Consider the following 142,541-nt stretch of genomic DNA (forward strand, 5'->3'; position numbering starts at 1 on the left):
TCCAGTTCAAATTAAGACCCAGTTGGTGTTCATATTGTTATTCAAACTCAGATCCATCTACTATATTGACCCAATTGATATTTAGACTCATTACTAAGATCTTGATCTAGTTGTTGTTTGGATCCATACCTACTTATAGTTTAGATCCATACCCATATCTAATTCGAGCCTAGACCTTCATATCATAGTCAAAAGGTTATTTAAGGTGGTTTATTTCGAAGTTATCGATCTCACCAAGTACAGGGCAACTATCGCTTGAAAGATAGCGCATTTATGCATGGCTCTGAGCTCACTCATTCAATCTCAATTGGCTCACCTACTAAAGTTAAGGTAAAATTTACAACAATTTTCAAATGATAGTAATGTAAATGGCGACGGTAAAAGTTAGAAACCAAGAGCTACCCAAGTTGTTTCAGTTCGAAGGCACTAATTTCAAATGATGATAACATAAGGTACTCATCTTTCTCATGATTGCTAAAGTGGAGTACGTGCTCACGGAAGACTATCCAGAAGAATGAGAGGATGAAACTATTGCTAAAAATCATAGGAGACTAACGTGAAAGCAAGATAACTTCGTGTGTCATAGACAGATAATGAATGAACTCTCTGACACCCTGTTCGACCTTTACTCAAAAGTCATCACTGTAAAGATGTTATGGGAAGGCCTTAAAAGCAAGTGAAAAACAAAAGATGCAGAAATCGTAAGTTTTTTGTTAATAAGTGTATGGATTTCAAATTATTCGATGATTAGCCACTACTACTTCAAGTCTATAAGATGCAGATCTTGGCTAATTAGATCAAGTCTTAGGGTATAAACCTTGATTAATCATTTCAAGTGTCTGCAATCATTGGTAGATTGCCCCATCTTGAAAAGATTATCGAAGTAAATTGAAACATAAGAATGAAGAGTTTACCTTATAATAACTTCTTCAACATCTTAAAATCGAAGAGAAAGCTCGATCTTGAGATAAGAAAGATATAGTAAAAGAAGTTTGTGCTAAGGTAAACATGGCAGAATGAAAACTAAAGTTTAAACATGGACTTAAGAACATGAATAAAGAATCCAAGTTCATTGCTAAGAAAAAAAATAATGTTTCCTGCGATACTTATTGAAAACCAGGTCATTATGCTAGATAATGCTAACATAGGAAGAAATTCTAAAGCAATAAAGCTAGTAAACCCGATGATAACCTAATGACTATAGTTAGTGAGATATTTATAATTAATTCGGACAAAGAGTGTTACATGAATTCTGTATCAATGATTCACTCATGCAATGATAGAAGTATGTTCAAAACATATGAAATTGTTAGGAAAGACCATATAATTTATATGGGTGATAAACATGAAATTAAAGCTCATAGAAAAGAGAGTATGAAACTACACCTCCAAGAAATGCTTAACCCTAAAAAATGTGTATCATGTATCTATCATTACTAAAAATTTTGTATTTGCCTATTTTCTTATAACTCATGATTTCAAAGTTGTATTGGAATCTAACAGTATTATACTGTCGAAGAACTACAAGTTTGTAGGCAAAGGTTATGCCACCAATGGGTTGTTCAAATTAACTTTGTGTAAAAAAGTTGACTATTCTTCTGTTTATATGTTTGACTCATATGATTTGCAGCATGTTAGATTAGGACATGTTAATTATAAATCTTTTAAGAAGCATCAGTAACTTAGAAATTATTCTTAAATGCAAATTTGGACATGTTAGAAAATGTGATGTCTAAATTATTAAATTTAATATACAGAGATGTATATGATTTGAAAAATACTCCAACTCATGGGGGTGATAATTATTATTGGTGATTTTATAAAATATGCTTATAAAAATAAAAGATGAATCATTTGAAAAATTTTAAGATTTTCAAGAATGAGGTAAAAAGCTTTCATAATTACAAAATAAAATCTTTTAGATCTGATAAATGTGGTGAAAATCTTTTAAATGAGTTTATTAATTTTTTATTAAATTCATCGAATATATAAACAAAATACTGATCAAGAAAAGAAAGTTTGCAAATTATTATGGTCATTGTATGGTTTAAAATAAATCGCCTAAACATGACATAAAAAATTTATACAGTAATCATTTTATATGATTTTAAAATTCATGACTTTGATAAATACATATATAGCAAAGTAAAAAATAGTCATGTCATAATTATTTGTTTCTATGTGGATGATATGTTAATCATGGATAATAATATAGAATGCATAAATAATACCAAAATATTTTTTTCATCCAAATTTGATATGAAAGATATGAGTTTAGCTTATGTTAAACTTGGTATTAAGTTGATTAGACACGAGAACGATTATGTATTAACTCAATCTCACTATATTGAGAAAATAATAATTATGATTGTAAGTATTTTATTACTCTGATTGATCATAGTGTTAAGCTATCAATTAATACCAAAAGAAGCATATCTTAATTAGAGTATGCAAGTATGCTATAAATAGAACTAGACCAGACATAGCTTTCAACATAAGCAAATTGAGCTGATATACGAGTAATTTAAGATAAGAGCATTGAAATGCAATACATCGAGCCTTAAAGTACTTGAGAGAAACTCTAAAATATGGAATATTTTATTAAAAAGAACTCATTGTACTCAAAGGGTATAATGATGCAAACTAAAATTCTGATTCCAATAAGTCATTCATTATCCACGAGTGATTGGATATTTACCCTTAAATTTAAAGTAATTGCTTAGTGATCCAAGAAAAAAATTATGATAACTCATTCTACAATAAAAGCAGAGTTGATATCATTAGCTTCAGCTGGTATGAAAATTGAGTGACTAAAGAATCTTTTGATGGAGATACTATTAGGAAAGAAGTCAATACCTCGAATAGCTATGTGTTGCAATAGTCAAGCAACTATATACAATGCGAGAAGTAATATTTATGATAGAAAATTCAGACATATTAGTCTAAAGCACAATTATGTAAATAGTTTACTCAAGCAATGAGTAATCTCAATTGAATATGTGAATTCTTATCAAAACTTAGCGGATTCATTGATAAAGAAACTTTCTCGAGATATCATATTTAAGACATCGAAGAGAATGAGGTTAAAGTCTATAAAAGAAATCATCATTGACGGAAACCCAAACACATGATAAGGGTCAAATAATGTCGAGTAGTTCAATGAGAAAAATACGTCTCTGAGTGATTTGATTGAGCGGTTAATAATTTTCTCATTTTTGATGTCAAGTGCTCAAAACTTGTGTAAGGAGGTTGAGTTTGAATTGAACTTTTCATAAGATTCATAGGCCTTATAGCTGTGGTGTTTCAAATAGGTTTACACCCTTGATGGACTTATATATATATATATATATATAAGTATGAAGGTGGAGTCGCCTTCTATCAAACTTGAACTTTTATCTTCAGAGCACTCATGAAACTGTGATACAACATATGACCCATAATATATAGCTTTTATATACTATGACCACCTGAAATGAAAGTGTGTATTGTAGTGTCTAGAAAGCCAATTAAGATTCTCAATTCAAAGCTAACGCTATTGAGATCCTAGATTGATTAAAAGTAACTAATACTAACGTGAGAGTTCAAACTCAAAAGGTACATTCACTTATGCATTGAATCTTCGCTAACAACATTTTGAGTCATCTTATATAAGTTTGATCCACGTGAGAGATTGTTAGAATTTGGTTCAAAACTATGCCTAAGTTTTTCTTCATTTTTTTTTTAAGTAATGAGTTCTCTACAAAAGTTTAGTCCCACATTAATGATTTTTGGAAAGACTCTTGTCCTTATATATAAAGGTGGTGGCTTAAAAGGCAAGGCCCTCAAGGGCATTAAATCTTGCGCTTGTGCATCACTTATTCTTAAATCTTGGATACTTACCTTAACCTTGACCCTTGATCTTTGACTTTGGACTTAGGCTTGAATCTTGGGCCTTGGGTTTTGGTTTGAACTTTGAATTATCTTTTTTGTACTTGGAACAGATTTAATCCCCAAGCCTAAAACCGACCGTCAACCAGCCCATTCATTGAATTTGACTGACCTGAATCCGTTTGAACTTTACCCTAATATTGTTGCATGGGCATTTATAGCCCAAAATGGTCCAGTAGCTGCTCCTTATCCTTGACTTGTTGATCATTGACCTTTTGACTCGATCGATGTCGTTCATGGACCTTCTAAAGTCAATTTCGATCCTTTTTGTGCCCCTCTTTACGTAACAATATGGGCCTTTATGGCTGGCCATTTTCGCCAATCATGGCCCATAATTGTTGGTTGTTTAGGCATCTTAAAGGCCCTTTGTGGCATTTGTGGCTGGCCTTGGGCTGGGGCCTATATAAACCCTAGCTCTTTCCTATTATTCTCATCCCATCCTTAGCTCTCTACTCTCTCCTCTCTCTTTCAAGTGCTTTCCCATGAGCTGTGTTTTCTTTCACTCTTTAGTTCCAGAGTTACAGTTTGGATCCCTATCCAGGATCCATATATGATTTTTGTTCGGATCTCTATTTAGGATCTAGATTTAGTTCTTGTTTGTATGTCTATCCAAGATCCAGATTCGGTTCTTGTTCAGATTCATATCCATGATCCATATCTGGTTGTGTAAATCCTTATTCAGGATCCAGATCCAAATCTAGTTTAGATCCAAATCTAGTTCATATCTAGATTCAGTTGTTGTCCGGATCCAAATTCAATTGTGTGGATCTAGATCCAGTTAATGTTTGGATCTAGATCTAGATCCAGATCTAATTTTTTGGATCCAAATCTAGTTTAGGTCTAAATCTAATTCAGATTTAGATCCAATTCAAATCTAGATCTAGTTGTTTGAATTCAAATCCAATTGTTGTTTAGATCTAGATCCATATGCTATCTAGACCCAGTTAATATTCAGATCCATTGCTAAGATCTCAGTCCAGTTATTATTTGGATCTACACTCATATCCAAACTTAGGATCCATATCCAATTCGAACCTAGATATTCTTATCCTAATCAAGAAGTTGTTAAAGGTGGTTTGTGTCGAGGTTATTGGTCTCACCCAGTGCAGAGCATGGACCAAATTTTTGCGAGTAGGCGAAAGCTCGATTGTATCTTAGGAGCATAGTTGCATGACTACCCATTGCACCGAGGACTTGATCCTAAGTGAGGCAACTATCGCTTGAAAGATAGTGTGTTTACGCGTGCCTTTGAGCTTACTAGTTCAATCTCAGTTGCCTGACTCACTAAAGTGAAGATAAAGTTTCTAAGACTTTTTTCAGTAGTTCGTGGATGCGCACTGCACGTATCAAAAGTGAGACAAAGCCCAAGCAGTCTATCCCTGCACGTGTGTATCTTGTGTATCAAAAATGCTCTAAGCCACCTTATTTTCTTTCTTGGGTTTGGGTAGCACCGTTCTTTTTTACTTTTTTCTTTGGCTAAACCATGGGAAAACCCACATGACCTCATATTAGCCGGCCTTCAATTGATAAAATCTTTGAGATCATGCTCATCCTTGACTAAACCCAGTTTTGAGCTTGTGGTAATGAACACGCCCACATGGATTACCAACTCACATGACATCCTGTCAACTTGGTGATATTGCTAAGTCACCTCTGGTAGATGAAGCGAGCCCTTGTGGGCACCGCTATATTTATTTTTACTCTACAGTTTCTAGATGATTTAAGCAAGCCAATTGAGTGAGAATTTTTCCCTTTTAAAGAAGCAATTATATACTCTTATTTCTTTTTGAAAAGAAATCAGTGTATTTTTTTGCTTTCGTCACAAGGATACACCATTTACAGTTCCCTGTCTAGGGGGCATGACACGACATTCGGACACATCGTGCAATGCATTATGTTAGATACAGACAATATTTTATTAATTGTAATGGTTGTAAATAATACTTTCAAGAATAAATATGTTAATATATTAAAATATAAAACTATTTTAATCAAATAATAAGTAAAACTATTTTTTATATATGTAAATTACTACTTCGTCTTGCACATGTATCGAGTGAGTTCGCATCCATGTCTTTGTCACATTGATCTTTGCCATTCATAAGTGCCTTATTACTTGGGTAGTCCATAACACTATAATGGAGGCATGTGGACAGACAATGTTAACCCTTGTTCTGAATTGAGTCATCGAAGTGTTTGGAGAGAAGACGAGCAGCTTGTAGATGAGCTTGGCTTAGCTCGATGCGTATATGATTATTAAAAAAAATAATATTGATGGGACGTCACAAGTTTGAAACCCACGGGCGGCATCCCTTGTTGCAAGGTCGAAGCTGGGTGTGGATCTCCGCTGAACAGGGAAACCTCGAGGGTCTTACCAACTAGAGGCCAACCAATGTGGGGTCAGTGATCTGCGGGCTTTTTGCTTGGATTATCCAAAAAAAAAAGGATAATAAGTTAGGTCAAGTCCGGCTCCACTTGCCGCAAGCTTAAGCTGCTCTTCATCCTCAATGAGATGAGCTTGAACAGAAATCACTCGACCCGTTTGACTTCATTTAAAGGGTCAGAACGTGAGGCCGTTTTTAGCCCATTTCACTTACTGGGCTACTGGGCATGGCTTCTGTTAAGAGTCACTACTTGGTGCAATGGCAAAGTGTTATATGTGATCATGAAAACACAAGTTTGAAATTTGAAAGTAGCAACTCCACGCAAAAGGCAGAAGAGTAAGACCCACGTCACTCGCTACCCCCAACAGCCCCAAATATGAAAACCCATTAAGTACAGCTAGGGCTGGAAAACAAGCAAAGCAGCTCATGGGTTGTCTCGTGTTCCACTTGTAAAGAGCTCGTTCAAACTTGTATAACGGACTTGCCAAACGGAACATAAACGATAGGTCTTTGGCTCAGTTCAGATTGTATAAGCTCTTTTAAGTAGTAATATAATATATTTTATGTCATATAATATAGAATAAAACAAATGATTGAAGCATTTGGTCAGTAAACAATAGGTTTAGAGATGAAGTCCTATTTCCTTTAGCTCTGAAACAATGTATTTTTTGTAATCTTGTTACATCCAACTCTGAAACAATATGTTTTTTTCTGGAAACAAGCCAACTCGGGCGTGGCGCTTTTAGGTCAGGCTCATTATAAGCTCAAACTTGACTCAAACCACTATAAGAACAAGCCAATCTTGAACACTTTGAGCTTAACTCATTTGGCTCGTTTACCAGCCCTGAGTACACCGCTTAGGCCAATAAAAAAAATCATCTCTGCAAAATCAAGTGTCACGCATGCTTAGATGGTTCTTGTTTCTATTAGTGAAGTTGGATCTGTTAAGATGGACGTTCGGGTTTACGAGAAAGGATAAAATTTTAACAGATTCTAATATATTCATTTATAATTTTATCAATTACCTATCATCTGAAAAGAAAAAAAACATAATCAATTACCAATTCACCTCTTCGCGTGCATCATAACCAAAAAGTTGTATTGTGCAACTTTTCATCTGTTTTAAAACAAAGGTTCCAATAACTAAGGCATAAGCAGGTCAGATAGGCTCCACGCAGACCGGATCCAATCCAAGGGGGATTTGGCTCGATTCAAACACGGGTTCACTTTCCAAGGGTGTGTGGCTCCAGAACCTCATTAGGAACAATCCATGAACAAACCAAATCTAAGCTGGGACTGGAATTGATCAGATATGGACCTAAATAGGAAAAAAGGTTCTTTAATATCCAGGTTCATACTTAGCTTGATTCAAATTTTTGTCAGAACATTGGAAATGGACACTTTCTTTTTGGGTAAAAAAACAGAAAATAACCATATTGTATGGTAAAAATAACCTGTTTCCTTAAAACCCCATAATTTAGGGTATTCTCTTCCTATCCAAAGTCGTAAATAGCCAGCATTGAAATGTTTTTTTTTTCACATGGGCAGAACTGATGAAGTTCGTGTGATATACTGCTTTGCTCCTTAGGTACTGCATCCGTTCACTTAAAATGAGGTTAGCACGTTTTTTTTTGTGTCACAAAGTTCACATAAAATTATATGTGAACTTCCTGTTAAACTTGAACAAAATGAAGAACTCCATATATTTTATGTGGACTCCCTCAAGTTCTCATATACTGGACTTGATATAAGAACTTCCTCATTTTGTTCAAGTTTAACAATGAAGTTCGCATTTACGAAATCTGCACACACAAAATGTGAACCTCATTTTAAGTGAGCGTATGCAGCACCCGGCGAAGCGATATATCACAAATACTTCATCAGTTACACATGTAAGGGACATTTCAATGTTGGTTATTTGTGATTTTGGACATGAAAAGAATATAAAAAATTGTAAGGTTTTTAGGAAAACGTGTTCAATTACCCGTACAAGGTGATTTTCCGTAAAAAAAAATAAAGGTGTCCATTTTCCAAATTCTTTGTTTCTTTCAACAGTAAACTGGAATAACTGATGCAAATCAAGATGGAATTGGTGGATCACCTAACCAGACCAGGGAAACAAATGCTGATACTGAATGGCGTAATATCTCCCAGGTCCCACCACCTGAACACTGTTTTCCCTCCATAAAAAAAAATCATAGTATCAAATATCGGCTGCTCAAGATACAAAGTGTTGGTTCAAAATATGCACGAGAAACTTCGGGATGTGATCAAATCACATAAAATCTAATCAAGAAATCTCATGGATGCATTTTACATTGAAGTTTAAGAATACATCACATGTGATGCCAAGCCAAACCTTTGTAAAAAAAAGTCATTTGGTTCCCACTTGAATGCAAAAAGATCCAATTGGCTCCAAATTTTCATCCATGGTAGATTCACGTGGAGCTGATAAATACTCATACAGGAAATCTAACTGTCAATTTTTTTTATTTTCCTTTAAAGAAGAAAACATAATCAAACATGTATGATCTCAGAAACAAAAAGGTGCAACTTATATAAACAACTTACAGCTGGCGAGCACAATATGCCAACAGCAATGATTTTTGAAAATTAAAGCATGAAGGTCTAGCTGCAAAATAATGAAGTTCCATCTGTTACAACCCATCTCAGAGATTTGTTTTCCCTTTACCGCTAGCAGAAACACGCCTTGTAAGTGTTCGCATGGTCACAAACTCTTCAGCAGCTGATGGGTGAATACCAACCTGACACAAAAAATTAAATGAGAAAAAAAGAAAAGCAATAACAATTTGCTAGTGCACTTTTCCAGACCAAAAACAAAAACTGGTCATTATATTGTAGTTTAGCTTCAAGATCCGATTCTGCTTCCATAACAAAAAAAAATGTAAAGAATAATAGACTCACTGTGCTATCGAACTGTTCCTTTGTTGCCCCACATTTGAGCGCAACAGCAATACCCTGCAGTAACAAGCAAAAGATAATATCATTCCTGCAAGTCTTCTAATATCATTCCAACAAATATATTTTAACCGGTTCCACTGCTTGCTCATCCACCAAGCTCTCTTAATGGTTGATTTAGGACTCAAACTGTGTTTGAATGACTTTAATTGTAATATCTCACAAAATTGTGCCAAATTTTAAATTTAATAAATATGATTTTTTATTAAATAAATATATTTTCACTAGTTGAATTGATAATAATATATATATATATATATATATATATATATATATATATATTAGAGGCTGACAATAATTGGATCCTGATATGGATCTTGGACCCTTTGGGTCAAGATCCACGATCCATTGGTCTGTGGATAAATAAGCTTTTAAAAATAAATAATTATAATAATAAATAGATAATGTATAGATATTATATATATGCTTTTAGAGTTTTGTTTAATTAAGAGTTTGTTTAGAAAAGACTTCTATTTTCATAAGAAAATAGAACTTTCTATTTCTTTTGTTAAGGGACGTCCCTCCACAGGGAGTCCTTGTTTTACAAGTTAGGTGGGTCTCTCTCTCAATCATGACTTGGAGAGAGAGAGAAAGGGCTGATATCATGAGAGAGAGAGAGAGAGAGAGAGAGTAACGAGTGGGAGCGAGGAGGCTGCAGGTCAGCATGTTCTCCTTTTTCTTCAACGACTCCTTCTTTCCTTCACGAATCAGCAAGGTACGGGACTTTTCCTCTTGGGATTCGATAGGAAGGGATTTAGTTTAGGTTGAATCAAGCATAGGTTAGAGAAAGATTAAATATGTGCTTCCATACACAGATTTTTTATCTGGATTTTCTTGGCTGTTTCAACCATCGATTTTTTATTTGGACTTTGATGGCTCTGACTCTGAACAGTCAACCCATGGTAGTTCTAAAATTAAGTATGGTAGCTGTGATGGTTTGTGTTAGGTTTGATTTATAATCTGCGTTTTTCTTTGTTGATTTCACATTAGGTTATGGATGAGACCGAGTGCCATTGGAATGAGAATTTTTGCTGGATCATCGCATGTCCTGGTTCAATGTAACGTGTATTATGAAAGTTCTCATATATATATATATATATATATATATATATATAGAGAGAGAGAGAGAGAGAGAGAGAGAGAGAGAGAGAGAGAGAGAGATAGTTTATCAGGTATAGAAACTCTGAATTTAGCATATGTTGGTTTTGATAAATCAGTCTATATGTATTTACAAACATGTTTAATACACTGTCTGATTTCTGTTGGTTCGTGCCTCACGGGGCAGATCTGTTTATTTGGATTCTTTGTCTTGTTATTGGTACTTGAGTGAAACTGTCACAGTCCGGAATCACATAAAAATGGTTCTGTTAGCATAGGATTTGAATATTCATCTTTTATGGCATGCAATATTCCTCTATGTTAACACGTGTGAACCTGTTTCATGTTCTGATTATTGGCATGCTTAAATTTTTTTAAATTTTGACTAGGTAGCACTTGATTGTTTGTGTTCATAAAACAAACTTTTGTTACACAGTCAAAACTCGTTACCTATGTTTGAGCTTGTGCATCTGTTCTAACAGTCAATTTTTCTCAGATTTAAGAATAAAGGAATCTGAATGGTTATATAGTCCTGAAATTTATATTGTGGCTGAAATAAATTGCAATATACCTAGTTTTCTGGGCTATTTTCCATGTTCGGCATGAATGAAATTCTTTATTTAGAACTCGTGTGGGATTGCTGAATTAGGTCTGTCAACACATCAGTTATGGATTGTCCATATATATATATATATATATATATATATATATATATATATATATATATATATATATATATATATATATATATATATATATATATATACCAATGTTAGGCTGGGTGTTCTATTAGAAATCGGGCATGCAGTCGATGCCTTGGTTTAACCGACAACTTAGATAAATTCAGCTTCTCCTATATTGGTAAATCTGAATTTGAACTATTATAAGTATGGCCTTAGATAAGGGTTTTTATAAATTAAGTTTCGGTTTCTCTTTAAAAGTCAGGTTTTTATAGTTTAGAAAGAAAAAGCTGATTATATTTTGCAATGGATAAAATTGTTCTGTTGTGGACAGATAGTTAAATCTGAAACTTTATCAATCCTAAGCTGTACTTTAATCTATAGAAATCTGATTGTTTCCTACAATCTGATTTTTATTAGAAATCGTGAAACCTGATTTGGTTGGCATGGATCGGGTTTTACATTTATTCTTAAATATGATCTGTTTGGTTAACTATCACAGTGATTTGAAAACCTGATGTGGAAATCAATTTGAAAATCTGATATTCTTGAAGTCCCTACAATCTGAATTTTTATTTAACCCGATAAAAATCTGATTTCTATAGAAACTGTGAAATCTGATCGATTTTGGATATTTAGTTGGATATGAACTTAACAATGCTAGAACTGGCGGGTATTAAAGGTTTGGATTTTTTAATAATATGATAAATCTGATTTGCTTGATACGATTTGCAATCATTTATTAGCCATGAATATGCATTGGTGTTATGTCTTATGCACTGTGAATACTAAATTATATTCGTTTATGTGTGATTGTTGTTCACTGAAATTTGTAATGTCATTTAAATTTCATTAAATTGTGTAGTGATTATGTGTGAACCATTGATGGGCTTTTAGAGGTCAAGTGCATATGCTCATGAAATAACAAGTTCTAAATGCATTGCAAAACTATTTTATAGTACTCTTGAATTAATTACACTATTAAGATTGACAAGGCAAAGTCTCAAAAATGTTAATGCATGTTGATTTTGGCCTGTTTTGAGTATTTGCGGGTTTTATACAAGTAAAAACTTAAATGTGTTGTAGTTAAGTAGGGACATGTATCCAAAAGCAATATTTAATAATTAAAGTTAAAAAATCATTCATGCATGTTAAATTTGATTCATGCATGTTAAATTTGATTCATGCATCCCTAAAATGTATAATTTAACATAAGATTGTTGATTGTTAGAATTGAACTGCTTATATTGAAAGTTTGTTCTTAATATATAATGTTTTCTTGAGTTTTCTTAAACTTATGTTTGATTTGATTTATGCTAATTTCCTTATTATTGGATTTTGAAAGTGTCTCGTATAAAAACTTTGGTTTCTTACCCCGTTTTTTAAAAACCTTTTTCAGGTACTGAGGCACAGTGATGAAGGATCGAGGATTATGATATGGTGAACCGGATTCTAACAATTTTTGTAGTTATTGTTTTAAAAAATTTGTTGAACCTTAAATAAAGACTTTTTAATTAAATTCAATTCAATTTAAATTCATGGTTTGATTTATGCTGTGTGGAATATATGTTGGGTTGTGGTTATTAAATTTATAATGTGCCTTGGGTCCCTGAGATATCTTTCCGCAATGTTTTACAAATTATTATTTTGTTTAAAAAAAAATCTGCAAAAACTTTGAAAGTCAATTTGGGGCTATTAAAGAGTTGGTATCAAAGCTTGTCAGAACCGCTATCATAAAATCATAAACTCGTACTGCATAAGTAGTCTCCGCATCACTGATAAGAAGTACCTTATGAGTTTTTATTTTCTCATTGTCCTGTAATTATGAAAATTGTTATTTTGGCAATATGAATTGTTATAATTAATCATTGTATGATAATTAAATTTGCATGGTTGATGTGATTATGTTTCGTTATCAGGATCAAGCCTAAGAGGGTAGATTTGATCTACGGGCATAGTTTAATAACAAATTTGGTTTGAATTAATTTTTAGATGTATACTCGTGCCCGAGCAAACGCTCCTTAGAACTGGTAGGAACAGAGGAACTTCCTGACGAATGCTCTCAACAGCCTAACCGAAACAATCACTACCCATATTCAGGCACAGACTGCTCAGCCTGCACCATGCGCGAACCCCACACCAGTCGTAACCCCTAACCCTGGTGTGGTGACCTATGAGAAGTTTCTGAAGTTGCATTTGCCAACTTTTTATGGGAAGGCTGACCTTGAAGCCGCTGAGAGTTGAGTCAAGGAGATAGAGTGTGCTTTTCGCGTCCTGCTCGTGCTAGAGGATAGACAGACTTATTTTGGCACCTATCGTCTGAAGGGTGATGCCAAGAAGTGGTGGGATACACTCTCAACAGCTTTGACCGAGACAGTCACTACCCATATTCAGGCGCAGACTGCTTAGCCTGCACCATGCGTGAACCCCACACCAATCGTGACCCCTAACCCTGATATAGTGACCTATGAGAAGTTTCTGAAGTTGAATTCGCCAACTTTTTCTGAGAAGGCTGACCTTGAAGCCGCTGAGAGCTGAGTCAAGGAGATAGAGTATACTTTTCGTGTTTTGCTCATGCCAGAGGATAGGCAGACTGATTTTGGCACCTACCGTCTGAAGGGTGATACCAAGAAGTGGTGGGATATGATTCGAAAAATTAAGTTCGCTGGGGTAGAGCCCATATCCTGGAAGACTTTCTGAAAAGAGTTCTTGGAGGCTTAATTTCCCTCGTTTGCTAGGGAGAGGATATTGCAGAAGTTCTTCAAGTTGACTCAGAAGAACATGAGTCTGGTGAACTACACCAAATTTCAGAGTCTTGAGTGTTACTTCTCCAACTTGTTTGTTGATGACAAAGCGAGGGTAGCAAAATACGTGCGAGGACTTAAGGACAGGCAATGGGTTCATGTGATGACTAGTCCTACTATGTTTAGCGACGTGATTGAGTCGGCTTTTGTCTTAAATGAGGAGAGAGTGATTTAAGGGAGGCTAGTCCAAGAAAACAGGCAGCAGTAGTAGTGGCAGCGGCAATGGTGGAGTTCAGAAGCATCCACCTACTGTGGATAAGGCATAAGGCGCACAACACAAGAAGCAGAAGACCCAACAGAGGAACCACCAGAACCACCCTCAGCAGAAGCAACCACAGCAGGCGAAGACACAACAGACATGTCGGAGGTGCAACAAGAATCATCATTTCGGGGTGTGTCCTCTTTTCACCAGGCTCTACTATTAGTTCAAGCATCCTGGACACATTGCACAATATTGCCCGAACAAGCCAAGAGCCCAGGGCAAACAGCAACAACAGAGGCCTCTACAGCAGACCCTAAATTTTAGAGGGTTGACTTCGGGCCGTTACATTAATGTTAACATCAATCAAACTACAATGATTTCCTCCTTAATTATATGCCCATTCACCCTCGGTAAGTTTGCTTAATTTGTCTTTATCTGAGAGAAAGAAACAAGGATTGTCCTCTTTAAGCCCTTGGATTCTTGCTCTTTATTTCCACATAATTTTCTCTAGGATTTGTTGACTTGATAAGAGCTACCTCATTGTCATTTAACTCGAGACTTTGAATAGTAATAAGTTCATTTTCATGAATAATTAGTTGACAAGTTTGAATCAAGAATGTCATTTCACTTGGCTGAATCAGAAGCCATAACTGTAATCTGCGTTGAAGTTGAATACAGATCAAAGTTTTAAAAAATCCCATCTTGACACAAGCTCCAAAGAGAGACCAAAAGCTAGCCGGTTGATCTCCTGTGTTGTCTCGCCAGCAAGTAGCAATACTTTGCAGTTTGAATAACTAGCTCTGTAAGAATAATTCCAAAAGTTTGCACCCACAAGGAACGCAATCATATTGGTCAAAAAATTCTACCCATCAAGATTGAGGATAACAGCCTCCTAATGTTTCTAGTGTCTTTTCCTTTTTTGAAGAATAATGTTTCTAGGGAATCATGAAACCGCCTAAGCACCTTTGCACCAGAAAAGTGTCTCAAATTCCAGCACAAATAGCTGGAAATGGAGAAAACAATCCCACCCAAAGAGACAATTACTGTGACTATAGTAGATAGATAAAATCTAGAAACCAGGTGACTAACAAATATTTCAAATGTGGACCTGTCGTAAAATTCACAAGCAGACTCTAGCTACAGATTTCACAATGGATAAAATACAGTATTTTCTTGTAGAAAGAAAATGTTATGGATAATTTAATAAGAAAGTAGGAAGCCCATGGAATTTGATTACATACTCTTTTGTATAGATATGCCTGGAATGCCGCAAGTAGTGAAAAACCTATGTCATGGTGACATGCCATTTAGAGGATGTGCCATGGGTGACACGAGTCAGACACACTGAGATGACTGTAACATGTATGGGCATCATTGTAATATTTGTAAAAATATTTTAATACTAACTACTAATATTTTAATAAAAATATTTTTTTATATATTAGAGTATCAAAAAATAGTTTTCTATTTATTACAAAAATTTAAACAATCCATATTTATGTATCCTATTTCTGATTTTTTTTTTTGAATTTCTATATCAAATTTGAGTAGTGTGCTGGACCATAGCATCTTTGTGAAATAGTGAAAAACAAATAAGATTCATACATGACTTTTTCCACTCTTTGTAAGTTATTCTTCTATACTATTAGTGTTGACCCTACATTTATCAGTTCAAGATAATAATACAATCCATCTTCCAACAAATTTATCTCAGGACCATCAAATTTAACAATTTATTGATTCACTCCTGAAATATTGCATAAGCATGTTCAGATATGACCTCAAGATTATTTAAGCATAGGTTTAGTTTTCTCAAATTAAGAATGCAATCAATAACTCATTCAAATGTGAGTAATTCTTGTCATTCCTTCCAACCCCCACACCCCACCCCTCTTTTGAACGGCTTAATAATAACTTTGGAACATATCCGTTCACCATTAAGCCACATCACCATATCTATTCAACTTGTTTGTTGTGTGTTTTGCATTTTAATAATGAAGTATTACCTTTTTAATGAATGATCCAATGTCACAGTATATTAAACAAATCTGAGACAAAACATCAAATGTGACAAATGAGTCCACGATCATGATATCCTTACCTGCATGATCTCAGGTGCATCTGGACCACACATTGATGCGCCGATAACCTTGTTAGTTTCAGAATCAACGACAAGCTTCATTATTGTCTTTTCTTGCCTCCTGAGGAGCCATAGTATCCCAAATGAATTTGATATAATGCACAAGACAGTAAAAGGAAAAACAAGCGCTAACCTAAGGTTCTGATAACAGCATTCAACAGCAAGAGAATGATGAACTAAGAAAGAAAACAAATTCTATAGCATGAGAGAAGAAGACAAATGCTATATGACATTAATAGTCCAAGTCCAGAAAAGGCTTGCACATCTTCTAAAATGATAAAGTTCTGTAAAATTGAGAAGACTGGGTACATGCACAACATTATGTAGTTATTTGTGATAACAACCAAATCATGTAAGCTTAAAGCTCAAGTTTCTTTTTCTACTTCAGCATTTTCTTGGCAAGTCTCCTAAAATCTTATCTTTTAACAGGCTTGAAATCTTTTAAGCTGAAAGGGGCAAAGTAAAAAAGGAATAAGAACATGTGTTGAATACAAAAAAAGAAAAGCCAAGAAAGGTAGAAAATAAAGTTGTCCATCCCCTAAACTGCAACTGCCCCTCATTCACCGTCTGCATGAAAATATAAGATCCTGAAATAGCATGATCTTGACCATGGATCTTTCTGCCAAACATGTAACTGCAGAAATCATGGCATCTACAACTCAATGGGGCAGCATGAAGGACGGTTTTTAACATGTTGGAAGATCACATTAACTTTAATCCCGAAATGCAAAGTTTCTTTTTGCTAAATACAACAAAAGAATAAAAAGGACACATTAAGGTAACAAAATGAAAGCAGAAAAAAGGAAAACTTTCAGTTTTTGGTTCATTCTAAATGGAGACAACCATCATGATATTCTATAGCATCACTCACCCAGATATACTGTTCTTCATAGGAGTGAAAGTGGATGTGAAAACCAAAACATCACTATTTGCTTGCTTCACAGCTTCTTGTTCGCTAAGGCCCACAACAGAGAGAGGTGGTATACTGAAAAAAAAGAGAGAAGAAATACAAAATGCGCAAATATTTTAAGCCAAAGAAATGCTTAGCAGAAATAATAACTGAAAGAACAGCTTTCAAAGAATGAAATAGTTCCCATTTGTGACAGCATATTGTCCTTTTCCAGATGAAAGGTGAACAAATTGCTTTCTCGACCAAATTAATATAGCAAAACAAGGTATTGCACAAAATAAATGCTTGCAGAATTTTGATCTGGATTTCTGGATGCTCATTGCAAGTCAGGTGAAAGGATGAAATGTCTATCAATGTCACTAGCACAAACAACTCTATATTGCCTGCTCTAAATAGCACAACTGCTATATCAATCAATAATCAATAATTAACTACAGTTAATGTGGTGATAGAGGTTAAGTAAAGATAAACTGCTAAACATGTACAGCATATAGTCCATCATCATAACAGAACATAAACTAAGCAAAATCATATTTGAGAATAAAAACATTCTGGAATAAATTTACAAGGACCAAAATCTGTATAAAATGTAATATGGGAACAATTATGTGAAGAAGCACCCTCACCAGAACACTGCACATGGAACAAACTTGTAATCAGGCTTTGAGGGTTGTCCACCAAAGATAGTCTTCTGTAGACACATAACAAATGGCAGCATAAATGAAAATCAGAAACTTAGATAAAACTAAAAACCAATAAACCACAATGCATAATATGGCTCAAATACCGAGAAACAAGTCCCTTCCATTAAGGCAACTGGAGTAAGGTTTATTCTGTTGGTCACATCACCAACAGCCCATATGCTGGGAACTGTCGTTTGTGAGTACTCATTGACCTGTAAATATAGAATGCTTAAAAATTATTTGTCAAGTTTATATGTACAAAGACTATATTAACAATGATCCCATCATATATAGATGAAATGTGATTTAAACAACAATGCATAAAATTATATTAAGTGTAAGAAAGCGCTATTAACCTTCACAGCTTCTGCCCTATCAAGTTGGACACCAACAGCTTCAAGGTTCAGCCCCTCTGTATTTGGATTTCGACCTGCACTTGCAAGACAAACATGGAAAGCAGTTTAGCTAATCACAAACTGTTCATGCCAAGATGATTCACAATACAACAGATGAAAGCCAAACCAAAAGATCAATACCAAATGTGGTCTGAAAATTGGAGCTAAAATAAACAAAACATTTGAAAATCACCAGTTAAAATAAAAACAGTAAGGCACATACAAAAACTGTGGAAATGAATTATCTTCTTTCTCAATAAGGAAATTAGACAAAAGTTCCACTTCCATTATCTAGCTCCATAAACATTAAAAATCAAATAAATTGCAAAACATTTCATGAAATAAGCATCTTTATAATTATAAAGTAGTCTGAACCAAAAACAACAATTCTAACAGCAAGAAATCGCATGACAAAACACATTAAAGAGTTTAATCATCATAACTAGAACAAAGTCTGGAGGATAATTTTTTTGTATTTCTACACATGCAGAATATTGATTTTTCTCCATGGGAGAAGGCTATGGATTTTGCCAAAGAATCCATCTTTTGAGATTGCCTCACCCACTTTACACTATTCTTTTTCTGGTGATAGAGAGCCTAATTTGTGTTGGCAACCCTATGTTACTAAACACTGGACAAGAGCATGATCTCACAAAGTGGGAAGAGGATTCAAATCTAAGCGAGGCAGCACAACCCCATCTGCAGAACCACTCGGACACAGTCATGCAGGATCGACTTTCTAAATCACACAAATAAAACATAGACAAAAAAGGTTAAAAAGGGAAACCCTGTAGTTCTGCTGAAAAGTTTATTTTTTATGGTGGAAGCAGGACTCAATAGCATACACAGGAAAAGAAGCATTTAGAGAGGCAAAAGAGAGCATATGAAACTCATTTTTGTAACCGTCGTGATCTTTTCGCAAGGTTGCCAAAAAGGGAAGCAAAGTTGATCAGCAATGCAGAAGTCAGACACAAATTATTTATAAGTACATGTGAAGTGAGAAGAAATTGACTAAGAAGCATTTATCAAGTTAACTAATAAGATTTTAAAATGCATCAGTAAAAAGAGAAAGTTGTTATACCATATGATACAAATAATTCATCTAAGATTGGTTGACTAAGTTTTTGTTCCTAAAAGTATAAAGTATATGTTAATATAATACTAGTTGAACCTAAAATTTGTCCTTTTTTTTACTATATGATTACAAAATTAGTTTATTATAGACATATCAAATGTAAAAACAAAATCTTGTTTGAACATATTTAAGGAAAAACTACTATTATTGATATTATATAACTAGTAAGCAGCATATAATTGATCAAGATTAGCATAACACACTTATTAATTACATACAAGAAAGTACATAATAGTGTGCATGTTCATATAATGAGAAAAATAATAATGAAAATTGTGCCTTAATTTTTTTTTAATTAATAACTTAAAATACTATTGAGTTTGCTACAAATAACAGCTTGCATTTTAAGAATTATAGAAAATTCATTACCAGTTAATAACTTAATATCCAATCGTATTAAATAGGTCAACTATGGTGTTGTTATTATAGGAATCACAATTAATTAATTATGTAAACATATTAATTTCCAATGAAAGCTGAATTTTCATGTTCTGAATTACCTTTCCAAGAAACTATTAAGATAAATGTAACCTTTTTTTTTTTTGTGTGTATATATATATATATATATATATTAGTCAACATATGTTGACTTTATCTAGCCGTTGGACTCTCTCTTCAATAGCTAGAAGGGACTCTCCCTATTCCCTCTTCTCTTCTCTCATCTTTTCCCTATAAATATCAGGCCGTGTGCATATGTAAGTGTTGAGAGAGTGATGGGTAGTTTTTAGGCTTTTGTGTGTTTGAGTGTTTTGTAGTGCAGTTGTTTGTAATTTTGTATTTCTTTGTATTATTTGAATTTCATTCTTAATGAAATTATTCATTTTATAATTCTTATGTTCCACTTTTACTCTTATGGTGAGCTTGTATTCAAATACATTTTATTTTGGTTCCTGGTGTTCATTTTAGAGTGCATCGAGGTCTATGCCTTTTTCATGAGATGGTATCAAAGCCAAAAGACATCATGGTCTTAAAGTATTGTTCGTGATCAGTGTTGTGAAAAGCGTTGAGGCGTAGCGAGGCGCTCCACCAAAATCTGAGGCGAGGCGTAAGCCTTGAGGCGCAAAGCGTAAGCCTCAAAAAAAAAATTAAACTTAAAAAAACTATAAAAGTTATTTAAAATTATAAATAAATAAGAAATGCTTTATTGATGAAGCAACAACCAACACGAAATAAAATCAGAAGTATAGAGTTTGTAATTAACACTGGACTTGCATTCTAGCAATATTTAAGCAAACATCAAATCAGAAGTATGCCTATTATAAGGGTTCTTACTAGATCCACTATATTGCCAAAAACAAACTTATTTATTTGTATGGTTGAAGAAACTGGACCATGACCTTGGTTACGTTGTTATCAAGCATCTTTTTTTATTTTTTATTTATTTTTTATTTATTTTTTATTTATTTTTTATACGAAAACATGGTCCAGATTGATCATGGATTCACTTCCACCTGAATCAAACTCCAAAACCTCCATTTCATAAAAAAGGTTAGGCACAATTGAAAGAGGTTGGAAACAATCTTTTTCGGACGCATGTATGGCTGGAGGGCATTTTCTTAAAGAGTAACTCAAGAGTTTCTTTTTCTATTTAATGGCCTACAACACCGTGATACTGCTCGTAGCAAAACCTCAATATCTGGAATTTGGCTTGGCAGTTAAATCACTGAAATATCTCAGTAAGCCAACCAAAAATTCTACACGTGAATGGCAATTAGACATAACAATTTTTGGGTTGAAAAACCATCTGCGCAGCTGGCTCAAATACTCACTGTCTATCCATGCACGTGAATCGCTTGGTCCATACATAGTTGCAAGCATCAAGAGGACCAAATCAGTGTTTTTGCATCAGTAATCATTCACACTACGTTTCCAACTTTTAAACATTTAAGCTTGTTCTTTTTTTGTCTATGTTGTTGATCAGCACTATCCAAAAGAAAGGTTGTAGTAACAGCCAAGGATGAATGAAGGGGGTCGGGGTTACCTGGTGTCGGGCAAGGGTTGCCGGCGTCGCAGCTACTTCTGGCGAGAAGGAGGAGGCGGGGAAGCGAGAGAGTGTGAGAGACGAGAGAGAGGGACTGCAAGAGACGAGAGAGTGTGAGAGACGAGAGAGAGGAGCTGCGAGAGACGACAGGGAGAGAGGGGCTGCGAGAGAGGAGATTAGGGAAATTAGGGCTCCCGACCCTTATTAGGGTCGGGGGTGAGATGTTATTGTTGGTCAAATGAGGGATTTGACCCTCATTTAACCAACAAAATAAGGCGTGTGCGCCTCACGCTGAGGCGCGCCTCGCCTCAAGGCGTACGCCTTGTCCTCAAGGCGCAAGAGGCGTATGCCTACATGGGTTTACGCTTTTTAACTGCGCCTCAAGGCACAAAGGCCCTCGCCTTGAGGCGAGGCGCCCCTTTTGCGCCTTGAGGCGCGTTTTTAACAACAGTGTTCGTGATCATGCTTTAAAGAAAAAAATCAGACTTGTTAAATGGCTTGGAATCAAGGCTCTCTCATTTTGGTATGTACATTGTGACGTTATGGCATATGTGTTTAAAATGAAATTATTTTGAAATGAATATGTTTTTTACAAATCTATTGAAAATAGAATTTGTAAAAATTATTGTATCTTGACATATGGTTTTACATAAACATAAAATTTGATTATAGATAAGTGTATTTTAAAAAAGTATGTGGTTTCTTAAAATCTTATATGTTTTTCAAGATTTGCAAAATACTAAATTTCATGATATGTACTTCCTTACATGATGCTTAATGAATGTATTCACTTGAATCGCCTTGTGATTTTTTTAATATTATGATGTTTTGATGAATTTTAGCTTGTGATATACATGATATTTTGAATATATTCTTGTACACCTTAATATTGTATGCTCTCCATCATTGTGTGAATGTGTTTACATGACTTTTGAGTTTAAAGCAGGGTTATCGGAAGCGCCATAGGACCTGGAGAAGCGCACTTCCCCGAAGTGCATTTCGAAAGCGTGAAACGTGTTGGGAAGCACAAAAAAATTGGGAAGCGCGCTTCCCCTTTTTTCCTTCTTTTTGTTTTTTCCTTCATGTTTTTCTTTTTCTTTTTCCTTTTTTCGCTTCCATCTCGCTTCCGGTTCACTTCCTAGGTCGCTTTTGATTCGTTTTTCTTCTCGTTTCTGAGAAGATTCCTAGTTTGCCTCTAAGTCGTCCCGCGCTTCCCGCTTCATAAAATTTTGGAAGTGCCTCGCTTCCGCTTCCTGAATCGCTTCTCGCTCCCACTTCCCTGACTGACAACTCTGGTTCAAAGCATGATTCTTGATATATTGTGTGAAATTTCTATGTTGAAAAATATGCTTTAAACTATTGAATGATTTACCCATTGAGTCATAGAGGCTATAAATTGTTTAGAAATATCATTAATGTCTTATAGGCTCTCATGAGATTGCACGATTGTGATTGTGTAACATCAATGTTTGGCTTTAAGTTGTTGCTATATTTAAAACCATCTTATTGTGCAAAATTATTTTGTAAAGGAATAATGATTGATTATGATCTTCGATGGTTTAAATTTATGAGATTAAGGAGTAATTCTTATAATTGATGAAATATTATCCCTTGTTTTATATTCTTGGGTATATGCCATGAGTAGCCATTGTGATTGTTATACCAACTTATTTTGGATTGCATGAGCATGCTTTCTTATCATGTACTTGAATGCATTCTTTTACATATTTTATATGATCTCTTTGTTAGCATCCATGATGTGCTCTTAATGAGTCTCTATATGTGTATATGTCTTTTTGTTAAGCCTTTTTCTTATAAAAAACTATCACATTTTTATGTATTGAGCTCTTGTGTCTTTGAGTGATTGGTGGTGCTTGGAATCTTTGTGTTTGTGCTTCTACTACTTTGGTCCCATAGTGGACCTATGATCTAGGGTAAGCTAGCTCCTTGGTCATTCCCTATTGTTTTTATATAATCTTGTTGTCTTTGCTTGCACAATATTTATGATATATTGTCAATTGACACCTTGTTTACATGTGATTACATTATATCCTAAAATCTTTATTGAAACTGATTTGAAATAATGTTTTCCAAGTCATTTATTATTCGAACTCACATTATTTGAAATTTATTTCCATGAGTTCTTTGTTGCCATGTTATGGCATTTGGTTGTTCGTCACAGAATTTTATATGATGCATCATTTATTTTTGGCCTTGTTGTTGTTGGAACAAAGTTAACCGTTGAGGTGAGTTATGTGTGCACCTCAAATCATCTTATCAATTGGTAATTATCAAAGTTTACAAATGTAGTGTTGACACATGTCTTAGATCTAATTGATAGTTGATTGGCCTTTGGATCCATGTTGACTTTGTTAAACCAAAGATGTTTTCCGGTGAATTGTGTGCAATTTAGATTGCTGGCTTACAGTTTCGCTCTAATTGACAGTTGTTTGATCTCTGGTTCTATGGGTGTGTTATATTAGTTATTTGTTTATTTGGCTATTATTTTTATTATTATTATTATTATTATTATTATTATGTTGAAAGCTCATAGTTATGTTTATCTATGATGGTTATCTATTTTTGAAACCATGGTGTTTTGAAAGATTGTTAAAATTGATATCTTATTCTTCTTAGTGACATTAGTTTGTTTCATTACAAGCTCTCTTACCTTTGGTGTTTCCTCCTATTATGCCTTGTATCTAAATATCATTATATGTAGATAAAATATGTTTGTTTATACTTGTGTGTGTTTGTTTAGCTCATAAGTAGCATTGAAATTATACTCTTTTTTTAGTAGCTGATACACTTATTTTAGTGTTATTATATGTAGACAAAAGATGTTTATTATTCACACTTTTGTGCGTTTGTTTAGCTCCATAAGTAGCATTGAGGTTATACTCTTGTTTTAGTCGCCGATACACTTGTTTTAAGTGTCATTTTATGTAGACAAGAGATGTTTTCAATGTGGTGAGTTATGTGCACCCATTGGTTATACTCTTGTTCTAGTCGTTGATACACCTGTTTTAAGTATCATTTTATGTAGACAAGAGATGTTGGTTATTCACACTTTCTTTGTGATACACTTGTTCTATTCACTAATACACTTGATTTTTGAGGTTTGGAGATCTAATAAGGTGATTGTTTACGGTGGTTGAACAAGTGATAAAGATTTGCAAATATCATTCATTGTGTTTTGTGGGATTTTTAAATCTCTAAATTCATTTATGAGAAATGGTTATTGAAATGTTTTCATGCATTTTGCATTGAATATGCTTTAATTGCATGATCGAGGATATTTTAAATTTTTTCCATGATTGATTGGCTTGCATGTTTTAAGCATGTGTTAATGAAAGATCTCTTATATTTTAACTTGTGACTCTTTGTGATGCAATCGACTTCTTGGAGTCAGTTTGTGAACGCACCTAGACCTTAATTTCAAATGCGGAAGCAATTTGATTTTCGAAAACAATATATAACTTGAAAACAAATTCAGATTTTTTTTAAATATATGCAAATCAGATTGGGATATACACTTGATATATATATATATATATATATATATATATATATATATATATATATATACATACATACATACGACGAAGTGACTGCAGCAAAACACTTCAACTATGTCCCCCAACTTCCACCTAACTTTGCAATTTAAACATAAGAGGCACTTCAATAGTAATTACCAAGTATTCTAAGAACAACAAAAAGAATATATGAGGATAACAAGGGAAATCATATCAGATTAACTCAGACCAACAGCACTAGGTCTGGATGCACCTAGCTGATGCAGTTCAGCTGGGCGTCTAGCTCAGATTGCCGATGGGTTTGAGTAGTTGAATTGTGCGCAATACAGACCAAGCGAAGAAAAAGAAACAGCTGATGTCAGCCAGCTGGACGTCAGTCCCGATCCACCAGGTCGAATGGATCTGATCTGCACGCACAACAGTCCCACAAAAAATATTGTTGACAGCACAGTTGAATCGTGTGGTGACATACACAACGGATCAAAGAGATGTCGCTGCCAGCGATTGTCTTTTGTCCAACAAATTTCAGAGTGAAAACACAGCACCTACGCAGTTCCGAAATAAGAATCACAGCTACTATATTCAAAGCTCTTAAACACTTTTCTGCGAGACTGACACAACAGAAAAACATAAGCTCAGATTCGAACAGGCACGGGTCCGCCGAAATCCAACTACTTAATCGCCCTAACAATTCCAAGAGCAGGAAATCTGTAACAGCATGCACAATATCGCAAATATGATATCGAACAGAACATTTGCAGGTATGATTTTTACTTTACTCAAACTTCAACCGCTTGAAAAGTATTTCAGCACAGAAAATAAGCCAACTAAAACAGATTATATTTCAACCAACGAAACCAGTAGAGTCATAGGTCAAATCCACGTTCATGCAGCAACGTTGACTGATCAATTGGGGACCATGAGAGGCAGCTCGAGCGGGTACGCAGCACCTCCAAAGCGCGATTGGACAGGTTGTTATCATTGCAAAATTTTACTTTTGCAAGTCAAACTGACATTTGAAAAAACAACAACAACAACTACGCCTTCATCCCAAAACAATTGGGGTCAGCCATATGAACCAAAAAAGAAATTCATTTTGGGTCTTCCACATGAATCCTTTTCCTCCAATCATTTCTATCCAATGCCATGTCCTCGGTGAGGTTCAAAGCATTCATATCCTTTCCTATCATCTCCATCCAAGTCTTCCTTGGCCTACCCCGACCTCTTTTAACTAATATATTTTCCCATTTCTCCAACCTTCTAACTGGAGCATCATTAGGCCTTCGCCGAATATGTCCAAACCACCGTAAACGATTCTCTCGCATCTTATTTTCAATGGGTGCAACACCTACCTTCTTACGTATCTCCTCGTTCCGAATCTTATTTTTTATTGTATTTCCACACATCCATCTAAGCATCCGCATCTCAGCTACACTCATTTTTTGAATATGATGTCTCTTGGCAGCCCAACATTCCGTACCATATAGTAAAGCGGGTCTAATAGTCGTCCTATAAAACTTTCCTTTCAACCGCAATGGCATTCTACGATCGCACAACACTCCAGTTGCACTTTTCCATTTCATCCACCCAACCTTTATCCTATGATTTACATCTCCATCAATTTCTCCATACTTTTGAATGATGGATCCCAAATATTTGAAATAATCATTCACCGGTATTTCTTGCTCACCAAGCTTCACTACACTCCCATCACTATTTCGTTGCTTACTAAACCGACATTCCATATATTCAGTCTTACTCTTACTCAACTTAAAACCTCTAGCTTCCAATGTCTGTCTCCATAATTCTAACTTAGCATTAACCTCAGCTCTAGACTCATCAATCAAAACAATATCATCAGCAAACAACATACACCACGGTACATTTTCTTGAATTGATCTCGTAAGCTCATCCATCACTATCGCAAATAGGAAAGGGCTTAAAGCAGATCCTTTCCTGACATTTGAAAAAGATTTTTGAAAATAACTCGTCTTCGTTTTAAAATGCAGGATAATTCCGAATAATGGGACTCGTCTGTCGGTACAAGGTTCAACCGTTCTTGGCACCATAACCAGGGGTAATCGAACCAAGGATCAATTATGTGTTTTGCTTTGCTCAACTTGTCTAAATCAATGTTCTATTTCCTAAATGCACAAAGAATCAAGCATGCGCTATGAAATTCTGAAAGGTTTTGACTGAAAATATGATGTATGCTTCAAATGTTCAAGAATTCTTGGAAAAATGGACACTTTGAAAATCGTGAATCACATTAGAAAATGCTTTTGAATAAAAGAAAAATCAATTTCTGAAGAAATCCTGATGTTTTGAGAAAATTCAAATAACTTTGAGAAAATCAATTTTTCTGAGTTTTGAACTCTTGAAAGACTGAGCGTGTGGCTCTATGAGATATTTTCATGATGCAATCTAAACCTAGATGAATGAATGAATGAATATTATTTTGATAAAATATTTTCTAAAGAATTTGAGGAAAATCTTTGAAAAAGAGAATTTTTGTGCCTTATAGAATTTAGATGAAATAGATTCTTTACATATCCCTAACTATGGCCACGAATATGTATTGAATATATCTCATTTGATTCTAAAAAGAGAAAATACTTAGAAAACTTTGAAATATGCAATGATTTCTGAAGATGCCTAAGAGTGTAGGCTGATTGTGGCTTAAAAAAAGATGATAAATCTGGGTTTTGTTTGTATTCTTACTATGGCCACAAATACGAAACCCATCGAGTTTATCAACTCCTTAGAAGCTGATGCACGTGCCATTCCTGTAGACCATTGTGAGTTCGAATATGCATGAATCATCATCCATCACACATTAACATTATTGAAAAATAAAACTATATGCAATGCAATCCTATTCTAAGCAGGAAAAGTAAATTCTTATTTCAAAGTTTGCATTTAATTTACATCACTAATTGAATTTAAATAAAAGAAAATAAAAAAAATACAATCTTAAATATCCCTGCAAAACTAGAAAACTTGTTAGTGAAGATATGTCGGATTTTCTGGATTTATCCAATAATATCTGTAAAATATTGGATTTATCTGGATATAAGCCTTTTTCCATGTTTCTCTGAGAGAAACATAATAAAAGATGATATAAAATTGAATAAATAATAAAAAAAAACAACTTTGAAATTCGGAATTTAGAAAAAATGACAAAAATACCCCTGAAAACAAGACTATGGCCTTGAAATCAGGGTTTTCAGAAAAGATTTTGTTAGAACTTTGGATTTAAAGCTCAAATAGATTCAAATAAATATCAAATCGGGTGTGAAGCACCCTAGCATGATTATAAACATGACCAAACATTAAAAACATGAAACGTTTTATAAAAAAATTTGAAATATCACCAAAATAGTAATTTTTGCTAGTGTTTTACTCGAATCGGGACTCCGCGGGCACCCTGTTTTCATGATTTAATCAAATAATATATCAAATGAACTCAAAAATCTGTAAAAATCAACATAAATAGTTCTGATAACCCTAAAATTAAATTGCATTAAAAAAATATGTTTTTGACATTATTTTAATGTAAAAATTGAATAAAACCCTAAAATACACGATTTTGCTCGCGGACACGTACTTGTCACAGTGTCAGGCCCAAATCAGGTATCAAATCACCATAGAAATTCATAAAAATTTACAAAGAGGTACTAAACAAAAAAACAAAGATTTTCCTTTTTACAGATCGGAAAAATCATCTCTATTTAGGGAGATATTGTTCCGGCAATATATGCTCAATTCCGACGAATATATAACGAGATGAAATACGTACATCCGGTTTTGGGTACAGGAAAATATAGCAAATCATATTCAAAAATTATAAAATTTTAGCAGTGAACAGCAAATACACATAGCAGATACACAGAGTAAGGTTTTTCCTTTTACGGATCATCGATCGGATCTCCGGTTAGGGAGATATGATCGACACAAGTCGATCTAGGGTTTAAACAAAGTATAACAAGCTCTAAAAAACCGATTCTACTTTCTGACAGAGGCAAAATAGCAAATAGATGCATAAAATATGAAAATTTTACAGTAAATACTAGACATCAAGACAAAACCACTGCAACTTACAGATCGTCGATCGGATCTCTGACAAGGGAGATATCACCTCCACAAGTTGTTCCCGAATCCACATAGCGATTTCACGGTTTAAAAAATAAGTTTCGGTTTTCTATTTTTTGACAGGGTTCCAGAATCCAAAATAATCCAATTTTTTATGGGAAGTCACTGACAAACCCGTGGACCAACCCTAAAAAAATCGTATTTTTTTACAGAAACTTAAACATGAAATAATGTGATTTTCACATGCCCGGGATTGAAAATCGCGTATTATCGATAAAGCTTGCAAAACCCGAATCTAAACATAAAAATTAATAAGAAAAATATGCAAATAATATCACCAATTTGGATTTGATGCTTGAACGAGTAAAATAAACTTTAATATGATAAGAAAATTAAAAAAAAAATCAGGATTTGATTTAGCCTTCGAAAAGAGAGATTCAACCCATTTAACGAGTGAATCTCATCTTTTAATGGGCTTAAATATAAAAAACGGTATTTCCAACGATTTGAACGGATTAGAATCATGAAAAATGCCCTCAAACAGCGTTAGATTGCTTTCCTGAATCAATTTTACGGTTCTTGGACGAAAGTCAAGCTTGAATCCAACACACAAGGGGCGATAATGGTGAAAACTATAGAAAAAAGAAAAAAAAACTAATAAACTTAATGAAATAAAGTGGAAGAAATTTACCTTGGAGGCTGCAGCTTCAATAGAGGAAGGAGAGAGTGCTGGAGGAGAGAGAAGCAGTAAGAAAAGGGAAGAGAAAAGCTAGGGGTCGACCCCCCTTTTGGCCTCTTTTTATAGAAATTTTCAAAGCATTAATTAGGGCTAATTAATGCCCTTTTGACTTTTTCAAAGTTTTATCCAAAACCAACTAAGAAAGAGGGAGGCGATTTTTGATAAAAACCTAGCCTAAGTGGGACTCTAACTTAATTAACCTAATCAACTAAGAAAGACTCCAAATGTGGCGCCACTTGGTTTTTTCAAAAACCTTAATTTTTAAAACTTTCAAATCAAGGTTAAAATCTAAAGTAAAAATGTAACTTTTAAAATCAAGTTTGGACTCATCTAGACTCCTAACCTAACTAGGACACTAGCTAACCCCAACTTCTTCAAATGTGGCGCCACCCAGAGTGGGCCCCACTTGATTTTTCAAAAACGATTTTAAAACTTGAAAATGAAAGGTTTTCAAAAGAGGTTTAGAATTGGAATAAAAATTGAAAGTTTTTAAACCAATATGGAATTCTGACTCGATCAGAACTTTTTCAGATGTGGCACCAACAGAGTGGGCCCCAGACCAAGGTTTAAAAAAAAAAAGTTGAAATAAAGACTGAAAATAATTTTTAAAATAGAGTTAAAATCACCGGATGAAAATCATAAGTTTTAAAAATAGAGTCTTAATCGAACTGAAACCCTAAGCTAGAGTCTTAAACCAACTAAAACTCTGAGATTTAGGTTTTTGAAAGCCAACTGAAGAAGTTTTTGAAAGATTTTATCAAAACTGGTGAAAATAAATCGGAAAATGCAGTCAGGGTTAGAGTCCTAACTCAACCGAAACTCTGAAATAGAGTCCTAAATCAACTGGAATCCTGTAAAATAGACTATTTTTTGAAAAACAAGTAGAGAGAATGAAAATGGAAGTAGAAACAGAAATTCAGAATAGAGTCCTAACTGGATTAGGATTCTGTGACAGAGTCCTGATCAGACTGAAACTCTAGATTTTTAGCATTTTTGAAAGATAAATAAAGGAATTTTAAAAGGTTTTCTCAGAATTTGATAAAATTAGCTGAAAAAACGAAGTTAGAGTCAAAGTCCTAGTTCAACTGAAACTCTTGAAATTTTGATTTTTCTGAAAACAGACAAGAAGATTTTGAGAGTTTTTCGCGAAAACAGGTGAAAACAAGATAAAAACTGAAATCAGAATTGGAGTCCTGATCCAACTGAGACTTTGGGACAGAGTCCTAATTCGACTAAAACTCTTAAAATTTAGAACAAATAAGGAGGTTTTAGAAACTTTTTCGCAAACACAGATGAAAACAAGGTGAAAACTGAAATCAGAATTAGAGTCCTGATCCAACGGGGACTTTGGGACAGGGTCCTAATTCGACTAAAACTCTTAAAATTTAGGGTTTTCTAGAAAACAAATGAGAGGGTTTTAGAAAATAGGTGAAAATAAAATAGAAATTGAAGTCAGGTTCAGAGTCCTAATCCGACTAGAACTCTAAGAATTTTTTGTTTTCTGATAATCAAATGATGAGATTTTTTAAAAAGGACTTTTGAAAACAAGTGAAAATGAAATAAAAAAATGAAATCAGGATAGAGTTCTGATTCGATTAGGACTTTGAGGCAGAATCCTAGTCCAACTAAAACTCTAAAATTTTGGCCAAAATGAAAGGTTTTGAAAGGTTTTCTCGAAAAGAGATAAAAAGTAGAAGTAAAAAGTAGAGTCTTGGTCTAACTGAAACACTGAGATTTTGGCCAAAATGATGAAAATGGATAAGGGATAAGACTACCTTTGATTTAAAACCTAAAGTGAAATTTTGAAAAAGCTTTAAAAAGTAAAAAGATAGAGTCATGATCCGACTAGGACTCTGAAAATTTGAGAAATTTGAGGAATAAAGGAATCCAGAAGCGACACCACCTGGATGGATCTCATCTGAGAACTGAGATCAGTTAAAAATTGATTTTAAAATGAATCCAGATCGTTTTGTAAAAAAAATATTTTAAAATAAAAGAATATAGGATCATGGGGGTTAACAAATGGCAAAATATTGATCTAAAACCCAGGTATTTGAAATTGATTTTGAAAGAAAAGTTTTAAAATCGAATCTGAATTGAATATTTTAAAAAACAAGAGTACTGGATCTCGAAAATGACATGCAATGCGATGCAATGACATGAAATAGTATGAAATAATACAAAATAATATGAAATGAGATGTAAAAGGCAAACCCTGGATGAGAGATTTGAAATCCCGGACCCCTGGCAGAGATAAAGATTTGAACATTTCTGTTCGAAGGCAAGAATTTGATGATTTAAATCGAGCCAAAATAGATATTAAATCTTAATTGTAAGATGAAGTATCGGAATTTGGTGCAAAATTTGAGCTCTGAATAGCCCTGGCTCGGGTGTCGACCAGCTGGTTCCCTGAAGGATTTAGAGAGTGGATCCCAGTGGCAGGAGGAAAGGTGTTTGTGAATGAAGATGAAAAATTTGGGGTGTTTACACAGGTTCACGCCCAGCACGTCCAGCAGTCTCATGGGACTCTCGAACAACACCCAACATTCAGTTGGGACTCTCGAACAGCAAACAGGTTCACGTGAACAATGGACAGCAACTTGGGGTCATGTCCAACGAGTCCTCACAAGCCACACGCCTAAGATGAACAAGCTCACAATCTCACGATTTCAGGTTCACACGGTGGCCAGGTTCAACGCCGAGCCACAAGATTCACAAACGCACATAAATGGGCAGTTCTCAAACTCCTGGATTCTTCACACAATTCACAAGCTTCACCGATGGTCGTCTTCTCCACGGAACGATGCCAATAAGGAGCAGCAAGGAACACGTTTGAGGCAGATGACCACCTTCTTCGGTGTCTCTCACGCCCAACACGAGCTTCCTTTCACCTAGGCCCGGATAACCCTCACAAGGGACTCCTCCACTCTTCACAGTTTTCCCTTTAAGGAAATGGGTTCCAAAAAAATTCAGAAGTCAAAATTTTCTTCCCTCTAATTCGAATTTGGGTTATGTATGTGCCTAGGAAGAGAAGTTGGCTCCTATTGGTCAAAATGGAGGTGGCTTGGGGACTTGGGAATGCTAATAAGCCCACCTTTTCATGGCCCAATAAAATCGCACATGGGGAAGGAGTCACCTCTCATTAAAGTTTTAAACCAATGAGATGCCACGTCTTCTTGGCCCAATGTGGGGCTACCTTTTACTGAACCAATAGGGTGCTTTCTTTTTGGATGGATTGGATCTCTACACTAAGACCCCAAACGAAACTTGACCGGGATCCATTGTTGAAACAAAATTCAAAATTATACCCATATTACCCCTTACACCCTCTAGTGCCACAAACGGATTCTAACGGGCACTAGAACTATCCGGAACTGTAGAATCCTGCTCCTACCAAAAATAAAATAAAAATACAACTTTAAAAATTCACATACATCATAAAAATATTTTATGAGATGTGTAAATAAAGAATCTCTAGGGGGTCACGGGGATGCCTTCCTGATCGGGTCCCGCTCCTCGCATGTGTCCGTATTGATCCAGATGTGTTGCATCACTTTGTGAGTTAATGGTGTGGGATTTCTTAGTCTAAACATTTCTTGATATTTGTGGGATTTTAAATCTCTTTATATTTTTTGTAAGTTGTTATCTCTTGAAAGGATTTCTTGAAATTGGTTTCATAAGTGATTTTTTCATTAATTCAAACTATTTCATGATTCATTCATATATGCATTAGTTGTATGCTAAAAATAAAATAGTTGATTAATGTTTATCATATTTGCCTTATCTTGAACTTTATTGAATGATTTGAATCATTATATCTTCCCCTGCGTAAAAATGTTTTTGTTCTTAAAAGGAAATCGATCTATGAGAAATTTACTCTCCTTTTTCGGATTTTATAATTCATACTTCTTTGTGAGTTATTTATTCATGGTATTGTTTAAAAATCCATATTTCATACCTTTTATGCATTAATGAACTTTTCATGATAGATGCGTGTTTTCATGAATGTTTTAAGTAATTAATGATTTATGAACTTATTTTTGAGATATTTTATGCATGCATCTCTCTTTTGATAACATGCAATTATGAATTAAGAACTATGATTTCTTAAAATTATCTATTGAGATGAGTCTCTCAATGACTATCGTGTTTGAAATTAATGAATTTTCAAGATTAATCCTTACTTTAAATGATCTTGATTTTGAAAATATTAAATTGTCTTATTAAATATTTTTCTATATATTATACTTTTGTGTCTTTGGCCATCCTCTCTCCATAATATATATATATATATATATATATATATATATATATATATATATATAGTTATTTCTAGTTGGATTGTTCTTTTGCTTTGTTTACAGGTATTGGCATAATTGATGATTTTATAGACCTTTCAAGCATATCAAGGAAGATCTAGAAGCACCTTTAGGAATTTGTATTATGGAAGAACATGATGTTATCTTGTGTAATGGGATTCCTTTTGTATTTTCAAACTTATAGTGAGTCATTGTAAGTTTGAGGGGAGATGTTAAGATAAATGTAACCTTTTTGTGTATATATATATATTAGTCAACATATGTTGACTTTATCTAGCTCCAACGGCTAGCTCCCTATTCTCTCCTCTCCTCTTTTTCCTATAAATATGAGGGTACGTGGATATGTGAGTGTTGAAAGAGTGATGGGTAGTTTTTAGGCTTTTGTGTGTTTGAGTGTTTTGTAGTACGGTTGTTTGTAATTTTGTATTTTTACTTTGTATTATTTGAATTTCATTCTTAATGAAATTATTCATTTTATAATTCTTGTGTTTCATTTTTACTTCTATGGTGAGCTTGTATTCAAATACATTTTATTTTGGTTCTTGGTGTTCATTTCGAAGTGCATCGGAATCCATGCCTTTTTTCGTGACATGGAATCAGAGCCAAAAGGCATTATGGTCTTGAACCATGTGTTTTTCACTCTGCATCATGCACTTCAACAATAATTAACAGAATAACATCAGCAAGTTAAGAAAGCAACAAACCTTTGGTTATGCTACAAATTCTGTTACTCAAAACAAGGTATATTCCAAAATGCTCCAAAGATAAGAATAAGATAAAAGAAACATTGCCTTCCATCCAAGCAAGAAAACTATGAATCAGATCTGATCAACTTACCAGTTGCAAACAATACAACATCAGCAACTAATTCATCCCCATGATCAGTCCGGACTCTTATGCCATTTTCTGATTTCACCAACTAAAATAAAAAGTAAAATTTGTCAGACATCATACTAACGAGCCATATACATTGCTAAGGATGAGTATGACTTTTCAGTAAAGGTGGCAATCGGGTCGGGTTGGCGGGTCGACCCGTCGGGTTGGCGGGTCAGCATACCTCAACCCGAACCCGACCCGTTTATTAAACGGGTCGGCTGTGGCAAACACGAACCCGACCCGTTTATTAAACGGGTAACCCAACACTACCCGCCAACCCATTTAATAAACGGGTTAGGTCAGGTAAACTGGTTGGCGGGTTAGCGGGCGGGTTGGCGAACAGGTTGGCGGGTTGACCCGCCCGCCTATCCCGTTTATTAAACGGGTCAGCCGGGTTGGCGGGTCGACCCGTTTATTAAACGGGTTAGTTTAAGCCCAACCCGAACCCGCCTAAGAGGCGGGTTGGCGGGTCGTGTCAGGTTTTGCCACCCCTACTTTTCAGTGAAGAAAAATATAAACTACCTCGGATAAGTTTGTTTCAGGATGCAATCTAATACCCCTGCCTTCCAAATTTTTAGCAACCACGGCCCGCATTTCATCGTCAAAGCCTCTGCAACCAACAAATCAACAATGACAAATGACCTAATGCATGGGCACAAAAAAAATATTGAGAGAAATAAATCAACTAAAAAGATTGATCCAGAATCTTATGTCCTGATCTGAAAAATATATCAAATGATAGATGCTGACATATGGCTGATTAGCTATATAACATGAGCACTTCAGAAACCCGGTATGTGTATCGATGCCAGTGATTCAGGATGCTCCTGCTGGTTGCTGTGATATAAGCAATATCATATCCCTCCCAACCCCCAACAAGCATGCAAACATGCCTCCTATTTTCATATATGTATTATATTTTCCTATATTCACTTCATGTTCAGTTAGTAATATTTTTGGAGTTGGTTATGCCGTCTTTATTTTCAAACTAGATATTTAACAGCCCGTCCATATGGCCAGGCCTAGATAAATCATGTTTATGTTAATCTTTTCATTACAAATAAATAAATAGACATACAAATATGCATATGTTTAAAACACATTATAACTTATTTTTAAAATATACAGCTAAATAACTAAAGGAAATAAATACCCTTTTATATGGCATAATATATATTTAAATTAAAACATAATGGCCCATTCATATGGACGGCCTTTATGTTAAATTTTTATGATAAATAAGATGAATAAACACAGATAAATGTATGCATTTCAAACACATTTTGTTGACAGCGTTATGCATGGGGCTGGCCAACCCCATGCATAAGTTTTTTATATGGCCAATGAGAAAGAAGAGAGGAGTGATTTAGGAAGATATTTTAAGGGGAGAGAGAGAGAGAGAAAAAAGAAAGAAAGAAAGATTGCCGTTGGTTTACTATTAAGAAAGAGAGAGATGTCAATCAATCGGAATTTATCTGCCCACCAAATTTAATTCTGTTTAGTTGCATTTGGTAAGCCAAAACCATATCCGATTATAATCGGTGCGGATATGGTTTTGATTTTTCACTACCAAATCCGACAAAAAGCCAAATTTGACAGATATCCAAATCCATTTAAATGTAAAAAAGTGGATATGGTATGAGCTTTTCACCATCTAAATTCAAATCCGTTTAGCCCACATCCGATTAGTCAGATATGGTATTGGTCACATCCGATCTGAATCTAAACCTTTTACATTCTTAGAGAGAGAGAGATGGTAACTCAAGAGTTTTTGAAAAATTACAAAATGCCATGTAAGGACCTTTTTTTGGAAAGCTATATAAAGAAGGGCAAACAAATTCTTAATGACATTGTCAAAAAACATGGCAAGGATGTCAATTTAGAAAAAGTAATGAAGCATCTAATTTTTGACACCTATTACCCCAACTGCTTTTATAATATTTATGAAATTTCATGCCTAATTTGATTCATGTAAGATTTCTTCCAACTTTCAGAACATTTAGTGTTTCACTCGAGCATCAAATAATTCATGTATCATGCACCATGTGTCATGCTGAGATTGTTAAACAACAAAATGTATGGACTACTACATAACTGTGTACCCTTAGCCAATTATAATCATGACAACCATTCAAAAGAAACACTGTCATAGAAAAATAGTACTTTACAATAATAAAGAAAAAATGTTAGACCACTTCAGATATTTTCCATATATAAGAAACCATAACTTAATCCTTCAGCTCCAGAATCTATACTAGGAGATCGTTCTTTCGGATTTCAAATTTAAGCGTAGGATGTAGTTTCTTTTATTCACGACTAACATCCACATCATAGAAACATTCTTTCAAAATATTTTGATTGGCATGTGCAGGATGTATCAGAAATACACTGAAAGATTAATATAAAGAATGACAAGTTCCAACCATTCAGCAACAAAATCAAGACGGAAAATAATATGACTCAAGGAATTATCACAACCTCAATGGGAGTTCTTTTCTATAAAATAGATCCACCGTAGCGCCCATTCCTCTCCATATAGAAGCAAATTCAACAGCTATATACCTATATAACATAAAGTGACTTGTTAAGCTCTGTTCTAACAGTTTCCACAATCACATGTAAGTGAAAATGTTAACAAAATATAATATACCCTGCACCAAGGATAACAGCATGTTTGGGAAATTCATCCAAGCTCAATGCCTCATCAGAAGTAATAGCCAACTCCTGCAAAACAAAATAATAGTATGAGGAGAAGAAAAAGATAGGGAAATGATGAAAAAGTACATAGCATGATCTCAAAAGATATTTTATTGAACAATTTTATAAATAAGGAAGAGAGCATACACATGAACATGGTAAAAAAATTCTGGCATCTAAACAGAAAAATATTTATGACAAACTTATTTCAAGAAATATAGTTCTTAATTACATCCAAAGTCCTAAATTTCCAAAAACTATGTTGAATAGGAATTCAGAGCTTCCCTGCATTGACATAAGCATCACAAAAATAATGGAATGTTTTATAATTTAGAAACAATAAGGGCTTCTTTGGTTAGACCCAATTATCTAGATAAAATAGATATTAGATTGGATATCAAAATCAGATAATTAAAATCAGACAACTTATAAAAAACTGAAATATCTAAATCCAATGAATACTAGAATTTACATAAACAGGGAAAAAATTTAGAAATAGAATATCTGAAAATGCAGGCACCTCCTGCCCCAACCCTCTCTCTCTCTCTCTCTCTCTCTCTCTCAGCCACCTTTTCTCGGTACCACTCAAGCATCAACGAATCAGGAGCCCCTCTTCTTCCTCCTAAACCAAATGGTGTCTTTTTTTTCTAAATGTGATAATTCTCCATTTTGTAACATATGAGGAGTGGGAGCTTGTGCCCACCTGTTTGTTGTAATGTCTGAAAGAGATGCCAACTGTCTTCTCACAAATTAACATGTAATTTTGTTTTTCATTCATTTCGACTATTTATTTTATTGTGTACTTTTTAATTTCCTCTGTATCGACAAACTGATTATGGACTACTCAAGCAAAAGGATTGAAAAGGTTGCTTAGAGCATTGAATTTTGCTTGAGCCCTATAAAATTGTTAATTGTGGTTTCAGGCAGCTTTTTATGTTACAACTGTTAAGTTATATGTATAACTTCATATATAGTTATATATATTCAAGATATATGTAACTATAATGAATAATGTAATTTACGTGGTCCACCACAGGAATTTTGTTAATTTTGTACAACTTAGAAAATAGGTTTTTCTTTATTCTTCTTTTTATTTTTTGTATTTTTATTTCTGTGTAAGGGCATTAGTATAATATACCACATAGTCGTTGGGAAATATGACTGTTGGGAGCCTCCCAACATCTATTTTGGAGGCTTCCTCTTGGCCTTTTCTTGTCTATAAATAAGGGCTTAAGGCCCCTTGTATTTGTAAGCTTCTTTGAAGCTCCTTGATGAATAAATTCATTGTTTTCTAAGTATTGTCTCTCTTTTGATATTGTGTGTGCTCTTATGCTTATGTAAACCTTAGTGTTTTTTGGATTGTACCATAGTGGACTTGTGCATGTGCACCTTGTGATTGTGTTCTTCATAAACCCTTAGTGGTTGTTGTGCTTTGGCCCAGTTGTGAGTGTGATTTGTGCCTCTTGAGATGTGTGAAGACTCTTTGTTTCATTACATGGTATCAAAGCAAGGGTGTTCTTGGACCTTTGAAGTGTGATCATCACGTGATTGTGGTACTCGTGTGATCGTGGTGATTGTGTTGCCCTAGAGGATGTGTTGTCTACATCTTTCTCTCTTTTATAATCTTTCAAGTTAAATGGAGCTACATGATGTGGGCTTCGGTATGTATTCTAAAATCCTTATATATATAACTAGCTTTTAGTTCTCTATCTTTAAAAAGGTATTTATATATTTTTAAAAAGTTTGTTTGAAATATTATGGTTATTTCTTGATTGTGTAAAATGTGTTTTTTTAAAAATTAAATTGGAACTAGAGTTTGTGTTTTGATATTAACTCATAAGTAGCATATTTTCAGCTCTTTATGATAAATTCTCCATTTTTTACTTTTCTACAAAAATATATATTTTCTATGCTCTCGCGTATATCCATTAGTAAATTTGTATACGTGTTCATTCAAAGCATACATATTTATTTAAAAAATTTTAAACACTTTTATGATTATTGGTAATTTCATGCATATGTCAAGGCATGTTCTTTGAATTAAACACTTTTATGATTATTGGTAATTCTCCATTTTATATTTAAACACTTTTATCAGTTAATGTTTCTTGCATTATTTCAGCATCAATAAAATATTTTTTTTATTGTGTTAACCACCTAGGGTGGATTTGGTGTATGAGCCCATTTTGTGGCTTGTGGTGCTTTTGTGGAACTCTTTGAGTGTCCACTTTGTTGATTGGTGAACATCTTTGGAGAGTTTCATTTCCTTGCATATTAATTAAAAGTATATTTTGGGTATATTAATGTCTTTATGATTATTTGTGCATATTCTTACAATCTATGTCACAGGGATTCGGCCAACCAGGTGTCGCACCCGTGTCGACGCGATGCGGGTGCGGCACCCGGTGCAGTCAACCCGACCTTGGGTGCGGTCAACGCACCCAGGGTCATTTATGTCCAACTTTTGGATTTGAAAAAAAGAGGCCCGCTGAAATGGGCATGACAGCCAGAAAACTTAGAAACTGGTTTGTCAACATGGCGAGTTTCGAGACACAACTCTTCAACTTTCTTTACGGCAACCACATGTCGTAGCCAACTACCAAGGAGTCTCTTCTCCAAATCGTTTCTTTGGGTCAAGCGCAGGCTCAACCTGCGAAGGTGCCTGGTTCAAAAAGAATCGATTGACAACGGTGAAGAGATCGGTTCCTTCTAGCGGCGAGTGCGACTCGCCGAGCTTCTTCTGTCTCTTGAGTTGCTTCGTGGTCGAAGGGAAATTATCCTCATCGAAATCTGCAGAGGGGACTGCGGACGGGAGATACCTCCATCTCTTGGACAGGATGCTGGTCCTCACCGCAACTTTGATGGGGAGTGAATCAGGCAATGCATTGATACTACACCTGGTGGCTTTCTTCATCATTCTCACCTTTTACTGAAGATCTGACACCTCTCGTATTTGATGAGAGCTTAACTTTTCATGAAAATCTGGATGGTCTTAGAGAACAACCATACTGTATCCTGAAAATTGAAGAGAGCACAGATGGTTATGTTAAAATAGAGGGTTCAGGAAGGCAAAAGGGTAATGATGCCCATGTTGGCCCGTACAGATTGCAGTCCACTGTACTTACCTGCAAATATTAAATCAGATTTTGATTTCCTTCAAGATATGCGTTGGGCTGGAGGTTACGTACTACAAAAATTAATACAAAATATATAAAGCCAATGAGCTGCCAAATTTTGGGGCAGGGTGTAATGATCATGGACAATACAACCTTTCTTCAGGGATGACCAACTTGGTTACCATTCAAAAGTAGCTCAGTTACGGAACTAAGAGAGAATAACTAAAAGAGTCGGATGGAAAACCAAGCATATATGTCCTAGCCAGGGGGAAAATGGGGTCTCGCCCAGTTTGGACCGGTGTTTGTATCTTATTTGGTTCTTTTACATGTAATCAGATCTCCATCAAATCCTGATATTTGTTTGATTCAATAGCAAAAAATGAAAACCATATATGCATCCAGCAGTGCTCGATTAAACTATTAAACTCGACTCAGACCAGTAGAGCTTAATGAAGAAACTCGATTAAGCTTGGTTAATACAGTCTTATAATGATGAATTTTAGCATATATATATTTTTTGTTTTTTAAAATGTACTCACGATAATTGTTTTTTATTTTATTAGTGTTACTGTTAACTATTAAATTTCAAAATTATATATATTACATTTTTGCCCCTGCCGCACCTGGGTTTTTTGGAAGTGTTGAATCCCTGCACCCGCACCCATGTGACATAGCTTACAATATATTAAAAATCATGTTCTAAGTATGTGGTTTCTTAAGGACTTTAATTACTACGATTATATGTTTTCTATGCCTCTTCCTTTTTGTTGAACAAATGAAATTTTCATTTTGAGCCTTTTATAGATGCCCTTTTGTGGGCTTTGTTGGTGTGCCCCTAATGGACACTAATTTTCTTGATTAACAGTTCTTGTCATTTATAAAATATTAAATATTATAGTAGATTTTATGTGGCCTTAAAGTTATTAGATATGCATGAATTTTAATTTCATTGTGAGTATCCATGATTAATTGTGTTTAGGTATGCTCTTGGTCTTGTGTATGGTTCATCGAGAATCTTTGTAAGTTTTAGCCCCTTTTTTATGTTGTATACTATTGTTGTCTCATAATAGACTTATAATCTAGATTGAGCTCTCTCTTTATATAGCTTGTTTATATTGGCCATACTCATTCTTCAATGTTATTGATGTAACCTTGATTGTCTTTACTTACAAGGTTTATGAAAAATTAATATCTTGTTTGCATATGATTGCACTATATTTCATCTATCTTTATTGGTTTTGATTTGAAACCTTGTTTTTTTTCAAATAAGTTCTGTTTATAAACTCTTCTATTTGAAATTTGATTTTCGTATGTATTGCCTTTTTATGGCATTTGATTGCCCATCACAGAATTTTATATGATGCATCCTTTTCTCTCAACCTTGTTGATGGGTCAGGGTTAGCCGTTGAGGTGAATTATGTGTGCATCTCATGTCATCTTATCAATCTAGATTCTAGAGGGTTATGAGCAGTGTTGTTAAAAACGCGCCTCAAGGCGCAAAAAGCGCGCCTCGCCTCGAGGCGAGGCCCTTTTCGCCTTGAGGCGCACTTAAAAAGCGCAACAGCCTCAAGGCGTACGCCTCATGCACCTTGAGGCGTACGCCTTGAGGCGAGGCGCGCCTCAAACTGAGGCGCGCATTAAGAAATCGGATGGCCCGGACCCGAGATCGACCCGGATCCGGGCCTGTATTCTCGAAAGATCGAGAACCTGTCTTTAAAAAAGACAGACGCTTCGGGGCGAGGGAAAGCCCTCGCCCCTTCTCTCTCCACTCCGTCCCCTCTCGTCCCCCGTCCCCTCTCGTCCCCCGCCACCGCTCGCCGCCGGCCACCGCTCGCCGCCGGCCACCACTCGCCACCGGCCACCACTCTTCCACCTTCTTCTTTCCTTTGCTGAGAAGCCATCGGCGACCCGCCGGCCACCACTCTTCCACCTTCTTCTTTCCTCTGCTGAGAAGCCATCGGCGACCCGCCGGCCACCACTCGCCATCGGCCAGCGACTCACCGCCACCGCCACCGCCGTCCATTCCGGCGACCTCTGCGCATTCCGGTGACAGGTAAGATCTATGTGTTTTTCCCCAGCTTCTTCTTTTGTCATTTGTTCTTTGTGAAACCGTGTAACCTACGTTTATGGGGAACCCGGCTCCACTCATCCCTATATCATCCTCTGTGGTCATAACTCCCTCTGGGATCTCATTGGTACTAAGTTATTTTGATCAATCTGGCCCTATCGATGGGTTCAGCACGGTTGATTTAATAGAAATCAATCTTTTGATAGTGTTCTTTAACAAAAAAAACATGATTTTCAATTTATTTTGACAGTGTTCTTTAACAAAAAAAACCATGTTTTTATTAATGGTTATTGATTTTTTAATCAGCAAAAAAGTCTTGCACATAAGTCGGATTCTGTCTATTCAAATGTCGATCTTCACTAAATGGATGATGTAGATCACATACACCGGGTCCAATTTGATGAAAACAACTTGCATCAGTGAGGTCCTAATGACAGGAATGGCGATATGGATGACTGGAACCTAAATGTGGTTATGGGTGCCATGCAAAACACTATGCTTGCTTCACTAAATGGAGGAAAAGAGGGATTGAAAGTGTGTTGTTATAGCCTAGCCATGAGCATTTTGTTGTTAATGTTAGTTTTTTATTGAATGAATGCTCATATTTATGCAATTAGATACTTATATAGATCAAGTTGTTGCATTAATGCTACTTTTACATGTTAATCTCATATTTTTTTCGTATTTATTTGAGATTTTTTATTTCGTGTTGGTTGGCGCTTCATCAATAAAGCATTTCTTATTTATTTATAATTTTAGATCATTTTTATAGTTTTTTTTAAGTTTAAAAAAAAAAATTTTTTTGAGGCTTACGCTTTGCGCCTCGAGGCTTACGCCTCGCCTCGGATTTTGGTGGAGCGCCTCGCTACGCCTCAACGCTTTTAACAACACTGGTTATGAGTGACATGGTCACTTGTCTGGGGTTTGATTGATGGTTGATTGGCCTCTGGATCCATGTTGCCTTTTTTTATTCAGAGAATTTTGTGTTAGAAATATGAGCACGTTGACAGGAGTATTTTTGTGCATGTATAAATATGTATATGTATTTGTAATGTATCCATTATCATTAAGGGTATTTTTGTCTCAACACATATTTCATTATATATAAAGGAGAAGGGTGTGACCTAAAAAAATCACAACCCATTTAGTTTTCAGTTCTCCTTCTTTTCGTTTTTTGGCTTTCTCTTGTTTTCTCCTTGACAAGGCACAATTCCGAGGCAGGTTCTATCATGGTATCATAGCACAGGCAAGAGTAAGACCCTGCTGCTGGTAAAGTTTCAGGTTTGCCGATTCCCAGATTTCCTTTATTCTTTCTAAACCCTAATCTCATATCTCTTCTAAAACCCTATTTTCTTGAAACCAAGAATCCTTTCTTTTCTTCTATTCACCCAGGTTGTCGTTCTGGTCTCTTCTCCTTATTCCTCTTCTATTTCCTGAACCAATATCCATCTAAAATGGTTGCTTCCTAACTTTTTTCCAAATATCCTCTTATCGTTATCTTCTCTAAAGAATGAAAAGCCATAGTTTTTCAAAAAAAAACTCTTATTACAGTTCAGTCCTGCTGATTTCATCTGCAGCAACAGCAAGCAGATCCAAATAAAAAAATGATGAAATATAATAAAAAAAGGTTGTCCTTTCAAAAAAAAGGAAAGGCTTTAAAGTCGAAGCTTATCAAAGAAGAAAGAGAAAAATCAACCTCTCACTCACTGATTTTTCTGGTCATTTCTGCAGCAGCAGCAAAAAAAAATTTGATGCTGACATCATGTTTGGTTATCTACGTTTCTGGTTCTTTTTCTTGCTTCTGTTCTTTTCATATATTCCATTTTAATTGATCCTAGTAAAACCTCTTATTCTTCCTGATGTGGCCTCCTCTAGCCCAATTAAGTCCTCCTTCCTAAGCCAACTAGTCACTGATAAATTGAATGAGACCAATTTTATCACCTTGAAAAAGCAAATCATACCCTCCATCAGCAGCCATGATCTGATGGAGCATCTCGATGGATCTGAAGTTCCTCCTGAATTCGTGTCTGAGATGCAAGTGGGAGCCAAAGAAGGTGAAGGTGTGAAAACAACCTTGTCGAAGAACCCAGCCTATTCTACCCGGCGAAAAAATGATCAGGTTGTGGTTGCATACATCACAACAACGTTGTCGCAGGAGGTTTTACTGCACGTCCCTACAGGAGTTTCAGCTAGTGATTTATGGAAGATTCTTCACAATTTGACTCGTTGCAAAGAGGAGACTCAAGTGTTGTTGAGTTCTTAAATAAAGTTAAGTTCATTGCAGATCAATTGGCAGCAATAGACAGTCCCTTGGAGGATCTTGATAATATGAACTCAGGCTTTAAGAGGTCTAGGCTCGGAATACAATACCTTCATTGCCATGTACATGAGTCAGAAACCTAGACCACCATTTGATGAACTTAGATCTTCAGTTCTTGAATATGAATCCATGTTCAATATATCTAAGAAGCGTGATAATCAATCCATGCATCATGAAATAATGGTGGCTGCTAATGCTGGTCGTGGCTTCAATAATTCGGTTAGAGGTAGCCGAGGCTGAGGACATGGCGGTTACACAGGTCAAGAGGCATACTTCCTAACCCAGCGAGTGGGCAGCACTCAAATACCACATGTCAGATGTGTGGTAAGAAGGGTCACACATGTACAAATTGTCATTGGCTCTATGTTCCAACTTTTAAACCACCAACTGTATCATATCCTGCACTTTTCAAGCCTTATCTGCCTTCAGCGAATCCCAGGCCAAGCACCCAACCATCTTATCAAGGCAATTCTTTATGTCAAGGTAGTTATCCAGCTTCTGTGACTAATGTGCATAATCCCATGCAAGCTGGTCATAATACCTTTACACCAAGGCAGTCGTGTGATATACTCTCTCAGCTTAGCATTCAGCCAAACAGGACGGCACCATGGTCATTGCGTAAATGCAGGGCAGCATTAACCAGGACAACATCATTCTTTAGGACAAAATATTCAAGCTTGGACGGCATCATCAAGTGTGCAAGGAACTCCTCAAAATACATGGTTGATTGACTCAAGGGCAGCACACCATGTTGCAGGTGACTCGGGTAAACTCACAAGCATTGTACCTTATCATAGACATAGTAATATAGTTACGAGGTGATGGAAAGCATCATCTCATTACACATATAGGAACCGCCATCATTCCTACTAGTCAAGGTAATCTATATCTACTTGATACCTTTCTTGTTCCTAACATCCGTCGTAATCTCATTTTTGTTTCTCAGTTGATAAATCAAATAAAATATGTTGTCTTTTATGCTCTTTCTGCTTCTGTGAAAGACCCTCTCACGAAAGAGATCCTCGTTGAAGGAGAAAGAGTTGGAGGTCTTTATATTATTAACACAGCTCTAACAAGTCCAGTTCATAATTTTTGTCAAAGTCCTAGAGTGCTTTTGTCTGAAGCTGATGGAAGCTCTCTTGAAGTCAAGCCTTGGCATCGTAGAGTAGGTCATTGCAATTTGAGTTTTTTCCAAACTTTATGTAACAAAGGTCTTATTCCTTTGAAGAATAAGATATCTAAGATTCTAAAGTTCTTCTTTCATGTTCTACTTGTCGTTTATATAAGAGTCATGCTCTACCTTTTGATTCTGGTAACAAAAGAGCTACGTTTCCATTTGAGTTGATTCATTTTGATGTCCGAAGGCTCACTTCATATGTGTCTATGTCTAATTCTCGTTACTATGTTTTCTTTATTGATGACTTCACTAAGTATACCTGGATCTATTTTGTGAAAAGCAAAGACTAAGTGTTTGAAACCTTTAAAAGATTCAAGACCTATGTTGAAACCCAATTTAGTCGAAAAATCTTATGTTTTCGTAGTGATGGTGGCGGTGAATATATGTCAGTAGCTTTTACCAAATTGTTGCATGAAAATGGTATTTTACGTGAGGTATCTTATACAAAAATATCTCAACAAAATGGGACAACTGAAAGGAAGCACAAACACATAGTAGAGATTGTTTTAACTATGTTAACAGAGTCAAAAGTAAGAAAGGACTTGTGGGGAGAAGCCTTTCATACAGCCTGTGTATTGCATTAACCATATGTCTCTCTAATATTGAAGGATGGTCACCATAGTATCTACTATTTGGCAAACAACCTGATTATTCCCTAATGTGTGTGTTTGGTAGTAAATGTTTTGTGCATATTGATAACTCTTTGCGTAATAAGTTGTCTCCAAGAGCGCAGGAATGTCAATTTATGGGTTATAATGATAAATATTTAGGATACAGGTGCTTCAATCCAGCCACTCAAAAGCTAGTCATATCCAGAGATGTCTTTCATGAGAAAAGTGGTTTCTCAAACAAATCAAATAAGCAGCCACAAGTTCTATTGGCCAGCTACCAAGTCATTTACATCGGATCAAAATCAATTGATAGGCGTTGACCTTGAATCAGCCAAATCATTGTCGTTCATTCAGCAAAATCAGTCAAGCAAATAACCTGATAATTTTCAGTTCTTTCCACATGTTTATGTCAGGAGAGGAAGAATGAGTGATAAGCTGTTAAAATGTACCTATTATATATATATATATATATATATATATATATATATATATATATATATATATATATATATATATATATATATATATATATAATTCTGTATATTACATCAATACCCGATAGGGGTATTTTTGTAATTTCACATAGTTGTTTTAGAAAACAACTATTTTTTCTTTTTTGAATAAATGTAATTTTTATTTTTTCATTTCTTTTTTATTCTTTTTGAGGACCTAAAGGGGCTCCAACATAGAAGTCGTTGGAGCCCCCAACGGTCACAAATGTGACCGTTGGGGGCTTCCAACGACTCTATGGGAGCCCCCTTTTGGCTCTCCTTTTGAGGCCCTTTGGCCCTCCTTTTTCCTCCTCTTCCTCTTGTATAAATAGGGGTGATCCCCTTGTGTATTCTCATCTTGGAGAGCTTCTCTCTCTTTTCAATAAGAGGCTTTGTATATTGTTGCCTTCTTAAAGGCTTGTGCTTGTATTGTCCCTTCGCGGACTTGTGATATTTTCTCTTTTATTCATTGTTGTATGTGCTTGTATGCACTCTTTATATTTCCGCATTATCTCATTACATGGTATCAGAGCCACTCGATTCTTGAAGGAAAGGTGTGGATCGTGTATCTCTTATTTTAGTGAACATCTTCTCACTTCTTGGCAACATCATGGAGACAAAGATTGATCTTTCTTTCAAGCTCAATGGAAAGAACTATATGATGTGGGCATCGGCAATGAAAAATAATCTCAAAGGAAAGAAGCTTTGGGGTTATGCCATGGGGACCATTCCGGAACCTAAGCTTATGCTCACGAAGATGGAAGAAGATCAAGAAAAAGCTCTTGAGGGAGATGCGCGTCTCAAGGCCATTGAAAATCATCAAAAGGAAGTGGAAGATTGGGAAAGCAATCACGCAAAAATCCTTGCGTGGTTTATGAACAATGTGGAACTTAAGGTATGTGCTAATATAGCTAAATTTCGTAGAGCCAATGAGGCTTGGTCCTTTATGAGGGGTATGTATACCCAAAAGGATCTTGCAAGAGCATACTTCTTGCAAGAAAAGGTTAGAACCACCAAGCAAGGTGATTCTAGCATTCAAGACTACTATAGTGCCCTAAACCCACTATGGGATGAATTGGCTCTTTTAGAGCCAAAGTGGGTTTCTATGGAAGATGTTGATTTAAGACAAAAACAAATGAAACAAGAGCGATTGTTTCAATTTCTTTTTGGGCTACGTCCCGAATTTGAGCAAGTGAGATCCTCACTTCTCCATAGATCTATTTTTCCTCCTATTGAGGATGCTATAGCCGAAATCACTCAAGAGGAGACAAGGCTTGGCATGAGTAAGCATGTTGATGAAGTCCTTGCCGTATCCAAACCGGGTAACAATGTTAGAACCTATAAGCCTCCTCATTTTGGGAAACAAGTGAACTACAATGGAGGAAGAAAAATGATTGTTTGTCATTATTGCAATGAGTCGGGTCACATTAGACCCGCTTGTCCAAAGCTTATGGGAGCCTTCAAGCCTAAAGTAGCCTCTCTTGAAGAAACCACCACCAAAGAAGATGAAGGCAAAAACAATGACATTAAAGAAACTCTTGGACAAATATCTATGGCTCTCCAACAAATGCTAAAAGTTTTCTCCTCCACATCGGGTGCGGCCATTGCTTCAACATCATCACCCGGTACGTATTCTTGGATCCTTGATTCCGGAGCGTCTTTTCATATGACCCCTCATGAAAATGCACTTAGTGATGTTTGCATCAATTCAAAGGACTCTTGTGTCTCAACGGCCGATGGAACTTTTTTGAAAATTTCAAGTATTGGCTCTTTTAAAGATTATCAAAATTTTTGTGTTCCAAAAGTAAGAGTTGTTCCCAAATTAAATTTAAACCTTTTTTCGGTTTCTCAAATTGCCGACCATGGATGTGAAATATCTTTCTCATCTAATGGTTGCTTTGTGCAGGATCTCCGGTCCGGGAAGCGGATTGGGCAAGGCCATAGAAAGGGAGACCTCTATTATAGGGACCATCTTGATCTCCCTACAAATTTTTTTTGTTCTTATGTCCAAGAAAAAAATATGGAAACTTGGCATAAAAGACTTGGTCATCCAAGTTATTCCAAAATGTATCTCTTTCCTTTTGAAAACAAATTTTGTAAGGAAAAAGAAATTAATTGCAAAGATTGCATTTTTGGAAAAATGAAGTCTATTCCTTTTCCAACTAGATCGTTTTTCTAATCAAGGCCTTTTGAATTGGTGCATTCGGATGTTTGGGGTCCTTCTCCGGTTATGTCTAAAGGGGGTTATTCATATTATGTTACGTTTATTGATGACTTTACTCGGTATGTTTGGATTTATTTCCTTAGTCATAAGTCGGAAGTATTTACTTTCGTTAAAGATTTTCATAAAAAGGTTCAAAATCAATTTCAAAGTAACATATCTATTTTAAGATCCGATTCCGGTGGTGAATACTTATCTCACGAATTCCAAAACTATTTAAACCAAAATGGCATTTGTCATCAAAAGTCATGTCCTAGGACTCCTCAACAAAATGGCCTAGCGGAAAGGAAACATAGGCACATTATAGAAACCGCTAGAACATTACTTGTGTCTAGAAATATTCCAAAAAAATTTTGGGCGGAAGTCGTTCTTACCTCAACCTATCTAATCAATAGAATGCCCTCTTCTAAGTTAAAAAATGCTTCTCCCTATGAGAAACTCTTTAAGTTTTCACCCGATTTTAATCGACTTCGTATTTTTTGTTGCAAATGTTTTGTCCTACTACATAAAATGGATAAGTTATCTCCAAAAGCAATTGAATGTGTATTTTTTTGATATGGTGAAAATAAAAAAGGGTATAGATGTTATGATTTTAAGAATGATAAACTATATGTTTCAAAAGATGTAACATTTCTCGAAGAAGAAAACGGTTTTGATAAAATAGAAGAGACAAATGAAATCGATTATATATTCTTATATGATCTTATTGATGACATACAAGAAGACTCTCTTGAAAACATAGATGACACTCACGAGGTATCCCCTCTTGACATAACACTCTCAAATGATAGTAATTCAAATACAAATGTTCATGATAGTGATGTCAATATAAATGTTTACTCAAGAAGAAATCAAGAAAAACCTATTAGTGCCCTCGAAAAATACTCTCAAATTTCCGAATCCATTGAGGAACCACAAGTTAGGCATTCTTCTAGAATATCAATACCCCCAAATAGGTTTGTATCCTATGATTCTTTAACTCCCAACTATCGAGCATGTTTGATAACTCTACATTCTTATTTTGAACCGGCTCACTATAATCAAGCTAAATCCATACCTCATTGGGTTGAAGCAATGCAAGTTGAACTAAATGCTTTAAAAAAGGCCAATACCTGGGAAGTAGTTGATCTACCCTCACACAAAAAACCTATTGGTTGTCGTTGGGTCTTCAAAGTTAAAACTAAAAGCGATGGCTCTTTAGAACGATATAAAGTCAGATTGGTTGCTAAGGGATACTCCCAAGAATATGGTATTGATTACGAAGAAACATTCGCCCCCGTAGCTCGTATGACTAGTGTCAGAACCTTAATAGCTGTCGCATCAACCAAAAAATGACCTATTTATCAACTTGACGTAAAAAATGACTTTTTAAATGGAAGTTTAAGTGAAGAAGTTTATATGGATCCACCACCCGGAATAAATATTAAGCAAGGTCAAACACTTCGGCTTTTAAAGGCGTTATATGGTCTTAAACAAGCCCCTAAGGCTTGGTATGATTGTTTTAGTGATATCATGATAAAATTAGGATTTCATTCTTGTTATACTGACACTGCTCTTTTTGTTAAAAATGCAGGTTCTAGTATCGTAATTTTGTTGCTTTATGTTGATGATATGATTATCACTGGAAATGATCAAAGTAGTATTATTAATGTTAAAAATATGTTAAAAGATAATTTTGATATGTCTGATTTAGGTTTTCTCAGATATTTTCTTGGAATTTAGGTCGCATATTCTCCTAGAGGATATATTTTGTCACAGATGAAGCTTGCTGCAGATATATGTTCTAAGTCTGGGATTTCTGATGATAAGAAGGTAGAGACTCCCGAGGTTATTAATGCCAAATTGTGGTTAGAGGATGGGGTTCTTCTGAAAGATCCTACACCGTACAGACAACTCATTGGGTCTCTTACATATTTGACCATCACCAGACCAGATATCACTCATGCGGTTCACTCAGTCAGTCAATTTCAGCATGCTCCTACAACCGTGCATATGAGTGCGGTTCTCCGAATCATCCGCTACATTCGGAATACCATCAATAAAGGGCTATTTCTATCCTCCTCTTCCTCTTTGAATCTTCTTGCTTATACTGATGCAGATTGGGGAGGTAATCCCAATGATCGAGTCTCAACTACTGGTTTTTGTGTCTTTTTAGGGGACTCATTGATTGTCTGGCGATGCAAGAAGCAGCAGAAAGTTTCACTGTCATCCACTGGAGCTGAGTACCGGGCAATGGCAACCACAACAATGGAACTTGTATGGCTTCGCAGTTTGCTTAAAGATATGGGAGTTGATATTACTGAAGCCTCAAAACTGTGTTGCGACAATAAGAGTGCCATCTATATTGCGAGGAATCATACTTTTCATGAACGTACGAAACATATCGAAATGGATTGCCACTATGTTCGTGATGAATTTTTACGAGGAACTATTGCTCTACCATATGTCACTTCAGAATATCAGTTGGCAGACTTCTTCACTAAAGCTCTTCCGGCTCCTCGCTTCATGTTTCTTCTCGGCAAACTTTCCGTCATTCCCCCGTAAAGTTTGAGGGGGGGTGTTAAAATGTACCTATTATATATATATATATATAAATTCTGTATATTACATCAATACCCGATAGGGGTATTTTTGTAATTTCACATAGTTGTTTTAGAAAACAACTATTTTTTCTTTTTTGAATAAATGTAATTTTTATTTTTTCATTTCTTTTTTATTCTTTTTGAGGACCTAAAGGGGCTCCAACATAGAAGTCGTTGGAGCCCCCAACGGTCACAAATGTGACCGTTGGGGGCTCCCAACGACTCTATGGGAGCCCCCTTTTGGCTCTCCTTTTGAGGCCCTTTGGCCCTCCTTTTTCCTCCTCTTCCTCTTGTATAAATAGGGGTGATCCCCTTGTGTATTCTCATCTTGGAGAGCTTCTCTCTCTTTTCAATAAGAGGCTTTGTATATTGTTGCCTTCTTAAAGGCTTGTGCTTGTATTGTCCCTTCGCGGACTTGTGATATTTTCTCTTTTATTCATTGTTGTATGTGCTTGTATGCACTCTTTATATTTCCGCATTATCTCATTACATAAGCAACCCAAGTCTAATCAGGAAGTGAAGCAGCCATCTACAATTTTAATTTTAGAGTCAGAATCATCCCCAGATCATGTAGCAACAAGTGATATAGTAACATCAACTACTCATGATCAGCTCAGAAGGTCTACGCATTTCAAGCATCCTCCAAAAAAATGGGTGAGTTATGATTCATTTCCAGCAGAATTTCAGCTTTTTGCCACAAATATACTATCTGAAACTAAGCCCAAAACTTACCATGAAGCTACCCAAAGTACAAATTGGATTGAGGCCATGAATGAAGAGATTTATGCTCTCCATGAATGTGATACTTGAGAAGTTGTTCCACGTCCAAAGGATAAAAATATTGTTGGATGTCGCTAGCTATATAGGATCAAATATAAAGCAGATGGAAGCATAGAGAGGTACAAAGCATGACTTGTTGCAAAAGGATACACCCAGGAACATGGTTTAGATCTTAACGAAACTTTCAGTTCAATCGGGAGAATGGGTATCATCTATGTTGTTTTATCCCTTGCGGCCATGAATAGATGGAAGATTAGCTAGTTAGATGTAAAGAATGCTTTCCTACATGGTGTCCGCAATGAGAAATTTTACAAGGAACATCCACCTGGATATTCAAAAGAAAATTCATCCACTACCGTCAGATTGAAGAAAGCACTATATGGTCTAAAACAAGCATCAAGGGTCTGGTTTGAAAAATTCAGTAAGAATCTTTGTGCCTTGGGGTTATCCCGTAGTCAATGTGATTACTCGCTATTTTTGCATTACGATCAAGTGCATATTTCTATTTTTTAGTATATGTCGATGACATTATCATTACGACCAGTGATGTGTCACGTATTGAGGTGTTGAAGAGTGTTATTGGCATGAAGTTTCACATGAAAGATTTAAGTGACTTGAGGTACTTACTGGGAGCAGAGATAGACTATACTGAAAAGTTTATAACTCTTGTACAGCAAAAGTATGCACTTGATCTACTCACCAGAATTGGAATGAAGGATTGTAAACCAGTTTCAACGCCAATCTCCACCAATACCAATTTGGTGGATGACATGCCCAATGATCAAGAACTTGAAGAGCCATGAATGTTCAGAAGCCTAGTGGGTGTCTTGCAATACTTAATGTTTACATGTCCAGATTTGATTTTTGCAGTAAATCAAATATCCCAATTTATGCATGCACCTAAACAAAGTCATATGGAGGCAGCCAAGAGGATTTTGCGCTATATCAAAGGCACTATTACGGATGGATTAGTTTATCAATGTGGTGCCAAATCCAATGATATACCATTAACTGTGTTGGCTTATTCTGATTCTGATTGGGCAGGAGATCCTTCTACTAGAAGGTCAGTTTTATTTCTTGAGCAAGTAGAAAACAACGTACAGTAGCAAGATCAAGTACTGAGGCCGAATATAGATCCATGGCGGCAGTAGCCTCGAAAGCCTTGTAGATTAAACATCTCCTCACAACATTACATCAGCCCATTAGTAAATCTTTGCTTTTTTGTGACAATCGGAGTGCAGTTGCAATTGTCTCCAATCTCGTTCAACACGATAAGATGAAACATGTTGAATTGGATCAACATTTTGTTTGAGAGAAGATTAGGAGTCAAGAGATTCAATCATTCAACCCCTATTTATTAAAGGCGAATATCAAATAGTGGATCTCTTTACAAAGCCACTTTCAGTTGCTCGGTATTGGCATTTCAAAGGCAAACTGTCCATGGTGATTTCTACCCCAAGTACAGTTTGAGGGGGCATGTTAGAAATATAAGCACGTTGACAGGGGTATTTTTGTCCATGTACAAATTTGTATATGTATTTGTATTATACCCATTACCATTATGGGTATTTTTTGTCTCAACACATATTTCATTATATAAAGGAGAAGGGCGTGACCTAAGAAAATCACGACCCATTCAGTTTTTGGTTCTTCTCCTTTTCATTTTTTGTCTTTCTCTTGTTTTCTCCTTGACAAGGCATGATTCCCGAGGCAAGTTTTATCTCCTTTTTGTTTTTTTGGCTTTCTCTTGTTTTTTCCTTGATAGGGCATGGTTCTTGAGGCAGGTTTTATCGGTTTGTTGGGTGAGTTGAGTGCCCCTCATTTTATATCAGTCTAGAGTGTTAACTTATGGTTTGACTCTAACTGACAGTTGTTTGATCTCTGGATATGAGTGTATTGTATCACTCATTTGTTGTTTTGGCCATTGTTATTGTTATAGATGCTTATAATTTTGTTTATCTGTGATTGGCTACATATTTTTTGAAACCATAGTGTTTCAAAAGATTGCTAAAATTGATATTCTTATTGGTAACATTGGTGTGTTTTCATTACAAGCTTTCTTACCTCGAGTGTCTTCTCCTTGTTATACCTCTTATCTAAGTGTCATTATATATAGACAAGAGATGTTTGTTCACACATTTGTTTGTGTTTTTAGCCCATTGTTGGCATTATGATTATACTCTTGATCTAATTGTTGATACACTTGTTTTTTCAGTGTCATTATATGTAGACAAGAGATGTTTGTTCACACCGTATGTGATTTTAGCCCATTGTTGGCATTGTAATTACTCTTATTCTAGTCACTGATACACTTGTTTTGAGTTCATTATATGTAGACAAGAGATGTTTATACACACTTTCGTGTATGTCTTTGGCCCTTTAGTGGCTTTATGTTTATGCTCTTGTTCTAATCGCTGATATACTTGATTTTGAGAATTTGAGGTCTAGTGAGGTGATTATTTATGATGGTCAAACTATCATTGAGATTTGCAAACATCATTCTTTAAATCTCTTCACAAAAATTTTGAATTTTTACTCATTTATCCTTACATGGAAAATAGTTATTGAAATATTTTCATGCATTTTGCATTGAATATGATTTAATTGCATGATTAAGGTCACTTTAATTGTGTTTCATGATAGGCTGCCTTGTGTGTTTTGCATATATATTGCTATTTGCAAAATATTATTTTATGATATTTGTGAAATTTTAAATCTCTTATAAGTTATTTTCTCTTGGAAAAGTTTTTATCGTAATTGGTCCATAAGTGACTCTTTCATTGGCTCTAAACTATTGCATGATTCATTCATATATACATTAATTGTATGGTTAATAGTTAATACTGCTTCTAAAACATAATGTTTGATTGATCCATGTTTGTCATATTTGTATTATCTTAACCTTTATTGAATGATTTGAATTATTTCTTGTATCTTCCGCCGGTGTAAAAATGACTTGTTCTCAAAAGGAAATCTATTTATGAGTAAGATACTCTTCTTTGTGGGATTTTATGATTTAAACACCTTTTGTGAGTCATTTATTCAAGGTATTAATGTCACTTGACAAATCATATTTCATGTCTTGCATCCATTAATGTGCTTTTTCTTGATAAATATGTGTTGATTATCCTAAAGTTTACTTTCTTTTATTTGTTAGTTGTTTCTTGAGTTTTTCACATTTTATGCATGATTCTGAAGTTTGCTTAGTAGGTTTTACTTTCTCATTTTGAAGTATTGGTGTATTGTGCATACTTCCATAAATGTTTTCATGAATAATTTTAATGAATGTTTAAAGTGATTAATGATTTATGAGCATGGCCTCCATAATATCAATACATTTCATGATTCTATTTTTGATATATATGTTCCTTTGTATAATTGGGATTTTTCGCTTGCTCTATTTTACATGTTCTCAAGTATTGAAGAGCCGATTAGAACAAATGATTGACAGAAATACTGAAGACTCTATTCACCCTTCAATGAAAGGAACTAATGAAAAAACATGATGAAAACTATGAAGACTTTTAAAGACATGGGTTCTTTTGTAATTGCAACCTTACGGTTACATCACCGTAAGTCTGAGGGGGGGTGTTAAGTTATATGTATAACTTCATATATAGTTGTATATATTCAAGATATATGTAATTATAATGAATAATGTAATTTAGGTTGCCTACCAAGGGCATTTTGGTCATTTTGTACAAGTTAGAAATTAGGTTTTTTTTATTCTTCTTATTTTTATTTTTTGTATTTTTTATTTTTTTGTGTAAGGGCATTAGTGTAATATGCCTCCACATAGTCGTTGGGAGCCTCCCAATGTCTATTTTGGAAGCTCCCTCTTGGCCTCTTCTTGTCTATAAATAAGGGCTTACGGCCCCTTGTATTTGTAAGCTTCTTTGAAACTCCTTGATGAATAAATTCATTGTTTTTTAAGTGTTGTCTCTCTTTTGATATCGTATGCACTCTTGTGCTTGTGTAAGCCTTAGTGCTTTTTAGATTGTCCCATAGTGGACTTGTGCATGTGCACTTTGTGATTGTGTTCTTCGTAAACCCTTAGTGGTTGTTGTGCTTTGGACCATTTGTGAGTGTGATTTGTGCTTCTTGAGTGAGGTGTGCGAAGACTCCTTGTTTCATTACAACCTAGTGAATTTTGCTCTTGAATGGCTTGGTCATGTTATATTATTTATTGGCAAGCAAAAATCAAGAATTCCAGATAACCAACCAAACATGAGCAAAGTGAAAATCTGGATAATATTTCCAGATGTTGAAGTACAAATCAAACACTTTAATTTTTTAGGACTAGAAAGATTGAGGTTCTAAAAAACTGTATTAATATGAAACCAGAAAATTAAATTTCTGGATTTGTAAACAAACAAGCCCTAAGAATGCATGGAAAATCATAAGTTCGTCCACCCAAAGCAACAGATTATCTCACCTGTGCTAGTACAATGGGTTAAACCTAAATAACTCGAGTACATGCATAAGTTTTTCTATTATAAGATTCCATTTCCAACCTGAGTTAGACAAGTTAGCTTCACACAAAACTCCCCTACACTTGAAATACTGTTCCTAGCAAGCATGCTTTCCCTCAAACTGAGCCACCAAAAAGACCAACGAATAATCCAAGGAATCAGTGCATGACCAGAGATCAAAGTAGGGGCAAATGTGCACCAAAAAAGAACTGTGCACCAGCTTAAGGATTCAAACAAAAGTGCTCTAACAAACAAGTGCAGACAAGTAGCAAAATCAAGAAAATCCAAGGTAGGTGGCTTCATTCAAATCAAGCCAACCCCAAGCATATGCATGCAAAGGGAAAATGGGGAAAATCTAAATGTATATCAAATGAAAAACCTTAACAGGTTTTGCAAGGTAGCAAAGGTGAACCTTACATTAGAGAGTTTTTCTTCATAAGTGCTGCACTCATGTTGGGCACTTGCAGATGCTGAGACCAAAACTTATTATTCTTCTAAAATCTAAAGTACCTTCTCTTAAATTTCAATTATTTTATTTTCCATCTCTCCATTTCACTTTTCCTCTGATTTCACACACAACATGCATGCACCACACATGCACAAACATGCAAGCACACATGCACGCACACGCACCCAGACACACACATCTTGTTGAATCATATCATTGGTCTGAAAAAAATAAAATACTGCATTGAATACCAATGGTCAAGACTGAAACATACCAGGTATTAGTTACTGTATATTGAACCATAAATTAAATATCTGAACAAAAAATATAAAATACCTGCCCTGGAATAGGTACACGAGTTGCCCGACTGCCGGTTGCAATCAAGATATGCTTTGCTGAGTATATGTTCTTGGTGCCATCATTTTGAGTCACCTCAACTCGATGAGGATCTACTACCTTCCCCTTACCTTCTAATAATGTGACACCAGAATTTGCCAGCAACCTTTTGTATACCCCATTTAGCCTGTTTATTTCCTGTGTCTGGAACATCCATGAATAAGATTAACATAAAATCAAGCAGAACAGTTATCAAAAGCTGAAGTCTATGTACTAGCCCATGGAGTAACACGGAAACTGAAGAAGAAAATTCTAATTGTAGACAAACCTATCTCTATCGTTCGATAAAGCACAAGTTGTCCTACATGAGTCCATAGACATCAAACTTTGATAAAAATGAAACCATAGACATCAAACCTTTTTAATGTCCTTAACAGTTAAAAAATGGGGCTTGCACTGGACAATGTCAGACCTCATCACATTCACTCTCATCATAATTTTCAAACAGTACTTTCCAGAGGTCCCCTAGGTATCACATAATAGAAACCCCGAGGAAAGTTTCTTTTATGCTTGTGAAGATATAAGCAACGCAGCATCTCTTTTTGGCAGTTCATGCAATTAAGAAGACTGCATACTTTAAGCACTTTTAATTCCAAGAGAAATGGGGAAACTGAAAATTATTCCAAAGGGAAATCAATTTCCCAATGTTTCCAGAATAATTTTCATAAAACAAATTTAAACTTTGTATTAGCAAATAAATTTGGTGGCTTCTCTCATCCAAATAGGTGGAGAACAGAAGCCAATGGAAAAAGGTCAGGGCACATGGATACTTGTCCAGAAAATTGGGGTTGCCATAGTAAAAATTGTTAAAATGTATCTCATATATATATATATATATATATATATATATATATATATATATATATATATATATATATATATATATATATATATATATATATATATTACATCAATACCCGGTAGGGGTATTTTTGTAATTTCACATAGTTGTTTTAGAAAACAACTATTTTCGAGCTTTGTTAAAATGTATTTTTATTTTTTATTTTTTTACAATTCTTTTTTTGTATTTTTTAAGGACCAAAAGGGGATCCAACCATAGAGTCGTTGGAGCCCTCAACGGTCACAAATGTGACCGTTGGGGGCTCCCAACGACTCCATGGGAGCCCCCTTTTGGCTCTCCTTTTGAGGCCTTTGGCCTTCCTTTCTCTCCTCTCTCTTTTGTATAAATAGGGGTGAACCCCTTGTATATTTTTCATTCTTGAGAGCTCTCTCTCTCTTTTCAATAAGAGGCTTTTTATATTGTTGCCTTCTTAAAGGCTTGTGCTTGTATTGTCCCTTAGTGGACTTGTGATATTGTCTCTTTTATTCATTGTTGTAAGTGCTCATAAACACTCTTTATATTTCCGCAATATCTCATTACATGGTATCAGAGCCACTCGATTCTTGAAGGAAAGGTGTGGTTCGTGTATTTCATATTTTGTGGATCTCTTCTCACTTCTTAGAAACATTATGAAGGCAAAGATTGACCTATCCTTCAAGCTCAATGGAAAGAATTACATGATGTGGGCATCGGCAATGGAAAATAATCTCAAAGGAAAGAAACTTTGGGGTTTTGTCATGGGTACCGTTCCGGAACCTAAGCTTATGCTCACGAAGAACGAAGGAGGTCAAGAAAAGGCTCTTGAAGGAGATGCTCGCCTCAAGGCCATTGAAAATCATAAAAAAGAAGTGGAAGATTGGGAAAGCAATCACGCGAAAATCCTTGCGTGGTTTATGAATAATGTTGAGGTTAAGGTATGTGCTAATATAGCTAAATTTCGTAGAGCTAATGAGGCTTGGTCCTTTATGAAGGGTATGTATACCCAAAAAGATCTTGCAAGAGCATATTTCTTGCAAGAAAAGATTAGAACCACCAAACAAGGTTATTCTAGCATTCAAGACTATTATAGTGCCCTAAACCCGCTATGGGATGAATTGGCTCTTTTAGAGCCAAAATGGGTTTCTATGAAAGATATTGATTTAAGACAAAAACAAATGGAACAAGAACGATTGTTCCAATTTCTTTTTGGGCTACGTCCCGAATTTGAGCAAGTGAGATCCTCACTTCTCCATAGATCTATTTTTCCTCCTATTGAGGATGCTATTGTCGAAATCACCCAAGAGGAGACAAGGCTTGGCATGAGTAAACATGTTGATGAAGTACTTGCCGTATCAAAACCGGGTAACAATGTAAGAACCTATAAACCTCCTCATTTTGGGAAACAAGGAAACTACAATGGAGGAAAAAAATGATTGTTTGTCATCATTGCTATGAGCCGGGTCACATTAAACCCGCTTGCCCAAAGCTCAATGGAACTTTCAAGCCAAAGGTGGCCTCTCTTGAAGAAACTACCACCAAAGAAGATGAAGGCAAGAACAATGAACTCAAGAAAACTCTTGAGCAAATATCTATGGCTCTCCAACAAATTCTAAAAGTTTTTTCCTCCACATCGGGTGCGGCTATTGCTTCTACATCATCACCCGGTACGTATTCTTGGATCCTTGACTCCGGAGCCTCTTTTCATATGCCCCCCCATGAAAATGCACTTATTGATGTTTGCACCAATTCAAAGGACTCTTGTGTCTCTACGGCCGATGGAACCTTTTTAAAAAATTCAAGTATTGGCTCTTTTAAAGATTCTAAAAAATTTTGTGTTCCAAAAGTAAGAGTTGTTCCCAAACTAAATTTAAACCTTTTTTCGGTCTCCCAAATTGCCGACCATGGATGTGAAATATCTTTCTCATCTAATGGTTGCTTTGTGCAGGATCTCCGGTCCGGGAAGCGGATTGGACAAGGCCATAGAAAGGGAGACCTCTATTATATGGACCATCTCGATCTCCCTACAAATTATTTTTGTTCTTATGTCCAAGAAAAAAACATGGAAACTTGGCATAAAAGACCTGGTCATCCAAGTTATTCCAAAATGTATCTTTTTCCTTTTGGAAATAAATTTTGTAAGGAAAAAGAAATTAATTGCAAAGATTGCATTTTTGGTAAAATGAAGTCTATTCTATTTACAACTAGAACTTTTCTTTCATCAAGACCTTTTGAATTGGTGCATTCGGATGTATGGGGCCCTTCTCCGGTTATGTCTAAGGGGGGATATTCGTATTATGTTACTTTTATTGATGACTTTACCCGGTATGTTTGGATTTATTTTCTTAGTCATAAATCGGAAGTATTTACCTTCTTTAAAGATTTTCATAGAAAAATTCAAAATCAATTCCAAAATAATATATCTATTTTGAGATCTGATTCCGGTGGTGAATACTTATCTCACGAATTTCAAAGCTATTTAACCCAAAATGGAATTTGCCATCAAAGGTCATGTCCTAGGACCCCTCAACAAAATGGCCTAGCGGAAAGGAAACATAGGCACATTATAAAAACCGCTAGAACATTACTTGTTTCTAGAAATATTCCAAAGAAGTTTTGGGCCGAAGCCGTTCTGACCGCAACTTATTTAATCAATAGAATGCCCTCTTCTAAATTAAAAAATGCTTCTCCCTATGAAAAGCTCTTTAAACTTTCACCCGATTTCAATCGTCTTCGTATTTTTGGTTGCAAATGCTTTGTACTATTACATAAAAGGGATAAGTTGTCTCCAAAAGCAATTGAATGTGTTTTTTTAGGATATGGTGAAAATCAAAAAAGGTATAGATGTTATGATTTTAAAAATGATAAACTATATGTTTCAAAAGATATAACATTTCTAGAAGAAGAGAATGGTTTTGATGAAATAAAAGAAACGAACGAAATTGATTACATATTTTTATATGATCTTATTGATGACATAGAAGATACATGTGAGGCGTCCCATCTTGATATAATACCCTCAAATGATAGTGATACAAATATAAATGTTTACTGAAGAAGAAATCAAGAAAACCCTATTAGTGCCCTCGAAAAATACTCTGAAATTTCTACATCTACTGAGGAACCACAAGCTAGACATTCTTCTAGAATATCAATACCCCCAAATAGGTTTGTATCCTATGATTCCTTAACTCCCAACTATCGGGCATGTTTAATAACCCTACATTCTTATTTTGAACCTGCTCACTATAATCAAGCTAAATCTATACCACATTGGGTTGAAGCAATGCAAGTTGAACTAAATTCATTAAATAAGGCTAATACTTGGGAAATAGTTAATCTACCCCCACACAAAAAACTATTGGGTGTCGCTGGGTCTTCAAAGTTAAAACTAAAAGCGATAGCTCTTAAGAACGATATAAAGCTAGATTAGTCACTAAGGGATACTCCCAAGAATATGGCATTGATTATGAAGAAACATTCGCTCCCGTAGCTCGAATGACTAGTGTCAGGACCTTAATAGCTGTCGCATCAACCAAAAAGTGGCCTATTTATCAACTTGATGTAAAAAATGTCTTTTTAAATGAAAGTTTAAGTGAAGAAGTTTACATGGATCCACCACCCGGAATTAATATTAAGCAAGGTCAAACACTTCGGCTTTTAAAGGTATTGATGGCCATAAACAAGCTCCTAAGGCTTGGTATGATCGTTTCAGTGATATCATGATAAAGTTAGGATTTCACTGTTGTTATACTGACACTGCTCTTTTTGTTTAAAATGCAGGTACTAGTATCGTAATATTGTTGCTTTATGTTGCTGATATGATTATCACTGGGAATGATCAAAATAGTATTATTGATGTTAAAAATATGTTGAAAAATAATTTTGATATGTCTGATTTAGGTTTTCTTAGATATTTTCTTGGAATTGAAGTTGCATACTCTTCTCGAGGATATATTTTGTCACAGATGAAGCTTGCTGCAGATATCTGTTCTAAGTTTGGGATTTCTGATGACAAGAAAGTAGAGACTCCCGAGGTTATTAATGCCAAATTACGGTTGGAGGATGGGGTTCTTCTGGAAGACCCCACACCCTACAGACAACTCATTGGGTCTCTTACCTACTTAACCATCACCAGACCAGACATCACCCATGCGGTTCATTCAGTTAGCCAATTTCAGCATGCTCCTACAACTGTGCATATGAGTGTTGTTCTCCGGATCATCCATTACATTCAGAATACCATCAATAAAGGGCTATTTCTATCATCCTCTTCTTCCTTGGATCTTCTCGCTTATACTGATGCAGATTGGGAAGGTAATCCTAATGATCGAGTCTCAACTACTGGTTTTTGTGTCTTTTTAGGGGACTCTTTGATTGCCTGGCGATGTAAGAAGCAGCAGAAAGTTTCACTATCATCTACTGAAGCAAAGTATCGGGACATGGCAACCACGGCAATGGAGTTTGTATGGCTTCGCAGTCTTCTTAAAGACATGGGGGTTGATATTATCGAAGCCTCAAAATTATGTTGTGACAACAAGAGTGCCATCTATATTGCAAGCAATCATACCTTCCATGAGCGTACAAAACATATCGAAATGGATTGCCACTGTGTTCGTGACGAATACTTACGATGAACAATTGCTCTATCATATGTCACTTCAGAATATCAGTTGGCGGACTTCTTTACTAAAGCTCTTCCGGCTCCTCGCTTCATGTTTCTTCTTGGCAAACTTTCTGTCATTTCCCCGTAAAGTTTGAGGGGGGGTGTTAAAATGTATCTCATATATATATATATATATATATATATATATATATATATATATATATATATATATATATATATATATATATATATATATATATATATATTACATCAATACCCGATAGGGGTATTTTTGTAATTTCACATAGTTGTTTTAGAAAACAACTATTTTCAAGTTTTGTTAAAATGTATTTTTATTTTTTATTTTTTTACAATTCTTTTTTTGTATTTTTTAAGGACCAAAAGGGGCTCCAACCATAGAGTCATTGGAGCCCTCAACGGTCACAAATGTGACCGTTGGGGGCTCCCAACGACTCCATGGGAGCCCCCTTTTGGCTCTCCTTTTGAGGCCTTTGGCCTTCCTTTCTCTCCTCTCTCTTTTGTATAAATAGGGGTGAACCCCTTGTATATTTTTCATTCTTGAGAGCTCTCTCTCTTTTCAATAAGAGGCTTTTTATATTGTTGCCTTCTTAAAGGCTTGTGCTTGTATTGTCCCTTAGTGGACTTGTGATATTGTCTCTTTTATTCATTGTTGTAAGTGCTCATAAGCACTCTTTATATTTCCGCAATATCTCATTACAAAAATTTCCTCTTTTCTGCAACCCCTGAACCAGTGAGGTTCGATGCTGAAAAACATCGGCATTCAATGCATGGACAACCAAAATCAGCTAAAATTAGGCCTCAGGGTTTGTAGTTCCGCTTTTGCCGTTAGTTAGGTAAGAACACTAGGAATGGATGCAGAGTAGGGAGGATTGTCCCCCCTAACTGCTGAGATTTTGTATAGTTCCATAGGTTTGTGTGGTATTCTATCCATGTGATACACAACAATCAATAACATTATTCAGAAAAAATTTACCAATCCATCAACATATCAATATCATCAAAAAATGCTCCCACCCCCCTGCTACTGGCTATACCTTTAAAGCTCTAGCAGGGCTTTCCCCAGGTACTTTCCATATCACATAATTTCCTTCTTAGAAATCAAGTACTTTTCATTATCACATAATTTCCTACTTAGAAATCAAGTGCATACAATACTATTAAAAAAAGAATGCAAAGATACAGCCACACCACAAAAGTTATTCGTACCCATCTTAAAAATACCACGTTTCCACATATTCAGAAGTGCCTTTTTTTCTTTTTTTCTGTCTGGTGCTTATATTATCATTTTACAGCAAGTTTGTGACAGTTACCTTCAGTTTGAACTTTGGACAATAGTAAGGTTCAAACAAAGACAAATTTGCTTATAGTTAAGATCCGCTGTGCAGCCTGACCTGACTTCCACCTTCATGAACCAATCTCTGAAATTGGCCCAATATAGTGTCAAAATCCCAACTCAAGCATGCACACACACAAAAGTGTGCACCTATGTCACATGGACACTTTACTTAGCATGTGTATCCCATGTCAACATGACACAATACTCAGACACTTCATGGGCACTCCAAGACACTTCATGGATATAGTCAAACTAGTTTCACACAAAGTCAACATTATCTCATTAATGTTATCTATTTCTCTTTATAATCTTATTACTAATTTTGTATTTACTTATTCTTTTAAAAATTGTCATCAATTATGCTACATTTCAATTTCAACTTAGTTTTATTATTTGATCTACCTAATTATAGTGATTTTTTCGTAGTACGCATAAATATGTATGCATGTGTGCCTTTGAGTGTGTGTTAAAACAGCAATTCTAAATCACTCGTGTCCTAATTTTTTAGAATTATTGTATTGTACTAAGCATATCCGGAACTCCGCCTGTGTATAACTGTTTAGTTATACACTGTCGGTCCCAAGCCCGGATAAAGGAGGAGGGTTGCGGTAGGCCTGTGACAGCCAGCATAAAAACTTAGTCATACCCTATGAAAATGAGCCAATATGAGCATTTCGTTGGGGCGTTCCCTACTGAGCGACGCGCTGTACTCTCTAGGCCCGGAGGCAATGATAAATGGGCAAGGGTTGCTAGGTCGTCGCCCAAAAGTGACGTGTCACATCGGCGCCCGGGTGTGGTGTCAAATAGGCAAGGGTTCCCTTACTTTGTTGGACGGGTGGGGGTAAAGAAGTTAGTCCAAGACCATAAAATTAGGTTAGCCACTTGGAACATAGGGTCTTTAACTGGTAAGTTGGTAGAGTTAGTAGATGTTATGTGTAGGAGAAAGATTGATATTTTATGTCTACAAGAGACCAAATGGGTAGGTGAGAAAGCAAAAGTGATAGAACCTTGGGGATATAAGATTTTGTATACAGGAATAAATAGGAATAGGAATGGAGTAGGGATTGTTATGAGTCGTCAGTTTATAGATAATGTAGTTGAGGTCCGTAGGAAGGATGATAGAATTTTACTTATTAAATTAGTATTAGGTACGGATATTATTAATATTATTAGTGTTTATGCACCTCAAGTAGGTTTAGATGATTTCATTAAGCATCAATTTTGGGAAGATTTAGATGGAGTAGTACTAGGGATATCTTATGGAGAAAAGTTTTTCATCGGCGGTGACCTTAATGGACATGTAGGCATTAGTAGAGATGGATTTGAGAGTATCCATGGAGACTATGGTATAGGAGAAAGAAATGAAAGTGAAGAAAGGATTTTTGTTTGTCCTATGATATGATTTTAGCAAACACTTGGTTTAGGAAGAGGGAGTCTCACCTAGTAACATTTAAAAGTGGGGTTAATACGAGTCAGATAGATTTTTTCCTACTTAGAAAGAGAGATAGGGGTTGTTGCATCGATTGTAAGGTTATACCGGGAGAAAGTGTAGCTACGCAACATAGAGTCTTAATTTTAGATCTTAGAATTAGACAAGGTCGCAAAAGGGATAGACATAGGATAGATCCTAGAATTAAGTGGTGGGCACTAAAAGGAGCTAAACAAGGAATGTTTGTAGAGCAGGTAGTTAAGGAAGCTGATTGGTGTCTCGAGGAGGATTCAGAATCAATGTGGAATAAGATAGCGGGTGGCATGAGAAAAGTGGCTAAGGAGGTATTGGGTGAGTCTAAAGGCGCACCACTAGGTAAGGATACATCATGGTGGAACGAGGATGTCAAATTAGCTATTAAGGTTAAAAGAGAGTGTTATAGAAATCTAAGTAAGAGTCGTGATAATGAGAATTTGGAGAAGTATATGATAGCAAAAAAGAAAGCTAAGAAAGTAGTTCGAAAGCTAAGAAAGTAGTTCGAAACGTGAGGGCTAAGGTATATAAGGAGGTTTATGACAAGTTGGATACCAAAGAAGGCGAGAAGGATATTTATAGGCTTGCAAAGATGAGAGATAGGAAATCGAGGGATTTGGGTATGGTTAGATGTATCAAAGATGAAACACAAAGGGTTTTAGTCAAAGATGAGGAGATTAAGGAGAGATGGAAAGATTATTTTGATAAGCTATTTAATGATAGTCATGCTCAAGATCTTGGAGACTTCTTCATTCCTTTTCATGAGATAAATCGTGACTTCATGCGCAAGATTCAAAAGAAAGAAATTGCAGAGGCTTTGAAGAAAATGAAATCAAGAAGGGCAGTTGGCCCAGATGGTATACCTGTAAAACCCACGTCAAAAAAAAAAAAATCGGACCCGACCCGGGCCCGTTAACGGTAGGGTTTTAAAACCCGACACAGAGGGAGGAGTTGTTTAAAAACAAACCCTCCCCTGTGCGCCGCAACCCCTCACCCGTGCCGCTCCACTCCTCGGCAGGATAAGGAAACCCCGTGAGGGTTTCCCTGATTTTCTACCCTCCCCGAGCTCTTTAAGAGCATCGCAGGAGAGGAGGATGGGCGCACCCTCCCTTCTCTCCTCCTCCCCTCCCTCTCGACCCTCTTTGTGCCCTGCGCACGACAACACCACCAACGCCTCCCCTCTGATCCGACTGTCGTCGCCGCTGCAACCATCGCTGGTGACCTCGAAAGGTACACCACCCCTTCTCCTCCTCCCCCTCCCATCTCTCTCTGTCACCTCGCCGGGAGGCCGACAGGCGGCGCAAGGCCCCTGCCGCGCCCTCCCGCCTCTCCGATACTCATCAGAGGGTCGACAGGTGGCCTGCAAGGCCCCTGTCGTCCCCTTTTCCCTCTGGGGGGTGCGCCGGAGTGCCGGCAGGGGTCAATGGCCCCTGCGGACTTCCCCTTTTTTCTCTTCCTTGTGGGAGATCGGGCGACCGACAGGAGGTCGGTCATCCCCCTGTCGCCTCCCCCTCTCTCTTGAGGTTGCAGGTGAGCCTGCAGGGGGGCAGTCGCCCCTGCGGCACCCCTCCTCCCTTTTTTTCCCTCTCCTTGAGGGCTTGCCGAGGGGCCGACAGAAGGCATACTGCCTGTGTCGTGCCCTCCTTTTTCCCTCTATGCCTACCTGAAGGGTGGCAGGGTACTGACACCCCCCTTGTCGCACTTTCCCCCTTGTTTCGCTGTTGTTCCGTCAGGCAGGGGTTGGGGCCCCTGCCATTTTTTTTTTCATTTTGTCAAGCAGGGGCCGAGGCCCCTGCCAGTTTTCGTTTTGTCTGGCAGGGACTGAAGCCCCTGCCATTCATTGTTTTGCAGGGGCCGAGGCCCCTGTCGTCCAATATTGTCAGGCAGGGACCCAAGTCCCTGCCATTTGTTGTCTTCGTGAGGTAGGGGCCTCGACCCCTGCCATTTATTTTCTTTCGTTAGGCAGGGGCCGAGACCCCTGCCGTTTGTTGTTTCGGCAGGCAGGGTCCGAGACCCCTGTCGTTCGTGTTTTGGCCGGCAGGGGCCTCTGCCCCTGCCATTCACTGCTTTGTCGGGCGGGGACTGAGGCCCCTGCCATCCGCTGTCCTGTCAGACAGGGGCCGAGGCCCCTGTTATTCGTTGTTTTGTCAGACAGGGGCTGATACCCCTGCCACTCTTTTGATTCCGCCGACAGGGCAGGTCTTACCAGTGGCCTTCTGCTATTTTTGACAACTACGTCATAATAACTCTCACTCTTGCAGATTTTCGCAACGAGTCCAGTTCGCACTCCGCAGCCCGACCTTCGTATCATCCACACCCGTAGACGTACGCAGCTGCACGACATCCCGAGGTAGGGTAAAGTCGCACAAAGGGCAATTGATGAACGTATTTAAGTTAAAATAATTAAGATGCCCATGCTAGATATGCTTAGATTTATATTGTTTCTGCGTTGCATATTTTCTTGTCTGCATATTTATGAGTCGATGTATGATTTTACTCTTTGAGTATTAATTTGCTTATGTGGTTGAAGGTGGTTTCGTACTTTTTGCAATACTTATGCCCTTAATTGCTTGCATATATGCTTGCTTGTTCGTTCCTATGGGTCGATGTACAATTTCATTCTTCGATCATTATTTTGCATAAGTTGATTATGAGTTGAGGTGTGGTTTCGTATTTCTTGAAATACATATGCCCTTATTTGCTTGCATCCATTTTTGCCTGCACGTTTCCTTTGAGTGAGGTACGACTTTGTGTCTCGTGTATTACTTATGACCTTATGTGTTTGCCTGTCTAAGTGGTCAATGTATGGTTTTGGTACCTTGTGTATTACTTATGTGCTTTTCCCTCGATGTGCGGCATCGCAAGTCGAGAGTTGTTTGTTGACATGTTATAACCTGCATATGCTCACACTCATGGTAAATATGTACTTACATAAATGTAGTCTTGTGCCTATCCTGTTATCACTTGTTTTCAAAACACTAGAAGTTGCATTTGTGCACTATAGTTCTTTTAAAGAGGATTTCCTTCTGCAAACCCAGGGCTCTTCAAAATGCACAACTTTTGCAAAGTATGATTAAGTCTTGCAGGATTGCGAAGTCACATTTGGCCCCTCCCAAGTCCACACACTTGGGAGAAATGTTTTATAACCTTGATTCAAGTTGCGGCTCATTTTGAATAACCCCGATCAGGGGCATGAGCACATGAATGAGTGTGGTTCTGTTGAAGGACCCATCCTTTATGTATCAATCTAGTGTCACATGTCGATACTAAGATAAATTTTGGATGTAAGATTGTCTTGTGTGAATGACTTAATGTGGCATTATGGCTTTTAAGGATGAATCGTGCCAAATGAGCACTCCTATATTTTTTTGAATTGTTATGAAGTTGTGTGTTGGGTATTCCTTTTGAGAAGCCCACAGACCTCCCTGGTTCAGTATAGCGTACTTTTAGACATGCACAACATGTTAAGTACTTTGTTGATCGGATGAGAGATCCGAGATGACCTTGCATCATGAAATATGAAAAATGTTGTTGAAGTGAATTCAAAATTTATCTTGCCAGGTTGTGTTGTATTAATTCTTTTGCAGATAATATCTGTTGGGGTTACTTTTGTGGAACCATATCACTTTCATCGTAGTCGTACTTATGACATATACGACCGTACTTTTTGACAAGTACGTCTTCTTACGTTGCGATGATTGGATGAGTAGGTTGTGACAACCTCGATGGGTGCAAATAACAAAATGTTGTGATCACCTAAATAAGTGATGTTTTCGCCTTCACCGGCAAGATACTCGAGTTTGGTCGAAAGACCAGAGTATGTAGAATGGGTCTTCAGTTAACTACCCCTGATGTACTCATTTGAATCGCTGACTCCTGTCAGAAGAGAGGACAGGAAGGTACAAAACTTCGATGGACAGGCCATTAATGGCAGTTACGAGCAAAAGACTCGGCTTCCCCAGTCATCGGAGTTAGGGGAATGGGACTACCATAATTATCCTAGGTGGTAGCTCTCCATGTTTGGGATGCATCCATTGTTTATGCTGCTTTGGGGATTTCTCTCTTGGTCACCGACCGTCCCCTTAGGTGCGGACTCAGTCAGCTATCCGGGTTATCATAAAATACATAGCATAATAAACCCCCGGATCAGTCTAGGCTGTTTCTAGAGTCGTGCCTTGTGCGTACCCGCTTGGCCAGTTAATATCGAAACATAATTTAAATCCAATTACATAATTTGTTGAGTTATACGCGTATGAAAGTTATGGTGTACCACCGGTTCAATACTTATGGAATTGTGTGTGTGGTTGAGGAAATATTGTATTTTGCTAGTTAAAGTTCTTATGCAATTCTTTGCTTGTAGTAGTTAGCCTACTTGTGCTAGTAAAATGCTTGTAATAATTTTAGCATTGTGCTCATGATAGCTTGCTCTATGATTCTACTGAAAGCAAATTGCTATTTAATTGTCTATCTACTTGACATATTAAATTATTCTGCTTAATTATGTTCTATATTGTCTTGTCGGTGCACCTACCAGTTTTTAGTGAAACTGACCCATTTTATGGGCAGGTTTTGGATAGGTAATACAGTCTGCGATGGCACGATGGCGTGATGAGGTCAAGATAGAGCTTTTTCCCTGACGTTTCGCTCCTGAGGACATGTTGGTAAAATTGGTATAAAGTGTGTTTCAAAATTTTTCTTTTATTAAACCGTGAGTTAATAAAACTGTTTTAGTAAGCTTCTTCTTGGTTTCAACAAACGAATTCTCAATTATTGAAACTTCATTTCTAAACCATTTGATTTCAATGGTTGCGCGGGATTTGACAAAGGAAAGTTTACGTTGTAATGCGCTCAAGGTCCATTGACTTATGGTTTTAAAAATATCATTTTCCGCTGAAGTATTATTTAAACTCTGATTATTATATGATTTCAAAGCTTTCTAAACTATTCTAAAAGTTACAAGTCCTGGATTTTTGGGGCGTTACAATACCTATCGAGGCTTGGAAATGCTTGGGAAAGAAAGGTTTAGAATGATTGACAAATCTTTTTAACTTGATTTGGCAAACAAATAAGATGCCTAATGAGTGGAGAAAGAGTACTTTGGTGCCTTTATATAAGAATAAGGGTGATATACAAGATTGCACAAACTATCGTGGTATAAAACTCATGAGTCATACTATGAAACTTTGGGAGAGGGTGATTGAGTCTAGGTTGAGAAAGGTTGTCATGATATCGGAGAATCAATTTAGTTTTATGCCTGGAAGATCAACTATGGAAGCTATACATCTTCTTAGACAACTTATTGAAAGATATAAAGAGAGGAACAAAGATTTGCATATGGTTTTTATTGATTTAGAGAAGGCATACGATAGAGTACCTAGGGACGTTCTCTGGTGGACAATGATGAAGAAAGGTGTTTCTCTCAAGTACATTAGTATAATTAAAGATATGTATGAAGGAGTAGTAACCAATGTCCGAACTTGTGGAGGGGTGACAACCAATTTTCCGATAACGGTTGGGTTACATCAAGGATCTGCTTTAAGCCCTTTCCTATTTGCGATAGTGATAGATGAGCTTACGAGATCAATTCAAGAAAATGTACCGTGGTGTATGTTGTTTGCTGATGATATTGTTTTGATTGATGAGTCTAGAGATGAGGTTAATGCTAAGTTAGAATTATGGAGACAGACATTGGAAGCTAGAGGTTTTAAGTTGAGTAAGAGTAAGACTGAATATATGGAATGTCGGTTTAGTAAGCAACGAAGTATTGATGGGAGTGTAGTGAAGCTTGGTGAGCAAGAAATACCGGTGAATGATTCTTTCAAATATTTGGGATCCATCATTCAAAAGTATGGAGAAATTGATGGAGATGTAAATCATAGGATAAAGATTGGGTGGATGAAATGGAAAAGTGCAACTGGAGTGCTGTGCGATCGTAGAATGCCATTGCAGTTGAAGGGAAAGTTTTATAGCACGACTATTAGACCCGCTTTACTATATGGTACGGAATGTTGGGCTGCCAAGAGACATCATATTCAAAAAATGAGTGTAGCTGAGATGCGGATGCTTAGATGGATGTGTGGAAATACAATAAAAGATAAGATTCGGAACGAGGAGATACGTAAGAAGGTAGGTGTTGCACCCATTCAAAATAAGATGCGAGAGAATCGTTTACGGTGGTTTGGACATATTCGGCGAAGGCCTAATGATGCTCCAGTTAGAAGGTTGGAGAAATGGGAAAATATATTAGTTAAAAGAGGTCGGGGTAGGCCTAGGAAGACTTGGATGGAGATGATAGGAAAGGATATGAATGCTTTGAACCTCACCGAGGACATGGCATTGGATAGAAATGATTGGAGGAAAAGGATTCATGTGGAAGACCCAAAATGAATTTCTTTTTTTGGTTCATATCGCTGACCCCAATTGTTTTGGGATGAAGGCGTAGTTGTTGTTGTTTGTTGTTGTACCAAGCATATCCAGATCATATTGTGAAAAATCCTTGCAAACAATCAAGTTTTCAAATAACTTGATACTTCAAAAACTCAAGACATATGATAGCATAAAATAGCATTCAAATGCTTTACACCACAAAAAATAAGAAGTGCAGCAAATGCACTGTTTTTATAAATGTACAATGGGCTCACACAACCGTTATTTATAAAGCTTATCAACTCTAAAAGAGTCGTTGGGCTATATCCAACAGCTCTAATTAAAGTCGTTGGAAGTTAGCCCAACGATCCCAACGACTCTTATTTTAAACTGTGTTGTACAAAAAAAGAAAAAAAATGAAAAATTACAAAAAATAAGAAAAATTAAAAAAGGAAGAATTCAAGTAGGTTTAGATGATTCCATTAAGCATCAATTTTGGGAAGATTTAGATGGAGTAGTACAAGGGATATCTTATGGAGAAAGGCTTTTCATCGGCGGTGACCTTAATGGGCATGTAGGCATTGGTAGGGATGGATTTGAGAGTATCCATGGAGGCTATGGTATAGGAGAAAGAAATGAAAGTGGAGAAAGAATTTTAGATTTTGGTTTGTCCTATGATATGATTTTAGCAAATACTTGGTTTAGGAAGAGGGAGTCTCACCTAGTAACATTTAAAAGTGGGGTTAATACGAGTCAGATAGATTTTTTCCTACTTAGAAAGAGAGATAGGGGTTGTTGCATCGATTGTAAGGTTATACCGGGAGAAAGTGTAGCTACACAACATAGAGTCTTAATTTTAGATCTTAGAATTAGACAAGGTCGCAAAAGGGATAGACATAGGATAGATCTTAGAATTAAGTGGTGGGCACTAAAAGGAGCTAAACAAGGAATGTTTGTAGAGCAGGTAGTTAAAGAAGTTGATTGGTGTCTCGAGGAGGATTCAGAATCAATGTGGAATAAGATAGCGGGTGGCATGAGAAAAATGGCTAAGGAGGTATTGGGTGAGTCTAAAGGCGGTGCACCGCTAGGTAAGGATACATCGTGGTGGAACGAGGATGTCAAATTAGCTATTAAGGTTAAAAGAGAGTGTTATAGAAATCTAAGTAAGAGTCGTGATAATGAGAATTTGGAGAAGTATATAATAGCAAAGAAGGAAGCTAAAAAAGTAGTTCGGAACGCGAGGGATAAGGTATATAAGGAGGTTTATGATATGTTGGATACCAAAGAGGGCGAGAAGGATATTTATAGGCTTGCAAAGATGAGAGATAGGAAATCGAGGGATCTCGGTATGGTTAGATGTATCAAAGATGAAACACAAAGGGTTTTAGTCAAAGATGAGGAGATTAAGGAGAGATGGAAAGATTATTTTGATAAGCTATTTAATGAAAGGCATGCTCAGGATCTTGGAGACTTGTCCATTCCTTTTCATGAGATAAATCGTGACTTCATGCGCAATATTCAAAAGAAAGAAATTGCAGAGGCTTTGAAGAAAATGAAATCAAGAAGGGCAGTTGGCCCAGATGGTATACCTATCGAGGCTTGGAAATGCTTGGGAGAGAAAGGTTTAGAATGGTTGACAAATCTTTTTAACAAGATTTGGCGGACAAATAAGATGCCTAATGAGTGGAGGAAGAGTACTTTGGTGCCTCTATATAAGAATAAAGGTGATATACAAGATTGCACAAACTATCGTGGTATAAAACTCATGAGTCATACTATGAAACTTTGGGAGAGGGTGATTGAGTCTATGTTGAGGAAGGTTGTCATAATATCGGAGAATCAATTTGGTTTTATGCCTGGAAGATCAACTATGGAAGCTATACATCTTCTTAGACAACTTATTGAGAGAAATAGAGAGAGGAACAAAGATTTGCATATGGTTTTTATTGATTTTGAGAAGGCATACGATAGAGTACCTAGGGACGTTCTCTGGTGGACAATGATGAAGAAAGGTGTTTCTCTTAAGTACATTAGTATAATTAAAGATATGTATGAAGGAGTAGTAACCAATGTCCGCACTTGTGGAGGGGTAACAACCAATTTTCCTATAACAGTTGGGTTACATCAAGAATCTGCTTTAAGCCCTTTCCTATTTGCTATAGTGATGGATGAGCTTACGAGATCAATTCAAGAAAATGTGTCGTGGGGTATGTTGTTTGCTGATGATATTGTTTTGATTGATGAGTCTAGAGTTGGGGTTAATGCTAAGTTAGAATTATGGAGACAGACATTGGAAGCAAGAGGTTTTAAGTTGAGTAAGAGTAAGACAAAATACATGGAATGTCGGTTTAGTAAGCAACAAAGTAGTGATGGGAGTGTAGTGAAGCTTGGTGAGCAAGAAATACCTGTGGATGATTGTTTCAAATATTTGGGATCTATCATTCAAAAGTATGGAGAAATTGATGGAGATGTAAATCATAGGATAAAGGTTGGGTGGATGAAATGGAAAAGTGCAACTGGAGTGTTGTGCGATCGTAGAATGCCATTGCGGTTGAAGGGAAAGTTTTATAGGACGACTACTATGCCCGCTTTACTATATGGTACGGAATGTTGGGCTGCCAAGAGACATCATATTAAAAAAATGAGTGTAGCTAAGATGCGTATGCTGAGATGGATGTGTGGAAATACAATAAAATATAAGATTCGGAACGAGGAGATACGTAAGAAGGTAGGCGTTGCACCCATTGAAAATAAGATGAGAGAGAATCGTTTACGGTGGTTTGGACATATTCGGCGAAGGCCTAATGATGCTCCAGTTAGAAGGATGGAGAAATGGGAAAATATATTAGTTAAAAGAGGTCGGGGTAGGCCTAGGAAGACATGGATGGAGGTGATAGGAAAGGATATGAATGCTTTGAACCTCACCGAGGACATGCATTGAATAGAAATGATTGGAGGAGAAGGATTCATGTGGAAGACCCAAAATGATTTTCTTTTTTGGTTCATATCGCCGACCCCAATTGTTTTGGGATGAAGGCGTAGTTGTTGTTGTTGTTGTACAAAAAAAGAAAAAAAATGAAAAATTACAAAAAATAAGAAAAATTAAAAAAGGAAGAATTACAGTCATATTAAAAAACATGAATATGCGTAAAATACAGAAATGACTAAAATACCCCTACAGCTAATACAAGAAAGAAATATATTTTTTATATATATAATTAGATGGATACATGTACATATATATGAAATATATATGTATATGTATCTTCTTTTATACATATGAAATATATATAGAAAATACATTGTCTTATTAATTACAATTTAACACCCCCCCCCTCCTTAAACTTAGGGCATAATGACCGAAAGTTTGCCAAAAAAGAAGTTGAATCGCGAAGAGTACAACGATTTAGTGAAGAAATATGTTAGTTGATATTCTGAAGTTACTTATGGAAGATCTATGACTCCTTTCAGATATGCTTCTCGGACATAGTGGCAGTCCATCTCGATGTGTTTGGTCCGCTCATGAAATGTGTGGTTTTTGGCAATATAAATTGCACTCTTGTTATCACAGCATAGCTTGGTGGGCCCTTTTACATTAATCCCCATATAAATCCATACAATCTCCATGGTAGTAGTTGTCATGGCTCGGTATTCAGCTTCGGTAGAGGATAACAATACATTTTGTTGTTTCTTACATCTTCATGAGATTAGTGAGTCTCCTAAAAACACACAAAAGTCAGTGATGGAGTGACGGGTATTTGGATCATCTTCTCAATCAGAGTCAGTACAAGCTATTAAATTTAATTCAGAGAAAGAGAATAAAAATACTCTCTTATTCAACGATCCCTTTATGTATCTCATGATCCGCAGAATTGCATTCATATGAACGGATGTTGGTGCATGTTGAAATTGACTGGCAGTATTTGGTCTAGTAATACTCAGATACATTAAGGAGCCTACAAGCTGTCTGTAAGAGTGGGGTCTTTGAGAAGAATTTCATCATCAATTTTCATTTTGGTTCCTACTATAGCAAGAGTTTCACAAATTTTATCATATATAATACCTGACCTGTCAAGAATCTCAGAAACAAGTTTAGTTTGAGATAAAAGTAACCTCTATGTGAATATGCAACCTCAATTCCCAAAAAGTAAGTCATAAATCCTAAGTCAGACATTTCAAATTTATCTTTTAAAATAGATTTTATGCTCTTAATTCCTTTAGAATCGCTTTCAGTTATTAACATATTATCGACATATAGAAGCAATATTACTATTCCTGCGTTGGATTTTCTGACAAATAAAGCGGTGTCAGTAAAACATGAGAAAAAACCATTTTTCAACATTACAGAGTTAAATCTGTCATACCAAACCGTGGGGACTTGTTTTAGTCCATAAAGTGCTTTCCGGAAGCGAAGAACTTTTCCTTTAGGAGTCTTCATTCCTGGAGGAGCATCCATATACACTTTTTCATTAAGATCGTCATTTAAAAAGGCGTTTTTAACATCCATTTGGTAGATTTTCATTTTTTAATAGAAACGATGGTAATAAGGCATCTGACAGTAACCATTAGTGCAACAGGGGCAAATGTTTCTTCATAGTCAATCCCGTATTCTTGACTATATCCTTTGGCTACTAGACAAGTTTTATATCGTTCAAGAGATCCATCGCTTTTGGTTTTGACCTTAAACACCCATTTATACCCTATGATTTTCTTACCCTTAGGAAGATCTTGAAATTCCCATGTCTTCGCTTTTCTGAGAGCTCTAAGTTCATTCTCCATAGCTTCTATCAATTCAATACTTTTTTTTGCTTCTTCAAAGTTTTTGGGTTCTACATATGAGTGAATGGCACTAAGGCAAGCTTTATATTTAGGTGTGAATGAATCATAAGAAATGAACCTAGAAGGGACTTTTCTATTTCTCTCAGTTTTTCGTAGATTTTCCTCATTTGAAGAGATAGTTCCACTAGATTCGTTATATTTTTCTATTGCACTTCTAAAACTATTTTTATCTCTATGGGACTATGTGATAGGATCTCTAGATGTTCCTTCATCAATATGTTGATAGGTAGCTCGGTGTAGTAAAGAGTTATTTTCCTCAACTTCATTATCACTAGAATCATTATGTGGGAACTCATCATCACTAACATCATCATTTCTATATAATAACTCAAATAAAAAAGGAATAATCCATATTTTCTTCATGAGGTTCACACTTTTCAAAACACTAACATTCTCCAGAAAACTCACATTTCTAGACACATATAATTTGTCATTTTTAATATCGTAACATCGAAACCCCTTTTGAGTTTTGAAGTAACCAAGAAAAGATAGCTTTTGGGGAAAGTTTGTCATTCTTATCCATAAGAACAAAACATTTGCATCCAAAAATTCTTAACCTATTATAATCAGGTTCTTTTGTATACAACATTTCAAAAGGCAAAATTTTGTTTAAATTTTTTGATAGAAGCCGATTTATGAGATAGACAGATGTGAGAGCTGCCTTGGCCCAAAAATTTTTTTGTATGTTTTGCGAGATGAGAAGGGTTTGAGTAGTTTCAATAATATGTCTATGTTTTCTTTCGGCTAATCTATTTTGTTGAGGTGTTTTTGGACAAGATTTTTTATGAAAAATACCATAACTCCCAAGATATCTTTTGAATTCATTTGATAAGTATTCTCCTCCAAAGTCAGTTCTAAGAATTTTTAAGTCACCATTAAATTGGTTTTTGATCATCATATGATATTTTTGAATGTCGTAAAAACCTCATGTTTGTACTTAAGAAAAAATATTCAACAATATCTAGTGTAATCGTCAACAAAAATCACATAATACGAAAACCCCCCTTTTGATAAAAATAGGTGTCGATCCCCATACGTCCGAATAGACAATTTCAAATGGTCTTGTTGTAAACATAGATCTTCAATTAAAAGATAAACTTATCATCTTTTCAAGAGTATAATCATTACAAGTGAAATCACTTTTACAAAGATGTTTAACAAAAGGTAAATAAGAAATTTTAACGATATTGGGATGTCCAAGCCTTTTATATCATACATTACTATCTTTATGTTGGACAACATTACAAAAAGGGTGTTTTGGAATTTGAAGGAAATCGACATAATATAGATCTCTCTTCCTAGAACCTTCCCCAATCAACCTCCCGGACTCGCGATCCTGTATCCAATATTTATCAAATGAGAATTTTATATCATATCCATGGTCCGAGAGTTGAGAAACCGAAAGTGAAAGCAAATTTAAGTTTAATTTTGGTATAAATCTAATTTTTTGGATAAAAAAAATCTTGTTTTTCAAATTTTCCAATTCCTTTGATTTCAAGAGAAGTTTCATCCGCGATTGAAACAAAGGATGAAGAGAAAAATTTTGAATATTCGAAAAAGGAACAAATACTTGGAGACATATGAAAGGAGGCACTCGAATCTAAGAGCCAAGAAGTCTTACTGGGAGAAGAAAAAGTTGACATGGCGGCTCCAAAAATTGCCCCCTTGAGAAGAGGTTGAAGCGCTTCCACAATTTGATACAAAGAGAGTTCTATTGGAAGAAGATGAATTTTCATACTTTTGGGGTTGGGATGAGGTAGTTATGGCTAGCAACTTTTTCCATTTTGGACAAACTGGTTTGATGTGCCTCCGTTCCTTACAAAAGTGGCACACAATTTTGCTATAATCTCTTTTTTCGCCTTGCCCACTATTTTTCCTTGCTCCTTGATTTTGATTTTTGAAGTAGGGAGGTTTCTAGGTTCTTAAATTGTTTCCCCGTCTTGAAACGGCATTAACACCTTCACCTTCTTCTTAGTTGAAAGGCGTTGCAAGAACACTTGGGTTATTTTTGCTTATACCCATGCGAGTCTCTTCCCCCCTTAATTTAGTAATTAAGTCATCAAGAGAAGGAGAAGTAAAGGTGGATAGAAGAGAGGATCGTATTTGTTCAAATTCGGGTCTAAGCCCATTTAAAAGGTTGAAAAAACGATCATCTTCTAATTGTTTATGCCTAAGTTTAAGGGCTTCATCACTCCATTTGAGCTCAAGCATGGCAAGCTCATCCCAAATAGAGGACAACTCCTCAAAATACTCTCTAATAGTCATTTCGCCGTGTTGGATGGTCAAGGCCCTTTTTTGAAGATATTACTTGTGAGACAGGTCTCTTGAAGTGTACATTTTTTTTAAGATATTGCCATGCTTGAGAGGCCTTTTTGAATTTGATAATGTTGGCATTGATTCTTGTTTCAATGGATGAGAAGATCTATGATAGTATTTTAAAATTTCTTATCTCGCATTCCTCATGTTTCTTAATATAGTCTTCAAGCGCTTTGATTCTCTCTTCACTTTCAAGAATGTTCATTTCTCCTCTTTCTACCAAAGTAATCATTGGTTCCAGTTCCGGTATTGAGCCTTGGACATATCCCCAAAGCCCTTTACCCTTGATATGGGCTTCCATATTACCGGCCCAAACATGATAATTTGAGCCATTAAGTTTGAACCCAAGAGAGAAGTGAGAGTCTTTTTCCCCCATTTTGAGAAGAAAGGAATATAGAGTGAAGAAGATCTTACCACAGGCGAGTCTTTAGAGCTTACCTGATGTGGTATGATTCTTTCGATATATTTTGCAAGGAGTCTCCAAGTCAATGATCAAGAGAAAGGTACGTGTACGCCTTTCGAGGCACACGATCTTCTTCAACAATCACCTTTCTTCTTCAATAATTCCCAACGACTTTGATACCATGTGAAAAAACCTTGCAAACAATCAAGTTTTCAAATAACTTGATAGTTCAAATACTCAAAACATATGATAGCATAAAATAGCATTCAAATGCTTTACACCACAAAAGAAAAGAAGTGCAGCAAATGCCCTGTTTTTATAAATGTAAGGAGACAAAACTCCTCTCAGTATTACACTACATACAATGGGCTCACACAACCCTTATTTATAAAGCTTATCAACTCTAAAAGAGTCGTCGGGATATTTCCAACTGCTCTAATTAGAGTCGTTGGGAGTCCGCCCAACGACTCTTATTTTAAATTGTGTACATCAGCCACTGACTGTTGTACATTGTACACAGTTACTGACTCTGTACAAAAATAGTACATAAAAAAAAGAAAAATGAAAAATTACAAAAATAAGAAAAATTAAAAAATGAAGAATTACAGTCATATTCAAAAACATGAATATGCGTAAAATGCAAAAATGACTAAAATACCCCTATAGCTAATACAAGAAAGAAATATATATTGTATATATATAAGTAGATGGACACATGTACATATATATAAAATATATATGTATATGTATTTTCTTTTATATATAGAAAATATCAAAATACATTGTCTTATGAATTACAATTTAACACATATCCCATACCCGCATCCATATCCATGTGACTGTTAAGTTGTATATATATATATAATGATACAATAGGTAAGTACTCATTAGGGGTATTTTGGACATTTCAGATTTTGTAATAGGTTTGTAATGAGATATTGCGGAAATATAAAGAGTGCATACAAGCACTTACAACAATGAATAAAAGAGACAATATCACAAGTCCACAAAGGGACAATACAAGCACAAGCCTTTAAGAAGGCAATAATATAAAAAGCCTCTTATTGAGAAGAGAGAAAGCTCTCAAGAATAATAAATATACAAGGGGGATCACCCCTATTTATACAAAAGGGAGAGGAGAGAAGGGGAGGCAAAATGCCTCAAAAGGAGAGCCCAAAAGGGGGCTCCCATGGAGTCGTTGGGAGCCCCCAACGGTCACATTTGTGACCGTTGGGGGCTCCAACGACTCTATGGTTGGAGCCCCTTTTGTTATTTAAAAAATACAAAAAATAAAAGAGAAAAATAAAAAAAGAAAAATACATTTTAACAAAATCTGAAAATAGTTGTTTCCTAAAAACAACTAGTGAAATTACAAAAATACCCCTATTAGGTATTGATGTAATATACAGAATATATATATATATATATATATATATATATATATATGAGATACATTTTAACACCCCCCCTCAAACTTTACGGGGAAATGACGGAAAGTTTGCCAAGAAGAAACATGAAGCGAGGAGCCGGAAGAGCTTTAGTGAAGAAGTCCGCCAACTGATATTCTGAAGTGAGATAGGGAAGAGCAATAGTTCCTCGCAAGAATTCGTCACGAACATAGTGGCAATCCATTTCGATATGTTTTGTACGCTCATGAAAAGTATGATTGCTCGCAATATAGATGGCAATCTTGTTGTCGCAACATAGCTTTGAGGCTTCGGTAATATCAACTCCCATATCTTTAAGCAAACTGCGAAACCATATAAGTTCCATTGTCATGGTTGCCATAGCCCGGTACTCAGCTTCAGTGGATGATAGTGAAACTTTCTGCTGCTTCTTGCATCGCCAGGCAATCAAAGAGTCTCCTAAAAAGACACAAAAACCAGTAGTTGAGACTCGATCATTGGGATTATCTCCCCAATCTGCATCAGTATAAGCAAGAAGATTCAAGGAAGAAGAGGAGGATAGAAATAGCCCTTTATTGATGGTATTCCGAATGTAGCGGATGATTCGGAGAACGACACTCATATGCACAGTTGTAGGAGCATGCTAAAATTGGCTAACAGAGTGAACCGCATGAGTGATATCTGGTCTGGTGATGGTTAAATAGGTAAGAGACCCAATGAGTTGTCTTTAAGGTGTGGGATCTTCCAGAAGAACCCCATCCTCCAACCGCAATTTGGCATTAATAACCTCGGGAGTCTCTACTTTCTTATCAACAGAAATCCCAGACTTAGAGCATATATCTGCAGCAAGCTTCATCTGTGACAAAATATATCCTCTAGGAGAATATGCAACTTCAATTCCAAGAAAATATCTGAGAAATCCTAAGTCAGACATATCAAAATTATTTTTTAACATATTTTTAACATTAATAATATTATTTTGATCATTCCCAGTGATAATCATATCATCAACATAAAGCAACAAAATTACGATACTAGAACCTGCATGTTTAACAAAAAGAGCAGTGTCAGTATAACAAGAGTGAAATCCTAACTTTATCATGATATCACTGAAACGATCATACCAAGCCTTAGGCGCTTGTTTAAGGCCATACAATGCCTTCAAAAGCCGAAGAGTTTGACCTTGCTTAATATTTATTTCGGGTGGCGGATCCATATAAACTTCTTCACTTAAACTTCCATTTAAAAAGGCATTTTTTACGTCAAGTTGATAAATAGGCCATTTTTTTGTTGATGCAACAACTATTAAGGTCCTGACACTGGTCATTCGAGCTACGGGAGCGAATGTTTCTTCGTAATCAATGCCATATTCTTGGGAGTATCCCTTAGCAACTAATCTAGCTTTATATTGTTCTAAAGAGCCATCGCTTTTTGTTTTAACTTTGAAGACCTAGCGACAACCAATAGGTTTTTTGTGTGAGGGTAGATTAACTATTTCCCAAGTATTGGCCTTTTTTAATGCATTAAGTTCAACTTGCATTGCTTCAACCCAATGAGGTATAGATTTAGCTTGATTATAGTGTGTTGGTTCAAAATAAGAATGTAGGGTTATTAAACATGCCCGATAGTTGGGAGTTAAGGAATCATAGGATACAAACCTATTTGGGGGTATTGATATTCTAGAAGAATGCCTAACTTGTGGTTCCTCAGTGGATTCAGAAATTTGAGAGTATTTTTCGAGGGCACTAATAGGATTTTCTTGATTTCTTCTTGAATAAACATTTATATTGGTATCACTATCATGAACATTTATATTTAAATCACTATCATTTGAGGGAGTTATGTCAAGATGGGATACCTCATGCGAATGATCAATGTTGTCAAAAAAATCTTCTTGTATGTCATCAATAAGATCATATAAGAATATATAGTCAATTTCATTTGTTTCTTCTAGTTTATCAAAACTGTTTTCTTCTTCTAGAAATGTTACATCTTTTGAAATATATAGTTTATCATTCTTAAAATCATAACATCTATACCCTTTTTTATTTTCACCATATCCTAGAAAAACACATTCAATTGCTTTTGGAGATAACTTATCCCTTTTATGTAATAGGACAAAACATTTGCAACCAAAAATACGAAGACGATTGAAATCGGGTGAAAATTTAAAGAGTTTTTCATAGGGAGAAACATTTTTTAACTTAGAAGAAGGCATTCTATTGATTAGATAGGTTGAGGTTAGAACGGCTTCGGCCCAAAACTTCTTTGGAATATTTCTAGAAATAAGTAATGTTCAAGCGGTTTCTATAATGTGCCTATGTTTCCTTTCCGCTAGGCCATTTTGTTGGGGAGTCCTATGACATGACTTTTGATGGCAAATGCCATTTTGGGTTAAATAGTTTTGGAATTCGTTAGATAAGTATTCACCACCGGAATCGGATCTTAAAATAGATATGTTACTTTGAAATTGATTTTGAACCTTTTTATGAAAATCTTTAACGAAAGTAAATACTTCCGACTTATGACTAAGGAAATAAATCCAAACATACCGAGTAAAGTCATCAATAAACGTAACATAATATGAATAACCCCCTTTAGACATAACCGGAGAAGGACCCCAAACATCCGAATGCACCAATTCAAAAGGCCTTGATTAGAAAAACGATCTAGTTGGAAAAGGAATAGACTTCATTTTTCCAAAAATGCAATCTTTGCAATTAATTTCTTTTTCCTTACAAAATTTGTTTTCAAAAGGAAAGAGATACATTTTAGAATAACTTGGATGACCAAGTCTTTTATGCCAAGTTTCAATGTTTTTTTCTTGGACATAAGAACAAAAAAAGTTTGTAGGGAGATCAAGATGGTCCATATAATAGAGGTCTCCCTTTCTATGGCCTTGCCCAATCCGCTTCCCGGACCGGAGATCCTGCACAAAGCAACCATTAGATGAGAAAGATATTTCATATCCATGGTCGGCAATTTGAGAAACCGAAAATAGGTTTAAATTTAGTTTGGGAACAACTCTTACTTTTGGAACACAAAAATTTTGTGAATCTTTAAAAGAGCCAATACTTAAAATTTTTAAAAAGGTTCCATCGGCCGTAGAGACACAAGAGTCCTTTGAATTGGTGCAAACATCAATAAGTGCATTTTCATGATGGGTCATATGAAAAGAAGCTCCGGAGTCAAGGATCCAAGAATACATACCGGGTGAAGATGATGAAGCAATAGCCACACCCGATGTGGAGGAAGAAACCTTTAGCATTTGTTGGAGAGCCATAGATATTTGTCCAAGAGTTTCTTTGATGTCATTGTTCTTGCCTTCATCTTCTTTGGTGGTGGTTTCCTCAAGAGAAGCCACTTTAGGCTTGAAGGTTCCAATAAGCTTTGGACAAGTGGGTCTAATGTGACCCGGCTCATTGCAATAATGGCAAACAATCATTTTTCTTCCTCCATTGTAGTTTCCTTGTTTCCCAAAATGAGGAGGCTTATAGGTTCTAACATTATTACCCGGTTTTGATATGGCAAGGACTTCATCAACATGCTTACTCATGCCAAGCCTTGTCTCCTCTTGAGTGATTTTGGCAATAGCATCCTCAATAGGAGGAAAAATAGATCTATGGAGAAGTGAAGATCTCACTTGCTCAAATTCGGGACGTAGCCCAAAAAGAAATTGAAACAATCGCTCTTGTTCCATTTGTTTTTGCCTTAAATCAATATCTTCCATAGAAACCCATTTTGGCTCCAAGAGAGCCAATTCATCCCATAGAGGGTTTAAAGCACTATAATAGTCTTGAATGCTAGAATCACCTTGCTTGGTGGTTCTAATCCTTTCTTGCAAGAAATATGCCCTTGCAAGATCCTTTTGGGTATACATACCCTTCATAAAGGACCAAGCCTCATTGGCTCTACGAAATTTAGCTATATTAGCACATACCTTAAGCTCCACATTGTTCATAAACCACGCAAGGATTTTTGCGTGATTGCTTTCCCAATCTTCCACTTCCTTTTGATGACTTTCAATGGCCTTGAGGCGAGCATCTCCTTCAAGAGCCTTTTCTTGACCTTCTTCAATCTTTGTGAGCATAAGCTTAGGTTCCGGAACGGTACCCATGACAAAACCCCAAAGCTTCTTTCCTTTGAGATTATTTTTCATTGCCGATGCCCACATCATATAATTCTTTCCATTGAGCTTGAAAGATAGGTCAATCTTTGTCTCCATGATATTGCCAAGAAGTGAGAAGATATCCACTAAATATGAAATACACGAACCACACTTTTCCTTCAAGAATCGAGTGGCTTTGATACCATGTAATGAGATATTGCGGAAATATAAAGAGTGCATACAAGCACTTACAACAATGAATAAAAGAGACAATATCACAAGTCCACAAAGGGACAATACAAGCACAAGCCTTTAAGAAGGCAACAATTTAAAAAGCCTCTTATTGAGAAGAGAGAAAGCTCTCAAGAATAATAAATATACAAGGGGATCACTCCTATTTATACAAAAGGGAGAGGAGAGAAGGGGAGGCAAAATGCCTCAAAAGGAGAGCCCAAAAGGGGGCTCCCATGGAGTCGTTGGGAGCCCCCAACGGTCACATTTGTGACCGTTGGGGGCTCCAACGACTCTATGGTTGGAGCCCCTTTTGTTATTTAAAAAATACAAAAAATGAAAGAGAAAAATAAAAAAAGAAAAATACATTTTAACAAAATCTGAAAATAGTTGTTTCCTAAAAACAACTAGTGAAATTACAAAAATACCCCTATCGGGTATTGATGTAATATACAGAATATATATATATATATATATATGAGATACATTTTAACAAGGTTGTGCCTATTAGGGGCAGATTAGTACTTTTACTTTATTATTTTCTTTTTATCCAATTCTATTTTTTTAGAGACTATTTGGTCAAATACCAAATAGAGTTGAATTCTTTTTGACTAGTCAACATAGAGTTAACTAGCCAATAGAGTTGTTGGAACAATCCAACAGCTATATTTATAGCGGTTGGAATAGTCCGAAAGCTCTATTGAGATTCCTGTGTATAAATAGGGGCTTTGTCCGCCTTTATTCTCCAATGCTTCTCTTAAGCATTCATGCTCAATAAGATGAATATTTTTTGTGTTTTGTATTCTTCTCTTTAGTTGATGTTTTGAATGCACTTAGTGCTTGTGTTGTGCCTTTATGTTCTTGTATTGTCCCTTAGTTGGACATATGTATGTGCATGTGCACTTTGTGTTTATGATCTTGTAAGCCCTTAAAAACCATCATTTTGTATTTCCACATATTTCATTACATGATATCAACGCCAATAAATCCTTACCACCTTTGGGTCTTGGGATTCTTTGATTCAAGTTTATGCTTTGTGAAGGATTTTTGATCGTTGTGTGGCTTGGATTCAAGCGAAATCTTGACCCGATATGTATCATATATCTTTAAGTGTTACTTGTGAGAAAGCACTTTTTTCCTTATCTTGAAAAAATTATTTGTTATTTTTATTAAAAACTAAAATCTTTAAATGCTTTTTAAAAAATTATCGTCGGATTTATTTGTATTAAATATTTTATAAGATTTATAATATTTGTTTGATCTTATGAAATTATATGTGTATGCTTTTATGAGATCTAGTTTGAATCTTAGTTTTTCAAAACTTGCTTTAATTGATATGCATGATTCGATATTCTTGAGCATGTATTATTGGCATTTAAATGCTTTATTTGAACAATTCATGGTTATAAATGTTAAATCATGTTCGTATTTATTATTGAACTTTGTTTTATTTCTTTTTAAAAAACTATCATATATTTTAAAATAATTTGAAATGATGTTGTGTATCTTTCACAAGTATGATCTTATGAAATTTTTGTTTAACTTGTGTTGAAATTTTTCTCTCTTCTTGTATTGTCCCTTAATTGGACTTATGTATGTGCACGGTTATAATCATGTAAGGCCTTAAAGACCCTCATTTTGTATTTTGGAATATTTTATTACAGTGACATGGTTGAAAACTGGTGTGTTTGGCACCATTATCTGTCAGCAGCTGAAAACTGGGTATGTCATGGCCATTCAGACATAGCCCTTGTTGTCAAAAAATGAGTCAATTTTGTTTGCCTGTTACAATCCTATTGATTTTGAACCTCTCAAGTATACACTTTCCACACACATGTGAGTCCGGGCATGGCAAATCCTCAGGGAAATAAATTGCAATGGGAATTCTCAAACGGGACAGTTTTTAAGGGACAACTTATCCCATGCTGGTATTTTGAAACATGGATAAACAATGTAGCAGTTAATTTTTATACAATGTCAACAATAACCCACTTGCATGCTTGTTCTCATTTTCTTCTAGGCTTACACTGGTGGTCCATGATAGTTTTACTGGACATGAAAAACTCACATGTTGGCATTTGGCCCCACCTATGTTGGTCAGCAGAAAACACTAATCTCAAACACTGCAACTTTGAGATAACAAATTACACTAAAATACTATGTCACGCGGGTGCGGGTGCGGGCGCGGGTGCGGGTGCGGGGATTCGACACTTCCAAAAAACCCGGGTGCGGTTGTGCGGCAGGGGCAAAAATGTAAATATATATATAAGGGGTCGGGGGCGGGTTTTTTCAAATTTTACACTATATCACAAGCAAGGCTACCACCATCATTGAAAAGTCAGGAGCTGACAGCTGCTGTCAGCAGATTCTTTTTTGTATATACAGCTGCACGATAGCACAAGCAAAGCTACCACCATCATTGAAAAGTCAGCAGCTGTCACAGCTGCTGCTGCTGTCAGTTTTTTTTTATATACAGCTGCACGATAGCACAAGCAAGGCTACCACCATCATTGAAAAGTCAGGAGCTGACACCAGCCTGACAGCAGCAGATTTTTTTTTTTATATACAGCTGCACGATAGCGCAAGCAAGGTTACCACCATCATTGAAAAGTCAGGAGCTGACAGCAGCTGACAGCAGCTGACAACTGCTGTCAGCAGATTTTTTTTTTTTTAAAAAATCGCAGGGGCAATTTTTTTAAAAAAAAAATCCAAAAAAAAAGGACATAAATGATCCTGCGTGCGGTCAACGCACCCAGGCTCGGGTTGACCGCACCCGGTGCCGCACCCTGCTAGCCGAATCCCTGTGACATAGCTAAAATAGCACTTGTGGGGGATGACCTTGGTTGCTTAACAGTTTGTTCCTTTTGATGGGAAAAAGGGGCTTTCGGGAAAAGGGATTGGTTGCACACGGTGATGGTTGAGGGATTGGATATTTGATATTGGGGCATGGATCTCCAAAGGTCAAGGCTGGTTGGGCCCTAGCTCCAAACTTTTGAAGTATGCACCAGTGTATATATATGGGTTTATATTTAACACAGTTGATTGTATGTACATATCTGGTTGGTATCTCAGGATTCAAGTTGTTTTGACTCAATCTAACCTTGTAGATGTGTTCAGCATGCTCAATTTAGTGGGAAACAACCCTTGGTTCATGTTTTTTCGATGAAAAGACATGTTTTATTGAGTCTGAAAGAATCAATACATTTACAACTGTCCATTTTTGCATCGCTGAAAAAACCTGTATGCAGGTCTGATTCCAGCAATTCAAAAGCCGGTTCCCACTAAAAACAGTATGTAGATTACATCCATAAGGTCATATCTCTCTCTCTCTCTCTCTCTCTCTCTCTCTCTCTCTCTCTCTCTCTATATATATATATATATATATATATATATATATATATATATATATATATATATATATATATATATATAGAGAGAGAGAGAGAGAGAGCACTCTGAACTGTACAAGACTCCATGCATTAACACTTTCTGCTGATGGCGATGTTGGAAACCTATGTAACCGGGACACGCCAAACCAGTCGGCGTACCCGTGTCGACATGAGTGTGGGTACCAGACGCAGCACGGGTATGTGCTGGTCCGGATCAGGTCGGGTCGGGTCCAACTCTGACCCAACCCAAATTTTTTTCTCCAACGAAAGGCAAGGAAGAAAAAGGAAGAGGAGGAAGAAGAAGAAAAGAAAGAAAGAGGAAGAAAAAGAGAGAGAGAGGGCATACCCGATTAGGATTGGGCCTCTCCTCCTCTTCTTCTTCTTCCAATCTGCCATAGAGAGAGGGGGGGGCATACTGGTGAGGCGGTGACCCTCTCGGCTAGAGATGGCAATGGACCAGAGAAAAACGGGGATCTATCCGAACTCGCCCCGTTTGGACCAGAGATAGAGGACATAAAACGGGGAATGGACCGGGTATGAAGGTGAAAATCAAAACCCGTACGGGGATGAAGGTGGGGATGGACTTACTCTTGCCCCCACCCTGCCCTGTCTTCGTTCCCATCCCCGATTCCCTTTAATAAAATTATTAATATACCTTTATATATTATAAAATCTTTATATATATATATATATAAATTTCTAACCTTAAACCCGTTCTCTCCTTATTTTCTTATTATTCCTCTTAGAATAGGAATAAAGTTATTTTGAGACGGGAACAGGGATGGAGATGGGGACAACTATTTTGAGACAGGGATGGAGGGCAAAATTTTGAGACAGGGCGGGCGTGGAGACCTTGTTCCCTGCACCCGCCCCGGTCCACTGCCATCCCTACTCTCTGTCGAAACCCACATGAGAGAAAGAGAGAGAGGGTGCCCTCTTAGCCGAAACCCACACTGAGAGAGAAGTGGTTTCATGCCACCCACCTTTTTATTAAAAAAAGGTGGGTCTGGATCAAGTGTGGACACTAATATAGATCCGCACTTAATGTAGACCCAAACAGAGAGAAAGGGGAAAAAGGGGCTTTTGTGCCCTCTCAGCCGAACCCATGGTTGTCAGTTGAGGAAGCGGGAGCGAAAAGCGATACAGGAAGCGGAAGCGAGAAGCGAGGCACTTTCTAATTTTTATGAAGCGAGAAGTGGGGGACGACTTAGGAGCGAATCAGGAATCGTCTCGAAAGTGACCTAGAAAGCGAACCGGAAGCGACCTACGAAGCGAGGGGGAAGCGAAAAAAGAGAAAAAATAAAAATACAAAACAAAATTGAAAAAAAAATGGGGGAAGCGCGCTTCCCAAAAAAGGGAAATGTGTTTCCCATAAAAGGGAAGCATGCTTCCCAAAAAAATGGTGCTTCCCCGCATATTTAGGAAGCGCTACGTTTCGCGCTTCCCCACTTACCTAGACGTTTCTGGTAACTCTGGCCGAAACCCACCCACCTTTTTATTAAAAAAGTGGGTTTGAACTAAGTGTAGACCCAAATATAGATCTACACTTGATCTAGATGCAAACTCTCTCTCTCGCTATGTGTGTGTGTGTGTGTGTGTGTGTGTGTCTCCATACTCACATTTTTTGGATCATGTCATACCCTCTGTATCCGTACCCAGGTGGCATAGGCCTAAATGCATAAGACAATAAGCCCCCGGAGACAATTCATCTCAAAAAATGGTGCCCACCTTTTCTCCATTGGTGTTCCAAACATGGGACCCGAGGATATTTTGACACAGAGTGGGCCACCTTCCAGGGAAAAACAGTTGATCTCAAGAGGTTCAAGCTTTTTCTTTTGTACCTAAGAATGAGGGACCCACAGGAGGTAAACAAATATCCTTATGGATATTTTATCTTTCGGAATTTTTGTCCCATGCATTCAAAGGCATCCTAAAAGTAAACATGATCTGAGAAAGAGAAATAAATATGGTAATGGACAAGATATAGTTAAAAAACACAATAACAAAGAAATGGCATCATGGATATGCTATAAACTCCACTAAGAGAATCTGGATGTGAAATTCTAAGAGATCAATAAAAAACTTCAACCAATCTTTACCTTATTATGCAAAAGTTTTTTCCAATTGAAACCAACTTCACCAATTTCCCATCCAAAATTCCTTGAGTCCTACACCATGGCACATCGATGTCAATCAAGTTGTCAGGTTAACAATCAATTGGTAAGTTGCTACATCTTAATCAAATTCTTCGCTATATCATATGCTAGCCATAAAGTCACCACCATGAGAAAAAAGAAGCAAAGAAAAGAGAGGGAGATCCATGAGCTTGAAGATGAATGCAAAATTCTATTATGACAATCATAATATAAAAAATATGCAAACCTTTAATCAACAACATTTGCACTACTTAATTCTTCATTCAGGCATATCAAGCTTGAACAAGAAAAGTAACTTCATCATGAAAATGGAGGAGGTCTACATGATACATGAGTATATGATAGTATGCTAAGAACAAACCAATGAGGCCTGTCAACAATATCCAGAAAGTCCCATTTAAAACAAACTTCAAATCTCATGGGTGTCACCCCTTGCGCAAGCCGAAGCATGGAGAATCCCTGGGGGCAAGGGGTAATGCCCACAGAGTTTTATGCTGCCAGGACAGCGACCGTAAGTACGGCAGGCAAAGACAGCCCAGCTAGGTCGCTTATCCTGGGAGTGGTTTCTCCGTGTAAAAAAAGAAGAAAAAGAAAAATGAATCTGAAATTATGCATAAACTTGTAATGCTTTATAAAATACACCAAACAGATTTTACATTCCCTGGATTCAAAGACAAATGAATCCAAAATATACATGCATAAACTTGTCTACATGCAAAATGAATCAAATTAGTATGCGCAAGTATGCCTAATGGTAGAAGCAGGGGTCATTAAATGTGCAAGCATCGCTAGTGGTAGAGGCAGGGCCGCAGGGGTCACTCTATCAACCTGGAGCTTGGTAACCTAGTATTGCTGCAGTTAGCATCCATGAGCTACATTCATCATGATGATAAAAGTTCATTTAATAGTGAAAAACACAACAATTCACAAAGAAATCTTCACCTCAAATTCACCTCTAAATGATGCTCCATATACCAAAATCTTTTTGGGAACACAGCCTCGAATAACACACCTGCCAGAAAAAAATGTTCCAGTGGTAATTTTTCTGCAGATACAGTTAGCTAAGTATAATCTGATCATACAATAAAAAATTAAATGTAAATTTAAGCAAAACCATTCTCAGCTACTAAAAATGTAAATAGAAAAGTGATTTAGATAGAGAAGACTTCATACAGAGCTAGTAAAATGATCAATGAACAAATCAGAACCAAACAGCTGGAAAACTTAACCAAAACTTTTAACTTGACCAATTTAAAGGAAGTTAAAGAAGAAGCGCGCATATGCAAGATCACCAAGTTGAGGGACATGAACACGAGTATTTCGCAAAGGATGGAATCATGGAAGAAGTTTGAAAATGTTCATAACTATGACACATTTGACACCACATCATAAATATGGAAAGCAAGAAATAACTTTATCAATTAAATTATAACAATATTTTTCACAACCTGAGAGTACCTCAGCTTTTATAACTTTGCAACTTTTACACAACATTACTCGTCTCAAGATGAACATATAGGGGCGTCAAATTTGCAACCTCCAGAAATTATATGGCTTGGAACCAGACAACTAATCTTATGATTGTAAACCATGGAGTTGCATGCTGTTCAAGGTGGGAAAGCATCCAACTGGATGGGTCCCCTATCTCCATCATAACAAGTATTTGAAATTAGTCCACTGCAACTCGTGTTTTTGATTTGCTAGCAAACATAACTATCTAATACATGAAGACGTAGTTAGCTCTAACTGATATAAGAAAATGTTCATTATCTGTCATTATAAGATATCAAGAAGTTTATATCTTAAAAATAAATTTCCATTTTTTCAGGTTAAGGCGTCATTGTATCACATGTCAATGAAAACTGAAACCACCAGCAAACAAAACATAACCTTGACATCATCATTCAAAGCTTCACAAAATACAAATCCACTTAAGATCTTTAGCCTGAGATGTGGGCCATGTGGCACCAAACAGTTTCAGTATTCCGCATAACAGAAATGTTCTATAGTACTAAGAGATTTAGGTTTCTCTGTATGAATCGGCATTGCCAGATATGTTAAACTGTTCCACACCTGCCAGTTGTTCACTCCTCTTATAGCACTTTGCATAGACATATTACATGTATCCTAATGCTGAAAGCACAGTGATCTGATGTAAAACCCGAGATTTCTTATTTGAAAATATTTCAAATTAATTCAAATTGGGCCTAAATCCATATTTCGGATCTAGGACCCATAAAGGGGTATTTACGCTTAAATGTTTGCGTTATACTAAAATAATTAGTAATAAATTAGAAATATACCTATATATATGTATATATATTAAGCAAATTCGAGGATCCACAGTTGGATCCACTTGGATCCAACTTGCGGATCCATATTTTGGGGGTTAAAATTTTTATGTTTAAAGTGAGATTTAAAATAAATAAAATTTTTAAGTTTTTAAAAGTTTATCCGAGGATCCACAGTGGATCCATTGGGATCCACTTGTGGATCCATTGGGATCCACTTGTGGATCCATATTGTTTTGGGGTCGGGTTGCGGGTCCCGGGTTCGGACCCGAGCCCCACCCCACAACCCTTTTAAAACAGAAAGGGCAACCCGATAAGGGTTGCCCGATAAACCCTAACAGGTTAGGAAAGGGAGGGGGAAAGGGGGGTGTTACGCAAGGCGTAACCGACCTCCCCCTCCCATCTCGGCGAGGAAGGAGGGGGCCTGGGGTCGATAAAAGGGGGGTGAAGAGGGGGTTATGCCCTCTTCACTCGGGCTCTCTCTTCCCCATCGTTCCCTATCTCTCTCTCTCTCTCTCTCGCTCGGTGTGCGCACGCCGGAGGGCAAAACCACCAGCGTCAGGCAGCGTGGGCTACCGGCTGCCATTGAAGGCCGCGGCAAGCAGCATCCACACTCCATTCTTCACGACAGCAGCCTCCAGCCACCGGAAAACCACCGTAAAAAGGTACGGGGCTCCTATCGAATTTAGGTGAGGGATCGAACATGGGTTCGATCCCATGTATTTCTTTGAGATGAGGGTCCATGGGAACCCTTTTTAGTAATACAGGATCTACCTGTGTTCTCTGTTTTTAGCTGTGTTTTTATTGTTTTCCAATGAGAAAAAATACGTGTTGGGTCATTTTGGGTTTTGAGGGTTTTGGCCGATGGATCGATCGAACTCGGTTCGATTGGCCGATCAGGCCTCAGCCATGATAGCAGACCCAGCCGAGTGATCGGCTGGGCATGAAAAAAAAAAATATGCTGCGCATTGGGGGGGGTGACCTGCCCAGTCGACCCAAGTCGGCTGGGTGCTGTGCACCTTTTGAATCGGGCCATAGTAGGCCCAGCTGACCTAGTCAGCTGGAAGCTGGCCTGTAACTCGATTGAAAAAAAAAAAAAGAAAGGGGAAAGTTCTGCTCGGCATGCATAGGTAATCCAACTTGGTAGGATTTAATGTGATTTTCGGGTGTATTGTGTTTGCAAAGTCTGCACTATGCTGTGTTCCACCCCAAATCAAGTAGTTTCGAAATTCATGTGTATAAATATAAATAGCTATACCCTTGTTATGCCTATGGTAGTGTTGGATTTGGTGTGAAATATATTTGTTTCAAATACTTGCATATGAATGATCGATGCATATTAATATTAAGTGGGCAACACAGGTATGACCTACTGTTTCGGACATGTTCTAAAAGTTTGCTATGTTCCCTGCTTGTAAATAATAACTACAATACTTAGGTTAATGCAATGTTAATAAGTACATGCTGATAACTTTATTTGTTATTATCTATATAGTCGTGTTTTGAATATTTGGTTACACGTGCCAGCATGCTTGTATTCTTTATATCTTCCTAAATACCTAGACTCGTTCTGAAAGTGGTTATGAAATGTTGACCATATCTAAAATATTTTACCTGCTAAACTGCATATGTGTGGGTTGTTTCAGCATTGAACAGAAAATGATATTCTTGTCATGTAATTGCATAGATGTGGGTTTCTTCGGTGCCAAAAAGAAAATAAAACTTCTGTTATAAAACTGTGTGTGTGCGTGGGATGTACTAACACTGAAATCGTGAGAGAAACATCTTGAATGCGTGTTGATACACGTGCATTAAGCTAACCATGTTTGTCATGGTTGGTGTTGTCCATAATACTAATTTCATACAGGTGAAATAGATGAAAATATTGCTTATGCCTGAGATTTTTCCAGTTTTGTTCCTGCAGCATATGTATATAGTTGAGTTGGTTGACATGCGTATGATTGTGTTAGGATTGCATGAGTGCACATGCATTTGGCACATGTTAGCATGTTTTATAGTTGTAACATGTGAGGTATTTGATGTCTATTAATAGGGCATGGCAAGTTGTTTTGATATAGATGCATACCTGATGTAAAGGCGTGCAGCCCTGACATATAAATTTCTAGATCCGGTTTATGTGCTTGTGTGTGGATGATAACTCATGCTACGAATGGAAGATTTCATGTATCTACCTGATGAGACATGTTTAATTTCCATGCATAATTACTCTTATATACTTATGAAACTATGGATGAATGCATGTATATTAAGTGATTGCATGAAAACACTTACACATAAATGGTCACACATGCCTATGACTGTGGAAGCTTGAATGAAGGTGCATTTGTAATTATGTTGGTATTATTGCATACATTGCAAGTTATGATTTTTTGTGCATACGATGCATCGATGGCCTAAATAGACCATCATTGGCCTGGAGAGCCGTGGGTTTGGTTTTCTCTTACTTATGTTTTTAAATATATCACTTAAACCACATAAGATGGTTTGACACTTTACTACACTGTTCTAATGGTTTATACGGGCTGGAGTCCCGAATGGGTTCCTGCAAGGGAGGATGCGGGATTTTCACTTTACTTTTGCATATGTGTGGCAAACTTAAAGAATGAACTTTAAATAAAAATAATGAATAAGAACAGTGAAATTTACCTTCTGGGATATCTCATCCGGAGTATGAGAATCTTGGATATCCGGTCTTGGGGAGACTGTGAGGATACAAAAACTCCGTGTGCATTGTTGCCCCTGAACCCGATATTAAGGTTCTTCTCCTGGTCACGGTTTTAGGGAGAATCCGCCACTTTACCCGGGAGTGGTGTGTTAGTCACAACTGTGAGTTTATGGTACCAAGGAAGTGGCACTTGTGGGCGTGGGGTGTCCCTTGTGTCCCCGACATTAGATGTGGAGGTCTAATGTTCCGATGGATGGTGTTGTTTCCTGATATCGGTCGAGGGCTAAGTTGGAACCCAGAAATAAAATACAAATTGTGTGTTAAGCTACCCTGGGAACCTACTTGACCTCGGGGTTTGTACCCGTTTGGTGTATCCGCGGGCCACGGTAATTAAAAAGAGAAACTTAAAGATGTGTGCATCTAATAGGGCATGCATATGGAAAGATGGAACTTAAATGAAAGATAACAGAAGAAATCATGCATTGCACATAATCATGCATTTTTCTGTTATGCATTAGATCATGCATGTTTGAATCATTCTTGATATCATGACATCATTTGGTGGTTGCATACGCTTTACTTCGTGAAATCATGCTGAAAGGTTGGTTATTTAGTTGTTGATATATGACACTGTTTACTGTTATTGATTGGTGAGTAAATGAAATCATTGGTAGTTATGAAAATTTAGATGTTGAAAATTTTATATCTGCGCTCACTCAAATCACTGCATGAAATCTTATCCATGTTCTTTCTCTCATCTGGTTTCTTTAGAAGTAGCTGTGCTCAGAATTTCGATTCTGACACCCTACTTTGTTGGTTTTTCACAGGAAATGGTGAACAGTGAAGTTGGACATGCATCTGGGGATGGATGAGTTATACTTGGACTTGTCAGCTTCAGTAGAGGATATTGTGGCTCTTTCTTTTGTCTTTCAGTTCTTTTAAATTCTGCAATTGTTACTTTACTTTCAGTTGAAGGAAACTTTGTCTTTGAAATTTTATTACTCATTAATAAAAGAGTTTTAGTTGGTTGATATGGATGATAATTGCAACTTCGTTTGTGGTGTGTGGTTATCCAACTGAAATTGGAACTGTAGGGACCCCAGGTCTCTGGGAAGTTTTCCGCAACTCTTAGAAAAAAAAAAAAATTCCGCATTTTTCAAAAGTAGGAGTTGGGGTCGTTACAAGTTTGGTATCAGAGCCACCACAAAGACTTGCAATTTTATCATCTTGGAGTATTAAATTTTTATTTTTGGTATATGAGTCCTGTCCTGAAGCATCGACAAGTGTGACTCGTCCTCCAGAGCAGTCTTCTTCACTGGTATGTTGCTTAATACTTTAGCTTACTTTATATAAGTCCTGTGTGATTATGTTACTTAAAAGTTAATGTTCTTTGGTGTGAATTAAAAGTCTGATGTGATTCGGGAACGAATACTGTTCATGATCAACCCTAAAGGGGTAGTGTCCATAATAGTCTAATTTGAAAAGGTGGTGCATTGTAGATGTCGCACTATACCCGTAGAGGCGCTTCGTCTTCTACTGCTGCTCCCACGAACTGGCAGGAGGAAAGAGATTTCATGATGGAGACCATCCATACCCTAACAGAGACTATGGCGGCACAAGCTGCACAAACGGCCCAAGCAGCACAGGCTGCACAGGCAGCCGTGCAGGCAGCGACTCGTGACCCTCCGGTCAACATCGTTCCCAACGCAGGTGGCGTTTCGTTCGAGAGGTTTCTGAAGTTGGACCCACCTTCCTTTTCAGAAAAGGCAGACCCGGAGGCTGCCGAGAGATGGGTCGAGGAGATTGAGCGGGTGTTTGACGTCTTACTTGTCCCTGAGGAGAGAAAGACACCCTTTGGCACGTACCGCTTAAAGGGCGATGCCATGAACTGGTGGGACACCCTGCGAAGGGTGAAATTTGCTGATTGGGATGAGATTCCTTGGGAGACGTTCAGGGAGGAGTTTCTGGACGCCTACTTTCCCCCTTACGCCGAGGAGCAGATGCAACAAAGGTTCCTTGATCTGACTCAGGGGACCATGAGTCTAGTGGAATACACTACTAAGTTTCGGAGTCTTGAGAAGTATAGCCCAAACCTCTTCAAGAATGAGAAGGCAAGGGCGGCTAGATTCGTGCGTGGACTGAAAGACGGGTTAAGGACTCGTGTGCTCGGGGGTCGTCCTTCTACCCTGGCCGAGGCGATCGAGTCGGCCACCGTACTGACCGAGGATTGGGAACGATCCAAAGGTGGTTTTCAGAAGAAGGGTGGCAGCGGAGGAGGTTCTTCAGGCGGGACCAGGAAGAATCCTCCAGCAGGAGGGGGAGTGCAGAACGGGAAGAAGCAGCGGACCTGGGACGGGCGACAACAGGGCGCGCAACAGGGCCGACCTCAGCCGCGGAGACAACAGGGGAAGGCCCAACCGGCATGTCGCAGATGTGGCAAGAATCATCCATTAGGTTTTTGCCCATCGTTTAAGGGGGTATGCTACCAGTGCCAACAGCCAGGGCACATTGCCCCCTTCTGTCCAAACAAGCCTGCGGTTCCGGGTGGACAGCCGCAACAACCACAGCAGCAGAGGCCTCAACAGCAGCAGGGTCAGCGCAAGACCAATGGACGGGTCTACGCAGCGACAGCAACCTCCCAGGATGATCAGGCTGATCTGATCGAAGGTATATTCTTAGTCGCCGAACACTTTGCACGTGTTATGTTTGATTCGGGTGCAACACACAGCTTTATTTCCTCTTCGTTTGCAAAGTTGTTTGATTTGGTTCCATCTAGCCTCGAAAGGGCTCTTGATGTGATGTCACCTATGGGTGCATCCTCTTCCTGCGGGAAGTATTTTCCGTCCGTAGGCGTGGTGATAGAAGGCCATGAGTTGTCGGCCGATTTGGTCATTTTGGATATCACATTCTATGATGTCATCTTGGGCATGGACTGGTTGTCCAAGCATAATGCGACCCTCCAGTGTCGAGGCAGGAAGGTAATCTTGGAGCACCCCAAGTTATCGGCATTGTTGTGCCATTCAACGAGACCAACCGATGGGGTGAAGATCGTGTCAGCTTTGAAGGTCTCCAAGTACCACAAGAAGGGTTGCATGGTATTCTTGGCCAGTGTTTCTGCTCAAGACAGTCAGGCGCCGTCATTGGAGAAGTTAGACGTTGTCCGCGAATTCCCGGATGTTTTTCCTGAGGATTTGCCGGGTTTGCCTCTGCATCGAGAAATTGAGTTCTCGATCGAGCTAGTGCCTGGTACAGCACCAGTTTCACGCGCTCCGTATCGCATGGCACCTGCTGAGTTAAGGGAACTGAAAAAGCAGTTGCAGGAGCTTCTTGACAAAGGATTTATTAGACCGAGTGTATCCCCTTGGGGTGCCCCGGTCCTCTTTGTTAAGAAGAAGGATGGTTCAATGCGACTTTGTATTGACTACCGCATGTTGAATCAAGTGACGGTGAAGAACAAATACCCTTTGCCTAGGATCGATGATTTGTTTGATCAGTTGAGAAGGGCCAAGGTGTTCTCGAAAATCGATCTTCGTTCAGGATATCATCAGCTGAGGATTAAAACCGAAGATATTCCTAAGACAGCGTTCAGGTCCAGATATGGGCATTATGAATTTCTAGTGATGTCATTTGGACTTACAAATGCCCCTGCGGCATTTATGGATCTGATGAACCGGGTTTTCAGGTTGTGGCTGGATTCTTTTGTCATCGTGTTCATAGATGACATTCTGATATATTCGGAGAGTGTGGAAGATCACCGAGAGCATTTGCGACTCGTGCTGCAGACACTGAGAGAACATCAGCTTTATGCTAAATTCTCAAAGTGTGAGTTTTGGATCGATAGGGTGATGTTTCTTGGTCACGTGATATCCGAGAGAGGTGTAGAGGTTGATCCAGCAAAGGTGGAAGTCGTTTTGTCATGGGAACAACCGAAGACGGTGACAGACATTAGGAGTTTCTTGGGATTGGCGGGTTATTATCGTCGATTCATTCAAGATTTCTCGCGTATAGCGGCTCCGATGACTCGGTTGTTGCAGAAAGGAGTGAAGTTCGAATGGTCCTCTCGCTGCGAAGGCAGTTTCCAAGAGTTAAAAAAAAGGTTGACCACAGCGCCGGTGTTGACATTGCCTTCCGGGGCGGGTGGTTTTGTGGTATATAGTGATGCGTCAGGGACCGGACTGGGTTGTGTCCTTATGCAACATGGAAATGTCATAGCATACGCTTCCCGACAGCTAAAGGTGCATGAGAAGAATTATCCCACACACGACTTGGAGTTAGCGGCAGTAGTATACGCGCTGAAGATTTGGCGCCACTACCTTTATGGAGAAACGTTTGAGGTCATGTCTGACCACAAGAGCCTCAAGTATATCTTCACCCAGAGGGACCTGAATTTGAGGCAACGTAGGTGGTTGGAATTCCTAAAGGATTACGACTTCTCCATCGCTTACCATCCGGGTAAGGCGAATGTGGTGGCTGATGCGCTTAGTAGAAAGGCGTCAATCACAGCAGCTAGCTTAATTGGACGCAGTTGGAATCTAGTCGAGGAGTTCGTACAATGGCAACCTTTTTTTGACGACTCCGAACACATCCTTTGTGCCGGGATGCAGGCCCGACCAGAGATCATAGATCGAATTGAGGAACTCCAATCAGAAGATCCGGACTTTGAAAAGTTGTGCGAAAGTGCTCAGAAGCCAGAAGCGCAGTTTCGCCGGGAGGAGGGCGGAACCATTATGTTCGGGGACCGATGGTGGGTTCCAAAAGCGTTACGGGAAGAGCTGATGAGTGAAGCTCACAAGTCAAAGTATTCCGTTCACCCTGGTTCCACCAAGATGTTCAAAGATCTTCAGAGGACGTACTGGTGGAATGGGATGAAACGGGACATCGCGGAGTTCGTATCTCGGTGTCTTACTTGCCAACAAGTGAAGATTGAACACCAGAGACCGGGTGGACTTTTGCAGCCTCTTGAGATTCCAGAATGGAAGTGGGATGATATCTCAATGGACTTCATCGTAGGGTTGCCTAAGACCCGACGACAACGAGATGCCATATGGGTGATTGTGGATCGGTTGACAAAGAGTGCTCATTTTCTTCCGATCAGAATCAGTCAAAGTTTGGAGAGTTTGGCCGATCTCTACGTAGAAGAGATTGTTAGGCTTCACGGAGTGCCTCGTTCGATAGTGTCAGATCGGGATCCGAGGTTCACATCTCGATTTTGGCGTCAGCTTCAGAAAGCCCTTGGCACTACTTTGAAGTTTAGTACTGCTTTCCATCCGCAGACAGACGGGCAGTCAGAGCGAACGATTCAGACGCTCGAGGACATGTTGAGAGCGTGCGCTTTGGATTGGGCCGGTGATTGGGACAAACATGTGAAGCTTGCAGAGTTTTCTTATAACAATAGCTTTCATGCTAGTATTGGTATGGCCCCGTATGAAGCACTATATGGCCGACCGTGTAGATCTCCGGTTTGTTGGGATGAGGTTGGAGTAAGAGCAGTAGAGTCTCCAGAAATCGTCCAGCACTATGCGGATCAGGTACGTTTAATTCGACAAAGGTTGATTGCAGCTCAAAGTAGGCAAAAGAGTTATGCCGATCAGCGGCGTAGAGAGCTCAGTTTTGAGGTAGGCGATCACGTGTTTGTTCGAATCTCGCCTACGAAAAGTATCTTCCGGTTTGGGAAGAAAGGCAAGTTGAGTCCTAGGTATGTTAGACCCTTCGAAGTCCTTGGACGTGTCGAAGAGACTGCGTATCGAGTAGCCCTTCCTCCTCAGTTCTCGCAGATTCACGATGTTTTTCATGTCTCGATGTTGAGAAAGTACGTGCCTGACCCCTCACACGTAATTCACTATGAGGCGATCGAGGTACAACCTGACTTAACAACGGACGAGAAGCCGATAGAGATTGTGGAACGCCAGGAAAGGGTACTGCGCAGTAGGACAATTCCATTCGTAAAGGTGCGTTGGCAGCATCATGGGCTAGATGAATGCACTTGGGAGCCTGAGGCGGATATGCGTCAACACTATCCTCTTTTATTTGGTACGTGCTAATTTCGCGGACGAAATTCTTTTAAGGGGGTAGAGATGTAAAACCCGAGATTTCTTATTTGAAAATATTTCAAATTAATTCAAATTGGGCCTAAATCCATATTTCGGATCTAGGACCCATAAAGGGGTATTTACGCTTAAATGTTTGCGTTATACTAAAATAATTAGTAATAAATTAGAAATATACCTATATATATGTATATATATTAAGCAAATTCGAGGATCCACAGTTGGATCCACTTGGATCCAACTTGCGGATCCATATTTTGGGGGTTAAAATTTTTATGTTTAAAGTGAGATTTAAAATAAATAAAATTTTTAAGTTTTTAAAAGTTTATCCGAGGATCCACAGTGGATCCATTGGGATCCACTTGTGGATCCATATTGTTTTGGGGTCGGGTTGCGGGTCCCGGGTTCGGACCCGAGCCCCACCCCACAACCCTTTTAAAACAGAAAGGGCAACCCGATAAGGGTTGCCCGATAAACCCTAACAGGTTAGGAAAGGGAGGGGGAAAGGGGGGTGTTACGCAAGGCGTAACCGACCTCCCCCTCCCATCTCGGCGAGGAAGGAGGGGGCCTGGGGTCGATAAAAGGGGGGTGAAGAGGGGGTTATGCCCTCTTCACTCGGGCTCTCTCTTCCCCATCGTTCCCTCTCTCTCTCTCTCTCTCTCTCTCTCTCTCTCTCTCTCTCTCTCTCTCTCTCTCTCTCGCTCGCTCGGTGTGCGCACGCCGGAGGGCAAAACCACCAGCGTCAGGCAGCGTGGGCTACCGGCTGCCATTGAAGGCCGCGGCAAGCAGCATCCACACTCCATTCTTCACGACAGCAGCCTCCAGCCACCGGAAAACCACCGGAAAAAGGTACGGGGCTCCTATCGAATTTAGGTGAGGGATCGAACATGGGTTCGATCCCATGTATTTCTTTGAGATGAGGGTCCATGGGAACCCTTTTTAGTAATACAGGATCTACCTGTGTTCTCTGTTTTTAGCTGTGTTTTTATTGTTTTCCAATGAGAAAAAATACGTGTTGGGTCATTTTGGGTTTTGAGGGTTTTGGCCGATGGATCGATCGAACTCGGTTCGATTGGCCGATCAGGCCTCAGCCATGATAGCAGACCCAGCCGAGTGATCGGCTGGGCATGAAAAAAAAAAATATGCTGCGCATTGGGGGGGGTGACCTGCCCAGTCGACCCAAGTCGGCTGGGTGCTGTGCACCTTTTGAATCGGGCCATAGTAGGCCCAGCTGACCTAGTCAGCTGGAAGCTGGCCTGTAACTCGATTGAAAAAAAAAAAAAAGAAAGGGGAAAGTTCTGCTCGGCATGCATAGGTAATCCAACTTGGTAGGATTTAATGTGATTTTCGGGTGTATTGTGTTTGCAAAGTCTGCACTATGCTATGTTCCACCCCAAATCAAGTAGTTTCGAAATTCATGTGTATAAATATAAATAGCTATACCCTTGTTATGCCTATGGTAGTGTTGGATTTGGTGTGAAATATATTTGTTTCAAATACTTGCATATGAATAATCGATGCATATTAATATTAAGTGGGCAACACAGGTATGACCTACTGTTTCGGACATGTTCTAAAAGTTTGCTATGTTCCCTGCTTGTAAATAATAACTACAATACTTAGGTTAATGCAATGTTAATAAGTACATGCTGATAACTTTATTTGTTATTATCTATATAGTCGTGTTTTGAATATTTGGTTACATATGCCAGCATGCTTGTATTCTTTATATCTTCCTAAATACCTAGACTCGTTCTGAAAGTGGTTATGAAATGTTGACCATATCTAAAATATTTTACCTGCTAAACTGCATATGTGTGGGTTGTTTCAGCATTGAACAGAAAATGATATTCTTGTCATGTAATTGCATAGATGTGGGTTTCTTCGGTGCCAAAAAGAAAATAAAACTTCTGTTATAAAACTGTGTGTGTGCGTGGGATGTACTAACACTGAAATCGTGAGAGAAACATCTTGAATGTGTGTTGATACACGTGCATTAAGCTAACCATGTTTGTCATGGTTGGTGTTGTCCATAATACTAATTTCATACAGGTGAAATAGATGAAAATATTGCTTATGCCTGAGATTTTTCCAGTTTTGTTCCTGCAGCATATGTATATAGTTGAGTTGGTTGACATGCGTATGATTGTGTTAGGATTGCATGAGTGCACATGCATTTGGCACATGTTAGCATGCTTTATAGTTGTAACATGTGAGGTATTTGATGTCTATTAATAGGGCATGGCAAGTTGTTTTGATATAGATGCATACCTGATGTAAAGGCGTGCAGCCCTGACATATAAATTTCTAGATCCGGTTTATGTGCTTGTGTGTGGATGATAACTCATGCTACGAATGGAAGATTTCATGTATCTACCTGATGAGACATGTTTAATTTCCATGCATAATTACTCTTATATACTTATGAAACTATGGATGAATGCATGTATATTAAGTGATTGCATGAAAACACTTACACATAAATGGTCACACATGCCTATGACTGTGAAAGCTTGAATGAAGGTGCATTTGTAATTATGTTGGTATTATTGCATACATTGCAAGTTATGATTTTTTGTGCATACGATGCATCGATGGCCTAAATAGACCATCATTGGCCTGGAGAGCCGTGGGTTTGGTTTTCTCTTACTTATGTTTTTAAATATATCACTTAAACCACATAAGATGGTTTGACACTTTACTACACTGTTCTAATGGTTTATACGGGCTGGAGTCCCGAATGGGTTCCTGCAAGGGAGGATGCGGGATTTTCACTTTACTTTTGCATATGTGTGGCAAACTTAAAGAATGAACTTTAAATAAAAATAATGAATAAGAACAGTGAAATTTACCTTCTGGGATATCTCATCCGGAGTATGAGAATCTTGGATATCCGGTCTTGGGGAGACTGTGAGGATACAAAAACTCCGTGTGCATTGTTGCCCCTGAACCCGATATTGAGGTTCTTCTCCTGGTCACGGTTTTAGGGAGAATCCGCCACTTTACCCGGGAGTGGTGTGTTAGTCACAACTGTGAGTTTATGGTACCAAGGAAGTGGCACTTGTGGGCGTGGGGTGTCCCTTGTGTCCCCGACATTAGATGTGGAGGTCTAATGTTCCGATGGATGGTGTTGTTTCCTGATATCGGTCGAGGGCTAAGTTGGAACCCAGAAATAAAATACAAATTGTGTGTTAAGCTACCCTGGGAACCTACTTGACCTCGGGGTTTGTACCCGTTTGGTGTATCCGCGGGCCACGGTAATTAAAAAGAGAAACTTAAAGATGTGTGCATCTAGTAGGGCATGCATATGGAAAGATGGAACTTAAATGAAAGATAACAGAAGAAATCATGCATTGCACATAATCATGCATTTTTCTGTTATGCATTAGATCATGCATGTTTGAATCATTCTTGATATCATGACATCATTTGGTGGTTGCATACGCTTTACTTCGTGAAATCATGCTGAAAGGTTGGTTATTTAGTTGTTGATATATGACACTGTTTACTGTTATTGATTGGTGAGTAAATGAAATCATTGGTAGTTATGAAAATTTAGATGTTGAAAATTTTATATCTGCGCTCACTCAAATCACTGCATGAAATCTTATCCATGTTCTTTCTCTCATCTGGTTTCTTTAGAAGTAGCTGTGCTCAGAATTTCGATTCTGACACCCTACTTTGTTGGTTTTTCACAGGAAATGGTGAACAGTGAAGTTGGACATGCATCTGGGGATGGATGAGTTATACTTGGACTTGTCAGCTTCAGTAGAGGATATTGTGGCTCTTTCTTTTGTCTTTCAGTTCTTTTAAATTCTGCAATTGTTACTTTACTTTCAGTTGAAGAAAACTTTGTCTTTGAAATTTTATTACTCATTAATAAAAGAGTTTTAGTTGGTTGATATGGATGATAATTGCAACTTCGTTTGTGGTGTGTGGTTATCTAACTGAAATTGGAACTGTAGGGACCCCAGGTCTCTGGGAAGTTTTCCGCAACTCTTAGAAGAAAAAAAAAATTTCCGCATTTTTCAAAAGTAGGAGTTGGGGTCGTTACATCTGACACAATAATCAGGCTTCAAACAGAATCTAAATTTTCCATTTCATGTTTGCAATTGCTTTAATGCAGCCAGACAATTGCTACCTTTCTCTGGAAGTTTTTTCAGCTGGAGATCTGACAGTTGCAAAGGAAATGGAAATTTTAAGTGCATACTTGAACGTGATAAGTATTACTTAAAAATACAATCTTCCTTTTTCTTTACTTTCATACTGTTATTGAGGTCAAAAGATCAGAAACTTCCCTGTGAAAACAGTTAATCTTTAAGGGTGTCACTGAGTCATACTGAACAACTACAGATTTTCTTAATTGGGCCACTGAGTCATACTCAACAGCTATAGATTTTCATTTCCTACAACCAGAACTAGCAGATGGAGCAAGGGTTAGTGTAATTTGCCTCGGTATGCTACGAGGTATCACAAAGCATCTAGTTTAGTTATCAAGCACCCCAGTTAGATAGTTGCTCTCAACAAATTAATGGAGTGTTTCTTGCCAATACAATATTTAAAAAAAAAACAGAGATTTAAAAATAAAATCTGTTAAAGCAGTTTGTTTTGGGACATGTCCCTGAATAGTCCTCTGTATGTGCCAGTCCAGGACAATATCTCATGTGAAACACAAATTATTGATCAAAGTTGCTATGAAGGGGCTGAAAAGCAGGCAATATTACATGGGAAATGAGGTCCTTTTAGGCTCATGTGGAATGAGAAGCAGGAAATGATAAAAAAAAAATTGGGCAGTGAAATTAGAAACAAATCAAGAAATGTTTCGCAAATCAAAATGTTTTTTCTTTTATTGTTTTAAATGTTCAAAACAGTAATAATATAATGCATGAACCTACAATGTTTTTCCTTAACTTGTCTTAGCCCCTAAACATTATATCATTACAGAAAATACTCATTGGGTGGAAACATTGAGGGTTTGAGCGTTCAGAGCTTCAGACTTTCAAAAAGCAATATGACTTTTAGAGTTATACAAAAGTAAAAGTTAAATTAGCTTAAATTATAAAATACCCTCTTATTTAATGTATTTAATGGTTTTATAATGTAATCTAATGTAAAAAAAGCATATTTTTTTTCTTTTTTTCAGAAAACATGCTGTCAAAAAAATTTAACACCATGCTCATTTCCTTACACATGGGAAATGTGCTTCTACCTGAGGAAGAAGCAAGTTTTTCATCTAAAGGGAAGCACGCTTCTTTCCAAAAAAGTAATAATGAGTGATTTGAAAAAAAATGTCACAGCAAATGATAAAATCAACAATCTTGAAATAACTTTATACAAAACTTACGTTCCACCAACTCCTCCAAGGTTTTCTGAGCTGACTGGACTAAATGGAAGCTCACAGATTGCAACCTTGAACAGAAAACCATAAACATAGTTAGATAAGACACAATGCCAAAAAGAAAATTTATGAAAGACTTTTGTACTAAAAAGAAACAATAAAAAGATAAAAGCATGTTCCAAGAGAATACTGAAAGGAAGAAAGACAAGCTTCCCCAAGAAGGAAGCAACAGTCCTGGTTGAAAAAAGGGTGATCAATGATTTATATCATGGTCTACAACCGCAGGTTTCAGATGGACCCACATCATCCATCATTGGTGGCAAATACAAACGTTGTGCAGAGTAAAACACATCATTTTACCATCACAAAGGAGAACATAAGATTCTGGCAAGGATGATGGTACTGCACCACCGTGGGTAGCTGTGGTAAGTGAAGTAGCATGGACCATTATTTTAGAGATATGATATACTTTATGCTACATATGTTAGTATTAGTATCATTGCTGATAACTAACAAGCTATTGTTTTTCAACAACTATATTTGGCACTGCACATCTTAACAAACTATTTTTTTAATCAATACTTATACCAGGGTGCAGTAATCCAAAGTCATTTGCCAGCATTGACCTATGCACTGGAAGATCAAATTAACAAATATCTGAGAAATTTAAAAATTCACATACAAAAAGTTTATTGTAGCCTTCACATTTAGAACCTACAATAGCAAAAATTGCTGCATAGAAATCATATTTCTTCAGTATGTTAACACCAAAATCCCAAGTGGTAACATTGTGGTTCAGAAAGATACTGCTAGAATTTTGCTTATCACAAGACTATCTGAAATTACTTCTTGCAAAACTCTCAATGCTTCGGTTCTTTGGTTCTCCAAAATTTGTAAGCCTTCTTATGAACATCGCCAATATTTATTAGCTATGCAGATTCTTTAAAAGCCTTCAAAGAAATTTCCATTTTTTCGACAACATATTTCGTGTTTAATTTTTCTCACACTCCAAAATACTAATTTCTTAAAACAAAAAACCCCAGAAAAAAATTTGATAGAACAATTTTTTTTGACAAACTCGCATGCCTATGTGGCTAAATGCATTAATATAAGAATAACCAAGGCTTAGGAAAATAACTGATCTGCAAATTACCTAGTTCAAACATGCAACAAACAAAAGTAAAATCTAATGACGGCTAAGCAAATAATAGATCCATAAATTACCTAGGTCATAAAATTTTACTAAGTATAAGCAACTACTTCATAGGAAGTTCGACGAAAAATAGATGAACAACTCACATCAAAATTATAGACTTTAGAAAAATAGTTTATTTCAACCTTTGCAAATAAATATCATCCAAATCAGCAAACTGTTGACACTTAAATAAAATGACATCAAACCTAACAAAAAGCAGAAAATATAAAAAACTACCTACTTTTTCGCCCATAGCAACTAACTTTTATCCGAAATATCCACAAAGAAACACGCCAAGACAGAAGCAAAAGAATGAGAGATCAAATCCGAATTACCCAAGCTCCAAAACCAGCTGAACGGATCCGAAATATTGAAAATCAACAAAGAATCAGACGAAGTCAGGAACATCGGATAGAGAAAGATCAAATTTACCTTAGCTCCAAAACCAGCCGAAGTCCTCGACGCCCTAACTCCACCGCTCCCCGCTCCAATAACGAAAAGATCAAAATCGAATTGCTCGCTTTCTTTAGGACCATCCGATTCGCCATCGATCAGCATCTTCCGAGCCATATTCGCTTAAGAAAGACACCTAAAACGAAGGAAACAGCAACAAATATCAGTAAATTGATTATAAACAAGCCAGGCAATAGCAAAAACAAAGAAAAACGAAGAACTAATCCACAAAAACCGTTATACACACGAATTGAAGAAACCGATAAAAAATTCGATGAATTTTCAAGCGAGATCGATCGATAAATCGCGATCAAATTCGAGATCGATCTCGAATTTTTGCGAGAATGTAGATGAGAGAAATGCTCGTACCGAGAAAGAGAAAGAGAAATCCCGGTGGAGTCGGCGCAGAAAAGGAGACGCTCACCTCCGGAAGCAGGCTATATGATTCCCCCGGAACACGCAGGTTCTCTGGTTTGAATGAGCGCCACGTATTTAATCACGTGGGGCTCGTTTGGCTGAAAAAACTTAAGTACCCCTTTTTACCATTAGCCTCATAAAATGATTAGTCTTAAGAAGTAAACTCTTTTACTTTAACGGGAGCTCCTGGTAATATGTCGCCCTAAATGTTTAGAATCACTCTAATGATACACCATCTGCTGTAACAGGAGATTCGATTGATGATGCATCATTTGCTATCATCTGTTGTCGTTAGAGCACTCTTTGTCGTTGTCTATTATCGTCGGTGCATCATTTACTGTCGTCTACTGCTGTCAAAACACATTTTACCATTGTTGTCGTCCAATATCGTCGGAGCACCTTTTATCGTCGTTTGTTCGTGGAAAATAGTTGAACTACCAGAAAAATCAGCATTTTGTCTATTGTTTATCATGATACCAGGGTGCCAACGTCGAACTGAGTAGACAGATAATAATCATTTACAGCAGAGATAATGGTGGCAACATCAAACTGAGTACACAGATAATAATCATTTACAACAGAGATAATGGTGGCAACGTCAAACTAAGTAGACAGATAATAACCATTTACAGCAGAGATAATGGTGGCAACGTCAAACTGAGTATAGTAGCAATTTACAATAGAAATAAGATAAGAGAGTAGTGATTTACAGTAGAAATCAGATCAGAGAGTAGCGATTTACAGTAGAAATTAAATCAGATAGTAGCGATTTTCAATAGAAATTAGATCAGAGAGTAACGATTTATAGTAGAAATTAGATCAAAGAGTAGCGATTTATAATAGAAATCAAATCAGAGAGTAGTGATTTACAGTAGAAATCAGATCAGAAAGTAACGATTTACAGTAGAAATCAAATCAGAGAGTATCGATTTACAATACAAATCAGATCGTCATTTGATTTACAACATCCTTCAGCAAATCGTTGTTCGATTTGTAATGCCTTCAGCAAATCATCATTCGACTTGCTACTTTCTTTAGCAAATCGTTATTTCGATTTGTAGTGTCTTTCGACAAATCACCATTGCGATTTATAGTCCTCTTAAGCAAATCGTCATTCGATTTGTGACATTCTTTAATAAATCCCAATTGCGATTTATAATTTTCTTTAATAAATCACAATTGCGATTTACAATGTCTCTTAGTAAATTATTCTGCGATTTACAATTGTCTTCAGTGAATCGCTATTGCGATTTACAATGTCTTCGATAAATCGCAATTGTGATTTACAGTGTCTTCAGTAAATCGTTATTATGATTTACAATGTCTTCAGCAAATTGCTATTGCGATTTATGATGTTATTCAGCAAATTGTTATTCAAATTAGGGTTAACTTGCCGGAGGCGTATCTTCCTAACCAGAGATTGTATTTCTGATCCGTAAAAAATGGTGTCTTTGTGATTGAATCTAATTTATTTTTGTCAATTTTCAGTGATTTCTATTGTCATTTCATACCCCATTTTAATTAAAAACCAGACCTCTATCATTCTGCATTATTTATATTACACAAATTTTAGTTCATTTTCTTATAGTCATATCTCTCCAACGAAAGATTATTTTCCATATATGTAAAAAGGGTTGACTTTCTTTATGTGTCTAGTTCATTACTGCCAATTTTTATAAAAAAATTTATCTATTTGTTATTTTAATTTTGTTAAAAATTGAAACTGGTTACAGAACTTCAGGTTTTGTAATAGGTTCATTTCCTAAAACAGAACGATGACTTTATGAAGTCATTATTTCTAAATCAGAACTGATTTTCCTATTTTGTAACTTAGGTTCTCCCACAAATTTGGTACAATTTGAATTTGTATGGCCTCTAAAACACCTAAATTACAGAAGTCTATTCACTTTTTCTCAAATTCCTATTTTTGACAAAAGGCATTCAATTTCGAATTTTTCTTCCATGACTTCTCAAAAGTCTTCAATCTTAAATGGTTTTAAGATAAGTCTAGAGTCTTCGTAACGATCATGAGCATTTTGATACATCATTTATTTTATTTTGCTTAATTTATCTTATTTTAGAGCTTGAAAGGCCTATTTTGGATGATTTCCTTCAAATTTTCAATATTGAAGGAAAATTCGACTAAGCCTACATTTATTACTAATATGTTTGCTCAATTTTGCAGGTATTTTGTTTTTTTTTGTTATTTTTCTTTTCAGTTTTTGTATTCAATTTAAGGGTTGTAATTAAATACTTAGTGAGAATTTTTACTTTATGCTTAGTTTAGAAATGAATGAGCATTTAGTTTAAACTTAATTTCATGATTACCTTGTTCCATTTCTTTTTATTTTATTTCAAATACACAACGGAAAAACATGAATGACATATGCATCAGTTTAATAAGAGGTAAATAACCCTAAGTAAATGATTCACATTTATGGCCATAGTCAAAATGTGAACAATACTTAAGATTTTTATCTTTTATGGGATAAAATTTGACCTCCACTTCAGGTCCCTTCTTGAAAATCGTCATACTTCTCTAAAATAAATTTTCTTTTCTTCCTCTATTAGAATTTAACATATAAATTAATTTGAGATATATTTGTGGCTATAGTCATGAATATATTGAAAATTAATTTTGTTTTAAATCCTATAAAGGCCCAAAAAATTATTTTATTCTTTGTTAGAATTCAAATGAAGATTAGACTAGAATATATTTGTGACCATAGTCATGAATATATTGAAATTTAATATTTATTTTTAATTCTATTAAATAATGAAATTTTCTTTTAATTCCAATTTCAAATAAATTCTTTTAATGCATTCATCAATTAAGATAGAATTGCATCATTATTTTCCATATTTTTCCAATTATTTTAAGTTATTTTCAAATTTTTCAAGTGATTTTCGAAATAAGTTTTCAAAAACAATTTTGATTTCTAAATTCAAAGTCATTTTTTATTTTCAATTATAAATTCAAATTTATCTTTTTATTTCATTTTCAAATTCATTCAATTTGAAGCCCCTATTGAAAAGGCTTCGCCTTTGCGTAAAATTGTTTTTTTGTAAGAACTAAGTCACTTGTGCATGGCCTGGATATGGCCCAAGGTTCTATCGAACCTTGATGGATATAAAGTACGCACAATTGTGTACATCTATTCTCGAGTTAAAGCGTAGTGATTTCCCCGTCAAAGAGGGGAAGTGTTGCTGAAATTCTGAAAAGATGCTCATCGAGCTTAAAGGAAACGCATGCTTCCTCATATAAAGAGAGGGAGTGCTGCAAAAAATTCTGAAGAAGCTCAACCAAGCTCGAAAAGAGTGTAGCATGTTACTTCATCATATAGAGGCGGTGATGCTCATATTCCGTCAAGTACTTTCTATAACGTTGAAAGGTTTGACTCACTCCTGCCGTCAAAGCAGGGAAAGTGCTGTCAAAATGGTTGGCAGAAGAGCTGCCAGAACCAGTTGAATGGCACGAGGATGCCATATTGTTGGAATACTGCCAGAATGACCCGTTTTCATGTTTTGCCTGTAAGGGCACTTTACTCATAAGGGCTGCAGAGTCAGAGTAGTTGTTGCGCCTTGACTAGGCCACTGCTCGTAAGGGCCGCAAAACCAGAGTAGTTGTTGTATCATGAATAGGCCAACTGCTCGTTGCGGTGATTCACGTCGAGCATTCGATTCGTTGAGATTGAGTCATATGCATGCTCATGGATACTGTTATACAACTAGACTCGTAAGGGCCATTGTTCTAGAGTACGTTGTCTACCCAAAGGAGGTGAGGTGCTCGTGACGGTCGTAGTGCCGAGAGCTCAGTTAAACATGCATATGAATCAAACTTAAATGTCTCATGAACCCTGTGACTGATGGTCATGTTAGGGGGGATTACTAAATAAGGTTTGATACATATATCCTTAGTGTGGGATGCACTGGCTTGTCCGAATGGCAAGAACATAACCCACAAGTAACGGTTAAACCAATGGACCCCTTCAGGACTAACACTCATTGTGGCAGACGGTGATGGTACATCCCGAGTGACATGTATTTGATTGTGAACCTGACAGAGTTCAATGGGACCTCGGTCACTCAAGGGGTTTGAGGTTGTGGTTATCCTTAAGATCTAAGAATTGAACCTAACTACTGCAAGTAGAGGATGCATCCGAACCGGCCTGTTAGGGTTCTCCCGGTACGAGTTTACCGCTCTAACATGGATGGGGTTGTGATCGTTGCAAACTTTTTTTCTTTTCCCTTTCTTCCTTTTCCTTTTTTGGGGAAAAAGCAGAAGAGAGAAGATAAACTCTTTGCAAGGTCTCACTTGACCTTTTGAAAAAAGATGTTTTGAAATTACTCGCCTCCATTTTGAAATTTTGTGAGAAAAATGAAGAGACGGGTTTCGCTCGTCGGTATGAGGCTTAATCGTTCTTGGCGCTTTTACCAGGGGTAATTGAACCAAGGATCAAATTCATGCATTTGCTTTGCCTAAATTTATCTAAGTGATTATTCTAAGTCCTAAATGCATATTGAATCAGGCTTGTATTGTGATTTTAAACTTGAAAATATGTATGCTTTTGGAAATGCTTCAGAAATTTGGAGTTTTCCAAGTGATTCTGAAATCGATTTGAAAATATCTTTTTAAGAAATGACTTTAGAAATCGATTTTGTTTTGGAAAAACAAAACTTGAAATGAATTTGAGTTGAAAGTTTGAAATTGAAGATTTTGAATTCAAAGTTAAGTTTTGGAATTTTGAAATCTGAATTGATTTAAAAGAGGAAAAATCAAACTTGGAGTTTGGTTGAGAATTAAATTCAGAAATACGACTTGGAATTTTGAAATTGTATTTGAAATTTTTAGGATTTTGAAGTTGAAAATCAGAATTGGGTTTGAAATGTGAAATTGAACTTAAACTTCAAACTTTGAATTCGAAGTTTAAATTTTGAATTTAGGATGAAAATCTTGAATTTTAAAAATTAGAATTGAATTTGAAACTTGAAATCAGAGTTGAAATTGACTTGAAATCAGAATCAGAGTTTGAAAATCAAATTTGAAATTTAGAATTGAAATTGGAATTTAATACTGAATTGAATTCAATTTTTATTTTGAATTTTGAAATTGTTTTGAAAATTGAAGTTTATAATCTAAAATAAAGAATTAAATAGAATTTGGGATTGAAATCTGAAAATTGGAAATTGAAATGTATTTTTGAAATTAAAACTTGAATTTGAAATAGAATTTGGAATTAATATAGAAATTTGAAATAAAAATTTAGAATTGAAAATGGAATTGAACTTTGAAAATTAAATTAGGAATCAAAAATCAAAATTGAGATTCGAAAATGATATTGAATTTGGAATTTGAAATTCAAAGTGAAATTTGAAATTGAATTTTAGAATTAAATTCAGAATTTAAATTTGAAATTTTAAAATTAGATTTGAAATGAAAATAGAATTCGAAATTTGGAATTTTGAAAGAAATAAAGAATTGAATTTAATATTGGAAATGAAATTTAAAATTGGAATATGAAGTTTGAAAAATGAGAAATTTAGAAATAAAGTCAAAAATTTGGAAATTGAAAAATAGATACTTGAAATAGGATTTAAAATTAAATGAAATTAAAAAATAAAAAAAAGATAAATTTCAATTTATAATTGGAAATAAAAAATGACTTTGAATTTAGAAATGAAAATTGTTTTTGAAAACATATTTCGAAAATCACTTAGAAATTTGAAAATAACTTGAAATAATTTAAAAAGGATGAAAAATAATGAAGTAATTTTATCTTAATTGATGAATGCATTGGAAAATTTTATTTTAAATTAGAATTAAAAGAAAATTTCATTCTTTAATAGAATTAAAAACAAAGATTAAATTTCAATATATTCATGACTCTGGTCACAAATATATTATAGTGTAATCTTCATTTGAATTCTAACAAAGAATAAAGCAATTTGTTTGGGCCTTTATAAGATTTAAAACAAAATTAATTTTCAACATATTCATGACTATGGCCACAAATATATCTCAAATTAATTTATATCTTAAATTCTGATAGAGGAAGAAAAGGAAATTTATTTTAGAGAAGTATGATGATTTTCAAAAAGGGATCTGAAGTAGAGGTCAAATTTATCCCTTGAAAGATAAAAATCTTAAGTATTGTTCACATTTTGACTATGATCATAAATGTGAATCGTTTACTTAGGGTTATTTACCTCTTATTAAAATGGTGCATGTGTCATTCATGTTTTTTCGTTGTATATTTGAAATAAAATAAAAAGAAATGAAATAAGGTAATCATGAAATTAAGCTTAAACTAAATGCTCATTCATTCATAAACTAAGCATAAAGTAAAAATTCTCACTAAGTATTTAATTACAACCCTCGAATTGAATACAATAACTGAAAAGCAAAATAACAAAAAAAACAAAATACCTAAACATTTAGCAAACATATTAGTAATAAATGTAGGCTTAGTCGGATTTTCCTTCAATATTGGAAAATTGAAGGAAATCATCCAAAATAGGCCGATCAAGCTCTAAAATAAAGAAAATTAAGCAAAATAAAATAAATGATGTATCAAAATGCTCATAATCGTTATAAAGACTCTGAACTTATCTTAAAACCATTTAAGATTGAAGATTTTTGAGAAATCATGGAAGAAAAATTCAAAATTGAAGGCCTTTTATCAAAAATAGGAATTTAAGAAAAAGTTAACAAACTTCTGTAATTTAGATGTTTCAGAGGCCATACGAATTTAAATTATACCAAATTTGTGAGAGAAGTTTTCTAACATGATTAGAAAACTTTTTCAAGTTACAAAATGAGAAAATCAGTTCTGGTTTAGAAATGGTGACTTCGAGAAGTCACCATTCTGTTTCAGAGAATTAACCTATTACAAAACCTAAAGTTTTGTAACCAGTTCCCATTTTTAATAGAATTAAAATAACAAATAGATATAAAAATTTATAAAAATGGGCAGGAATAAACTAAACACATAAAGGAAGACAACCCTTTTTATAAATTTGGAAAATGATCTCCCGTTGGGGAGATATGACTCTAGGAAAATAGACTAAAATCTGTGCAATATAAATAATGCAGAATGATAGGGGTCTATTTTTTAATCAAAATGAGGAATGAAATGATCATAAAAATCACTGAAAATTGGAAAAAATAAACTAGATTCAATCATAAAAATATCATTTTTTACGGATCAGAAATACGATATTCAGTTAGAGAGATATGCCTCCTGCAAGTTGACCCTGATTTGAATAGCGATTTGCTGAAGACACTGTAAATCATAATAGTAATTTATTGAAGACATTCTAAATCATAATAGCGATTTAAGAAAGATACTATAAATCGCAATAGCAATTTATTGAAAACAATTATAAATCGTACAATGATTTACTAAGAGACACTGTAAATCGCAATTGCAATTTACTAAAGAAAATTATAAATCGCAATTGGGATTTATTAAAGAATGTCACAAATCGAATGACGATTTGCTAAAGAGGACTACAAATCGCAATGGTGATTTATCGAAGGACACCACAAATCGAAATAGCGATTTGTTAAAGAAAGTAGCAAGTCGAATGACGATTTGCTAAAGGATACTACAAATAGAACAATGATTTGCTGAAGGATGTTGCAAATCGAATGACGATCTTATTTCTACTGTAAATCCTACTCTCTGATATGATTTCTACTGTAAATCGCTACTCTCTGATCTGATTTCTATTATAAATCGCTATTTTCTGGTCTGATTTCTACTGTAAATCGCTACTCTATGATCTGATTTCTATTGTAAATTGCTACTCTTTGATTTAATTTCTACTGTAAATCGCTACTCTCTTATCTAATTTCTATTGTAAATCACTACTCTCTGATTCGATTTCTATTATAAAACGCTACTCTCTGATTTGATTTCTACTGTAGATCGCTCTTTTCAACAGAGAGAGAATAACAAAAACCAGGACCGCTTAGAGAAAAATCTTATTGCTCTTTTCAACAATTACAAGAGAGAAAGAAAAGAAAGAATTTATATAAGGCAAGGGCGACAACCCTAAAACTAAATAAGTTGGGCCTGATCTATAAGAAACCGAGTCTCAAACATAAGCCCCAAAAAAAAATCTTCTAGGTGGGCGCTGCCCCCCACGACCCCCCTGAGCCCCGCCCGCACTGGGGGGAACCCTTGGACCCCCTTTCTGTAAGGGAAAAAACTATGAATCAAGCTCTATAACTTATCAGACAAGAATAAGAAGGCAACCATGTGTTGTAACACAAGCTAAAAACAAAGGCGAAACATGCAAATCTATTTACGGGGAATGAAAGGACATTTTCATCCAACACATATCTATCGTACGAGAGGACATTTTTGTCAAAAGCATATCTACCTTTTTTATATGTTATTTTATTATAAAGTCATCGTGGACAACATTGGCATATGAATTATCGCGGGTCCTAAGATATTCCTCCGTCCACACAGGAACATGCAAATTTGCATTTCGGGGAGAACACACACCACCCTCTCCTCACCTCTAGAATCCATTGAGAACCCCGAGAGTTTTTTTATGATAAAACCCTAAGAGATTTCGAAATGAGGAGAAGAAGCCCGCGACTGAGTCGTGTAGAGTACGTGCCTGCCGGTCCACGGACGGACACCGATGTTTAAATAAAAATTACCCCAAATTTTTGAAGAAACTTCAAAAGTGCCACCATATTCGCGACAATTGATTATAAGAAGTGTATCTTTGTTGGTTATAGTAAGGAAACTAAGGGATATTGTCTCTATAATCCTTCTTCTAAAAAATTGATTATAAGAAGGGATGTTATTTTTGATGAAAAAGCATGTTGGGAATGGACCAACAATGAAAGCGTGAAATTGCAAATTGATGAAGTGGCATCGCAATCAAATCATACTACTGAAGCATTATCTCCAGAAATGTCAAGTATGAGAGATGAATTCACAGAAAATATTGAGTCCACACTTGATGTGGACACTCCTCCGAAAAAGGTACGGTCTCTAGAGGATATTTATAAATGTGATTTTGCTTTTATTCTTCTAGAACCATCATCATATGATGAAGCATGCGCAGATAAAAAATGGTTAGATGCAATGAAAGAAGAAATGGAGGTCATTAAGAAAAATGACACATGGGAGCTTTCCAACTTGCCACCTGGAAAGGAATCAATTGGAGTAAAGTGGGTTTATAAGGTCAAGTATGATGCTGGTGGAAATGTTAAAAAATATAAAGCAAGGTTAGTTGCTAAAGGGTTCGTGCAAAAATATGGAATTGATTTTACTGAAACGTTTTCACTTGTTGCAAGATTTGAAACTGTGAGAATGATTCTTGCGATTGCAGCTCAATTCAAATGGAAAGTTTATCAATTTGACATTAAGGCTGCATTTTTAAATGATTTTCTAAATGAAGTTGTGTATGTTGATCAACCACTTGGATTTGTTGTTAAAGGAAAGGAAGAAAAAGTTTATAAGTTAAAAAAGGATTTATACGGGCTAAAACAAGCTCCACGTGCATGGTATAGTTGCCTTGATAAATTCTTCCACCAAAATGATTTTCAAAGAAGTGATAGTGAACCTACACTCTATGTCAAAGTAAATAGGAATGAATTGCTCATTGTTAGTGTCTATGTAGATGATATTATCTACACTGGTTCTTCATTTAAGCTTATTGCAGAATTTAAACATAGTATGATAAAGAAATTTGAAATGTCAGATTTGGGGATGCTATGTTTTTTTCTTGGTCTTCATGTCGTGCAATCTGAAGAAGGGATTTTCGTGTCTCAAAAAAAGTATGCTTTGAAACTGCTCAAAAAATCAAAGATGTTGAATTGCAAAGTTTGTGAAACTCCGATGAATGTGAATGAAAATTTGAGTTTGGAAGATGGAATGGCAAGAGCAAATGAAAGATGTTTTAAAAGCTTGGTCAGTGGATTAATGTATTTAACTCACACTCGGCCAGACATTGTATTCTCAGTCAGTATGATTTCAAAGTTTATGCACAATCCATCTGTGCAACATCTAGGAGCAGCAGAAAGAATTCTCCGCTATATACGGGCAACAATCAATTATGAAATTTTTTATAATCATGTTACTGACTTTAATTTGATTGGATTTTCTGACAGTGATTGGGTAGGTTCAATGGATAATCGAAAAAGCACAAGCGCGTTTGCTTTCAGTTTTGGTTCAGGCATTGTGTCGTGGTGTTCAAAGAAACAAAATTCAATAGCGCTATCATCTTCAGAAGCGGAATATATTGCGGCTACATCTGCTACCTGTCAAGCAATCTGGATGAGGCGTGTTATGAAGAATCTGTATGTAGAGCAAAATCTCCCAACTAAGCTCTATTATGATAATCAGTCTACAATTTCTATTGCTAAAAAACCTACTTTTCATGGTAGGACAAAGCACATTGAGCTTAAATATCATTTTATAAGGGATGCAGTGGAAAAAGGTGAAGTAGTGCTGAAGCATTGCTCTACAAATGATCAAGTTGCTGATGGTTTCACAAAAACCTTGTCATCTAAAAATTTTTTGATGTTCAGAGAATCCATAGGCGTGCAAGGCCTTTCACATTAAGGGGAAAAATGTTGGTTAATGCTCAAGGTCTTGGGCAAGAGAATCCAAAGCCCACGTATGTTTTTGGTGCTCTAGGAAGAAGGAAGTGGGTAGGGCATCCAATGCCCACGATTTACTTGAAGAGCACTCAAAGCCCACGATTTGTTAGTTTTCCTAGTTTATAGGATCTACTTTTTGTTAGTAGGGTAAAGAGGTTGTATACGTGTGTTTGTTTTCCTATCTTTTAGCCTAGGTTTTCTATTTTTGTGTAAAGGGCTTTTGCCTTCTTTAAATACTGTACATTTTCATGACAAAAATGTAGAGAAAGTGTGAGAAGGAAAATGGGAGTTCGTGACTAGTAATATATGTTGAAGGATTTACTTTTAAGTTGCTGTATTTTGTGATATTTCATGTGTTGCACATTTTGCTCTTTACCCTTCATTTCTCTCAAGAAATGCTCGTACCGAGAAAGAGAAAGAGAAACCCTGGTGGAGACGGCACAGAGAAGGAGACGCTCACCTCCAGAATCCGTCGAGAACCCCGAGAGTTTTTTGACGATAAAACCCTGAGAGATTTTGAAACGAGGAGAAGAAGCCCGCGGCTGAGTCGTGTAGAGTACGCGCCTGCCGGTCCACGGACGGACGCCGATGTTTAAATAAAAATGACCCCAAATTTTTGAAGAAACTTCAAAAGTGCCACCATATTCGCAGCAAGTACCACATTCCCTGATTGAGTGATAAGTTGCACTGCTTCGTCACCCCCTTGTATTATTCGTAGGGGTGTCAATGGGTCGTGTTTGATCTAGACCCGAACCATACTAAACCCTATAGAGTCAAGGTATTGGGATAAATAAGAAGGTCCAATTAGAATCCGGGTCAGGCTCAAAAGGTCCAATTAATATATACATCTGGGTATGGTTTGTGAAATTTCATACCAGACCCAAGCCCGACTATGATACACAAATTTTCAGCGTAAGAATGATAAACAATATTATTTTAGCGGGTATGGTCCTGGTCTGGCTCGTGTAATCCTTATAGGATCCAGGTATGGTTTCTCTTATGATGGGTCTGATTAGATTCAGGTCCAGACCCGATACTAACATCTCAAATTAAATTTGGGTTTGGTTCCACCTAGGTCCAAACCAAACCCGACCTGTTGACACCCCCAAATTATTTGTAACGTCATTTGACAAATATTTGGCAAATATAAAGGCAATCTCAAAAGAAAATTTTTCGCTAATGAAAATATTGGGATGCTTTGAATTTTTGGGTTTTAAAATTTTTCAAAAAATGTGTATATACACAAAAATATAAAATTATAAGCAGCTTTACAATTATCAAAAAAAATAAAAATATCATGTTTGCATTATATATGTTTTTGGAAATATTGTAATAAAATCCAATATTTTCAAAATATCGCTAACATTTTGTTTCAGTTTTTTTTCTTTTCTTTTGAACAGAGAAGATAGTGGATATTCCCGTATCCAGCTACCTCATTTAACCCCAATCCCTGTCATGTAGTTTAAAGGCTTGGTACGTTGGGAAAATTCGTGTGGACTGTGGACCGCAGAAAGCAGATCTGTATCCAAACTATCCATTCTAGCCAGGTTTGTTGACCCTCACCACCGTACCCACATTGGACTAGACTGTTTGGCAACTCCATATGGGTTTGGATCTAAAGAAATGTTAAGATAGAGCAATTTTTGGGTAATTGATACGCCAAGACATTATGATTTTCAGGCGAAATAACTCATCAATGACATAAACCAGCACTGCTACAGTTCTCACCACAAGAATCCTTCAGGCAGGTCTGTTACAAAATGCTCAACAAAGATTTGGAACTCTAGCAGATGAATTAGAGTATAGGAACTACCTACAAAGCAGGGGCGTAGCTAGGATTCATGTGAGGGGGGTGCAAACAGGGGTGTAGCCAAAAAAAAAATTGGTGTGATAGTCTGGGGTTGGGGGGCAGCGCCCCCCAGTTTTTTTTTTTTTGAGATAAAATAAAAAATGGCTACAATTATTAATAAAAATCTATTTCATGTGGACAAATCAAACTATTTGCTGCAGTCGGAGCTGGGCTAGGACTGGGCTACAAAAATGGATAAAAATCTATTTCATATGGAATCAGGGCTGGGCTACAACTGGGCTTTAAAAAAAAAATAACTGGGCCGGGAGCGCGCTCCCCCCCCCCCGCTCCGACTATGCTACAAAGGATCCACTCATATGGTCAGACAACTTATGATGCAATGAACAAGAGGATCACTTGTGAACTCCGCAAAATTGATACCCTAGCACAACTACGGCACTATGGAACTATGAGCAGATAGGAAAATAACTAAAATTCATTATCATCCTCTTTTTTTCCTCTATACAAATGAGTATTTATAGCAACAAAAGGAAAACTCTAACCATAATACAGTCTAAGATGAATTAAAAGATTAAAAAACTAATGCCCAACCAGATAGCCTAAGCGAGAAAAACTCTAAGTGGGACCCCGCGAGTACTCTGCCTTATTGGACACACTCATGCGCCAGCAGGGTTTGATCTGGTGCCTTCATCTCAGCACCCTCATAACAACGTGGGCGACCTGCACCATGGTTACCCGACCAGATAATTAAAAGAAAAAAACACACAAATAATCAAAATGGATCCAAATAACCCTTATGGTCTTGACAGTATCTCGCTTCTTCTCGAAAAAAAAAAAAGATAGTATCTCGCTCCCCCTTGGGCATCAATTTCCCATGTGCTAGGACGTTATGAGTTCGATACCCACGCATACAGTTGTATTATGGGTAGGGTCTGCTTAAACCTTGCCTATGAAAACATAGGCATAAGTTTGAGAAATTCTTGGAAGACAGGACATGAAGATAGAGATTTTTTAATTAACGTAAAATGAATTTGTATATTAATATAAAATTTCTTTTTATTGTAAAAACATGGAAGGTATTGAAAATAATGGCCGTATGTGTGGAGATCATGTCATCATGTCTGACCAGCCATGACACCCACTTTCAATGGCGTGTAATTCTGAAATACCCGGACCACCAAAACGTGACCCACATTTTTATGTGAAAAAAAGGCACCCAGAAAGAGAAAAAGCATGAGTGGTCGAGTAGGATCAGGTGCAATCACATTGTACATTTTGAATTAGGCACCACACATGGCGGCCCTTCATCTTTGGGATATACCCTGTCAACTGTGGGATTCAACGACAGATTAAGGACGGTGAGGTGTAGCGGCGCACTGAAAGTGTGCAACATGATTGCACTTGATCCGTACCTATGTGACAAATATCATGAGTACAAGTCAAGTAAGAAGGAAAGCAAAGGACAAATGATCTCGGCAATAAAGGCGCAATGATGCATGAAAAAGGGTTGTGAGACCTTCTTGGCCAGTGTGTCTCTAATAGACCCCAGCATGACCCCGATGAAGAACTTGGACGTAGTTTGTGAGTTCGCGGATGACTTGCTAGGAATACCGCCTACAAGAGAGGTTCATTTCGTCATAGAGTTGGTGCCTGGTACGACCCCAATATCTAGGGCACCTTATCGCATGGCCCTAGCAGAGTTGGAGAAATTAAAGAAGCAACTGCAAAAATTGATGGACATAGGTTTTATTCGACTGAGTGTTTCACCATGGGGTGCTCTCGTATTATTCGTCAAGAAGAAGGACAGGTCGATGTGCTTATGCATTGACTATCACATACTGAACCTGGTAACGATCTAGAACAAGTACCTTCTTCCACAAATCAATGACTTATTCGATCAACTTCGGGATACCAAGGTCTTGTTAAGGATAGATCTTTGATCGGGTTACCACCAATTGAGGATCAAGAAGTCAGATGTGCAGAGAACAACTTTCAGGACACGGCATGGTCATTACAAGTTCTTGGTGATGTCCTTCAGGATAACCAATGCTCCAATGACATTTATGGATCTGATGAATCGGATCTTTCAGCTCTACCTAGATTTATTCATGATAGTGTTAATTTATGATATATTGATCTACTCAAAGAGCAAGGAAGACCACAAAGAACATTTGAGGATTATCTCCGAGACACTTAGACATCATCACTTGTATGCGAAGTTCTCTAAATATGAATTCTGGTTGGAGCAAATCATGTTTTTGGGACATGTGATTTACAAAGACGGGTGTCAGTCGACCTTACTAAGGTAATGCACCTCGACGATTATGTTTTGAGAAAAACTATTCCTGGATTAGCGTCTTAATTAATTTGTTTGAATCTTGTGTTATGGAATTAGATGGAAGCGGTCTTAGACTGAAAATAGCCTACGAGCGTATCAGATATTCATAGTTTTTTGGACTTGCATGATATTATAGGAGGTTTATTCGAGACTTCTCAAAGATTGTGACATCGATGAAAAAGCTACTTCACAAGGAAATAAAATTTGTATGGACTCAGCAGTACAAAGAAAGCTTTCAGGAGCTGAAGAAGAGGCTTACTATAGCCCCAATACTCACCTTGCCTTCAGAACAGGGAGGCTTTGTGGTCTACAGTGATGCATTAGATACTAGATTGGGATATGTGTTTATGTAGCATGACAAAGTCATAGCGTACGCTTCACACCAACTAAAAGTGCACAGGCGAAATTACACTACACATGACCTAGAGTTAGCAGAAGTGGTATTTGCACTTAAGGTTTGACGACATTAGTACAACATAAAATTTTATGCTTTGTTATGCATTTATGCATGAGTTTGAAAAGAATGAAGCATATGCAATTATTCGAACAACATTTTTTAATTGTGTATCCATTGGGCCTGAAGTTGCCAAATTTTTTGAATGCGACTATTATGCGAATGGTGCACGTAAAATAAGTAATTTAAATGTTTAAACATGTAACATTAAAAGATTGATTCTTACTAAGAGAAGGTAAGTGGTATTAGTCTAGCTTCATGAGTATCGACCTAAGCATGAAATGTTGCTTCTTCCTAACCATGAACATAAGAGAATCCTCTACATTAGACTGCAACGTGAAGGTATAGAATCATATGAGTGAAGTCTGATATATCAAAATGACAATATAGGAACTTCTCTCACTCTTGTTGTCCCTCACCCAGCACTGGTGAATGGTGCCCAGCCAGGCTAAAGCCAGCCTTTGATTGAAAATACCGCCTGCGTTGTGGACCTGTCCCAGGACTTTTACCTGTGTTTGTACTCACAAAGTTCTGAAATTGTAACTTAAATAACTGCATTAGATAGACATGACATGCATCATATAAGAAAGAAAATTTAATTAAAGATAAGAAATGATTCATGCATAAAATCAGCTTCTGTAAGGGTAAATACATGTATTTTAACTGTTCATGCATATTTAAATTTGCTCATGTTTATGTGGATGATTAACTTAATGTCATTTTGTAGATGCATGCCTGAATGTTACATTAGAAATTTATGATTGTGTGTATTGTATTTAAACTTATTGTATATATAGAAAATTGATATAATTCATGTTTACCTGTTTTAGTTTACATGTTCTGAATAACTCTATCTTATTGAGATATGTTTGTCTGATCCTATGAGTTTTTAATATTTTCAGGAAGCGAGTGATCTCACGTGCGATAGCGGAAGGTTGCGATGAGAACCAAGCCAAGCCTTTCTCAACTTCTGAGTGTTTTGGATTACGAGCTTTTTTAAATACTCATGACTATGATCAATTGATTTGATTTGTTAAATAGACTTTTATTAATTATTAATTTGGAGATGTATGGACATTTACTTAATTCATGAATGTTTAAAATTTCTCATGTATGGATGTGAATGTAATCAAGAAGTAATGCGTCAAGTTTTTACATCGTTTAAATTTTTGTTGCAATTTTATAACAATATTTAAAAAAAAATCATGATTTTCAAGATTTAAAAATTAGGGTGTTACAATGTCCCGAGCGAGAAAGGGGTTTTTCAGTCAAGGAACAGAGGGAAGGAAGTGCTAACATTTCCCTCTGTCACAAATCGCGATCGACCAGCAGGGTTGGCCCTCCGCCTGCAGCCGCCTAACCCAGGCACTGCCGTATGGCTCGCTCTGTGGCTGCTCACCTTAGAGAACACCCAAGGCCGGCCATATCTGAGTTTTCCTGCAAAAGATCTATGGGGAAAATAAGGGTTTTCGAGAAAAAACAACATACAGGGTTTGAAATTTTCATAATATCAGATGTATTGCATAATAGTTAATTGTGTTGGTTTGGTAATTTCCTCATGTATTTATAGGCTTATGTTTTTTTTCTATATCTTAAAATAGCTATCAAGTAATGAGATCTCTTTTAGACGGGAAAGGCTTTACCTTCATAGATTTCACATCATACTTATGCAGGTACGATTGCTCCTGTTTTGTATTCACTTTCCTGACAGTGCTGGAATTTTGCTCATTAGGCCGTTTACAATTTTTTGTACCAATGCACGCACACATATGTGAGAATTGCATGGCTATTTTAAAGGTAGCATCTGATATTATGAAATTATTTTTTATTCCCCAGCTTCTTTAGTCCTCCACTGCAACACCAAAAGGAAAAGTTAGTCTAGAACTAAACAACAACATTTATTGTTTGCTTGATATGGTCTAGCTATGATGTTTTTGTTGGTAATGCTCAAGGTCGTGGGCAATAGGATCCAAAGCCCATGTCCATTTTTTGTGCTCAAGGAAGAAGAAGTGGGTAGGGCATCCAATGCCCACAATTTTCTTGAAGGGCACTCAAAGCCCACGATATGTTAGTTTTCCTAGTTAATAGGAATTGCTTTTTGTTAGTAGGGAGAAGTGGTTGTGTACGTGTGTTAGCTTTCCTACTTTTTAGCTTAGGTTTCTATTTTCGTGTAAAGGGCTTTTGCCTTCTATAAATGTGGTACCTCTTCATGTTAAAAAAGGAGAGAAGTGTAGAGAGTTGTAGAGAGAGTGTGTTAGAGAAAAAAGGGAGTTCTTAATATATTGTTGAAGTTTTTGCTTTTTAGCTGCTGTACTTTGTGATATTTCAAGTTTTGCACTTTTGCTTTTTACCCTACGTTTCTCTCAATTCTTGGTATCAAAGCACAGGTTTGAATCAAAGCTGGGCGTTTGAGAAAAACGCAATAGGAGCATTGCCGAAGCAAGGAGTTCCTATAGATTCGATTTTTTTTTTGAAGGATAATTGTTGAGTAAGTTTGGTATGACAAATAATTCTAACTCTCTCAATTTGTCACAATCGTTAGTGCCAATTTTTAATGGTGAAAATTATGAATTCTGGAATATTAAGATGAAGACTTTCTTTATCTCACAAGACCTCTGGGAGTTGGTTGAAAATGGCTATGCAGATGTTGAAGGATCAAAGGCAGCAGAAAAAATCGATGTCAAAGAAGCTCGAAAGAGAGATGCAAAGGCATTGTTAGTACTACAACAGGCTGTGTCTGAAACCATTTTTCCAACTATTGCCGGTGCTACCAAGTCAAAAGAAGCCTGACAACTTCTGAAGCAAAAATTTCATGGTGATAAGAAGATCACAACGGTTAAACTTCAAACCATAAGAAGAGAGTTTGAAACATTTTCTATGAAAACCAGTGAGTCAATTCAAACTTTCTTTTCTAGACTCTCTACTGTTGTAAATCAAATGAAGACCTTTGGTGAAATTTTAGATGATAAAAAAATAGTAGAAAAAGTTTTAAGGTGTTTACCTTCTAAATTTGATCATGTTGTTATTGCAATTGAAGAGTCCAAGAATTTATCTGTGTATTCTATTGATGAATTAATGGGGTCTCTTTTAGCCCATGAGCATCGCATAAACAGGTCTTCAGAAAAGACATTGGAACAGGCCTTTCAATCGAAAGTTGAAATTCCAAAAGAAAAGAATACTCAGTTTGATCAAAAGAGTGAAGGTAGAGGTCGAGGACGAGGAAGTTTTAGAGGATCCTTTCGTGGACGTGGAAGAGGTCGAGGAAGGTTTTATGATACTCCTCAAAGGAATGATGAAACAGAAAAGGTAATCAAAATATGTTCTTTAGAGGGAAACAATGTCATTTTTGTAAGAAATTTGGTCATATTGAAGCCCGATGTTTTGAAAAGGCAAAGCAACAAGCAAATTTTGCAGATGAAAATGAAAATTGTTTCTTGCAAGCATGAATACTAACAGTTGCAAAAGTGAAATGTGGTTTGTAGACAGTGGTTGCAGTAATCATATGACTGGTGATAGAAGTCTTTTTAAGAATATTGATGAGACTGTGAAGTTGAATGTGTGGTTTGGGGACAACAATAAAGTAGACGTCAATGACAAAGAAACAGTTGCAATCAAGACAAAATCAGGTAATGAACGATACATTCAAGATGTGTATTATGTTCCTGGTTTGGCTCAGAACTTATTGAGTGTAGAGCAATTGGTTAAAAAGGGTTACACTCTTTTATTTGAAAATGACGTCTGTGAGATTAAAAACAAGAATGGTACAATTCTTGTAAAAATATATATGGTTCAAAATAAAATGTTTCCACTTGAAATGATCAAGATAGATGATTGTGCCTTTATGGCAAATGGTGTTGATCAATCTAAACTGTGGCATTTGAGTTATGGGCATCTTTATTTTAATGGTTTGAAACTCTTGCATCAAAAAAATATGGTGGTTGGTTTGCCAGCCATTAATTGTTCAAATGAGATATGTGAAGGGTGTGTTTTTGGTAAACAACATCAATTATCATTCCCGGTTGGAAAAACATGGAGAGCTAAGAAACCTCTTGAATTAGTTCATGCTGATATATGTGGGCCCATGAGAACTCCTTCATTAAACAATAACAAATATTTTTTGCTTTTAACTGACGATTTTACTAGAATGAGTTGGGTGTATTTTCTTACTCATAAATCTCATGCATTTGATAGATTTAAGGAATTTAAGTTCCTTGTTGAAAATGAGAGAAGAAAAACTATAAAAACATTGCGCACAGATAGAGGAGGAGAATTTTTATCTGATGAGTTTGGTTTGTTTTGCAAAGATCATGGTATTCGCAGGCAACTGACAGTAAGAAAGACACCACAACAGAACAGAGTGGCAGAAAGGAAAAATCGTACAGTGGTAGAAATGGCACGCAACATGCTAAGTGAAAAGAAGGTGCCAAATGAGTTTTGGGCAGAAGTCGTTAACACTGTAATTCATATCTTAAATATTTCTCCAACAAAGGCAGTTCGAAACAAAACACCTTATGAGGCCTGGTGGAATATAAAACCAAATGTAAGTATGTTGAAGGTATTTGGCAGTATAGCATATGCTTTGATTGACTCTTCTGAAAGAACCAAGTTAGATAAGAAGAGTGAAAAGTGCATCTTTGTTGGTTATAGTAATGAAACTAATGGATATCGTCTCTATAATCCTTCTAAAAAATTGATTATAAGAAGGGATGTTATTTTTGATGAAAAAGCATGTTGGGAATAGACCAACAATGAAAGCGTGAAGTTGCAAATTGATGAAGTGGTATCGCAATCAAATCATACTATCGAAGCATTATCTCCAGAAACGTCAAGTATGGGAGATGAATTCACAGAAAATATTGAGTCCACACTTGATGTGGACACTCCTCCGAAAAAGGTATGGTCTCTAGAGGATATTTATAAATGTGATTTTGCTTTTATTCTTCTAGAACCATCATCATATGATGAAGCATGCGCAGATAAAAAATGGTTAGATGCAATGAAAGAAGAAATGGAGGTCATTAAGAAGAATGACACATGGGAGCTTTCCAACTTGCCACCTGGAAAGGAATCAATTGGAGTAAAGTGGGTTTATAAGGTCAAGTATGATGCTGGTGGAAATGTTAAAAAATATAAAGCAAGGTTAGTTGCTAAAGGGTTCGTGCAAAAATATGGAATTGATTTTACTGAAACGTTTTCACCTGTTGCAAGATTTGAAACTGTGAGAATGATTCTTGCGATTGCAGCTCAATTCAAATGGAAAGTTTATCAATTTGACGTTAAGGCTGCATTTTTAAATGGTTTTCTAAATGAAGTCGTGTATGTTGATCAACCACCTGGATTTGTTGTTAAAGGAAAGGAAGAAAAAGTTTATAAGTTAAAAAAGGCGTTATACGGGCTAAAACAAGCTCCACGTGCATGGTATAGTTGCCTTGATAAATTCTTCCACCAAAATGGTTTTCAAAGAAGTGATTGTGAACCTACACTCTATGTCAAAGTAAATGGGAATGAATTGCTCATTGTTATTGTCTATGTAGATGATATTATCTACACTGGTTCTTCATTTAAGCTTATTGCAGAATTAAAACATAGTATGATGAAGGAATTTGAAATGTCAGATTTGGGGATGCTATGTTTTTTTCTTGGTCTTCATGTCGTGCAATCTGAAGAAGGGATTTTCGTGTCTCAAGAAAAGTATGCTTTGGAACTGCTCAAAAAATCAAAGATGTTGAATTGCAAAGTTTGTGAAACTCCGATGAATGCGAATGAAAAATTGAGTTTGAAAGATGGAATGGCAAGAGCAAATGAAAGATGTTTTAGAAGCTTGGTCGCTGGATTAATGTATTTAACTCACACTCGGCCAAACATTGTATTCTTAGTCAGTATGATCTCAAGGTTTATGCACAATCCATCTGTGCAACATCTAGGCGCAGCAAAAAGAATTCTCCGCTATATACGGGCAACAATCAATTATGGAATTTTTTATAATCATGTCACTGACTTTAATTTGATTGGATTTACTGACAGTGATTGGGCAGGTTTAATGGATGATCGAAAAAGCACAAGCGGGTTTGCTTTCAGTTTTGGTTCAGGCATTATGTCGTGGTGTTCAAAGAAACAAAATTCAATAGCGCTATTATCTTCAGAAGCGGAATATATTGCGGCTACATCTGCTACCTGTCAAGCAATCTGGATGAGGCGTGTTATGAAGGATCTGCATGTAGAGCAAAATCTCCCAACTAAGCTCTATTGTGATAATCAGTCTATAATTTCTATTGCTAAAAATCCTACTTTTCATGGTAGGACAAAGCACATTGAGCTTAGATATCATTTTATAAGGGATGCAGTGGAAAAAGGTGAAGTAATGCTGAAGCATTGCTCTACAAATGATCAAGTTGTTGATGGTTTCACAAAAGCCTTGTCATCTAAAATTTTTTTGATGTTCAGAGAATCCATAGGCGTGCAAGGCCTTTCACATTAAGGGGGAAAATGTTGGTAATGCTCAAGGTCGTGGGCAAGAGGATCCAAAGCCCACGTCCATTTTTTGTGCTCAAGGAAGAAGAAGTGGGTAGGGCATCCAATGCCCACGATTTTCTTGAAGGGCACTCAAAGCCCACGGTATGTTAGTTTTCCTAGTTAATAAGAATTGCTTTTTGTTAGTAGGGAGAAGTGGCTGTGTACGTGTGTTAGCTTTCCTACTTTTTAGCCTAGGTTTCTATTTTTGTGTAAAGGGCTTTTGCCCTCTATAAATGTGGTACCTCTTCATGTTAAAAAAGGAGAGAAGTGTAGAGAGATGTAGAGAGGGTGTGTTAGAGAGAAAAGGGAGTCCGTGACTTAATATATTGTTGAAGTTTTTGTTTTTCAGCTGCTGTACTTTGTGATATTTCAAGTTTTGCACTTTTGCTTTTAACCTACATTTCTCTCAGTTTTGGCTGACGCGTGCCTTTTGCTGTTAGCTTTTGAGTGAGGTAGTTTTTTATTTTTCCAGAGGGGAGATGACAGCAAATGATCAAAGAATTAAAACAGATATTGAACAGGTGCCATAAGCAAAGTCCTTTATGACAAGTTTTGCTATTTATTTACATCCGAAAAAGTTTTGCTATTTATTTTCTTTATTGTTTCACTTTTTTTAAACCCAAAAGCCTTTATACTTTTTCATATATCGTTACATTCAATTTTTGTTTGAAACAATGTCCAATGTGATAATTGCTGTTGCTCTTGTTACAGTGAGTTTCAACTTATACACGAGCTATGCTTATATGTATTATGCATGTCCCAAAGAACAGAACTCATAAGCAACACTTCATGCGTTCCTATCTTCGAGTCTTACTTTTGGTGAGCATTTCTATTATTTTATGGTTTGGTGAGGGCTTACCTGGAAGGCTACACGTACTTGACTTCTGGTTGTTTTCAGTATTTTATGCATTTATTATAATATATTGTTAGTAGTAGGTTTTGGGTGCGAAGCAAACAATATATTTTCTTTGATCGCTACAGCCTATAACAACGACAGAACCATCTCTGCTATATGTCAATAACGGTGACTTAATATCTTATAACCGCCAGTTATAGGTTAGCTGCTGTTATAGGGGCATCGTCGTTATCGGATAAGTCGCGCTACTGGGGTGTACCCTTTAACCCGTTATTACTCAACAGAGGATAAAATTAGATGGTCATTTTTTTTTCACTATTACAGACCTATAACGGCGACAAAGAGAGCAATAGCGGTGACTTTTGTCACCGCCATCAACCCTCATCCTTGTAGTGCCTCTATGGTTGTGCATTTTCATCTGCTTTATACTATTTTCTAGTCACATGTACCAAAAATTCAAAAAAATAAAAATAAAGATCACGATGTTAGCTTTTTGTGGCACAATGATCTGACGAGCGATTGGGAAGAAACATGAAAGATATATTGTTCTTCCTAAGCATGCAAACAACGAACATAGGCGAGAATAAGAAATCCCACATAAAATAACTTGAGAAGTCTACATAAAATGTGTGAGAACTTTCTCAAGTCATTATAGCATAAAATATGTGTGAACTTCTTTAAGTCCGCATAAAATATATGATATGCGGATTTTCTCATTTTATTCAAGTTTAATAATAAGTTCACATATAATTTTTTATAAACTTCGTAAAGTCTGCAAAAAAAATATGCGAATATCATTTTAAGTGGATGCATGCAGGACTTGAAGAGCAAAGCGATATATCGTGTAAACTTCATCAGTTTCGCATATGCGAAGGGTATCAATGCTAAATATTTACCACTTTGAACATGAGAATAATATAAAAGTTATAAGGTTTTTAAGAAAACACATCAAATTACCCCTACAGTAGGATCATTTTTCAAAAAAAAATATATAAATTTATTATTTAGTGAGAGTTTTCGATATATCATGCAAACTTGAGGAAATTCACTCATGTAAAGGTCAAAAAAGTTATTTTATAGCTAGATATTTGTGAATTTGGACATCGAGTGAAATTCAAAAATTACATTTCAAAAAATATGTCATTTTTATCATACAATACAATTATTTTTTGCTTTTTATATTTACACAAAGAAACCGTCCCCAGGATCAAAGACTTAACCACATTGGCTCTACCTTCATACTTATAATCGTTGTCCTGACCGCATAAAACTTTGTGGGCTTACCGTTTACCCTCAGGAGTCTCCATGCTTCAGCCTGCGCAAGGGATGACGCCCATGGTATTTGAACCTAAACTACCAGTCTAGCTGCCTAGGCCCCACTATATGCCAAACCCGTTTGGGCCTAGCAAAACTCTTTTTAAAATGCGTATTTTTCAATAAAACTTTGAAAATAAAAATAAAATAAAATAAAAATATAATCCGAAACTGTCATTTTCAAATAATCAGCAACAAAACGCTTTCTCTTGAAAGAAACGTTAACAAAAATTTACAGGTTTTTTTGGCAGATTGGTCCTATCTTATAGCTGACTTACTAGATAGTCTCTGCCTGTCATTTTGCAAATCGGTTCCTCCCTTTTCATTAACCTTTGCAAATCAGTCCTCGAGGTTAACCGCTAGGGCTGGTAAATGAACCTATCTGCTCGTAACTCAGCTCCGTTCTGCTCGTCATGAAGTCGTTCATAATCAGTTTGTATAGTTGCAAAGCTGAGCCACGAGCAGCTCGTTTAACTTAAAAGAGTTGAGTCTGAACACATGATGCTTGGCTTGACTCAGCGGGTTTAAATAAAATATATCTATTTTATATATAATGCATATCTTAAGTGTTAATATAAAAAGAAGAATGCATAATATATATATATATATATATATATATATATATATATATATATATATATATATATATATATATATATATATTTCATGTATAAATAACATGAAATATTTTTACACGAGGCTCAAGCTCAGCTTGGCTAAACACGAACAGGAGCACAATCCACTAGTAAACGACCTGAGCCGAACATGCCTTGTTCAGTTCATTGGGCTCGTTTATCAGCTGTTAGCTTTCTTGACAGTAACTATTAAAGGTAGACAAATTGACAGTCCTACCCTTATAGGAGGACCAATTTGCCAAATATGAATAAGACAATGACTAATTTGCAAAAAGTAAATACACTAGCAACTATTTGATGAGGGGACTTTAGTGACCAGTTAACCATGGTCCATGACTAGTGTTCGACCATGAACAAACCATTGCCACAGATATTGCAACTCGTTTTTTTAAGCTACTTTTTTTATGCGAAACCTTCCAAATAGTATCGCCAGTATTTTTTTGTCAGTTCACGCATTGCTAACTTCCTCAGCATCATCCAAGGGGTTTGGCTTAGCGGAATGGGGCCTGGACTGTTGGACGGGAAGTGGCCCAGACTGTTGGACGGGAAGTCTAGGTTCAAATCCCATGGCCATCAACTCCTCATAAACTGAAGATTAGTGACTCCTCCTGAGGCGGTTTCTTTGAGTAAAATTTTTAAAAATATAAATTTAGTCAGCACCACCAACGGGGCTCTGCTTGTCTAGTAGGAGCAGCTAGTGCATGTCACCTTGTGTTGGGATGTTGCAGCTTCGAATCTCAATGGTATCATTGTATAACGGGTAAAGATCTGCCTAACCCCAGCTTGCTTTTAAAAAAAAATCCTCAGCACCATGATTGCAAGGAAAATTCTTGAAATGAGGAAAATAACAGGGAATTTCAACTTTTCAAAAATCTAAAATGTATGCAAATGAAAGACCCATTAAAATCATGACAATTTTTGATAAATTGGCAAGTCTTTTTAATTTATCATAATTTTATCAATTTGCGAGTTCATCGTGATTTTAATTTATCACGCTAAAGCGGGGAAAGGTTCAAAATAGCATTCATGTTTTTAGACACAGTTAATTGCACGCCCGCCCGCATGTGCAACCCACAAATGCCTGCAACATGGCACTAATGAAAAGTATTTAGCATAGTGACAAAAGTTAAAAACGGAAAAATATCGACACCCAAAAATTTTCAAGAAATTGAAGTTTTTTTTAAAACCTTGCACTTTGGCAAAATCTCTACAATAAAAAATTAATTAAAAATTTAAAATATTTTTTATAAGAAAACATAAATTAAAAAATATTTAAAAATAAAAAATACATGTTTTTTCATGATAAATTGCCAATAAAAACATAATTATCACATTTAAAACACAATATTTATGTTTTTGACAAAAACCTAGTGAAAAATTACTGTTTTTAACTTTCAGGTAATTTCTTGCGATATTTTCGTGAGATTTGTCACTATGGTATTTAGAGAAAGGAGTTCAAATGAATGGAATTAAACCATTTAATTGTGTATGATGAAGAATGATAATAAATTACTAATGATTTCCGAGATTACGTGAGCATATACGTCTAGACTTTCATATAAATCAACATGTCTTAGTTTTTTTTTTTCGACAGAAAAAACTGAGGTTAGGCAGACCCCTACCAGTTATACAACTATACCATTGGAATTCGAACTTGCAACGGCCCAACACAAGGTGACCCCCCCCCCACACACACACACACGTTGGTAATCAACATGTCTTAGTTGACTTAATAAAACAATAGCAATATGAACATGAAAAATATATAGAATTATTAGCTTAAAAAAAGGAACAGTCTATTCCACAAGTGGAGCAAGTTGTAGCCTTTTTTTTTTGCCCACAATTGTAGTAGTCAAATACAAAACACGCACGCATAGTCACACCAGTTTTTGCACACCCATTGCCGTTGAAATAAGCAAAGCAAAATTACTTAATCGTTGTAGGTTATTTTAGTATATCGTTGAACCAATTAAAGATTAAAAAAACACACATAACGATCAGAATGGGACGTGCTTCCTTTGTTTCTTTCTGTGGTCAACCGATGGAATTATTTCCTCCCATTTTAACAAAGAAAACCAACTTTGCATACTGAAGTGCTACGTCACACGGACACGCTATTTTGGTTTTGTGTACTTGATGGCACAACCAGACATGCTGGTTCAGACACGGATTCGGTACAGCCTTAAATATTTTATTCCTTTTACTGATATTGTAATTAAAATGCATTTTAAATATTAAAATATCAAAAATGATTTTTATTGCATGTTCTTGTATGATATCTTTGTGTGTCTCGGTGTGTGTGAGAGAGAGAGATATCGACGTGCAATAAATAAATAAATAAGAAACCAAAAAAAAAAGTTCTCCATATTCGGACAGATGATAAGGAATGGGTCAACTGATTCTATTAATGGCACAGAAAATCGATAGTTTTTTCTCTGGCCATAAAAAAAGCTTATACCTGACCTGGCCTGACCCGAGTATTTTGTCAGATACCCGACCTGACCCGAGTATTTCATATGTATTTCTATTTAAAAAATTTGATGAAAGTATGCGGGTCCAAGCATGGGATTCCATTTTTCTGACCCAACAAAACCCAAACCTGGTGATTTGTTATTTGGGCAGGTTTACGTATACCCGAATGGGTCAGGTACTCGAAAGCCCTACCCACGAGGGAGTACACAGCTTCGAACTCGTGGCAAGAGATGCTCATCGTTGGTTGGTTTTCAACGTGACATTCTCTAGTCACCACTACCAGATGCACAGAGCCCTTGTGGGACATGTATGAAATAAACTTCGTTGAAACTTACACTAAATTCTATAAACAACAAAAAATTAGCCCACAAGGGCTTCGCTCATCTGGTAGGGGCGACTTGTAAATGTCACCAAGTTGAAGGGATGTCACAAGTCTGAAACCCACAGGTGGTGTTCATTGCAGCAAGGTCGAAGCTGGGTCTACTCCCCGGTGGGCAGAGGGGACCTCAATGGTTTTACCAACCAGAGGCCAGCCAATGTGCGGTCGGTGATGGGGGATGGGGTTTCTCTTGGACTATCCAAAAAAAAAGAAAAAACTAAAATTTAGAAATCTTGAACTGAAAATTTATCCTTTAGCAAGTTCATATATTAACAAACTCTACCATAAACACAAAGATTTATAAGAATAACTATTTTGAAACATACCAATGGGGTGCTCTATCAAAAGGGCAAGACATGGTGATTATTATTTAAAAGCTTGATTAAGAATTTCGAGTATATTGAGATTTTTTTTCTGGATTAAAAAAGTGTTTATCATAAATGTAATCTATAAGGTTAATGTTAGTGTTGTTTATATATAAAGACATGCAGCAATCTGTACTTAGTGGATTTGATTAAAACCGGGTTGGATACCTATTTAGGCACGAATTGGTTCACTTCTTAAACGGTCAAATATGAAACAGGTTTGTGTACAAGGTTGGTTTAGGGTTCAAGTCAAATCGATTATATATTTTAAAGAACCAACTGGGTCAAATCCAAAATGGTTATATTTGATATGACTCCAGATAAAAGATGGCTTCCGGCCTGAAACGGTTCAGATGCAAATCGCGCAGAACCGATTGTGTTGAGCATAAAATCAGATTGGATACAAAAGGGTTAAACTTTATGATTTTCTAATCCAAGAACCGACCCATTTTTTGACCCAAGGGGGCCACGGATCTCTCAAAAATAAGGTGATATGTTCAATTGGTTCATGTACCCAACGCAGTTACACCCTAGCTCCAACCTTCAATACCAAAGGAAAGCCTCTCTCTCTCTCCACATTTTTTACCCAAGCCGCCTCATGGATCTATCAAAATCAGGCCAGGTTGAGTCCAAATGGTTCTTGACGGCAATTCAGTAAATCCTACCCATCAATACCCTAGATTCAACCGATCATTAGCAAAGAAAAGCAACCAACATCACCCCCTTCTTTCTGTACCCTGTTTTGTTGGCCGTCGTCAATTATCACGTATAAAAAAAGGTTGTGGCTGCTTCCGTGCAGTCTTATATAGCCGATATTTTATAAAATATCACGAGTTCAATAAAAAAATTTCAATAGTCGTTACTTTGGCAATAAAAATTTGATATATTCAAAAATTGCAATTGCCTGCACTAACACATATCAAAGTGATATTAAAAACCTGTGATTACAATGATCCCAACTTATCCACGTGAAAAGTGAGTTTTTTTTTAAATAATTGCAAAAACAAAACTCAAGGATCCGGGGTCTCACATATTTAATAAATATCAAACCACAAGAGATAGTGTATTGAATCAACAAAGGAATAACCAACTTTATTAATCAATATAAAGAATAAAAGTCATAAACAAAAATAATAAGATAGTCTGTCACACAGAGCCACTCTGTCAAGAACTCAAAAAAGGTTACTCAAACTCGCAAACTCCATGTAGCAAGTCAATTCATCATTGAGTTTCGATCCTAAAGAATATTTTTAAAATATAAGACAAGAATCAAAGTCCTTTGTACTAATTTCTCTAAAAATCCAAACAAAAAAGAAAGATCATAATATATAATTTCAAAAACATATAACAATAATTTTTATTATCCACTTATCATTCAAGCATTGAAACAAGCATCATGTAATAACAATTTTGATACGACACAGAATAAATATAGAAAAATTAATATACATGATTCAATGCAAATGCATAAATAACTTATTAAGTCATTAATCAGTATTTCTTTTGTATGCATGTTCCTATTAAATACACACAATTTTAGTTTTCATTTTTTCTTAAACCCACGGATACTAAAAACGAGCATAATTTCTCAAAGTACAAGTTAGATTCTCAGTTGTAGCTTAATACTCAATTTATATTTTATTACTGGGTTTCACATTTGTTCCTCGACCAATATCCGAATTCAACACTATTCATCGAAATATTAAAAATCAACATCTAATGTCGAGAAATCAGCATTCACTGATGCCAATTTCTAGGTATAATAATAACTACATCTGAGTCAACAACACCACCCCTAGGCAAAGTGGCTAAAATCTTTCTAAAACCATGATCGGGAGGTAAACCATTACATCAGACTCAGAAACACAATCACACACAAAGTTTTAGTATCCTCACGATTTTTTCAAAACCGTCATCCAAGATTCTCACACTGTGTAAGGGACATCAAAGAAGATATCAAATACACTGTTTTGTTTGTTTTTACCATTTTTAAAACAAATTTTAAGTTCTTTACATAAGAACCATTTACAAACGCATATGAAAAAACCCAACTCAGACCCTAGCTTGCCACATTTTCAACAGTGCAATTAACCAATAATTCTAGAAACAAATTTTGAAAAACATAAACTTAAATCAACATCATTGGAGCAACCCCTGCTCCTAGCCCACGTGACCTATAGTGGTTCACATCTAACCATATAAGTTTCTCAAGTGATATATGCATCTTATGCAAAATTTTAATCAACATACAACATACTTGTTTTAAAACATGTCCACAATATGCATTCAATCACACAACAAGAATGTACATAAAACCAATTTGCCTATGCATGCGAATAGATGCTTGCACTACACATTAACATGATCTAATTCATACATTAACTCCCATACATGCACATGATCACATTTATGCAAACATTAGATAAATTTCAGAATTTTCATACGCATGACATGAATATTTATATCATAATAATTGAATGCACAAATAAATCCAAAACATGTATATGGCACCTTGCTGAAAGGTTATGCACAATGAAATCTGGTTCATGTGCAAACCGTGTACATGTATATATAAATTTTGTGTTATCCGGCACCATGACAGCATGTCACTGTGCCAAAGTGCACAACAACATGCTGCCAACAGTGCACAACAGTGTTGTGCTGTGGTTGCACAAAAGGTGCAGCTCAACTGCCCCCAACACTAGCATGGAGCAAAATAGTCGATATGCATAATCAGCAAAACAGTGATATGCATAATAGTAAAAACATTTTTTTGTGAAGTGAAATCAGATTGATGGCAAATCACATAGTTTTAATAACAGTCGACCAGCACAGTTAATAATTTCAATAACAGTTCATGGTGAAGCAAATCAAATTTGACTATCAGTCAACAAAACGAGTTTGATAACAGTCCACCGTGAAGCATGTTAAAGCTGATTTTCAGTCCACAAAATGGGTTTTAAATAACAGTCCACATCGAGCATGTTAAATCCGATTTTCAGCCCACAAATGAGTTTAACTAACTGTCCACATATGAGTGTCCAAAACAGATTTTATGATATGAAAGCAAATTGATAAGTCACATATGACAGTCGGCCAGAAGATAAAAATTAATGCAATAATACTTTTGATATACATGGCATCTAAACATGTTTTACATCTATCACCAGATTCTAATATGAACAGCATAGTGGCATGTCACAATTTTATTTTTAAAGATAGTCACACAGTTGCGTCACAGTCGGCCAAAATAAAATACCTTTAACAATAGTCTACGATATGCATGCTAAATTTGATTTTCAAATCAACAAACTAGGTTTAATAACAGTCCTTGAAACAACATTAAAACTGATTACCAGTCAGAAAAAAAAGTGTAATAACAGTCAACCCAAAAATCGGCAGGACACCATATATATATATATATATATATATATATATATATACTAAGCAAGAAATACACTCAATAATGACAGATTTCATGTACATCCACATGAACATGAACAAAAAATATCAAAAAGGATCTACCTGCATGCTTCCTTTATTATTTTTCTCATGTAAAAATTAAAATCATAGGTATCGACAAATCTGAAAATATATTTACATATATTTACAGATTTGCGCACATAGAAAAATCGATTATCACTAAGGATTCGAACAATATATGTATATGAACGACATCGACAAATCTGAAAATATATTTTCAAATTTGCGCACATAGGAAAATCGATTATCAATAAGGATTCGACCAATATATGTATATGATCGACATTATATGTATATATATATATATTTGTATTTAATTCCAGATTTTTCTTTTTTCTCTAATATGTATACATTAAACCCCAATTTACACACTTTTTTTTCTATAAGAGTTAGAGAGAAACCCATACCTTAATTTACAAACAAAAATAATCCAGAAAATTCATCAGATGTTGGGCAAAAATGACGGATCTACCTCCTTTTCTCTCCTTCTTTTCTTTTTTTCCTTTTTTTTTCATCTCTCTCTCTCTCTCTCACGAGTTGGGCTCCTTCTCCCTCTAGAATATCGATTCTAGAGAGAGGGAAAAAATCTAGCCCCTTTTATAATCTTTCTAGAATTTTTATTTTTATTTTTATTTTTAATCTCTCAAAGATGCCTCTAGAGGGTGACGGCACTGTGCGTCTTTAAGGGGAACATATAACCTGCTTCGGTTTTATATTAGATCTGAACCATTAGGTGTACTTATTAATGTTTACTCCATAAAAAACATATTTGTTATTATGCAGCTTTTTGTTTGGATGTATACTTTAAAAGGGTAAAAAAATCAATGATTGATATTGTACTAAAATTTGATGATAAGGTGTTCACGTTTTTACATCAAATCAAGTGGAAACAAAGCTTGTAGCAATGATAAACACATCTAACAGCTCTAATCTAACACAAAACACCTAAAAATATAACTATGGAAGGGTCCTAATGGTGCAAAAAAAGGGCAGAATCTTTTTTTTTCTCAATTATTTTAATTAGAGGACTCTCTAGAAGGTGACACACCCTCTAGATGACCTATCTAGGTAGAGTTCTACTTCATATAGAACTCCACCTTATCCAATAAATAAATTATTAAAAATTAAT

The 142,541-nt window shown here is 36.4% G+C and overlaps 1 protein-coding gene across 1 annotated transcript; it reads right to left on the minus strand.

Annotated features, from left to right (window-relative positions):
* Positions 1-8,777: 8,777 nt before the first annotated feature.
* On the minus strand, positions 8,778-110,210 carry LOC149821948 (glutathione reductase, cytosolic-like). Its single transcript, XM_089980955.1, has 17 exons — positions 110,116-110,210; positions 109,726-109,882; positions 108,105-108,169; positions 92,679-92,748; positions 91,680-91,748; positions 58,200-58,403; positions 37,531-37,604; positions 37,359-37,442; positions 35,403-35,490; positions 34,842-34,923; positions 18,164-18,237; positions 17,912-18,019; positions 17,751-17,815; positions 17,086-17,199; positions 16,176-16,275; positions 9,237-9,290; positions 8,778-9,076 (listed from the first exon to the last, which is right to left on the minus strand). Exons 2-17 carry the CDS (start codon positions 109,861-109,863, stop codon positions 8,981-8,983), a joined length of 1,485 nt encoding a protein of 494 aa, XP_089837081.1. The 5' UTR covers positions 109,864-109,882; positions 110,116-110,210; the 3' UTR covers positions 8,778-8,980.
* Between the last annotated feature and the right edge of the window lie 32,331 nt (positions 110,211-142,541).

This window comes from Nuphar pumila, chromosome 11, assembly GCF_984573655.1.
Source record: "Nuphar pumila chromosome 11, dmNupPumi1.hap1.1, whole genome shotgun sequence".
Taxonomy (NCBI): domain Eukaryota; kingdom Viridiplantae; phylum Streptophyta; class Magnoliopsida; order Nymphaeales; family Nymphaeaceae; genus Nuphar; species Nuphar pumila.

Bases quoted from the DNA above. Each gene is read 5' to 3' on its own strand.
- LOC149821948 (XM_089980955.1), bottom strand. From the start codon at position 109,863: ATGGCTCGGAAGATGCTGATCGATGGCGAATCGGATGGTCCTAAAGAA. The intron at 17,816-17,911 runs GTATTTGAGCCA...ATGTGTCTACAG, and splicing joins TGGAAGGGACTTGTTTCTCG to AAGACTATCTTTGGTGGACA. The intron at 9,291-16,175 runs GTAAGGATATCA...TTGTTACTGCAG, and splicing joins ATGCACCTGAGATCATGCAG to GGTATTGCTGTTGCGCTCAA.